The sequence below is a fragment of the Aricia agestis genome, chromosome 9 (assembly GCF_905147365.1).
Source record: "Aricia agestis chromosome 9, ilAriAges1.1, whole genome shotgun sequence".
Taxonomy (NCBI): domain Eukaryota; kingdom Metazoa; phylum Arthropoda; class Insecta; order Lepidoptera; family Lycaenidae; genus Aricia; species Aricia agestis.
In genome coordinates this window covers 11532967-11669980 of record NC_056414.1, presented here as the reverse complement: position 1 = coordinate 11669980, position 137014 = coordinate 11532967, and the positions used below count along the sequence as shown (strand labels likewise).

The 137014-nt window shown below is 37.1% G+C and overlaps 1 protein-coding gene across 3 annotated transcripts; it reads right to left on the bottom strand.

The window, feature by feature from the left end:
* Window positions 1-39216: 39216 nt before the first annotated feature.
* On the bottom strand, window positions 39217-102762 carry LOC121730410. 3 transcript variants are annotated; one of them, XM_042119433.1, is made up of 7 exons: window positions 102533-102762; window positions 73969-74038; window positions 45259-45379; window positions 43508-45089; window positions 42549-43300; window positions 41320-41446; window positions 39217-39908 (listed from the first exon to the last, which is right to left on the bottom strand). In XM_042119433.1, exons 3-7 carry the CDS (start codon window positions 45344-45346, stop codon window positions 39860-39862), a joined length of 2598 nt encoding a protein of 865 aa, XP_041975367.1. In that variant the 5' UTR covers window positions 45347-45379; window positions 73969-74038; window positions 102533-102762; the 3' UTR covers window positions 39217-39859. The 3 variants fall into 3 exon arrangements, with proteins under 3 accessions (XP_041975367.1, XP_041975370.1, XP_041975368.1); XM_042119436.1 differs by lacking the exon at window positions 73969-74038; XM_042119434.1 differs by lacking the exons at window positions 73969-74038; window positions 102533-102762 and adding an exon at window positions 71548-71745.
* Window positions 102763-137014: the final 34252 nt, after the last annotated feature.

The following is a 137014-nucleotide window of genomic DNA, read 5'->3' as shown; positions in this document are numbered from 1 at the left end:
TTATCCTCGCCTTAATATAAAAGAGCAACAATTTACAACAGCTTTCCCTGCACGCACAATTTGCTTAAACATTCACATAAAATTGCAAGTAATCAAGCTTATTGAAAAGGTGTATGTAATATGAATGAATTTGTATGAATGTTAATGACGTACGTGCTGTTACGCTATTTGTATTCGTGAGCTGTCTCGCATAACTCCGGAGGGTTAAAAGTTTACGAATTAGCATTTCATCCAGCCTCAGAGCCTTAGCCAACGCGTTTTCTTTATAGCTTCTTTGCACAAGGTGTAACAAAACTAAGTGATAATACCTACTTTAGAGTTTAGGATGTGTATGTACCTATAGAGTTCACTGTAAAAGTAGCAGCGCTGAAAGACCATTTTTTTCACTTTTGTATGGAAAACTTATGATGCTGGGACGCTTACCCATACAAAAAAAAAAAGTCTTTCAGCGCTGCCACTTTCACAGTAAACTCTCTACAATTGACACACGTACACACCCTAATTAAGTATTATCACTTAGTTTTGTTACACCTGTAGAATCGCCGATCAAAAATGTATGGAATTGATATAAGCGAAGATAATAATATAATGAAGTCGACATTCGACTCATGTCATGTCAATTCCATACATTTTGATCAGCGATTCTATAGAGAAGCGACAAAGAAAGCGTGTTGGCTAGGGGCTCAGGCGTATTTGAAATTGAAATGACTATTTTTGTTGGTTTCGTACAACTAATTACTGATTCTTTAAAAGCAGTAGGAGTTTATTTAGGCTAAACATAACATGAATAAGTTGCAATGTGCAGGCTTGGGAGACTAATTGAAAGAGAGTTGTCACTGCGAAATATGTTTAATTACTGACTTAATAACTAATAACATTAACTTATATAGGAGGGAGGCGATACACACACTACACCTCCCCCGGTTTTAAAAAAAAAAAATTAACATTAACATTTATAGGAGGGAGGCGATACACACACTACAAAATTATATCGAAATCGGGGTTGGTCAGTATATTTCAGTAAAATATAATTGTGCCTCAGACAAAATAACATTTGGTCTGAGTTAAGTACACTTTAAGCTTGCATAATATTATGTTTTCCGAAAATCTTAAGTAATTTTAGTAAAAGTGCTGAATGTTTTCCTAAGAATTAACCTACATTTCTACTTAAATTATTTTTTAAATTTTAACACCTTTTTGATCTGTCTACGACCTAAAGAATTTACGTGGTGAATGTTGCCAAAACCCATTAAAACCTATTCTGATGGTGTGCTTTTAGGTAGGTCTTGAGAATCGGCCCACATATGTTTTTATAACTGAATTTAACGTATTTGGAAATTAACTGTTATGTGTTTAGATGGCACTTATTTAATTGAATACGCCGCTAGGTACTATAATATTATTCACATGCTATTTTTATTATTGGACGACTACTGCTTAGGATCATTATTTTCAATTTTGTTTTAAAGTTCGGCCACTTTGTCAGTTTAAAACTATCTCCAAAAAAGAAATTAATATGTAATGATATTCGAATTATTGTGATAAGCTTATGACGGTCAACCATAGTCGTATTGTTGACCGTCGCTTCGTATTCGCTATCTGTAATTAATTTTTCCACATAATATTCGGTCAAAATGGCATCATGTTTCTTTTTCGCAAACGTACAAAGCTTTGCCGTTTGTGACCTCAAAGGCTTTGCAATGTTCAATTTCCTATTAGTCGGTGTATCCGCAATTTACGACTGCGGTTATTATTCACCCATACACTTTCGTACAAACGCGTTGTAAAGGTACGCGCACGTTATGACAAGGAGCAGCGGAAAGGGCTGCATGTTTAAAAAAAATTATAATTAATGTGGAAGATGAGATAATAAATGCATGAAAAGTATATTTAATGTAACAGTTTAGTATAAGTTTCATTTTCTACCGACATTGATCTAGCGACCTATCACCTACCCTTGCCGCCGCCATGCGCCTCTTGTAGAGAAAAATGAAACTTGAAGCCTAGGTCACAAAGTGGTCTTTTATTTTTAATTTTTGTCTGTGACATGACACGTCCCGGTGACGGTGGCAGTGGACAAACGGCCTTACGTCTTTTTTTTTTTAATCTCCCTCTCCGTCTTCTTAACAATAGCAGAAGCAGAATACGTATTGTGCCGTTAGTGCGTCCATATCTAGATAAGTAGTGAAGAATGTAGCAGTTTTACAAGGCATGGTGACGTACAATATTGCTACATCGTGACGTGCATTTTTACGCTACATTGACGTAAATTTTCACGTCACGACAACGTACGGTGGCACGTTACCGCACCGTTCCACGTTGATGACGTCGTAACGTGGACATGTGGACAGGGAACAGCAGCTTGCAACGCCCCGTCATAATATGCACGTATTTGGCCGTACGTAAAATATGAAATGAGTTATTAATTTGCCTAGCACAGCAATAGTTTACAATCGTTTAGATTTACGGACATTAAGAGTTACGCAAGTTTTGCTTAGCTTGTAGCTTTTGAGAGCGTTCATAAATTACTGTAGTAACAGTTTCGACGATTTTAATAAAAGTAGTAAAGTAAAGATATTGTATTTTAATTCATTAAGACATTTATTATTAGTATTACACACTATACTTTAGAGTTTAGACTATCTGTGGACTATACAGTATGTTTAAACAGACTAGTAGAAGAGCCTAGTTTAGCAAGTTTTGATGATAGCTTTTGGGAGAGTATATCTATATATTGTTACGGTACATGGTATACGGACACGTGGTGCCATCTAGCGACAAACTAGCGAAACTTACCGAGGGAGCACAGGCAACATAAATCCCCTACTCAATACTAGATGGCATGAGGTGCGCAAGTACATACTCGAACCTTCTAGAAAAGTCCAACATTTTGTTTACGTGTTTAGTTGTTTACTTTTATTGCGGTACATGCTCAAGCCTCCTAGAAAGTTCCCACGGTTGTTTACTTGTTTACGTGAATCGGGAAATTTCTGGAATTCGTCTCGCCATATAAAAAGAGCCGCAGGCAGGCCCGGCAATTCAGTTCGATCTGATCGATCTTCGAGGCGACAACAAGTGATCAATAGTGAGTGAACCAGTGAAACCTGCGACTTGGCTACGACCTAGGACAGTGATAGTGCTTAGTGATTGGACCTAGTGATGAGTGTTTGGACTTAGTGCTAAGTGTTGTGACCTAGTGTTTAGTGCAGTGTTAATAAAGTCTTCAAGAGAGTCACCAGGTCTTTCTCTCCAAATCCTCGAACCCTAGCACGTAACAATATTAATACGTGAGAGAAAAACTTTGTATCCCTTTTTACGAAAAATGGGGAAACGTAGGTGCATGAAATTTCGCACAGTTATAGTTTATATGGAGAAGGAGTGCATCGAGCCAATATTGTTTGAAAATTATGCTTTTATCATACATTTTTTTAACAAATAAAACGTTACATTACGTTTTGAGTGACAAGCCTATACATACGAATTATACTCTTTTATTTATGGTTGAAGTCTGTTGACAACAAGTTGACAAATTGAAAATGGATTATAGTTTTTTTTATTGAGATACTATTAGACAATGCTTAAACGGCCAGTCTGAGATCAGCTTAGTCCCAGAGACAAGAATTGAAAAAAAATTATATTAAAGTCAATATTTTTTCACAAAATATAAGTAGGTAGTAGTCCTTATTTCGTTGAAAGTAAGGTCGAATTTGGACCATTGGGCGATCTCTAGTAATAATAAGTTACGAGAGATTTTTTTATTTTAGAATTCTTACAATTTTCCTGATTCAGTAGGTACAAGAATTAAGTTTCCATAGATTACTCTCTAGTCTCTTCGCTTTTGCCTCACAACCAAAGTAGCGTTTATCACTAAAACTAAAACAAGATAGTCTGTTTATTATCACATCTTCCTGTGGGCAGAAGGGTCGTAAATTATAAATAGTAACGGGATATCCAAATTATACCATCTGTTTATGGTATCAAGCCCACGCCGAATCCACCGCAAATGTTGCTGTTAAAATGAAAAACATCGGACAGCTCGTTTACGCTTCAAATTGTTTTCAAATAAATTTATATTGGATTTAATTCCGATTTTCGGTCGGATAATATAATATGTACCTAATAGATAAGGAATGGTCAGGTCAGAAAATACGTAAATCTAAGGGTCAATTCAGACTTCAACGCGACGTGTAGATACATTTCTTAATTTGTACTGAATTCACAGATTTCAATTGCTTGAGACGTCTTGCAGCAAATCTGTCAAATCCATACAAATTTAGAAGTGCATAATATCTACGCGTCACATAACGCGTTGCTTTTGCATAAAACTCTTTTCTTAAAATATTATATTCATGAACCTGTTTGTGAAAAACTCACATACTCAAGTAAATAATATATGCAGGCTTTTCTGGTTTAAATTTAAAAAAGATAAGATAATCTAAAATATAATTCAATGAGCGTTTCTATTTATTTTAATTATAAAATTATTTTAATTGAAATTATGTTTTCCTCTATTGAACGACTCTACCTGCTGACCTAAATAATGGGGAACAGAGTAAAGACGTATTGCGGCACAAGCGACACGTAAACTAGATTAAAGAATATTTAGGTAAAAGCGCTGCTCTGATAGAGCGTATGAGTTTGTAGTCTCTTGGCCTAATTTTTCTTTTCGTGTCGAGCCTTTGTAATGGATCCGCTGGAGTAAAATATTTAGTTGCACTACCTGGACGGAGTAGAGAGTTTGGTACCCTGATGTTTTTTTTTACAGGTTGCTCTATTCAACCGCGGTGTTTATTTTGATGCGAACCAACCGTCTAGGTAGCGAATGAAATGCTATTACTAATACTAGCTCCGGCCGAAAACTCCAAAAACTGGCCAATTATAGTCAATTTTCATATTGTCATCGTTTTATAATAAAAATAATAAAAGGGCGAAACAACAAAAAAAATTTTTTTTTTTTACGTAAGTACGTATTATGTACATTGGTTTGACAGAATATTTTCATGAGAATGAATATCTACTATTTTGTAGATCTAAAGCTGGAAACGGACCGGATGGAACACGGTACGAAGCGGCATTTACATTGCAAAAAATAGCAGAATCGGGGTTTTTTAATCTGGAATGATTCATGAATGAGTACTGTTCGGCATAATGTACAAATAAAAAGCTTTTATTGTACCTTTTCCGTTGAAATGCTGAAAATTATACCGCAAAACCGTGATAGCCATATTTTTATGCCGCAAATGTGGATTCATTGTACAGACAGTTTCCTGAAAATAAGCGTTAACTGTTTTTCTCAAACCTTTTCGTAGCAAATGTAAAATTGATATTAAGTAAAGTTTATGAACAAACAGTAATTTCTGTCGAAAGATGGAAATAATGAACAAAGTAAGGAAACTCGCTTCACGAGTAATTCAATTGTTTTAGGATTGTCAAATATTGACCTACTTTCGAATAGAGCTTGATTACACCTACCGAGTAGAGTGGCCTCGGCCCAGTAAATCCATACAAAACATACCGAGTGCTTGGCCGAGAACATTGTCTCGCCCTCTGGCCGGTTGGTGTAATGATGGTATTACTGTAGGACTCTTAACTTTGTTTTGACCTTATTGAAGAATTAATTGGCATGTTTTTTTCACTAAGGGTCCTCCAATCAAATGGTATTTTTAATAAAGATTTTTGCGATATTAGAATTTTTATTGGAAATCTTGCTAGATCTTAAATAAATAGATTTTTTTATAGAAAACTTTTTTTTTATGAAATAAGGGGGAAAACGAGCAAACGGGTCACCTGATGGAAAGCAACTTCCGTCGCCCATGGACACTCGCAGCTTCAGAAGAGCTGCAGGTGCGTTGCCGGCCTTTTAAGAGGGAATAGGGTAATAGGGGAGGGTAGGGATGGGAAGGGAAGGGAATAGGGGAGGGTAGGGAAGGGAATAGGGTAGGGGATTGGGCCTCCGGTTTTAAAAGTTTTATCGAAATTAAATAGTTTCTCTAAGTCCCCTTTGTTATGCTGATAATATCAAGGCTTTTTTCCATAAACTTATGCGATTGCTCCAATTTAGTCTTGATGCGCGTTTAGACCTGGGGCCAGTGACAGATTTTCATGACCAAGTCCCTCCCAACCGAAACTTTGTAAAATGAATAAGGGACTTATACTATGAATACTAGCAACCGTCAGCTGCGACTCCGTTGGTGGGGTGGGCAGTGGCAGCCTCCCAAAGAAGAAAAAAATGTTTTTTTTTCAGTCATTTCCTCTCATTTGAAAATTTGTCAGAGTATATTGTTAAAATACTCTAGTAAACAATTAAAAAAATCAGCTAGCTGTAAGTCAGTGGAAAAGTCGTAAGCTGATAAGTTTTAGTACCGTAGGTATAGATGCTGTTGCCTTCCACCTTTCAAGGTACCAGCTGACAAACTTTCCACTGAGATACAGCAAGGTGACATTAATTTTCATTCATAATAGCATATAAACGATCACCAGGTAAATTTTTAGCTGAGAGGAAATCATTGAAAATATGTAGCATAAACCTAAACAATTACATCAGTGTACATATTCTATGTAGTCCATTTTGACTTTAAATAATTACCCCGCTATCTATTTATTTGTGAACTCTCCTGCCTTGCAGGGTTGCCTGGTAGATATCGCTTATAGCGATAAGGCCGCCCTTGCCCACATTAATGTCTAAGTTTTTAAGTATTTTAAGTCTGTTTGTATACCTATACCCATTTATATGTGAGCAATAAAGTGTTTATCTATCTATCTATCTATATATTTTTTTTCATGTTCAAGGAGCCAGCTGACGTATAATCCACCATGTTATGGTCAGCTGACTATGTTTTTCTTTCAAAATACTACTTACATAAACTATCCTACTAATATTATAAAGACGAAAGTTTGTTTGGATGTATATGTAGATGTATGGATGTATGGATGTATGGATGTATGGTTGTATGGATGTATGGATGTATGGATGTGTGGATGTATGGATGTATGGATGTGTGGATGTATGGATGTTTGTTACTCTTTCACGCAAAAACTACTGAACGGATTTTAATGAAACTTTACAATAATATAGCTTATAAGTACATCAGAATAACACATAGGCTACAATTTTAACCGACCTTCAAAATGGGGGAGGTGTTATGTTCGTTTTCTTATGTTCAACGATTACTCCGCTGTTTAAAAATTTTCAAAATTTTTCTTTTGGTATATAGGGTATCCTCCCAATTTGGCATTATACTCACAAAAATGGTGATCTGATGAAGGATCCATAAGTAATCGAGGGAACTCCTTAAAATTTATAGGGAAACATGTGGTGACGTCGGTTTCGTGAAAAGTATTCTAAGCATATGCTACCAACAAGTAAGATTTTGCACCGAGGTATACCTGGTATACCGTGGTTAGGAAGGTGCTGAGAGAACTCCTGATTCTTTATAGATACAAGTTTGGGAGTTTCGACGTTGTTTTAAGAACGGAAAGCATATGCTACTATGCAAATTACATTCATCATCATCACTACCATATTATACCATGTATCGTCCCATGGTTATGACTTATGAGCCTATAATGACCCTGTTATTAATACTTTTCATAGTCTTTTAGATCGAGACTCGAGTTTGTCAAGCGATAATTTAAAAAAATCTATACCTACCTAATATTATAAACCTGAAGAGTATGTTTGCTTGAACGCGTTAATCTCAGATCCGATTTAAAATCTTATTTCAGTGTTAAATAGGTCATTTATCGAGTAAGACTATAGGCTAAATATTATCACGCTAAGACTTAAAACGACCGAAGAAACTCAGGAAAATGTGGGAAAAACGGAGGAAATATAAGAAATTACCAACTACTGGAGCAATTTTTATGGCAATATCAAGCACAGATATAGAGTATACCAAGTGAAGGGAGTAGGGACATAAGCTATTTTTTATGGGAAAATGTACGGTTTCTGTAAAATTCCTAAGTTACGCGGGCGAAGCCGCGCGGGACATCTAGTACTCTGATAAATTTTCAAATGAGAGGAAATGACTGAATTTTTTTTTTCTTCATGGGTGTGAGAGGCTGCCACTGCCCCGTGCCCACCTCACCCACGGAGTCGCAGCTCACGGTCGCTAGTATTCATAGGATAAATCTCATGCATTGTACAAAGTTTCGCCCAGGAGGAAATCATTGACCAAAAGTTTACCTGGCTGCCGGGCGAGTTTATTCGAATGAACTTGAATCAAAGTCGATATCACTGTAATCTAACATAATATTTTTGATTGTAAGTAACAATTTGAGTTGTATGATAGTAAAGGCGTTGGGGGAGGATTCTGAATTGTGGCTTGAGGGGTTTACTTGTCACATCATAATATAATATGTGACATAATATCACAAGTAGTAAATAGGACTTTCAAACTTTTACTTTACTAATTACTAATTAGTAATTACTGCCTTAGGGCTTAGGGGTGAGTTTTTCTGTTCTTAGGGAATGCGAAATACCAAATTTTGCAGGTTTCATAGTTTTTGAGATTTCGACTTAATTAATCATTTTGCTCTTGTATGTTTTCGTAAGCTAGATGACGGCCGAAACTCCGTTGGGCCATACTTCGTTTATCGCTCGGGAACCGTCCATTTTCCCGGGATAAAAAATGTCCTATGTCCTTTTCCAGGACTCAAGGTATCTCCATACCAAATTTCACCAAAAACGGATCAGCGGTTTGGGTGTGAAGGTGTTACAGACAGACAGATAGACAACACTTTCGCATCTATAATATTAAGTTTGGATAATGGAACTTGGAAGTTTTTTTTTTATGAAATAAGGGGGCAAACGAGCAAACGGGTCACCTGATGGAAAGCAACTACCCTCGCCCATGGACACACGCAGCATCAGAAGAGCTGCAGGTGCGTTGCCGGCTTTTTAAGAGGTAATATGGTAATATAGGGGGGTAGGGATGGGAAGGGAAGGGAATAGGGGAGGGTAAGGAAGGGAATAGGGTAGGGGATTAGGCCTCCGGATGTATTTAGATTGTAAGAAGAATGCTCCTGCAGGCCTAGCATAACAACATTAGAAATGGGAAAGAATCGACATACTGACAGATTTTATCGACAAAATGGCGGATTTCCATTGTCTAACTGTCACTTTGTCTATTCATCCGTACAAAGAAACCATTTCTATGGTGACCATCAACCATGCTACGCCTGCTGGTAATCTTTCTCACTTTTCCAATCTTAAATGACGTTTATGTTTCATAACAAGATGCCCAACCCAGTTTAAAGGTTTTGATGACATTTAGCGGGGCTCGGGCATTCCTTCAAATATCGGCCGCTGGCCTTCTCGTACATTCTCCGATTGTTCCGCAATGGTTGCTTCTACGCTGCACCGTAAATACTACATCATTTGGTTATTCCACAGACTACGAATAATAAAAACTAAGGAAAAGTAACTCCGTCAAAAAACATGCTCCACAATTATACTTGTCAAAAAAGTGTACCTTAGGTATACTTTTCAATATATTTGCAATATTTAGGTGACCTTGAGCGGTACTAGGCTGACGTTACATGACAGATCAAAAGGAACCAAATTTTAAACGGTAATAGTATGGGAGTTACGATTCCTTAGTTTTTATTATTCGTAGTCCACAGAGCTTTAATACTCAGCTTAGTACTAACATTTTCTACAATTTTTTACTGAAAACACGCAGGCTATCGGGTGATGTTTTTTCGTTTTATTAAAATCAATCATTAGCGATTTCTAATACTAATCCCCCTATTAGTATTAGAAATAACATTATTTCGCCGTGCAGGAACTATTGTAGATGTCTGAACTTGCCTAGTAAATAATAATCAATTTTAAGTTTTGGGGTCAGTTTCGGGCGCAAGTATTCGTCTTTCATTGTATGAACATTGAACGTATAGGAACTACTGGCTAGACAATATTATGATGATGACAAGGCATGAGATCAAGTAAATATAATCAATTTAATTGCTGCATAGCAATAAAGCCGCCTTTTGTGTTTATTTAGTTATTAGTACTAAGTTTGAATTTCTATATTATGTACCTATGGGTAAATGCAATAAAGACGCTTTTTTGTTACCTTTAATTCACGCTCAAACCACTGTACCGATTCAGATAAAATCTGGCATGGAGATACTTTCAGTTCCAGGAAAGAACTAAGGACAATGTAATATTATAATATTATGTTTTATCGCAACCTAATATAATATCCAGGATATGCGAATTTGAATGCTAAGTCGCTGGCCACATCTTGTAAACAAACATAAACAATACCTTGTAAGTAAAGTCATTTACAATGCTTTGGGATTGTAGATTTAGTACTGAGATCCAGGCATTAGGTGTGTTCACTGTTCATGTTGTAAAGGGCATCGAAATTCGAATGCGAATAGGGCTTAAATCTCTCAGTCTGTCAGTACAGACATAGACACATAGATCGATAATTCTCGCAATGGTATAACAGTACAACGGTATACTGTAACAAATATCAACGCAAAGTTATTTTTAGCAAGATTTGTTAACTTAATCGGCCAAGCTCTATGCTTAATTTAGGAGCCCCCTAAAGTAGTGATTCTTAAGACTTAGAAATTTCATATACAAATGTAACAAAACTAAGTGATAATATTTTAGGGTGTGTACGAGTCCCCTGTATTGAATTTACTGTTAACGTAGCAGTGCTGAAAAAGTCACTTTTTTTACATTTGCATGGGAATGGGAACATTTCTGACACTCGGGCACTTGCCTATATAATTCATACAAATCACAAAAAATTGCTCTTTCAGCGCTGCTACTTTCACAGTGAACTTAGTATATAGAACACTTAGAACCCCTAAAGTATTATCACTTAGTTTTGTTACACCTCGTAAGTAATTAATTGTATGTGACTTTAGTTCTATCTTTACTAAATAGTACTTATGTGTTTTTTTTTTATTTTTTTATTATGAAATAAGGGGGCAAACGAGCAAACGGGTCACCTGATGGAAAGCAACTTCCGTCGCCCATGGACACTCGCAGCATCAGAAGAGCTGCAGGTGCGTTGCCGGCATTTTAAGAGGGAATAGGGTAATAGGGGAGGGTAGGGATGGGAAGGGAATTGGGGAGGGTAGGGAAGGGAATCGGGTAGGGGATTGGGCCTCCGGTAAACTCACTCACTCGGCGAAACACAGCGCTAGCGCTGTTTCACGCCGGTTTTCTGTGAGAACGTGGTATTTCTCCGGTCGAGCCGACCCATTCGTGCCGAAGCATGGCTCTCCCACGTATATATGTGTTTGTATGTATTTAAGTAAATATGATTAGAGATTAAGTAATCTCAATTTCAAAGTCAAACAAGTCTATGTTTTGGTTAGTTTGATATTGATTTGAATCTTGAAGTTATTTATCGAGTAATTACATCGTTATTGAACATTTCTATACTTAACCCAGAAAATACATCTCTTAATAGATCATCTCATGTGACATCGCGGCCGCCAGTCAACTTAGTAACACTTGATTAGATGCAGGAAGAGATTACCTAAAATTAGCTTAATTATTTATCTTGTACTAGATGTTCCGCGCGGCTTCGCCCGCGTAATTTAGGAATGTCACGGAACCGCACATTTTTCCGCAAAAAAAAGAAACCTATGTCCTTTCACGTGGTCTATTCTTCATGTGTGCCAAATAACATAAAAATTGCTCCAGTAGGTTCAGATAAGCCTTTTCAAATAATTTCCCCCTTTTTTCCACACTTTCCTCTATTTCTTCGCTCCTATTAGTATTACCGTGATAAAATATAGCCTATAGCCTTCCTCGATAAATAGGCTATATATATAGCGCATTCAAACAAACAAACTCTTCCCAATTATAATATTATATAGTATAGATAGTATAGATTCAGTAGAGTATCCATATTAATGTTATAAACTCTAAAGTATGTGTGGTTACCTTTTTACGCTTTCACCGCTAAACCGATTTTGATAAAATTTGGTACGGAGATACTTTGAGTCCTGGAAAAGGACATAGGATGCTTATCATCCCCAAAAAAAAACTACGCTTCTGACGTGATAAACGAATTTTGGCGAATCGGAGTTGCCTGCACTAACTACTTATACTGTACTCAGCGAAACATGGCGGTAGCATAATTTGTCAATGACTGCTACCGACATGTTTCCCTGTCAAATAGGAGCGAAGAAATAGAGGAAAATGTGAAAAAAAAACGGGGGAAATTATTTGAAAGGGCTCATCTCACGAACTACTGGAGAAATTTTTCTGTTATTTGTCACAGATAAGAAGTAGACCACGTGAAGGATCATAGGCTATTTTTTGTGGACTAATTTGTCTGTGAAATATCCAATTTACGCGGGCGAAGACGCACGGAACGTCTAGTTTTCTATATAAACCGCGATTGACAATGAAGTGTCAGATGTTGTCAATCGCGGCTTTGTATAGAAAATGACAAGTTTTTGACAGGGAGTCAATGACCGCTACCGCCATGTTTCGCCGAGTACAGTATATTATAAATGTGAAAGTGTGCCTGTCTGACTGTAACCTTTTAAATTACGCTTATACTTCCGAACTTCGGTATGGACTATGGAGACACTTTGAGTCCCTGTATAATGATAGTTTTTATCGCGCTAAAATGCAAAAAACAAAATTTGCGGATTTACCACGAAGAGTTTGTTTTTTTTAATGAAATAAGCGGGCACACGAGCAAACGGGTCACCTGATGGAAAGCAACTACCGTCGCCCATGGACACTCACAGCATCAGAAGAGCTGCAGGTGCGTTGCCGGCCTTTTAAGAGGAAATAGGATAATAGGGGAGGGTAGGGATGGGAAGGAAGGGGAATAGGGGAGGGTAAGGAAGGGAATAGGGTACGGGATTGGGCCTCCGGTAAACTCACTCACTCGGCAAAACACAGCGCAAGCGCTGTTTCACGCCGGTTTTCTGTGAGTACGTGGTATTTCTCCGGTCGAGCCGGCCCATTCGTGCCGAAGCATGGCTCTCCCACGTATTTAGCAGTACGTATTTAGTTATTGGCAGGCCACCTTACGCCATCTACAATTTTTTTTTTTTATGAAATAAGGGGGCAAACGAGCAAACGGGTCACCTGATGGAAAGCAACTTCCGTCGCCCATGGACACTCGCAGCATCAGAAGAGCTGGAAGTGCGTTGCCGACCTTTTAAGAGGGAATAGGGTAATAGGGGAGGGTAGGGAAGGGAAGGGAAGGGAAGGGAATAGTTGAGGGTAGGGAAGGGAATAGGGTAGGGGTTAGGGGATTGGGCCTCCGGTAAACTCACTCACTCGGCGAAACACAGCGCAAGCGCTGTTCACGCCGGTTTTCTGTGAGAACGTGGTATTTCTCCGGTCGAGCCGGCCCATTCGTGCCGAAGCATGGCTCTCCCACGTATTTAGCAGTACGTATTTAGTTATTGACAGGCCACCTTACGCCATCTACAATGTTAATATGGATGTACATGTCTTCTAATATCGATTGATCTTTTAGTGGAAGTGCGCAATGTGTACCATGCAACTTCCGTTTGTCGAAACTAAATAATAGCTGAGCCTGCCGCCTGGAATGCAGCATACTACCTGTTGTAATCGTTCATGAAATCAATGCTTGCGTATTTAGACTAACTTGTTATTAAATTTCTTGAATTGTTTAAGTAAAGACTATGTAGTTGTTTGAGGGTTTGAGCACCTATGAAAAGCAAATAGTAGGTGCTGCACTAGGTATAGAATGGATATTGGCAAACAGATAAGTAATTTGCTATTAAGGATGGACGTTTCATTTTATATTTCAAGTCGAATGATGTAAAGTATACCTTGTACTATTATCTATTCTGTGACTATACTTACTTAAATAAACTTAAATGTATGCAGTATGTAAGTGTCATATTTTATTTATTTGTTCGTCGATAGTCGATACATGTGCATTGATTCATGCACGGAAAATCTAAACTAAAACTTCAATAGTTTTAGTTTAGATTTTCCGGTCATCAAATATTAGTAATGAGCAGTGAGCACCTATAAGGTTTTCAAAAGTGAGTGTAAAATACCTCCTGCAAAATATTATAATATTATAAGATTTTATTCTTAAATCTGTTTTGGAATTACGTAGACATTTTGGGATAAATCGCGTTCCTTTCGCTAAGTGGTTTGAATAAATAATTACTCTTAATTGACTCCATATCTTACGTCAGTCATTATAACACTATTGTATGTCTTAGCTGTCAATTTTATCACTAGAATTTACATAGATTTAACCACTTTATAGTGAATAGCAAGTAGAATTCGCTGTGATACAAAATAGTATTTGAATTTCAACAATGATAAAGCGTCATGGCTATAAAGACCATGTAAATGCACTTTCAAACATAGAATATAATAAAAAAATAAATAGTAGTATAATATTTTGTCTGTCACGTTTCATCAAAATTTTTTGTTCTATAAAATCAATTAGAAAAAATTACTTTGCAGTGTCGCATGATGGAGATGCACGAAGAATTTGATCCACTTCGCGTGCTCCATTAAGTGTGTCGCTTCTCAATTTACCAGTTCCTAAATGCTCAGTAAATATTAGGAGCATGTGTCCACGCAAAGGCGATGACACAGAAACGACATGCAGTGTTTTGGAATGCATCGTTGGGTAATCGCACGATTTCTAAGCCGACATATCCATTCAGACGGACAAAAAACGGCCACGTGTGAGTCGGCCGTCGAGTGACCGTACACTAAACAATCTAAACATGTGGTACACAGTACGGAAGAGTGCGAATAAAGTATAAACAAGCGTTTTTAACCCCCGACCCTTCCGTAAAAAGTTTTAGAAATAGTAACGCCAGTCTGTCCAGTTACATAAAGGAGTATGTTTTATAATGTATGGAGTCAGGTCCAAAATGAAAAAGAACGTCTTGAGCGTTTGACGCATATGACATTTCTCTCTTTTATTTACTGACAGATAGATTTATTAGATACCTCATACAACACATTTTCATGTCGGGGCCGTGGTTAAAATGTTTCTGCTCCATCTTTAAAAGATTTGCAAATATGTAGGTATTTCTAAACTCAGGACACGACGCGACATCCATTTGAAAGAAAAATCTTCGCAAAAGAAAAATTACCCCGTTTTCAAGAATGTAATGCGTAAAACATTTCACGAAATGCTCACAAATTGGTAAAAAAAAGGTATTTTACCTACTTATTTGTATTTTTTTACCGCCACGTTTAACTTTCGTTTAATGTTTCTTTTACTTTTTTAGCGAGATACAGCAAAAAGTTATCTTCCATTATATCACTGCTGACACTTATGCTCCAGTTCTGGTATTGATTTTACATTGACCCAACTGGACTGTCCCCAGTCATGCAGCTTATGTAACTTGCTACTAGTGTCCGACCGAAGGTCTATTTTTGGCCGAAGCCGAAGCCGAAGCCGATTAATCGGCAATCGCTACAACCTTCGGCCGAAGCTTTTATAATTTTAATCGCTCGACTCTCAGTAAAAACTTTTTAATCGACTTAAAAAAAGGAGCTTATCAATTCGACACGTATGTATGTAATATTTCCAAAACTGCCCAATTTTCGTATATGTTAGTCTGTAAAACTGACAGCTCGAAGGTTCGCTTCGAGCAAAACCGTATGTGAGTACTTAGCGTTAGACTGACTTAAAGGAGGGTACTAAGTGCGTGAGTAGGCTAAGCAAATTCTTTAGAATCTTATATTGGGTGGGCACTTACGGATAAAATACTATTAAAAGTACTAGAAGGTCCAAAAGATCCTGACGATACTACGAACTTTATTCACTGGACTAATTTCTGAAATTTTCTGACCCATTTCTCTGACCTTCGTAAGCCTAAGGTAGCTGCGTCAGCGGAAATAGTCCCATTAACAACATTATATGACAGGGTCACTTCCCCCGTATTAGTGCAGATTAAACGCGAATGATACATCGTATTAAGATTAATACGCAACAGTAATGGATTGTCGGCTACCGAGTTTAGCAAAACTGGTTTAATGGCATTATTTATAACATCGAGAATTCAACTACCAGTACTACTAGACTAGCTTTTACAATAAGTTACAATCCATATCCATACTTTACTTAATTATACAAATGCGAAAGTGTGTCTGTCTGTCTGTCTGTCCGTCTGTCTGCTTGCTACCTCTTCACGCACCTTTCCAACGAATGATAAACCGTGGAAATCGGTTCGTGCGTTCTCTACCATGAGTTTAAAGCTATAGTATTTATCGATACTAGATACCGACTACGTAAATAATATTTAGTATGGCGATTTTAGTTCCGCAAGTAACCGCTAGAGGCGCTGTAAAATTTGCCATACTAAAAATTTACGTAGTCGGTATCGAGTATCGATAAATACTATAGCTTTAAACTCATGGTAGAGCTACAGGAGTTATAGCGTCAGGAAGGAAAACCGGACTTATTTTTATATATTAGATAAAATTTGGTTTCCAAAAAGGAACCCCTGAGCATATTCTAACAAAATCACATGTAATGAAAATGTATGACGTCCATATTCACGATGATAGTCATACCGGAGACCCAATTTGCAAGTTTTATTGAGGGGTCGGAATTCGGATGTCAATTTGGTATGGATACTCGACCTTTACAAGGGTAACCGTTTAAGCCCTTACAAAGGCATCTTAGGGTATATCCGGAATCCTGGAGGCTGGTAAAAGTAAAACTTAGACCCAGTTTATCGCATCAGGGCGATGCATTTTTTTTATAAAATTAGGGGGCAAACGAGCGAACGGATCACCTGATGGATGCATTTATTTATAAGATTTGTGTGAATGAGCAAACGTATCGCCTCTCACCTGATGGAAAGCAACTAGGTAGTAGGTACCGTCGCCCATGGACACTAGCAACATTAAAAGAGTTGGAGGTGCGTAGCCGCCTGAGAGGGGAGTACGCTGTCTTCTTGAAGGTTTTGAATGAGCCATTTAAAACTGAACTTCACTTACAAGAAACGTGCTCTTGTGTAGTGCGCACATACTGGGGCACTTTAAAACCACACCTGCGTAGCTGGTCTGATTTAAATAAAACCGGCCACCGACACCGAATCAGTGTGGGAGGCATTACCTGCAAGCTCTCATTTGCGAATTTTATTAATTATTCCAAAATAAATCGCCGTCATTAAGCTTAATTTAGAGTTTAATCAGGATTAAGTTCAATTAAGATTAAGATCGCTGTTCCTTTGATCCGACTTATTCTGATTAAGAAATATATTGTGATGCTCAAGATTTTAAATTGTAGGGATTAATAATCACGTCAAAATGAAAATGTTGGGGGGCCACAAATTACGTGAGGTAGGGGAGAGGGGGTCGACGGGGTCGAGTCAAATCTCATCTAATCTCATGTTGGGGAGAGGGGGGGTCTCGGCAAATCTCACGTAATTTTTTTCTCAACAAAATAATACTATTTTGGTCCATTTTATCCAGATTGTACATATGCTTAAGATTTAATCGTAAGCATAATCGTGAATAAGATCATTCACAAATTCGTTCGATAGAAAATCTTCTGACTGCCAAACCAAACGTTTAGTAAGAAACAGACATTTTGAAAAATCTCACGTGAGATTTGTGAGGGGCAGGGGTGGTTGAATAAAATCTCACGAAATCTCACCAGGGTGGTCAACAAATTCAAAAAAACACCTCATGTAATTTGTGGACGCCCACGTGTTTGATTAACATAATGTTCTATGCATTAATTGAATTTAAAATCTAAATCTATGGACTGAATATGATGATGCTACGGATTACGATACGACACACAAACCCAGACAAACAAACAGATATTTTTAAACTGGATGTAGACTTCTATTGAGCAAAAAAGATTATTATTGTCTTAATTTTCATGACATCATTGTATTGCGAACGTGAGGATAGCTTAAAAACATGGGAATTTTAGTTATTATTGAAGATTTGCACAAAAACTAGAGCCATTATTATAACTCAAGGCTACCAATCGAAATAATTATAGTCCTTTTTGATTTTTCGTTTTGTAAAATAAAATTTGTTTCTATTGTTAGCTAAAATATATGTACTTACGTAGTACGCACCTACAATAATTATTATCTTATTAGTCCCCATTTCACATTAGCATAATAATAATAATTTTAGGGTCAATTTGTTCTTTGATTTAATAACTATACTATCTTTTTTGGTAGCGAGTAGTGTCCGACCAAAGCTTTGGCTTCGGCTTCGGCCGCCTTCGGCCAAAAATACCACCTTCGGCGAAACCTTCGGCTTCGGCCTAAAGCCCGGCCGAAGCCGAAGCTTTGCCGAAGGTCCGAGCAACCGTCGAAATTAAACGAAAGACGACGACGTGAGCGACGGACCGGTCGTGTATGCAGAGGCCACTGGGAGTTACTTTCAAATACAATAAACAAACACTTACTTCTTAATAAATCATTTAATAATTTCGTCCGTAGATATATAATAGATATATAAATAATAAAGAAATTATTATTTTTTTTACAAATAGTTCAATCAATAAAGTAGTTGTAGAATGCGTGAGCGGGAACCTAAGAGATTTCTGCTGGAATTTATTCAGGGTGCTTAGGGACAAAATATACTAAAAGTCCTAAAGTCTAGGAGGTGAGCTGGAGTGAGTGGAGCGACAAAAGTCTCAATTTTTGGTTTTTAGCCAATAACTAAAAAACGATGCGTTGTAGCAAAAAACATTCTACGATGAAAACTTATTAAAGTCTCTATAATTTTGATTCTATACACTTTTTCTGAATTCTCATCCGTTTTCGAAGTACACATTTGTGTCATTCCTTAAACATAATTAATTATTTGTAGTCCACAAATTATTAAGTAATAAATAAATCACGAAATCACAAACTTTTATTACCATCTCTTAATCAACTTCTCTATGAGACAGTCAATATATTATAGGTAAACCTTCAATATTGAAGTTTTGAAATACTTAATTAATTGTAGCTTGTAGACATATTGAACATAACTGTATTTTAAAAAGATATAACCGAATTTAAAATTATACGTAATTGAGAAATAAAACTCCGTACCTCCAAAACTACTGAACCGATTTTGGTGAAACTTGCACTATTCCTGTTGAACAATACCTAGTACAACAAAAAAAGAATTACTGAAATCGGAATGGTAGTTCTAGAGATGTGCGAACACAAACATAAAAACATACATACATACACTTGTAATTTGGCACATTCGTTCAGACGCTGATACAGATTACAGACTAACATATACGAAAATTGGGCAGTTTTGGAAATATTACATACATACGTGTCGAATTGATAAGCTCCTTTTTTTAAGTCGATTAAAAAGTTTTTACTGAGAGTCGAGCGATTAAAATTATAAAAGCTTCGGCCGAAGCCGAAGCCGAAGCCGATTAATCGGCAATCGCTACAACCTTCGGCCGAAGCTTTTATAATTTTAATCGCTCGACTCTCAGTAAAAACTTTTTAATCGACTTAAAAAAAGGAGCTTATCAATTCGACACGTATGTATGTAATATTTCCAAAACTGCCCAATTTTCGTATATGTTAGTCTGTAATCTGTATCAGCGTCTGAACGAATGTGCCAAATTACAAGTGTATGTATGTATGTTTTTATGTTTGTGTTCGCACATCTCTAGAACTACCATTCCGATTTCAGTAATTCTTTTTTTGTTGTACTAGGTATTGTTCAACAGGAATAGTGCAAGTTTCACCAAAATCGGTTCAGTAGTTTTGGAGGTACGGAGTTTTATTTCTCAATTACGTATAATTTTAAATTCGGTTATATCTTTTTAAAATACAGTTATGTTCAATATGTCTACAAGCTACAATTAATTAAGTATTTCAAAACTTCAATATTGAAGGTTTACCTATAATATATTGACTGTCTCATAGAGAAGTTGATTAAGAGATGGTAATAAAAGTTTGTGATTTCGTGATTTATTTATTACTTAATAATTTGTGGACTACAAATAATTAATTATGTTTAAGGAATGACACAAATGTGTACTTCGAAAACGGATGAGAATTCAGAAAAAGTGTATAGAATCAAAATTATAGAGACTTTAATAAGTTTTCATCGTAGAATGTTTTTTGCTACAACGCATCGTTTTTTAGTTATTGGCTAAAAACCAAAAATTGAGACTTTTGTCGCTCCACTCACTCCAGCTCACCTCCTAGACTTTAGGACTTTTAGTATATTTTGTCCCTAAGCACCCTGAATAAATTCCAGCAGAAATCTCTTAGGTTCCCGCTCACGCATTCTACAACTACTTTATTGATTGAACTATTTGTAAAAAAAATAATAATTTCTTTATTATTTATATATCTATTATATATCTACGGACGAAATTATTAAATGATTTATTAAGAAGTAAGTGTTTGTTTATTGTATTTGAAAGTAACTCCCAGTGGCCTCTGCATACACGACCGGTCCGTCGCTCACGTCGTCGTCTTTCGTTTAATTTCGACGGTTGCTCGGACCTTCGGCAAAGCTTCGGCTTCGGCCGGGCTTTAGGCCGAAGCCGAAGGTTTCGCCGAAGGTGGTATTTTTGGCCGAAGGCGGCCGAAGCCGAAGCCAAAGCTTTGGTCGGACACTACTCGCTACCAAAAAAGATAGTATAGTTATTAAATCAAAGAACAAATTGACCCTAAAATTATTATTATTATGCTAATGTGAAATGGGGACTAATAAGATAATAATTATTGTAGGTGCGTACTACGTAAGTACATATATTTTAGCTAACAATAGAAACAAATTTTATTTTACAAAACGAAAAATCAAAAAGGACTATAATTATTTCGATTGGTAGCCTTGAGTTATAATAATGGCTCTAGTTTTTGTGCAAATCTTCAATAATAACTAAAATTCCCATGTTTTTAAGCTATCCTCACGTTCGCAATACAATGATGTCATGAAAATTAAGACAATAATAATCTTTTTTGCTCAATAGAAGTCTACATCCAGTTTAAAAATATCTGTTTGTTTGTCTGGGTTTGTGTGTCGTATCGTAATCCGTAGCATCATCATATTCAGTCCATAGATTTAGATTTTAAATTCAATTAATGCATAGAACATTATGTTAATCAAACACGTGGGCGTCCACAAATTACATGAGGTGTTTTTTTGAATTTGTTGACCACCCTGGTGAGATTTCGTGAGATTTTATTCAACCACCCCTGCCCCTCACAAATCTCACGTGAGATTTTTCAAAATGTCTGTTTCTTACTAAACGTTTGGTTTGGCAGTCAGAAGATTTTCTATCGAACGAATTTGTGAATGATCTTATTCACGATTATGCTTACGATTAAATCTTAAGCATATGTACAATCTGGATAAAATGGACCAAAATAGTATTATTTTGTTGAGAAAAAAATTACGTGAGATTTGCCGAGACCCCCCCTCTCCCCAACATGAGATTAGATGAGATTTGACTCGACCCCGTCGACCCCCTCTCCCCTACCTCACGTAATTTGTGGCCCCCCAACATTTTCATTTTGACGTGATTATTAATCCCTACAATTTAAAATCTTGAGCATCACAATATATTTCTTAATCAGAATAAGTCGGATCAAAGGAACAGCGATCTTAATCTTAATTGAACTTAATCCTGATTAAACTCTAAATTAAGCTTAATGACGGCGATTTATTTTGGAATAATTAATAAAATTCGCAAATGAGAGCTTGCAGGTAATGCCTCCCACACTGATTCGGTGTCGGTGGCCGGTTTTATTTAAATCAGACCAGCTACGCAGGTGTGGTTTTAAAGTGCCCCAGTATGTGCGCACTACACAAGAGCACGTTTCTTGTAAGTGAAGTTCAGTTTTAAATGGCTCATTCAAAACCTTCAAGAAGACAGCGTACTCCCCTCTCAGGCGGCTACGCACCTCCAACTCTTTTAATGTTGCTAGTGTCCATGGGCGACGGTACCTACTACCTAGTTGCTTTCCATCAGGTGAGAGGCGATACGTTTGCTCATTCACACAAATCTTATAAATAAATGCATCCATCAGGTGATCCGTTCGCTCGTTTGCCCCCTAATTTTATAAAAAAAATGCATCGCCCTGATGCGATAAACTGGGTCTAAGTTTTACTTTTACCAGCCTCCAGGATTCCGGATATACCCTAAGATGCCTTTGTAAGGGCTTAAACGGTTACCCTTGTAAAGGTCGAGTATCCATACCAAATTGACATCCGAATTCCGACCCCTCAATAAAACTTGCAAATTGGGTCTCCGGTATGACTATCATCGTGAATATGGACGTCATACATTTTCATTACATGTGATTTTGTTAGAATATGCTCAGGGGTTCCTTTTTGGAAACCAAATTTTATCTAATATATAAAAATAAGTCCGGTTTTCCTTCCTGACGCTATAACTCCTGTAGCTCTACCATGAGTTTAAAGCTATAGTATTTATCGATACTCGATACCGACTACGTAAATTTTTAGTATGGCAAATTTTACAGCGCCTCTAGCGGTTACTTGCGGAACTAAAATCGCCATACTAAATATTATTTACGTAGTCGGTATCTAGTATCGATAAATACTATAGCTTTAAACTCATGGTAGAGAACGCACGAACCGATTTCCACGGTTTATCATTCGTTGGAAAGGTGCGTGAAGAGGTAGCAAGCAGACAGACGGACAGACAGACAGACAGACACACTTTCGCATTTGTATAATTAAGTAAAGTATGGATATGGATTGTAACTTATTGTAAAAGCTAGTCTAGTAGTACTGGTAGTTGAATTCTCGATGTTATAAATAATGCCATTAAACCAGTTTTGCTAAACTCGGTAGCCGACAATCCATTACTGTTGCGTATTAATCTTAATACGATGTATCATTCGCGTTTAATCTGCACTAATACGGGGGAAGTGACCCTGTCATATAATGTTGTTAATGGGACTATTTCCGCTGACGCAGCTACCTTAGGCTTACGAAGGTCAGAGAAATGGGTCAGAAAATTTCAGAAATTAGTCCAGTGAATAAAGTTCGTAGTATCGTCAGGATCTTTTGGACCTTCTAGTACTTTTAATAGTATTTTATCCGTAAGTGCCCACCCAATATAAGATTCTAAAGAATTTGCTTAGCCTACTCACGCACTTAGTACCCTCCTTTAAGTCAGTCTAACGCTAAGTACTCACATACGGTTTTGCTCGAAGCGAACCTTCGAGCTGTCAGTTTTACAGACTAACATATACGAAAATTGGGCAGTTTTGGAAATATTACATACATACGTGTCGAATTGATAAGCTCCTTTTTTTAAGTCGATTAAAAAGTTTTTACTGAGAGTCGAGCGATTAAAATTATAAAAGCTTCGGCCGAAGCCGAAGCCGAAGCCGATTAATCGGCAATCGCTACAACCTTCGGCCGAAGCTTTTATAATTTTAATCGCTCGACTCTCAGTAAAAACTTTTTAATCGACTTAAAAAAAGGAGCTTATCAATTCGACACGTATGTATGTAATATTTCCAAAACTGCCCAATTTTCGTATATGTTAGTCTGTAATCTGTATCAGCGTCTGAACGAATGTGCCAAATTACAAGTGTATGTATGTATGTTTTTATGTTTGTGTTCGCACATCTCTAGAACTACCATTCCGATTTCAGTAATTCTTTTTTTGTTGTACTAGGTATTGTTCAACAGGAATAGTGCAAGTTTCACCAAAATCGGTTCAGTAGTTTTGGAGGTACGGAGTTTTATTTCTCAATTACGTATAATTTTAAATTCGGTTATATCTTTTTAAAATACAGTTATGTTCAATATGTCTACAAGCTACAATTAATTAAGTATTTCAAAACTTCAATATTGAAGGTTTACCTATAATATATTGACTGTCTCATAGAGAAGTTGATTAAGAGATGGTAATAAAAGTTTGTGATTTCGTGATTTATTTATTACTTAATAATTTGTGGACTACAAATAATTAATTATGTTTAAGGAATGACACAAATGTGTACTTCGAAAACGGATGAGAATTCAGAAAAAGTGTATAGAATCAAAATTATAGAGACTTTAATAAGTTTTCATCGTAGAATGTTTTTTGCTACAACGCATCGTTTTTTAGTTATTGGCTAAAAACCAAAAATTGAGACTTTTGTCGCTCCACTCACTCCAGCTCACCTCCTAGACTTTAGGACTTTTAGTATATTTTGTCCCTAAGCACCCTGAATAAATTCCAGCAGAAATCTCTTAGGTTCCCGCTCACGCATTCTACAACTACTTTATTGATTGAACTATTTGTAAAAAAAATAATAATTTCTTTATTATTTATATATCTATTATATATCTACGGACGAAATTATTAAATGATTTATTAAGAAGTAAGTGTTTGTTTATTGTATTTGAAAGTAACTCCCAGTGGCCTCTGCATACACGACCGGTCCGTCGCTCACGTCGTCGTCTTTCGTTTAATTTCGACGGTTGCTCGGACCTTCGGCAAAGCTTCGGCTTCGGCCGGGCTTTAGGCCGAAGCCGAAGGTTTCGCCGAAGGTGGTATTTTTGGCCGAAGGCGGCCGAAGCCGAAGCCAAAGCTTTGGTCGGACACTACTCGCTACCAAAAAAGATAGTATAGTTATTAAATCAAAGAACAAATTGACCCTAAAATTATTATTATTATGCTAATGTGAAATGGGGACTAATAAGATAATAATTATTGTAGGTGCGTACTACGTAAGTACATATATTTTAGCTAACAATAGAAACAAATTTTATTTTACAAAACGAAAAATCAAAAAGGACTATAATTATTTCGATTGGTAGCCTTGAGTTATAATAATGGCTCTAGTTTTTGTGCAAATCTTCAATAATAACTAAAATTCCCATGTTTTTAAGCTATCCTCACGTTCGCAATACAATGATGTCATGAAAATTAAGACAATAATAATCTTTTTTGCTCAATAGAAGTCTACATCCAGTTTAAAAATATCTGTTTGTTTGTCTGGGTTTGTGTGTCGTATCGTAATCCGTAGCATCATCATATTCAGTCCATAGATTTAGATTTTAAATTCAATTAATGCATAGAACATTATGTTAATCAAACACGTGGGCGTCCACAAATTACATGAGGTGTTTTTTTGAATTTTTTGACCACCCTGGTGAGATTTCGTGAGATTTTATTCAACCTGCCCCTCACAAATCTCACGTGAGATTTTTCAAAATGTCTGTTTCTTACTAAACGTTTGGTTTGGCAGTCAGAAGATTTTCTATCGAACGAATTTGTGAATGATCTTATTCACGATTATGCTTACGATTAAATCTTAAGCGTACGTACAATCTGGATGAAATGGACCAAAATAGTATTATTTTGTTGAGAAAAAAATTACGTGAGATTTGCCGAGACTCCCCCTCTCCCCAACATGAGATTAGATGAGATTTGACTCGACCCACTCGACCCCCTCCCCCCCTACCTCACGTAATTTGTGGCCCCTCAACATTTTCATTTTGGCGTGATTATTAATCCCTACAATTTAAAATCTTGAGCATCACAATATATTTCTTAATCAGTATAAGTCGGATCAAAGGAACAGCGATCTTAATCTTAATTGAACTTAATCCTGATTAAACTCTAAATTAAGCTTAATGACGGCGATTTATTTTGGAATAATTAATAAAATTCGCAAATGAGAGCTTGCAGGTAATGCCTCCCGCCTCCCACACTGATTCGGTGTCGGTGGCCGATTTTATTTAAATCAGATCAGCTACGCAGGTGTGGTTTTAAAGTGCCCAAGTATGTGCGCACTACGTAAGGCCGGTTACGCACCACCAACTCTTCTAATGTTGCGAGTGTCCATGGGCGACGGTAGTTTCTTTCCATCAGGTGAGAGGTGATACGTTTGCTCATGTTCCCACAAATCTTATAAAAATAAAAATTTTATAAAAAAAATGCATCACCTTGACGCGTTGTAATGTAAACTGACCCTTAGTATTACCAGCCTCCCGGATTCCGGATATACCCTAAGATGCCTTTGTAAGGGCTTAAACGGTTACCCTTGTAAAGGTCGAGTATCCATACCAAATTGACATCCGACCCCTCAATAAAACTTGCAAATTGGGTCTCCGGTATGACTATCATCGCGAATATGGGCGTCATACATTTTCATTACATGCGATTTTATGAGAATATGCTCAGGGGTTCCTTTTTGGAAACCAAATTTTTATTTTTATCAGTTATCTTTGAACTTTGGAGTATTTTACAGTTTAAAACGTATTATAAATTTTTAATGCACTCAATATAAACACTATAATTAATGCTTAAATAATAAATATGTGACAAATGTTTAAAATGTTTAAATGTAGTTTTGCAGCCAGATCGTGAAATCCGCCGTAGTAGTTACATTGCAGCTAGCTGTTTCAAAAAACACAGCCGTTCAACGACTATAGTTGTTATTAGTTACTAGAGGACGCCCGCAGCTCCGTTGCGCCAAAATTAGTTTATTGCGCCAGAACCGTACACTTTTCCGGGATAAAAAGTATCCTATGTCCTTTCCCGGGACTCAAAGTATCTCCATGCCGAATTTCAGCTAAATCAGTTTAAGTGTCTAAACACACTATGCCGAATTTCCGCAACGGAAATTCCGCATGATTACGTCAGCAATGTCAAATGCATACAATATAACGCGACGGAATTTCCGCATGGTGTGTCATCGGTTATTTGAAATACATTACAGGCGGAATCAAGCCGAACTTCCGCCGCGGAAATTCGGCATCATTCGGCATAGTGTGTTTGGACACTAACGGTTTGAGCGTGAAGAGGTAACAAACAGACAGACGGATAGACAGACTGACAGACAGACACACTTTCGCATTTGTAAAATTGAGTAAAGTATGGATATGGCTTGTAAGTTATTGTAAAAAAAATCGCGGAATATTGCTAAAAATAATTATTAACAAACTAAATTTAAAGCTATGGATTTCCGCAAAGTAACGCCTGATTCCATTAACTACTTATTGTAAAAGCTAGTCTTGAATTATCGATGTTATAAATAATGCCATTAAACCAGTTTTGCTAAACTCGGTAGCCGACAATCCATTACTGTAGCGTATTAATCTTAATACGATGTATCATTCGCGTTTAATCTGCACTAATACGGGGGAAGTGACCCTGTCATATAATGTTGTTAATGGGACTATTTCCGCTGACGCAGCTACGCCTTTGGCTTACGAAGGTCAGAGAAATGGGTCAGAAATTAGTCCAGTGAAAAAAGTTCGTATGATGGTCAGGATTTTTTGGACCTTCAAGTACTTTTAATAGTATTTTCTCCGTAAGTGCCAAAATAAGTTTCTGAAAAATATGCTTAGCCTACTCACGCACTTGGTACCCTCCTTTAAGTCAGTCTTAGACTGAACGGAACTACACATACGTACGTATTTTGTGACCAGTCGTAGCTCTAAATGAAGTCAAAAAGCTAGACCCCGCTTGATATTATTAAGTACTTATTCCAATTATGTATTTATCGCATCACCCCGGCCCGTTTTGCCACAAACCTAAACCTTCTAATCATTTTAAAACTCTACCATATCAGTGAATTAGGCTAGAAATGGAAAAGTAGACAATTGTAATTAAAAATTTTAATCCATCTCATTTAAATCGTGGTCCAGAAATGCGAAACGCTATTGTAAAGACGCGTCATACACTTGTTAAGTTGTTGCTTGTTAGCCAATTTATCGCAATCAAATCGAATGTGTGATGTAACTTGATTATTGATCGTGTCGCGAGTCACTATGCCTTAACACTCAAAACACTCATTGGATTTTCAGATAAAACCTAGTAAGTAAGCAATTTTACGAATGTCAACTTTTCACGTACCTACGTCGGTCGTCGAAATATTCAAACATAATAAATATTATAATGATCTAATGATTACAAAGTTTTGGTGGAAAATCATTTCTTTGAATAAGTACTCTTACGTCATACTCTCGACATGGAGTGTAGAGTAACCTATGCTATGTCTCATATTTTTTTGTTAGTATTGTTACTACCACAATTTTATGTGTTAGTATTGAATAACTATTTTTGTCCCTAATCTTACTTATCTTACTTATCTTACTTATAATATTATAAAGCGGAAGAGTTTGTTTATTTGTTTGTTTGAACGCGCTAATCTCAGGAACCATTGGTCCGATTTGAAAAATTCTTTCAGTGTTAGATAGCCCATTTATCGAGGAAGGCTATAGGCTATATCTTATCACGCTAAGACTAATAGGAGCGAAGAAATAGAGGAAAATGTGGGAAAAACGGTCGAAATTATTTGAAATTGCTTATTATCTTAAGAGGGCGACTTACCCCAAAAATCAAACATCGTCCTTCTCTCCTCACACTCACGCCCGTCTTTCATATGCCAGGTGAAAAAGAACGACGCGGATTCATCGCCAAATTAGTTTTTTCTCAATAACTCGATAAATATACAACATTTAAAAAAACCGCTAGGTCGATCTCTCAATGATAGAATTTTATACAATGTATTAAAATATTAACTTAGTTCAATGCACGGTTATGGCAATAAATGAAAAATTCGTGAAAATCAGATGTATCTTTGTTATTTTTTTCTATCGAGAAAATTTTAAGATATCGTGTTTTTGCTCAAATCGAATTCTCGGAAATATAATGTAGTATCTAATTTTAGAAAATGAAACAATTCGGGGCTTATTTTCAAGTATAAAAATGAATTATAAAATCGACACTTTAGGGTCGGTCGCCCCCTTAAGAAGTACTGGAGCAATTTTTATGTTATTTGGCACACATAAAGAATAGACCACGTGAAGGGACATAGGCTATTTTTTGCGGAAAATGTTCGGTTTCCGTGAAATTCCTTAATTACGCGGGCGAAGCCGCGCGGAACATCTAGTTATTATAATAAAACTTATAACTTATCTACTTCATAACCTAGCAAATATATCTGGCTACACATAATATAATCCATACTTTTTCTATTTCAAATATTTTTTCCGTCCCTAAAACCTCAATTTAACCAAAAAACTGGAAGTTTTTTCATATTACCTTATTCTTCCACTAACGCCTCCGTGGTCTAGTGGTATAGAGCGCGGCTCTTGACTCGGAGGTCGTGGGTTCGATTCCCGCGTTGGAAACATGTTATTTCCAAGTTTGGTTAGGACAATGCAGGCTGATCACCTGATTGTCTGACAAGCAAGATGATCCATGCGTCGGATGGGCATGTAAAAAGTCGGTCCTGCGCCTGATCTCTCGCCGGTCGTGTCGGTCTTCCGTCCCACTGGGTTATGAGAGTAAAGGAATAGACTATAGAGAGTGCTCTTGTGTACTGCGCACACACTTGGGCACTATAAAATTACTCCTGCGTAACTGGCCTGGTTTCAATGAATGCGGCCACCGTCACCGAAACCGGTGTGGGAGCTATTCTTCCACTCACGTCTTGATTTATTCTACAATCAGGACGAGGATAATCGAACTTGAAGCTTCTTCAGACAAACGGCGACCTACTTGCAATTGTATCAACAATGACAAATCGACCCTTTGTTGTCATTACGACACCTTCCATGACAATCGTTATTGAGGTCGACAGGTTCACGAAAGAAAAGAAGCGCAGGGTATTTCGTCATATAACATTCGATAACTTCAACGGCAAAAGTAGGCTGTCAATTGAATGGGAATTAAAATAACGCATCGAAAGTACTGATTATATTCTGTATACTCAGTAGGATAACAAATTTTTAATAGCTGCCACATCGGTTTCGGTGACGGTGGCCGGTTTCATTGAAACCAGGCCAGCTACGCAGGAGTAATTTTATAGTGCCCAAGTGTGTGTGCAGTACACAAGAGCACTCTATATTCCTTTACTCTCATAACCCAGTGGGACGGAAGACTGACACGACCGGCGAGAGATCAGGCGCAGGACCGACTTTTTACATGCCCATCCGACGCATGGATCATCTTACTTGTCAGACAATCAGGTAATCGGCCTGCATTGTCCTAACCAAACTTGGAAATAACAATATGTTTCCAACGCGGGAATCGACCTCCGAGTCAAGAGCCGCGCTCTAAGTATACCAATAGACCACGAGGCGTTACAGTACTTTTTTTTAGTAGGATAACATAGGAATTAAGAGCTCATGTATAGACCGACTCGGTCGATGACGAGAGATCCTAAAGTTATGCTCGGTCTGACCGAGCAAAACTTTAGGATCTCTCGTCACTAATGGCAGGTGAAGGCGCAAACTTCGATTTTGCATATCGACATTTTATTCGGATTTTCAGATTAAAAATACTTACAGTTTGCGCCTTGGCTCTCCATTTTCGTAGAGCGATCTCAAAGTTTTACACGGGCTATACATGAGCTCCTATCTTATTTTATCCTATCACTCCTTATTTTTTCCTCTACACATATTTTACATTAGGAATTCATACGACTAGACATACATCGGGATAAGGTAACTTTTATGCATTCTTGGCACACGTATGGGGTGAATATTTACCATAAATAACCGGCTGAAGTCATAAGATAAAAATGCACTATTACCCTGGGAACAATAGTGTAAGAGCATTTCCCTGTAAAAATACCGAGCACAAATGTTGAAGCAAATTTGATTTGTTTCCTTGTCGTGATTTTATTACGGTTTGATAAAGTTACGGGGAGAGCACGTGATTTGATTTTTGCGTGGAGTGGATTTGAATTTTAGGAAAATTCTTTATTGAAGATGGCATTGTAAGCTTATTAAATTTGGCTTATATAACATTGATATTATTATTCATACTTATGATACTTATTATAAATGTGAAAGTGTGTCTGTCTGTCACCTCCGATGAACCGATTTTGATGAAATTTGGTATGAAGATACTTTGAGTCCCGGGGAACGACAATATATATTATCAAATATGATATTTTTGTCCGGGAAGCGCGATGAACGAAGCGCAACGGAGTTGCGGACATCAACATGGGCATAGTTTTCATTTATTGGTTCAATATTACCAAAAGGTTACACTGCACAATAACGTCACAACGCGCCGCAATCACTTTTATTGTTTGCATAAGGACGCTATCACAAAAATTATTACTAAAAATAGCAGGTCAGTACGAATATCGACGTTAAGTATATTAAAATAACATTCAATATCAGGGCGCCTTGTACAGTGGCGGTTACGACGCTCGCCGCGTTCTTGAAAGGGCGAAAATGTATGAAGAAATTTGAGAGCTTTAATTCTTATTTTTCTTATAAATGGAAATTTTATTTATTTTTATATAAAATATTTAGCTATTCGTACAGGGGACTAAATAAGCAACATTTTTTTTGTATTTTTATTGTCCTTAGTTCAGTCCATACACCAGGGGCTAGAGAAATGAGAAAAAGTATGTGTAATATCTACAGCTGTCTGTCTCCCTTGCCTCAAGCCTATACCGCAGAACGCGATAGAGACATATGCAGAAAATCAACGATTCGTTGTCCCCTGATTCCTTCTCCAAAACTTAACCGATTTAAGTACATTTCTCATTAAAGATTAAAGAAGGGCTTGAGCTGTGTTCCTGTTTTTTTTTGTATAATCTAGCCAAATCTGTTTTCTGGATGTTTGAACACAGCGGAAAATCTGGCCCTTTTTTTTTTTGGGTTTTTGAACGTTCATAATATCTTATTTAATAATTATATTATAAAAAAAAAGAAAACATAGGGACATTGTATTTAGCTATAATGGTACCTATTCAAACCCATTTTTTTTTAATCTTTTGCGATATTTAAAACGTATTTATTTTGAAAATTTTGGATGCGGCTATAAAATTTTTGTGGTGTAGACGTGGAGATGAATATGTTATCTTTCATTTGAAACCAAAATATCTTCGCAGTGTGACTCAGCTATTCGTGTGGACCGCAAAACTGACAGCGCGAAGGTTCGCTTCGAGCCGGCTCCGATGGAATTAAATATCTCAAATATGTCATTTCCTTCGATTCGGAGTAAAACTATCGAGCAAAACCGTATGTGAGTACTTAGCATAAGAGTGGTTGTAAACTCCTTATCGAAATAAACGAATAGAGACTACAGTCCCATCTATTGAAAAACGTAGATACTACTTAGAGCGGTTACTTGTTGCTTAGCTGCAAAGTTCATGCGACACGAGTCTCCCCTTGAAAAAGTATAAGTCATGGTCTTTTTAAACAGATGGCGCTGACAGGAGGTTTCCAAGATTAGAATAAAAAAAAAATATTTTTTCTACTTACATAATTTATTACAATAACTATTATTATATATTTTTTTCAATGGGTTAACAATATGCTGAAATAACCCAGTTGATCTAATAAATAATATATTGCTAAAAATCACAAATTTATTGCCGGATTATATTTTTTAATATGACTTACTTTTTCTTAGGTCAGTCGGTATAGGGAAAGTTTCCGCTACTTTACCTAATGACCTAGACCTGGACTCACTCAATAACTGTTTTTCTAAGCCACCTGTTTCTCTTTGTCCGGCTGTCAAAGATATATCGAAACTACCAAAAGCAGCCCCGTCCTTCTCTTTTTCCAGTGCTTCGGAATCTGACGTAAAAGCTGCAGTCATGGCAATTTCATCTCAAGCCGTTGGTTGTGATAAGTTGTGCTCTAAAATGATGATACTTCCCTCTATATTACCAATCCTTACACACATTTTAAACTTCTCCTTATCCTCAAATTCTTTTCTCTCTGCATGGAAACAGGCCAACATTATACCCTTACCTAAGATCTCAAATCCTACATCCTTATCCTCTTTTCACCCAATTTCTATTTTACCCTTCCTTTCTAAAGTCTTGGAGCACATTGTTCATAAGCAATTATCCGCATTTCTGAATAAAAATAAATTAATAAGTCCCTTACAATCAGGTTTTCGTCCAGGACACTGCACATGTTCAGCACTATTAAGGGTTACTGACGACATACGTTTCGCCATGGAGAACAAATTCCTGACTGTCCTCATCCTGCTTGATTTCAGCAATGCTTTTAATTCTATTAATTTTGATATCCTTGCTATCCTAGAATCTCTTAATTTATCTGCTGCGGCATTAGCCTGGATTGACTCCTACCTTCGTGGCCGATCGCAGCGTGTACAAACAAATGTTACATTTTCAAATTGGTGCAATCTTCTAGCTGGCGTGCCACAAGGAGGAGTGCTGTCCCCTCTTCTTTTCTCCATTTTTATTAATGAAATAACTAAAGTAATTACATCTAAATACCATCTTAATGCAGACGATCTGCAAATTTATGAACATTTTTCTATGGCTGACGCTATGTCTGCAGTAACTTTTATTAATAATAACTTACGTCAAATAAGCGAGTGGGCGAAATCATTTGGTGTTCTGGTTTGACAAAAGTTAGGCATCGTATCTTCACTGCGGCACGAAAACATTACGGCATTAAAAACTGCTGGTCAGCTGATGGTAAAATTGTCTTAATTCTTCCTGACAAGTCCCGACGTAAAATAGAAACCATGGCAGCTTTCGAGGAAATTCTACGTCAATTCCCAGAGAATACTACTGAATCCGAAGCTCAGGTATCTGATCCAAAATCAAGCAGGACTGCGAGACCAACTAGAAGGCGAAGGCGGAAGACGAAGCGTAACTTTTATTAATAATAACTTACGTCAAATAAGCGAGTGGGCGAAATCATTTGGTATTCTGGTTAATCTCGAGAAATCTAAGGCGCTCATCATAGGTAGTAGACGAATGCATGCGATTCTTGACATACAATCACTACCACCAATCACACTAAATGGTGTACGCATTCCTTTCTCCGAGTCCGCTAAATACTTGGGTGTTACAGTGGATTCTACACTATCCTGGAATGTCAACATTAATGACATCAGTCGAAAGGTCAACTATGTTATTCATTCTCTTAAAGCTATGCAAAACTTTTTACCCATCTCCACCAAAATCACACTCATGCAGAGCATTGTAATGCCTATTATTGACTATGCAGACGTCTGTTATCCTGATGCTACTGAAGAAAATTTAAATAAATTAGAACGCTTACAAAACCTCTGCATTCGGTTTATATTTGGGCTAAAGAAATTTGACCACATCTCGGACTATCGCAATAAATTACAGTGGCTTCCTATTCGCCAGCGTCGAAACTATAGGACTCTTAGTCTGCTGTTCAAAGTACTTTTCTGTCCTTCTTCCCCCTCCTATTTGCACGACCTTTTTTCTTTTCCTCATCTCCAGGACGAGTCTTGTAGAACTTTCAGACGAACTCTTCTCCAAATTCCTTCTCATCATACTGACTTCCTTTCCTATTCTTTCACAGTTCATTCCGCCAGGCTTTGGAACTCCCTAACACCAGAGATTCGTGAAAGTAAAACTTTGGCACTATTTAAAAAGAGAGTCAGGTTACATTATCTGCGACAAAACACGAAAAATATATTATAATACTACTGTTATACCATGTTAAGTTCATCTATTTATGTTATTTTATTGTAAGTATATAAATATTTATTATATTCAATATATGTTATATATAATTATATATATTTATATATGTATGTATATAATAATATATACATCAATATATTTTATATATATTATAATATTATTATATGTTGTATATGTATATACTTAACTTACTATAATATTACTAAATAAAAATAATGTACTAAGTTTATCTTTACTATTAATAATGATTTACGCGTGCACACTAATTTTTGCATATTATTATATTTTTACAATCACACATTCCTGAAAATAGGAATGTGTGATTGTAAAAATCACACATTCAGGTCACTCAGGTCTTCTGGAAGACATTCCATTTTGGAATAAGATGTACCTTTGTACAAAACATATTTTTAGTTTTAAGCTGATTTGTTAACTTCTATTTGTGTGTACATAAATTGTAAAATAAATAAATAATAAAATAATACAAAATTTTAGAGAAGAGTAGAGCTATAGGTAATAAAACTATTAATGTATAATAATTCAAACTTTATTGGAATAAATCAATGCTATTTACAATTTATTTTCAATTACATCAAAATCTTTATTCGCAAAAGACTACAATCACATACATAAAAGGGCAAAGTACTTTTTTATAATTTTCAGATTATTTCCATCAAACTTAAGTGTCATGCTTGCTAAAGAAATAGATAAAAGACAGCTAGAAAATAATACTAAGTACCTACATTTTATTCAGATTTTTAGAAATTCAGAAAAGTATGAGTACTTATCTATTTAATAAATAATATAATGAAAAATAATTGTGTAAGTAAATATTTATTTTGTTGCAACTTGCATCATTTTAGATATTCATAAACCACTTTAGTTAGTACAATTAACAATATAATATGAATATAGTAAAACAATTAATTTAGAAACTCAGATATCATTTAAAAATAATTTAAAGACACTTTCATTAAAATGTTCAGTGCTTTCCAAAGTGTAGTCATTTCATATTTGCCTTCTGACAAAACTTAAAAAGTTCAAGTTCCTATGATAATAATAGGCTACTTGACCTATATTAAATTTCATTGAACAAATGCATATTTCTAGTAGAACTCGGTCTAGGAAACCGTATTTCACCCTTATCATCAAATAAAAGCTTATGATTGATAAATAAAGTCGATTTGAAAATATGATTTTATGAAAATAGGATTTGTACTGACGAAAACGCTTTTGCGGTACTTCCGATTTGGATGTGACGTCATCAGAATCGTAATTTAATATCTTTTATTTATCGCGCTCGTTATATGTAAGTTTATTTGTGCATAAATAATAAAAATAAGCCTAGAAAGATTTGTAAAATATATTTTCTTGAATAATTCAAACTAAACATCAGTTTTATATATTATCTCCATTTATTGTAGACGGGAAATGAAATGGCCAAAACTTTGCTCCAAAAGTTTTCAACATTACAAATTATTTCTAATTTCTTATTCAACTATTTTATAATTTTTGGGCACTTTTAGACTCGTATATTTAGCACATAAAAAATGTTCAATAAAGAGAGTCAAAAATACAAAAAGTATGACGTAACACTATGGCGGACAGTGTTTTCGGCGCCATTTATAAGGCATATTTTTCAATCAACATTTTTATGGGTTTCTACTGTGTAAAATATTAAAATATTAGTTTTTTTTTGTGAAAATGAATGATTACGAAGCGATTAGCATGAAGAAAAAAATTAGGTCAAGTAGCCTATTGTCTTACTGAATCACATTTTTTGTAGAAGTGGTTGTTTACCCTCTTATTTATACAGGTACGGCGCGGCATGGAATGGAAGCGACTTTTTGCAACAAAAATGTACATGTCACAATGAACTTTATGTCAACAGTAGGTATGACACACAAATTAAATTTGATGCGATACGCGCGTCGAGAAATCTGCGGAAGACGCGCGTCCAATTTTTTGGCTCGTATTTATTTGGTGTATTATACTGTTGACATAAAGTTTTGTGCTATGTATAACAGTTTCGTTGCAAAAAGTCGCTTCCATTCCATTCCGCGGCCGGTGTAAATTGTGCCTTACTAGAAATTTATGACTTTTGAATGTAACAGCATGTAACAGACATTGATAGCAGATCTTGAATAGCTGTGCAACTATTTAGTAAGGGAAATAGGATTTGTTGAAACACGAATGCAGCTTTGTTTCTTACTTACAAAACGGTATTCTCATAAAAATGTAAATTTTCATCATCATCTTTTATTCAACTTTCGTTTGGCATATTCAATAATTGAATGCGTCAAAATCCACCCGCGTTGGAAAGAAAAGTGTCATAGTGTCGCGGGCATGCCACACGTGCGATGTTGACTGCGCTATAACGCATGCCCTTGATGAACAAAAATGGCACAGTGTGGACAAAGCTAATGACTTTGCAGGTGCCATTTCATACCATTTTGTAGTTTAAAACGGACTGGATTGAAACAAGGAATGTAGCTGCATTAATGCTGCATTATATCATTATAATCAGGGTACAAGAACAGTTTCGCCGTGCGTCTATTTATTTATCTACATTGTGTATTTACAAGAAGCTATTATATAAAAAGTGTAGCGAAAATATAATATTTGTGTACATTGGTAAAAAAGACTGAATGCTCTATATGGATCATGCAAAGACAGTGTAAAACACTTCACATAGTGTACTAAAATACAATTCATCCAAATTCATACAATTCTTAATTAGTAACTACAATTTATACAAAATTAAAAAGCTAAATAAAACATTACGTCTCAAGAAGATCTTTTCATAATAATTAATGTTCAGTATTTTAACTTGTGACTATCGAAATAAAATCTATCACAGCATCAGATCTTTCAAATCATTCATTCTTATTCACAATTTTATCATTTTCAATTTCAACATTCATTTTATTGCACTTTTCTACAATCTAAATTTTTTTATACATTTTTAATCTAAAAAACGTCGCATCATTCTGTTTTGTTCGAAACAATTTATTTTAATGACATGATTTATCTCATGTGTACCGTCGATGAAATTGATTCCTAGGCAGTCGATTGACCTACGTCATGTGGTCGGATTATGTCAATTCAATACTAATTACTAGTCATAAATTACTGTCGACTGAGCTCGACATAAGGCGACCAAATTAGGGAGGTCCGCAACCGTTTTATGAATAAACTTCCCTGATAGCACCAGCTACTGTCAAAGAAATATATTTATAGACAGATTTCTAGGCGTATCTTTGTTTGAGGTATGTTGTTTGGTCGGGCCAAGTAATGGGAATGGTGTCGTTTTCTATCTTGGCATTACCCGACCAAATAACATAGATTCGCCATATTATGTGGTAATTTTTTGATGCAGTGCTAATACAAGACTTATCTAAATTATAGCTGAAATTAACATACATGACAGTCTTAATTGATAATAATTATTTAATATAAATTAATGATTGGCTTCGTTGCCTGCAGCTAGTTCAACAAAAAGTTATATTGATGATTACTTAGTCATTTTGTTTCTGTAGCAAATGAAAACCATTCATTAATGTATGCGTAGTATATTATGTAACATGTAACAATAATATATTCCCAAAATATATTGTCTAGAAACTAAGGCCATTATAAAGAAGATTATTAATAATTTCACAGTTCTTGATGTAGAATCTTTTCGTGCTCTAAAATTTTATAAAGCAATCACAAGCAATTTTACGGAAGGTGTCTAAGGGCCTGTATGATTCACATTGATTAGTGCGAGTGCAGGTGATTATTGATTACGAGAAAATAACGAACTTGAACTAATCAGTCGCTGTCAGCGTTGCCAGACGTCCCGATTTTGGCGGGACGTCCCGATTTTTTCATCAAAATTGAATGTCCCGCGCGGGACAGGCTCAGTCCCACTTTTCGGGGAAAGCTCGAATGTACGTGCAGCGTGCTGAGAAAAGAGTGTGGGAGGTAGAGGGGTGGATTTTCTTTGGCTACTTTAGTTACCTATTGTGACGTAAACGTTATTTTAACGCAAATAAAAAGATAAAAATTCAAAAAAAAACTTTTGATTTTATACCTTTTTTTACTTTGTCACGCTTTTGATCGAAAAATCCCACTTTTTCACTCAAAAAGTTCCAAAGTCCCGACTTGGCACAAAAAAAAAACTGGCAACGCTGGTCGCTGTCCACATTTGCTTTCTCCTGATTACTAACTAATCAAAGTGAAAACAGGCCTTTAGGGTTATTCCAAAGTTTGTTGTTAAGGTATTTTGACATTTAGAGCCTGTTTCACCACTTCCTAATAAGTGCCGAAAAGGCTATCCACCACTTAACTTGACAGATGAAGTATGGAGGATCGGTCAAAAAAGCTGTGAATAGCCTATTCGGCACTTTATCAGAAAGTGCCGAATAGGCTATTAATCTATTCATTAGCTAGCGCTTTGATTGGTTATACGTCAAGGATGTTGAATAGATAAACTCCTGACAAAAACCCTAGGAAGTGGGCATTAGAGATTCTGGTTACGTATAATAGCTTGTGATTCAAGTACAAGAAATTCCATAATCTAACTGGCTACGGGTGAAGTTTTTACTAAATTTCTTACAAAATTATCTTTGGGATTAATAAACTATGTTTGAGCGTCTTGCTTTGAGACGGAGAGTCAGGTACGATGGGCAGGACTGTGTGCTAACATTACAATGGCACATTAATAACATTTTAATTTTCTTGCAACGTCTAAGCCCGGCCGCACATTGTCCGAATTCGGATCAGAAACAGTTGAATTTCGCCGGACCGCCACCCCGCACACTATCCGAAATATCCTTCCGGCGAGTTCGAGCTCACTCAGCTCAGTACAAAATGTAAGAGACAGCGCGGACGTTCAACTGTTTCTGATCCGAAATTTCGGACAATGTGCGGCCGGGCTTAAGCACAGAAACTGTGGGTACTTAGACAAGTTAAAGAAGTCAAAAGTATGGGTTTGAAAATAAAACGTCGCTCGGTGGTAGAACGCATGCGATGCCGTATGTCGAATCCCATGTTTGATTACCAACTTTATTGTAGAAAGTACCGAATGTAAGATGTCTAAGTACCCAGGTCCAGTGTACAAGATGTTTGGAATATGCCGATTCATTCTTCATTTGTGCGAAAAAGAAAATTACACAAAATAGTAGAGTAATGTGTAGAAAAGTCAAATATTTAGTGTGTTTTAAGTTTTTTTAAGTAAGTGTGTTATATGCCCCTTACTAATAAAAAAATACGCAGCTTTATAGGTATATTAAGCAAGATCAGTTTGTCCTTTTCTCGCACATTGGAAAAGTCATATGGCAGACAACGACAACTGATCTTGAATGATTACACGCTTAATATCTTTAATAGTAAGACGGTAAATTGTGTTTATTATCTACGGAATCGGCATATTTAACGTAGCACTTGTTAAATATTTTCATATTAGTTATTGTTTTACAATATTTTAAAGATTATTACGTAGGGATGTTTTCTGGAATTTCCCATTGAGTATATCTTAATCGTCGTCGTTCAGAAGGTCCGTGCAGGATTTTGCTTTGGCAGATCTGAAAAAAAATTTAAACCATATGAAATACAATAATTTTAGTTTAATCACAGTGTATTAATTCCGGTATTTCCAACATTAGTAGTTATATTCGGATGCAATCAAGTAGCAAAATAGTATTCTTTATTATACTTCAAACTGAAAACGTTACAAAAAAATATTTTCATGTTTTCTACAAACGCAATACATATTACGTTTCTTTGATATTTTATGAAAATACCACTTTGTGATTATATTACATTCAGACTGTACCATATCAAAGCACAATCAGGCTATTATACGAAAATCATGACAATGGTAGCCTACTTTACAAGGACGCAAATTTCGCCCCTTTCGAAAGCGGAGAGTGCGGCTTATTGCTGAGAAAGGGACGAAGTACTCTACACTCTACAGACGCATAAGGGTGATTCCCGATGACTCTTAAGGGTAGAGTGGGTCGCACAAAGGGCATTACCCATAAAGAATTCAAACGAAGTAACTGAAGTCTTCGATCTTTTCCTTGCTGACTACTAATTCTCTAAGAAGTATCGGGGAAATTGACTCATAGACCGATTGCGGACACACGTTATTTGGTCGGATTATCTCATGTCATAATTAAACGTGGTTTGTCGGCTGGGCTTAACGTAACACGATCAAATTATGTAGGTGCGCCTATGAATCAATTTCTTTGATACCTAGTGCTGTAAGAAGTTGCATAACGGCTATTAAGAATTCAAAATAAAAAAGGATATTCCAAAATATCAGAAGGGATTTGCATAGGGGATAATTTTAAGTTACAACATTGTAAGCCTTATTTTAAAAGATTAATTTTTTTCTCACTTTTTTTGGTAAAAAAGTGAGCCCCGTGCGAGTTTCTTACGCCGGTTCTTCTCGCCGGGTTAGTTCCCGAACCGGTGGTAGGCGTCATGTAGACTTTCAGAGAACATTTGCAAAAATTTATTCTGAATAAAAAAGTTTGAGTTTGAGTTTGATAAAAAAATTTAGGCCACGAATTGTACTAATTCGTGGCACATCATAACACCGCACACGGACAAATCCGCTGTCAAGAGCTAATTTTAATAATATCTGTCTACACTCACATGAGCTTTTTTCCCTTTAGCTTTCCCATAAAATAAAAAGTTACTGTGACATAGAGACTGACGAATATATAAAGGTTCCGTTTTTGCCATTTGGCTACGGAACCCTAAAAAGTAAAAAATACTTGAGAGGTGTCAAGGGACACCCGGATGGAACAAAGTTCCAGTTTATTATTTCTTATGTACAAAAAACCTGTAGAGAGAGACACAGAGAAAGAAACACGAGCTACCGCACGGCTTACAACTATAATATTTTTGCTATAGTTGTAAGCTTTTCGTCTAACCCCCTTTCGCAACGCGTGATAAGGAACTTCGTTTCGAAACTCTAACACTTACTGATTTTTCACTCTCCGACAAACCCTGAGCTCGATGGGTCCGTTGCGGACGGACTTGAACAGCGCGAGAGCCTCTACGTGCGCCAGCTCGTGACACGCCTGACCGTTCACCGCCAGCACCTCATCACCTGGAACCAGATATGTACACATTTACTTGTTGACCTGGCAAACGTTGCTTTGCCATACACGGTGGTGGAATATTTGAGAACCAACCGAGCATTGAAGAAGCCTTTTCTCGTTTGTAATTTGTAAGGGAACTGATTCTGTTCTTTGTCAAGATAAAAATATGTGCATCCAACATTTGGAAGTGCCATAGTCCATAATATTATGATTTGTTATTTGCAGTGACCCTTGCCTTGTAGCTAGTTGAATCAGTTGTTATAATATAGAATAGATGACCTATTCTATTGTTTTCAAGTATTCTATATGTAATGTAATCTAGTACATTTATACAGATCACAACCTAAATTTTAAATTGGAAAAAGTTACGTAGAAATGAAAAGAAATCTATATCTATTATCTAAACTTCATTTGTCAAGAGACTTTCATGGTAATATACCACTAACTAACCATTCAAACTACTGAACGTCAACAAGTTATTACTGTAAACACGGGAACCGATTTCTGTGCAGGTTATGTTAATATTGAGTTCTAGTTAACTACTAGTTTATAATTAAACCCAGGTTTCTTGTAGGGCTACTTTGTTAATGCCATATTTAAGAAGCAAAAAACATCAGTTTATTTCTTGTCTCGTTCACCTACTACAAATTTTATAGCCTATTTTATTACCTAATACGAAAGAAAACCTAATATGCGAGAAGGGTTGTAAATATAGGTGGCTAAAATATAAATAATATGCATTTACTTATGTATGTTTAAGAAACATTTCATTCAAAATTCAATAATACTCATTAATTTGTATTAATCGTTCAATAAGTACTATTGACCGAACTATAATTATTTATGAACCATGATTGTGGACCTTGCGGACGCGGAACTGAGATAAGATTAATTATTTGACAAACACAACACGCATCCATAAATTCCAGCGCATCATTAAATAAACATTAATTAATGGAGATTATTATGTTTATCATACACTGGCAGTGTTTGTTCGAGTCCATTAGACGACAAACAATGCAGGCGAGCCATATATTGTGTGCACACAAAGTTATCAAGAACAATACGCCTTCCTGTCCATAATGCGAAGTTTGGAATTCAATCACATACCTGCTTTGAGTCGGCCGTCGTCGACCGCCTGTCCTTGCGGTAGTATACTCTTGATGAATATCCCCAATGGTCCGCGAGGCGAGTCCCGACCTCCCACTATGGTGAATCCCAACGGTTTCTTCCCGTGGCCCTTCTCAAAAGTGATCGTGTGATACGTGTGAGTCGGCGCGCGGGGTTTTCGCGGTAGCGTGCAGAAATTCGCCGCGTTCGGTGTCTGAATGTCGGTTTCACTTTCATTCTTATCTGCGGCGCGGTTCGCAGATGAGTCAGGAACGTCGACGTCGACCACATCACTCGCGCAACTGAACGCCAGGCCGTCCTTCGCGCCGCCGTAGCTGACGACTTGCCGCCGCAGGAGCTTGTTGTTCATACTGCTATAGCTCGCGTTATGCCCTTTCTGGAATCGTGAGTGCGTGTCCGCACTTTCCGCTTCGTCGGGCGCTGATAGTGGGCCGCGATTACACGCGGGCTCGTCCTGTTGACGCGGGTCATACTTATCGATGCGCCTTTCTTTGCCCAAAATCAGTGCATTCTCGTAGTCGACGGAGCTCTCGCGCATTAGCAGCGGTGTGGTCTTAGGCGGTTCCCTCTGTCGCGCTTCGGGAGATGTTTTCTCCCGTTGTCTGCAAATGACGATATCGATATCCGATGAGCCCGATCTCAGAGCTTCTTTCGCTTCGGCCATAGTCAAGTCACGTAGCCTCCGTCCGTTGACATTAAGCAATTCGTCGCCGATACGTAATGTCCCTTCTCTGTAATAGAGAAACGTAATGGTAAATAACAGCTTGCTAAACTGATATTAGTGGGAAATTATTGCTTTAGGATATTGCAGTAGTAAATAAATAAAAATTAATAAGCTAGATACAGTAATAATTACTAAATACACCTATGAATTTGTAATAAGTAAGTATACACTATGAACTTTAAAGAATTAAATGATGAATGTTCATTGAACTTACTTGTCGGCTAATCCACCAGGAACGACGTGCGCCACCAAATATCCAACGTGACCTTCGTCCGTGAGCTTAGTTTTAGCGATAAAGATACCTAACTCCTCACATGGGCTATTTTTAATTATTCTAACGACCTTAAAATCTGTTTGTACTCTATGCATATGGCCTTTGGTTGATTTCCGGCACGGCGGGATAGGTGGTATCCCGCAATCTCCTTTGCTAGCGTCTCTTTGCCGCAACTTCTGTTTTTCTGTTAGCTGGAGATACTGCGCTTCACCGTAATCACAATTTTTAGGCATTCTTCTGAGGATTTCTTTGCGGTCTAACGATAACGCTCTTTGGTAATTTCGAGGTTTAGCTCTAGAGTTGTCGCCCTTGTCTCGACTTCTTCTGCTTGGCAACCGACTCCTTATGTAAGTGTGGTCGCCCGATACGCTTCTACCGTGACATGGAACTTGAGCATTGGAATGTGATGCGGAGCTTTCGCATCGAGAGGAAATCCTATCGCTATCGAATATAGAAGAACTCGCCGATTCATTGACTAGAATACCCGAATCTGCATCTTCGCAGTCTTGTAAAAGCACGTTCTCATCATCACATGACCCCTGGTACACGTCATCGTGGAAAACAGCATTTTGGCCCCTTTGAAATTCATCCAATCCAGGTAAAGCACCATATGAAAAACTTCTTAGTTTGGCTTTGACACCGTGTCTTTTCTTTTTACTCTTGCTTACTTGAGGTTTTAAAACTCCATCTTCTCCGATATGTTCGTCTCCAGTCGGTTTATACAATTTGGAAAATAATTTGTTGGTAGAAGATTTTAAGTATTTATCTGACATTGCTCTAAGTTTAGCGGAAAGACAGGAGCTAGGTCCGATTGTATCTTTTTCATCTTTTTGCTTACACTTATCAGTCTTTTTATCAATGCGAATTGGCTGAATTTCGTAGGGGTCGTAGTCGTCGTTGAAAATTTGATCACTCGACTTGGACAGCTTAGTTCCTACTTTGGGTATCCCATAATATTTGTCACATTCTGACCCAGAACTGTAACATCGGGTCCCACGATTTGTAAACGACCTCTCTTGCCAATTACATTCAGGCCTTTTAGCGAAGAAAACTTCATCATCGTAATTTTGCATTTTTAACCAGGAATGTTGGTTTTCGAATTCTAGTGGAGCTTCTGGGTAATGTTCTACGTATTGACCGAGGGTTAAGTCTTCCGCGTGACCGAATCCACTACAATCGCTTCCCGATGTTGAAGCAGCATCGTCGCCATGTCGTAAGGGATGGTTTGATTTGAAGCAAGACAATTTTGTATTTTTTACCTTATCGAGTAGTGGATTTCGTTTCTCCCTTCCCACTATGTAATCTTTTTCTATGGAACTTCCACGAACGTGGCGGATATCAGTGCAGTTTTCATGTGGTACTGAATGATGCTGCAGTGATATTCGTCTAGTCGCTGGCGTGAGATCTCTGCGAGGACATGGATGAGGGGATCTTTCTACGATTACTATTTGATCGCTAAGATTATAGAAGTTTGTCTCCATTGAACTGCTGCTGCTTTTTCGGTTGTGATCAGGAGGTACATCTGAAAATGTAATGTTATTGTCTTTAAGAAGATAATTTTAAACAAAATCAATTATGAATCATCTCAATATAATTGTTGAGATGTTTTAATGAACAATTATAAAATTTTGGGTTTTATATTATGAGCACGCTGGTCTCAATTATTAATTTTTATCGTTATAAAACTTTACCTATTCTAGATCTTCTTGACGATCGTGTTTCCTCATCTGGAGTTACAGTCAGAAGCCGCGGCGGCTCGCCTTTCTTGAACCACCGCATATCTCTCGATTTTCTACACCATTTTTATTTTGTCTGTAAAAAAAAAGAAAACAATAAGATCTTTATCATTATAAAGTTTTAATGAAAATTATCATGGGACTTAGTAGTAAGGTAAACATAATATTTTCTATGCCATTATTTTTTTCTTTGCAAATAGCAGAATGGCCTTTTAACTTTATCCTTGTCATTGGACTAAGGACGTATTTTCTGCAAAATTGTTATTTTCTATGTAAAGAAAAACGTAATCTTTATGGAATTTCATCTTTAGGACTTAGGAGTTAAGACATATTTTCTACACCATTTTTATTTTATCTGTAAAGAAAAAAGGTTTTATCCAATAAGAGTTAAGAACCTTATCATTGTCTTGGGACCTAGGACACGGCAGCGATATTTATGCAAGTATTGAACAGAGTAGAATCACGTAACGACGGTTAACCTTGCTCGTGACTAAACTATTGTGTAACCGACTTGACATATTTTCAGCCAATCGGTTTTATGATTGCAATTTTTTTTCGCAGCGTTGCTATTTTATTAATGCCCAGCGCTTTTATTTCTTTTGTTGTTCCTTTGCAATAAAGTTATGGCAATAAAATATCTATGCGGGTCGACTGTTTGTTAAGTTTTTGAAATATTCTGCTGGTTCTTTTATAGTATTAACAAAAGAGTTTATTGTAACGGAAATACTTAATTTTAAATCAGTTCCTTATTTTATATTAATATTAGCAATTTTACTAACTGCTAGACATTTTCTAATTTACATCCTAAATGTAGCGTTATTTGATTGATTTATTTATTTGATTCAAAAGTTTTTTCAGAGTAACCAATAAGATTTCACCGTACATTTCTATCGAAAAGTCAAATCGACGGGTCCCAAGAACAAAATCTTATGGAAAAATAAGACGAAATGTATTTTATTGCGTTTTTGGATTCTACATACTAAAAACTATATGGCACCATATTTTTTTTTATTTTATATCCTTTTATTTATTGGAATAATCAATCGAACAATATCTTATTAGAAATATATACCCACGAACAAACATGTAATGACATGTAGGCGCTTGTTCTTTGCAACTCGCACCGAGCGCGCAGCGTCGCAACGTCATATACGATATTGTTCTTTAAAAATATAAATAAGTCCATCAGTAACTTATAAATAAATTAATGTAAAACCTATTTTACTTTTATATTCATAGACTATACAATGAGACTGTTATTAGACATATTTATTTTCTAGCTTATTATTTTAACATAAGTCGCTGTTCGGTAAAAAACAATTTCAAGTCATTTATCGCTTGAGCAGATACGATTTTGTTCTACAAATTATTAATAAAAAAATTAGTCGTATATAAATAAACAATTTTGTTCTCTGTAAACTTTTTTAACATGCGTGTTTGTTTCACACAAAAGTATTTTATGCAATATTTTTTTGAATAAAATAGTACCATTTTTTGTAAGTAATAATATTTTAGTTATATATACTACCATAACATATACCTTCTTATTTGCTTTCTGTTAGAAACTGGATGCCAACGCTACACCAACATCAGCTCGCTGGAGCCGAGAATATTGGCCGATATTACAGAAGTTTGGCATGATATTTTTGATGAAAATAATGAAAATGATAGATTGAGGGAGAAATCAGATTCCCATAATATCCATAACCCAGATACCTATTATGATACCTGCGATCAAATTACTTCACCACCTATGTATTAGCCACCAGCACCGCTTAGCGCCTACAGATGAAGTATTTACTCCATTGAACATTGAGGTAACTCACCAGCAATATAATATATTATTATATTATTGAAGAGTTTGAAGAACCTGCAATTTCTACCACACCATCATCATCACATAATGGTATTAGGTCTACCACATATTCCCACCACTGCAACTCCTGTGTCGCCAGGATCAACAGTAGTAACCACGAAAACTCTTTGATATGATCTCAGGGGTGCCCGAGGGACAAGCTAAATCTGTCTTGGGACCCGCAACGAAATTAATCAGAAGAAAGGTAGGAGGAGTAGGAGATAAGGCCCATCACACATTCACATAACATGGTATTATAGCTACACTTATGCCTTCCCCAGTTAATGTACACAAAAAATGGAAAGATATTTTTTGTGCCGATCATAGTGGTTGGATTGATTCAGTCGAATCCCTAAATAATAGCACATCAAACTTAACGCCTGAAACTGCCCCGAAGCGAAAGTCAAAGAAACGTTTGGTACGTCAACAAGACTGGTTGAACGCGAAACGAAAAACCCGGAAAATCTTGGAAAGAGCTACGTTTCAAGAAGAGGTATATTTGTTAGTGACAAAATGATGGGAAAACCGTGTAGTTGTAAGTATAAGACGTGTGGAGTTAAAATTCAGATAGAAGAACAAAGACTTGAATATTTTAATCGATTTTGGAAGCTAGGAAATAGATACTGCAGTACCTGTATCAGAAAATGCTTATTCGTCACTATTAAAGCTAACAAAAATAAATATTTAATAAGTATGTGCGATTCTGGCGTCATAAATTCAAACAATGCAATGCCAAATATCAGCTGGCCGATTTTGTATCGTACATTTTGTGAGTTAATCACTGAGTAAGTAACGAAACGGCGGAGTCAGTAACGGAAAGTCTCACTAGCATACAAAAGTGAGACTTTCCGTTACTCACTCCGCCGTTTCGTTACAATGAACGATACAGAATCGGCCAGCTGGTAGATAATTCGAATAAAAACTGATTTGATTTAAATTTAGGCATATCATGGTCACCATAGAAACGGTTTCTTTACGGAAGAATAGACAAAGTGACAGTTAGACAGTGGAAAGTTGGAAATCCGCCATTTTTCGATAAAATCTATCAGTATGTCGATTCTTTTCCATGTCTACTGTTGTTATGCTAGGTGAGAAAAAGAGTAAAATTTATTTTTGTTAAATATTTAGCTCACTATTTTTTTTTATTACTTTTTCTATAGGTGCACTTACCAAAATAAATACAGCTTATTATTACTTACACGTTTTTATAATAATTACGACTGAAATAGAACCTTTGTAACATACACGTTTGACATTGGTGTTAATTCAAAAAGAAGGTTAAAAACTACTTTTTAATATTATTTTTGAGATCAAAATGTTCTGAATTTATTTATTTAATTAAAGTTTTGATAATTACATTGTTATTTTGAATATCAATTCGAACATTAGGGCTTAATTTTCTTTTAAGACATGAAACCGAAACATCAATTCCCTAAAACAAAGACTTAAATAAAGATATATACTAGGTTGTTCCAAAGAACAACGTCGTATATTTACATATGCCCTAGATCGTTCCGGAAAACAAAACCTTATTGTATTATAAGAATTCATTTTATTCGAAAATAACAATTTAAATCTATAAAAAAATATGACAATAAAGGAATTAAGCTCTTCAATAGCTTTTGCAATTTTTTTTCTCAAAAAATGTGTATTTGCTTCAACAATTTATAATTATATTTACACAGAACTTGAAAACCTCATACCGTAAACCAATATTTTCATACATACGATTTTGTTCTTGGGACCCGTCGAAATTAAGTACCAAATCGAAAATCAATACAGGAGTCATTAATATCTGTCAATCAGCAAGTGTAAACTTCAAAGTCAACATTCTCGTCGCGTTTCTGCCGCAATTACAAAAGATTAGCAATTCATGAACTTACGGCAACCTGGTTCGACGAACCTGGGTCCTTAGCCAAGACGATTTCTTTATTGCTTATTTATAGAATTTTGACATGAGCGTTAGATAATATTAAGTTGACGTTCGACTCGTAATGGCAATTCCATACATTATGATTATTGATTGGCGATTTTATAAAGAAGCGATAAAGAAAACGTCTTGGCTAAATGGCCATGCCCCTTAGTCAAAACGGATTGGCTAGTTTCTATAGCTAAGTTAGATGTCAAAAAATAATATGATTTTACTTAACATCGCATTGTTAGCGCTATGTATTTTGACTAACTACTCTCGTGACTGAATAGGTATTTTCCACTTTATAATTATTTATGCACTTATTGCAGAAACTACGATAACCGCCCGGGTTATCTCGCGCCCACATTCACAAACAAACATCTTTTGCGGTCAATCATTACATTGACATATGACAGTTCGATACCCACATTAAAATGTAGAGCATCTAGATATTACGAGCTTTTGCCCGCGGCTTCGCTCGCGTTAAGAAGTATTATTAAATACAAACTTTCATCCCCTATTTGGGGATGAAATATAAATATCTTGGAGGTAGAATTGATCAAAATCCTTTCTTAGCGGATGCCTACGTCATATCATCTACCTACATGCCAAATTTCACCCCCGTCGGTTCAGTGGTTTGGGCTGTGCGTTGATAGATCACCATGTCAGTCAGTCACCTTTGAGTTTTATATATATATAGATTTTGTTTAGGTTTATTGAACTACTCTGGCACTCAAGCATTTTTTAATCTATTTAGGGCCTTCCTGATAAAGTGCCGGATAGGCTATCCACAACTTACTTGACAGATTTTCCATACTCTGGGCCTGTTTTACCACTTCCTGATAAAGTGCCGGATAGGCTATCCACAACTTTTTTGACAGATTCTCCATATTCTATGTGTCAAGTTAAAGACAAAAATGCATTTTGATGCAATGCAAGATGTGTAAAAAATAAAAATGCATTTTCAACCGACTTCAAAAAAGAGGAGGATATAATATGTTCGGCTCTGGATATTTTTTTCTTTCATACATAACTATAGGTACGTCATACGAATAACGAAACACATAACATATTAAACCTTAAACCTTAAGGATTAACTTTAGCTCTAGCTTGCGCATGTTATATAAAATTATAGAGGTAAATATCGAAGGTTCTAATAAAAATGTTGTTGAGTGGATATTAAAGAGTCCATAAGAATTAAATCTATACATCTATATCTATACATATAAATAAAATTGGAGTGTCTGTTTGTAATATTGAAAGAACCATTTTTTACCACATGCATATGAATCTATATACGCTACATACACCAGAACAACATTTTTTACAATTTTTGTCTGTATGTCTGTCTGTCTGTCTGACTGTTTGTTCCGGCTAATCTCTGAAACAGCTGGAGCTATTTTGCCGGGACTTTTTCTGGTAGATAGCTGATGTAGTAAGGTGTAACTTAGCTACTTTTTAACCGACTTCCAAAAAGGAGGAGGTTAATATTTTACTTTTTTCATATTTGTTAGCAGACTATCCATCTTTGTTATTATAGTATGTTACGCGGACGAAGTCGCGGGCAACAGCTAGTAGTTTGATAATATTTTGCAGTTTAAGCACGTAGAGCAGAACATACACAGTATAAATATTACTAGCTATTTGACCGAACTTTGCTCGGCATTCGATAAAACACGAATTATATAATATAATATATAATTCGTGTTTTATTGCTCGTTTGAAGATATAAGATAGAGTCAATCAAAATCTCCTAGTATGTGTGTGTACTGTGTTGTAGTGTGTAATGTTTTATTTGTTAGAAAAAATGTATGATAAAAGCATATTTTTAAAACAATAAGCTCGATGTACTTCTTCACCATATAAACTATAACTGTGCAAAATTTCAATCACCTACGTTTCCGCATTTTTTGTCAAAAGGGATCCAAAGTTTTTCGCTCGCGTATTAATAAATAATTATATAGATATAGATAAAATTGTATGCTGTCAGGTAAATATACAAGGCAAAACGTGTCAAACAGGACAAGAATATGCAGCAGCATACACTCTCACTAATGACATTCCGTATGCATGTAATGGTGTCCTTATGTGGTTTCCGTGTAAACGGTGCCTTACGAGGCCTGTCTTATCCTTCACAAGCAAACTTAAATCATCTACCCTTACCTTAGAGTTTGAATTTCCGAACGTTTAGGCTGAGAAACAAAACAACAAAAACGAAGTTTCTTTGCAAAAGAAAAGTGACCTATGCCCGGTTTCTGAGGCAGGCAGACAAAAAGCTTTAGGGGTATTTATATTATTATATTTAAAATGTTTTTGCTCCAGCCGATCCAAAGTGGTAGTGAATAGATAAACTCCAGTCAAGAAACTTCAGAAAACGGGCGATCAACCTTTCGCTAGTCGCTACATTAACACATTGAATGCCAACTACGCAATATTGCGTAGGCACTAGTAATGCTAGGGGCCAAATACGTAATACAACGTTGCACTTTCTTACAATTTAAATGGGTATTTGCATTATTACGCCTCCTGGAAAGGACGTTTTTAGGTTCGTTAACATCTCAAATAGGACATGACAAGGAAAAAAAGTAACTTTATTATTTTAAAACTAATCTAATCACACAATTTATAAGGCACTTTGAAGGCTCAAAATACAGTTTTATAATGGGATCAAAAATTTGTTTTATAACTATGTAAAGAGATCGATAACTATAATTATATAAAAAAGAAACATCAATAGAATTTTATATACAATTATGCGAAATTATGCAAAACGAGGATCAGTGTGGTAGGTGTAGAAATAGTTTACAACACACAAGGCAGGATTTTCCGGATAAGTGGCACTGTATACGAAAGATGACTTCTTTCGTTTTTTATTTTTGGTGCAGACACGACAAGGCTTCGCTGGAACAGCCTTCTTAGTAGGTGGGAGTTTTTCTAAGTAATGAAAATCTCACAACGGAACACGACTTTTATGAACGGCCGGCGATGCAGGTGGTACAGAGGCCCAGGCAGCAACGACGATGGGTCTGCAGCAGATCCATCGCCGTTGCTGTTTGCTTGAACTTGTTCAGGCTGTACTGGCGGTATTTGTGTTCCAGGTGCTTCTGCAGTTGTGGTAGTAGTATCGCCGCAGTTCAGTCCCAGTAGATATTTCACAAAATCTTCCCAAAACTTCAAACACCGTATTTCGGATGTCCGGTCTTTCAAACTAGGCAACCTATGCGCGTTTTGTACGTAAAATGATGCGAATACGGTACGCAATATTACGTAGATTGTGGCACCACACATGCCATTTTTAAACACGGTGCCGAGTACGTAGTATTACGTAGATGACCATTTGTATGGTGGGAACCAATAATGACCTGAAAATATATTTGGCACTCAATGTGTTAATAAGTAAGTAGTTAAATTGCGTTCTGAATGTCGCTCTAATGTGATCGAGCCATTAGTAGTCGGTAGGAAGTTGGAAGAAGCCATGTGAATTGACAATGTATTGCGCAAGATGGAAAGCTATTATTTTGTAAGAGAAAATATTTCACAACTTGGGGGACGTCCATAAATTACGTGGTACGATTTTTTTACCCCCTCTCTATGGTAAGATTTTGCGAGACTTAGCAAAACATCTAGTACCTAGATAATTATGCAAAATAATAAAAAAGTTATTTTAAGATAAAAATACCAATGTTATGAAGGTGCTCGAATTGTTATCTAAAATATTTAAAATTTATTAAATAATACTTAACATGGAGACTTGAGAGAGAACTTATCAGTGAAAATGTCAGATGTATAAACAGAATCCTAAAATACTAACCCACTAGGTACGCAAAACAAGGCTCAACAATTATTATGTTTAAAATTTTCGTACGACCACTCTACATGATATTTGGTGAGATTTTACTGGTCTCCTTCCCCCTACATAGCTTGCGTAATTTGTGAACGCCCCTTGTGTGTACTGTATACAAAACATTTTTACGGTTTCCGAATCGGGAATTGGTTATTACGAATCGGAGATCGGTGTACCCATAAAAGGATAATATTGACTTGTTTTGCCATGGATGCATACGTGAGCCATTTAGGAGTTTATTGACGGAGTTGAAGTACCTACTGCAAAGGATAATAAATTAGATTCCTAAAAATAAATTTATATATTCTATAGTAGATTCTATAGGTATTTTCTGATATCTACTGTTAATTTAAGTGATTCATTATTAAAAATGGCACATTTTGACCGATCCAGGTTAAGGGTTTTTATTTAAATTATATTAATTAGCACAAATTAGAGTAGTTTATTTAACCCTTTCCCCATATTAACTCTTGCCTCTTTACAAAATTACGAACCCTAATGAATTTTGCAATTTATTATTTTTCCTAGGTTAAAGTTGAAAATGCACTCATATTGGCTCTCTCGGTATTTATACTTATCAATGAAAGAGACAGTATATTATATTATATTTTTTTAATTATTATAGCTTTAATTCTGGCGCATTTAGATGGCCTAACAGACAATATATTATGGACTTGGTGATGTCACCTGAGGTGCTGACAGTTTTATTTTTGTTGAAGCGTTTCCGCGTTCGTTACCCTGTTGATGACAGTGCTACCTCAATAATTAATATAAATAACTAGCTGACCCGGGTAGATATGTGTTATTTGGGGTATCAAGAGTAGATGTGGGCAAATTTCGGACTCAGCCGATAAGCGAAACGAAATATCATCAAAATCGGTTTGGGCGTTCCGAAAGAATTTGACAAAAAAATTAATGTTGATAATGCTACTTGAACAATACATAGAAATCAAATATTTTATTTTAAGGTGTGACAAGAAAATGTTACTTTTATTAGTCCGTTCATTCTTTATTAACAAATAAACACCTATAATTAGTATTAATTTTTGTATATTTTGATTACATAAATTGCTCATTAAGCACGTATGTATGTATACATAGAACAAAACATATAAATGTTTTATAAGAAAAATAACCATACTTTAGTAAATTAGTAAAATGTACTTTTATTTGAACATACCTACTGTTGTTATTTTTATGTACTACCAGCCGACAGATCACAATGATTATTATTATTAATATTGAATTGACATGATCCGACCAATTTACGTGGGAGAGCCATGCTTCGGCACGAATGGGCCGGCTCGACCGGATAAATACCACGTTCTCACAGAAAACCGGCGTGAAACAGCGCTTGCGCTGTGTTTCGCCGAGTGAGTGAGTTTACTGGAGGCCCAATCCCCTAACCCCTACCCTATTCCCTTCCCTACCTTCAACTATTCCCTTCCTTTCCCTTCCCTACCCTCCCCTATTACCCTATTCCCTCTTAAAAGGCCGGCAACGCACTTGCAGCTCTTCTGATGCTGCGAGTGTCCATGGGCGACGGAAGTTGCTTTCCATCAGGTGACCCGTTTGCTCGTTTGCCCCCTTATTTCATAAAAAAAAAAAACAAATCACGTTGGTCTGTCAACTGCCTAGGAATCAATTTCCTCAATGGTACTTGTGTTTTTCACACTAGATACCTATCGTTTTTGTTACACTAGATTCTAGAATCTTGATCTCTCAAGGTAAAGAGGCAATAGTTACCTCTCTTATATATCTCTCTAAATATTTTCCGAGAAAAACTAGTTACACAGTTTTATTAGTCATCCAACTTTGTGTGAAATAAATTTGTGTGAATTGATGTTTAATGCTGCTATGAATTTTTATGGACGTCGTTAAAGTTCAACTTTTTAAGAGTTGTAAGTGTACAATTTTAAACCACACCTTAAGATAAAAACATATTATAAATTTGCAGCAATTAACAATTTGGAGGCACATTAATATTATAATATGTAAGTAGTAACTAGTACCTAATAGATGACCTGGTGAACTTCATATTATCACTTCCCTCTTAATGTTTATAAACCTGCCCTGGACTTTAACGAATTTTTCAAGACTAAAATTAACCAAATGGGTTTAGCCGTTTTCGAGTTTGAGGGAGACTAACAAAATTGAAAATTCATATTTATTTAATACACTAGCTGTCCCGGTGAACTTCGTGTCACTTTAAAACCTTCCCTGGACTTCTACGAATATGTTAAGACTAAAATCAGCCCAATCCGTTCAGCCGTTTTCGAATTTTAGCGCGAATAACACATTTGGAAATCCATTTTTATATATAAGATTTATAGATAATGTAGATTGATTTTGTCAGGCCAAATGAAAAGTAAATATCTATAGCGTTCTACGTACCACAAGGGGCCGATGGATGAATCGAAAAATATGGAATCTATCGAGCATGGTACGATGCCAATTAAATGCTGTGTTAATGTTGAAATAGAAGAATCGAGGTACTAAAGTATTTTCTGAGTTCTGACACGTCTCGACTCTTGACGATATCACACTGCAGCTAACTTGGCTAGGATTGAGAAATAAGTCGACCACAAATATTTTACCATTTATGATGAGACCATAACACATTCCGACACAGATTCCATCCATCATCATCATCAGCCTACGCTACATTACGAAACTGTCACCAGGGTGCACATTACATGATCTTAAGTCTTGACGTTACCTATTGTGTAAACTGTAAACTATTACACGGTATGGCTTACTATACTCCACTCGGGCTAACTTGTCGCTAGCGGTCATTGACTCCCTGTCAAAAACTTGTCATTTTTCATATAAAACCACGATTGATAACATCTGACACTTCATTGTCAATCGCGGTTTATATGGAAAATGACAAGTTTTTGACAGGGAGTCAATGACCGCTAGCGACAAGTTAGCCCGAGTGACCACACAGTCCCACTACTGCAACTCCTGTGTCGCCAGGGGTAGCAGTGGTAACCAACGTAAAAACCTTTCAATAATAATTTATGATATCTGGTGTGCTCAAGGGAAAAGCTAAATCTGTCGTAAGACCTGCTACTAAATTAGAACAAGATTGGAGTAGGAATTAGGAGAATTAGGAGAAAACTATTACGCATAATAAACACGTGACTTATTTTAATCCATCATTAGGCATTTAGTAACAAAATCCTAGTTTTCTGTAAGGTCACAGCAATCGAGGAGGCCGTGTATTCCCACGGTAACATCGTCCAAATAAGAGACGAAATTCTTTGAATTCTCGCTACTATAGGAAGGTTTTTGTTAGTGTAACGGAGTCGTTTTCGCATCCCTTATTTGGCAGGAGCCCAACTCGCAAAGTGAAGGACACATTACGCTTGTCCTGCGATAAACAGAACTGCTTGCGTGGTTACTATGTAATGTATGTGATGGGTAGGGACTAAAACAATGTAGCGTAATATTGGCAGAATATTTAAGCAGTAAAATATATTATAACTTTGGAGGCCCGGATTCTAAGGCTATTATATTCAGGGAACTATATTTTCTATCACCAAAATTTATATTTGTCATCAAGTTGTATCACCTAATAAATAGATCTATCGCCACGAAATATTTTCGTTCTCAGATAAACAAAAATTGTTCCCAGGTATGAATTATCAAATTAATGTTAATATATGTGTAAAATAAGAGATCGATAACCAATAAAATTATATTGCATTACATAAATATAAACTTCGTTCATATAATAACAGTTTTGTTACTTAAATAATAGCTCTGTGCTCAGAATGGTAGATATGTCACCAAATAAATCGATTATCGATCCCTGACTGCGACTCCTTTTTATTTGATATTTTGTCACCAATACAGTAGTAACATTTTATTTCGTTCAGATATTAAATTAATAGTATTCGTTACCAATTTAATACATCAATTTATAATTTTAATGAAAAAATGATCAAAGGGGCGGAGACAAATTGGCGCGCTTTAAAAATTGACCAATCTGGCCTCAACGATGGGTAGTAGGTAACTAGGTTCGATTTTTTTTTTATTATTTTAACTTTAATTGTTTTATCTACTATTCTGCTAGCCATAAGCCAGCTATTTTAAACCAGCGCTCATTGTTCAGTGGTAATTATTTTAAACAATAAATATTGATTATTTTGACTTTAATTGTTTTATTTACTACTCTGCTAAAAATTTTATTTAAATATAATTTATACTACCAGTGGAAATTTAGAACCTTGGGAGTCTAGTAATTAAGTAGCAGAATCTTTTGGTTGAAACGATGATGAAAACCCTAATTTTTTATTTGAACTTAATGCAATTTTCTAGTAACATAATATGATTTATTGGTGATCTCTTTAAATTGGTTTGCTTAAATACTTATTAGGACACACCTATTATAATACATACAAAAACATTTATTTGGTACCTACTAGACCTTATATCTCAGGATTTTAGGTGATTTATTGTGGAACTGATTTTGCATTGTTTGGTGACTACATTTTGGTGACAGATCTACTATTTTGAGGACAAACCCTATTATTTAAGAAACACAAAACTAATTAAATTGGTGATAGCTTAAATGATACCCTTATATTCACTAGGCACTCTAACGCCAAAAATTTGCCAATAAAAATACTGTTATTAAAAATGAGTGTGGGCATTAATATAACAGCGCAGTTAAGTAATTATTATAATCGTATGTCTGATGAGTATTGTGCTGCAAAGACTTTGTTACTGTTATTCATAACTGTTACTTATTCTGAATTGACATAATTTTATTCAAACCAATAGACTGAAGAATAAGCTTAGATTTTGCAATGAACAAATTAAATGCTTGCTAATAATGAAGATATTAAGATACCATTTCCGTTGAATGCATAGTGTTGCATGTAGACCACCTATAAAGAGAAAATTAGAATTTCGAAGCATCCGTATTTTTTAGTATTCGTATCGTTTACCGATCGTAAAATAAATACTGAACGAGTAACGTGACTACGCCTAATAAGACAATTTCACTCGTACGAAACTGTTACGTTAGTTTATATCCGAAGAACTGATTTGGGATCCTACCGACTGCACTATTTAAGATCGCAATAAGATTTTTTTTTTCAAAATCTTTACTATGCCCATAACTCCATTGCGCGGAAATTCGTCAATCACGCAGTAACTTTTGTCAATCGTTGTACTACATCACTTCGTAGCAAAACTTACTATCCATTTATGTAAATAAATATTATAAATGCAAAAGTGTGTATATCTGTCTGTTACCTGTTCACGCCCAAACCGTTGGAATTTGATATGGAGTTGAGCAAACCCACGTGGTAAACGAATTCATCTAGTTAGGAAATAATACTGCGTGACTGGTAAGACATGTTCAATACTCGAGGACGTGATGTTTGGCTATTATATTAGATGAAAAAAATAATATAAAAAATAATATCAATTGATCGGAAATGTAGCTTAAAGTTAAATAATTATTTACCCAACGCATAGACACCGCGCGCGGGAAGGGTAGCGGCGCGCGGCGCGGCCCGGTGTTTCTTTTGATGGCGCACACCGCCGCCGCGCCGGCCGCATAGTATGCCTACTGCCAGACTACTGCCTAGCCGCGTAATTTACTTAGTGTCCATGATTCATTTATTTAAAGGGAAATTTGGAAAACATTAAGTACCTAATTTTATTACATAATTATAATGAGAATCGTGTACAGAGTACTCTCCTTAAGTATTGAACATGTCTCACCAGTCATATTGTATACTTAAAAGTTCAAACATGTTGTAGTTCATGTTCAGTGTCCAAACGTGAGAGATCCAGGTCGTGAGATCCGTTAGACTTCAGCAACTGTTTAAGTATGTACGTTGTATCACCGTACACAACATGAATGTACATGAGGTTGCGACATCCAGTGATGGACATCGATCTCTTTTCCGTGTTGTCATCAGTATTCTCATCTTCGCTAACATTTTATTTACTTTTTCTATCGAATTTTTGTTACGGACAATTGGCCCAGTAAGCTGATCGCACATTTGTCAGCACCGTACGTGTTGAACGCACCGCATACGCGCATAGTACACGAAACGCAGCGCGTACGGTGCGGACTGCGGACGAATGGGCGAGGTCTCACGTCATTTCATACAACGAATTCTAAAATGCGGCGTGTTTTGTGCGTGCGAGCTGGCAAATGTGTGAATTGTGATCACCTTAAGGGTGAAACCAAACGAGCGTAATTTGTGAGTTGTGAGTCGCAGAATTTCGGCTGGCAGAAATTCTGCTGCATTCAGTTACATACAAAAGTCCTGTTTGATTCACACGAGCGTAATTTTGTGAGTCATGATTTGTATGAAAAGATATTTACGCGGCAGAAATTCTGCGACTCACATCTCACAAAATTACGCTCGTTTGGATTCACCCTTAAGGTGACATACATGATGTACATCCTCGTAGTTGTCAGGATCAACAGTGGTTGCCAACCATGAAAGCCCTTAGATCAGGGGTTTCCAAAGGGACAAGCTGGGCTGATAATTACATTGCGGGTGCCAAAACCCACAAAGAAAACTGACGACCAACATTGCCCGCAACTCTGTTACACCAAAATTCGTTTATCACGATTCACGAGGAACCGTACATTTTTTCGGGTTAAGAAGTGTCATATGTCCTTTCCCGGGACTCAAAGTATCTACACACCAAATTTTAGCAAAATCTGGACAAACGGACACACTTTCGCATTTATAATAAGTAATTATTAAGTATGAATTAATACCAAATATTAATAAATGATATTACCCATTTAATTGTAAGTAATACCACAGAACGGATAATAGTACTAGTAATAATACCTAGTGAGACTATGAGTGCAGCCAAGCACTTGAAATGAAATAATTAAACTTATAGAACAAAAAACTCTCGTAACAATATTACTCACGGATTCTAGAGTAGAATTTATCATAAAAAACATCATAATCGGATGATCACGAATCACTCGGACAAAACAATGGTTTAGTTTTAATGAGAGTCTTATCATTGTTTGTTAAATTTACTTTTATCCAAAAGGTAATTATGTGTTTGAAATACCACTTTCATAGATAAGATGTTCGGAATTGAAATTAAAATGGATCGACTAAGAGATTGTCTTCTGTAGGTCAATTTCTGCTATGTTATCTTACAACAATACAGTGTCGATAGAGTCTCAATAATTACTTAAAAATGATAGTCTCGTAACGTCAAACGTGTTTTAATTGGTCAAAATTAGAAAAAACTGTCATTTTTTTATGTGTAAGACAAGAGCTGATATATTCAAGATCCAGAAGAGATCTAAGTTGTAAATGTACGATTAAAAGCAGAACCGTGCTTTGAATTTCTTAAGACACTTACTACTCAAGTTAGTCTTTGGAAGGTCGTGGAGGGAGATGCGTCACCACTCACCACGAGTAGTGCACATCTAAGATTAGCTATGACGCACTTTATAGTGTCTTTAACCTACAATAAAACTGAGTTTTTGTCTTACTACCTCGCATAATGGCTATATGAAATTAGTTGTACACCTTTTTAGGATGCTTTAATTTACCTTAAAGAGTGTAGTCGCTCAAAAAGTCATTTGGAATATTATGAATCTATGCCACAATGATTGCCAAGTCTATGTATGCTTAATCAATCATGGACAATCATACAAGAATATGCCCCTCTGGCCTCTACATCTATACTATAATATATAATATTATATATGCGAAAGTATCTCTGTCTGTCTGTCTGTCTGTCTGTCTCGCTTTCACGCCGAAACTACCGAACCGATTGTAATGAAATTTTGTATACAGATAGTCTAAAGCCTGAGAAAGGACATAGGCTACTTTTTACTGGAAAAAAGGTTTGTAAGAGGGTGAAAATACGAAAATTTGTTCAAATTAAGTTAGTTCCAAAAATTCATACTAGATGGCGCCGTGCGTCTTTTACATCGCGCTAACGCTTGCCCAACATCTTTCTATAAGAGGTGGTATCATCATACATTTGAGTTTCGATTTTTTCGATTGTTATTTCTTTTCAACGTTATTTAATAAGTCAGTACTTTATATACAGTGACGTAACCTTAAGCCTATCAATGATAAATAGTTTATGGGTAAGGTTGTGTAATTGGGGGGCTAAATAAGCTTTAAAATTTGGCATAAAATATAAACTTTAAATAAAAAAGAAATATTATGTGCACACTGCACAGCTGTTTTAATTTAAGGGGTACCAGGGTTTTTTTATAAAATGAAGTCCACGCGCTATAAACTGAAGTCCACGCAGACGAAGTCACGGGCAACAGCTAGTATTTTATAATCGTCTGTATTATTTGTCCCTCATGGGCCCAAATGCATCGCACTCTATTATTTTAGAACGGACACATTAATTACGGTACTAAATAAATAATACATTTGTACAATAATACATTTTTTAAAGGCATTCATTGCGACGAAAGAAATCTGGTTGGAAACATGATGCTTTTCTGTAGGACTAGCCTGTATAGTGTATACAGTACACACATAGTGTATAATGCAGTCCCAACACCATAATACCAATGGGCATTTAGATGAAAGTCTTAGGAAACGAGGGGAAATTCTTTGAGCTACCAGTCGCGGTCATAATTGGCGGTTACAAGAACACATCAAAGAACTCTTAAAAGAGCTCTTTGCGACCCAAAGGCCTATTGTAGCATTCAACAGCAAAGCTATAATTAGGTAATAATATAATAGCGGTCATTAATATCTACAAGCGTTTCCAAATCCGATGTGGGTAAGCAAGACGGAAACAAGAATAAAATTAGTCGCATGCTTTGATAAAATTTTATGAATATACGTGGGAGAGCCATGCTTCGGCACAAATGGGCCGGCTCGACCGGAGAAATACCACGTTCTCACAGAAAACCGGCGTGAAACAGCGCTTGCGCTGTGTTTCGCCGAGTGAGTGAGTTTACCGGAGGCCCAATCCCCTACCCTATTCCCTTCCCTACCCTCCCATATTCCCTTCCCATCCCTACGCTCCCCTATTACCCTATTCCCTCTTAAAAGGCCGGCAACGCACCTGCAGCTCTTCCGATGCTGCGAGTGTCCATGGGCGACGGAAGTTGCTTTCCATCAGGTGACCCGTTTGCTCGTTTGCCCCCTTATTTCATTTAAAAAAAAAAGAACTTTATTGGCATTTGATAGGTCATAAGTCATAACTCATAGGTACTAAATTACTAATATACGTACTTACTAATACCTATTATAAGGAGGTAAAGTTTGTGAGTTTGTGTCATCCGATTTTTAACCCCCGGTGTTATTTAAAATTCTTTCAGCAATGGATGTATTTCAGGATTTTCACTTTTTATGTGACGTGCGAGTGCATGCTATAACAAATCAAAACTTTGAAAAAGAACTTTTCAAAATTCCACCCGGAGTTCAATAATTGAGGATCCGACTTCCGAGTTTGTGTGCTAGGAAGAATACACCCATATTAAAAACCCATACTTACTAATATTATAAAATATGCGAAAGTGTGTCTGTCTGTCTGTTTACTGTTACCTCTTCATGCCCAAACTACTTAACCGATTTTGCTGCATTTTGACATAGAGATACTTTGAGTCCCAGGATAGGTCTTAGGATACTTTTTATTCCAGAAAAATGTACGGTTCCCGCGCGATAAACGAATTATGGCGCAACGGAGTTGCGGGCGTCATCTAGTCCTTTATACAAAAGTTAGTTTCTAACAAATTTCAGAATTTCAAAACGCTTCTTCAATTAAGTAAAGTATTGGTTTTCTAGTCTCGTTTGCACTATTTCTTTTTATAAAGGTATTCGACAAGCAGCCACAAAAGGGAGAGGAAATACGTTAATTGAATTTCGTTTAAAAATACACGGAGAAAATCTTTGTTGGCGATTCTAGGTAGGGCTGCCACCCGTCCATGCCTAAGGGCTTGATACACCTACCGAGTAAATTGACGAGACAGTGCACTCGGCCAAGCACTCGGTATGTTTTGTATGGATGTGCTCGGCCGAGGACGCCGTCCCGTCACTCTACTCGGTAGGTGTAGTCAGGTCTTAACTCTCAAGGATCAGTTAACGTTGCGACATCGCGAGGCGTAGGGATACATTTTTAAATGAGCCGTTCACAACTGAACTTTATTTACTACACAACAAGATGCACATTGAATTAACAGATATATAATCCCACTCGCGTTGTCGGATGCCTTTTTCGTATGGGTCAAATTCAAAAGCATCGCGACGACGCAATGTGAAGATTGAAGAAGACCTGAGTGGAAGAATCGAACAAGTAACATTTCGTAACATACGGACAATAATTCATTTTTTCCCTAATTATTTTAATAAAACTTATAACTTATCTACTTCATAACCTAAGTAATTTATCTGACTACACATAAAATCCACAGTTTTTTATTTTAAATAATTTTTCTAGCCCGAAAAGGCTTTCAAAAAAATTCTCGTTTTTTTGCAAAAAACGAGTTTTTTTTCATGTTACTTACATGATTCCACTCACGTCTTGTTCACCCGAATGTATTTTCTGTGCACTTGAAATTAATTTGCAAAAAGATAATGCAACGCTAATGGTGACTTATTAGAAAATAATTAGCGCTACAAAGCAAAATGTAACAAAAGAGGCTTACGTAACGAAAGGCTCTAAGAAGAAACGCTTAGGCACAATATAAATAAAATAAAGTACACCATCTTCAGGACTAAGCCCCAAATCAGACTAACATTAGCGTGATTTCAGATAGCTTAACGTAGCACTAGAAAATAAGGCGTTGGACGAGTAGAACTTATACTTCTTGAGCGACGTCAATTTTAAGGGATTTAATCTACTGTATGACATTTATACTGTGGTTAAGGTGTGTACTGTGTTGCTTGTGTATGTTGCAATGAATATTGAATATTTAAAAATATAAGTTTTTAAATTATCTCTGTTCGTAAAACAGAACACTGTGTTGAAACAATTTCCAAATGAAAACCGTCTAAGAAAAGCGTTCCACAATGTTTAACATGATAAAAGACTTGGACATTATGGTAAAAGCAAGTTTATGCCACGTTTGAAACAATAATATTGAAAGGCTCTATTGTGAGAAGCAATAGTATTGAGAAAAGAAAAAAAAATGCGACGAAACTAAATGGCATAAATCTTTATACTAATTTTAAAGTGCGAAGTCTATCTTTTGGCTTACCTCATCACGATTATACCCCTAAACTCTAAATAAAATACATATACACGTATGTAAAGATTGCATTAAGTAACCAACATTGGTTTCCTTAAAGGACATAATATTAAGTTTTTATAGCACCTACGGATCGAAACACGCAATCAACAATAATTTAAAGGCACAATTTGGTAGCAAAATTTATTCCGCGAATTGAAATTCGATTGAAAATTACTCACATAAGGATATAAAAGTATTCTAGTTCGAGCCGTACATGGCAAATAGGAACCAGCGACGTGGGAAAGTATGAAACCTTCCATGCTTTGAGTTAATAAGTCTCGCATGGGGTTTTTTACTCGTTAGTAGATAATAAGAACAATTTTCCTGTTGGAGTCGGCGAAGACTTTTACTGAGTTCCTGCCGCGTTCTCTTTGCTTTTGTATAAAGCGTATTGAAGTTTTTTTCAGTTAGACAATAAAGTTGAATACTGTTTGCTTTTGTACTATATTATATTTGGGTCCGTATTTAAAACTATTTCTAAAATCTCTTTCAACGCTTCGGGACCAGGCATGAATTCAATAATTGTTTTAATTCGATAACACGATTAAATAATATTTATGATGATCGTTGACGAAATTCACTGCACATTATTGATTAATTTACATTGATTAATATTATTACCTCATATGAGTTTATAATAGAGATTACTATATTTACAATTCATAGCACCTTTAATCTTTATATTCACGGATAAAAAGTACTAGGAGTAAAGAGTTAAACATCCTCATCTAATAATATTATAAATCCGAAAGAGTATCTGGCTGTTAACTCCTCACGCCCAAACCGCTGAACCGATTATGCTAAAATTTGGTATAGAGATACTTTGAGTCCCGGGAAAGGACATAGGATAGTTTTTATCCCAGAAAAATGTACGGTTCCCGCGTGATAAACGAATTTAGCGCAACGGAGTTGCGGACGTCTTCTAGTAATGCATAGATCTTTCGCCTTTGAGTAACGTGCTCTTTAAAACTTACATAATTCTTAATCAATCGTCGCTTAATATTCTGACCTTAGCCGCATTACACGAGCTACTTCTTTGGGTTCGCGAGTGCTGCTTGAATGACAAGCTATTGAAATTGGATAGGAACCGGTGGTATGGCATTCCGTGGTGTTCGCAACTCGTTCGGAGTATTTCGACACCTGACACACCTGGGGAGACCACGGAGGCAGACAAGCTTTTGAAGAACTATATTATATCGTTTATTCATCATTAACGACTATTTCTGTTGAGACTGGGGCTAATTTTAATGACGAAGATAGACGTGCTTCTTTTTAAAGTGCCAACTTCTTAGCACTGCTGCTGGTGTTCTGCACTTTTTTGGGGTAAGGATAAAATTGTACACAAGCGTTATAATTATTATAAAATACCCCCTGATCGAAAATTAGATAAGGTCAGGACATAGAGGGAGAGCAGGTTGCTGACAACTACTCCGTGGCGAAAATATCTGCCTGCTACCGCTGTTTCATTTTCACTTCAGCGGGGCTAAAATGGTCACATAGCAATTCCTCTCAATCAATTAAGCAAATGAATTGTCAAAACTGTCAAACTGACAAAATATGTCAAATTAGTACGAATTACTAAAGTGCGACAAGGCTTTAAATAAGCGTGGGCGAGGGCGCTGCTGGTTGAGGAGAACTGTCAAAAATGACGTTTTTATATTATGGCAGCGTTAGTTCCTTTTTTCGCCACGTTCATTTAAAGCCTTGTCGAGCTGTAGACATGAATTGCAAGCAGACTTGCATTTTGCGATTTACAAAAGTGAATCATAATATTAAGATTTATAATATCACATTCTCCAAAGCGACCATTTTAGCCCCGCTGGACTCTGCCAGCACTTCTGATTTCTGAAGTACAACCCGTTGTTTTTTGGATACAAAAAAGTGATAACTGTTTTATTTTACAGCTAACATCCTTATACATTTATTATCATTAACTATTGTACCTACCTAGGAGTGGTCACGATTTTCTGATAAATGTAGAAGGATCATCTCTGCGGTGATGTCATCATATACCTAACATATTCTGCGTCTTTATATTTGTTTTTGTAATTCGTATCTTGCTGCAAGGTTACGACGAGTCCAGTAAACTTTGTAGCAGTTTTTTCTGACATTTTTTTCCTCGTGCTGCCGTGCACAATATTGTTCTTTTTCAATGATTTTATATTTACGGATTAACACGTTAACGTTCAAAGTTACAGAAAAACTTTGTAGCAATATAAAAATTTTATCTGAATATAAAATATTGTACGGTAGTTTATAATGTTGCCTTGTAATAGAAAAATTGTAAGTTTTTTGACAAAACAATATTTTGCAGAATCTATATATATATAAAACTCAAAGATGAATGACTGATTGACATAGTGATCTATCAACGCACAGCCCAAACCACTGGACGGATCCGGCTGAAATTTGGCATGCAGGTAGATGTTGTGACGTAGGCATCCGCTAAGAAAGGATTTTGATAAATTCCAACCCCAAGAGGTTCAAATAGGGGATGAAAGTTTGTATATAATAATACCTCTTAAACGCGAGCAAAGCCGCGGGCAAAAGCTCGTATACTATAATTCGTAAGATATATTAAATTGTTTTCAACAGAAGAACAAAACTGGTAATAGCTAATAGGTATGTTTTCGACGTAGATTTTTGTATGGACCTTCCTATAAATAAATAATCAATCATTATAAATATTAATACTATCATAGTATATCATCGTCTATTATAAGGATAAATATCATAATTCATAACACTGAATGCCAAAGGTTACATGACGTAACCAAAGACCTTGAACTTCCTAAATCCAAACAATGTCTAGAAAGTGAAGGAAAATACTAGTGATAGATCAAAGTGATACCTTTACGTAACATACTTTCTTGTATTGATCTTTACCGATTAGATATGGATTATACTCCTGTGTTCTTGAGATGTAATGTGGTGAAAGTTAAATGTTTCAGTGTATTACGAGACCAATTACTATGCTGTTTTTCCATTACGTCTTTTACTATTTATTTTATGAAATAAGGGGGCAAACGAGCAAACGGGTCACCTGATGGAAAGCAACTTCCGTCGCCCATGGACACTCGCAGCATCAGAAGAGCTGCAGGTGCGTTGCCGGCCTTTTAAGAGGGAATAGGGTAATAGGGGAGGTTAGGGATGGGAAGGGAAGGGAAGGGAATAGGGGAGGGTAGGGAAGGTAATAGGGTAGGGGATTGGGCCTCCGGTAAACTCACTCACTCGGCGAAACACAGCGCAAGCACTGTTTCACGCCGGTTTTCTGTGAGAACGTGGTATTTCTCCAGTCGAGCCGGCCCATTCGTGCCGAAGCATGGCTCTCCCACGTATAAAACCCACTGTGTGGGTTTTCTAGTCAAATTTATTTTCTTCGTGGGTTTTCCACATTTTGTCGCGCTTTTCAGAGACTCGCAAAACTTATACCCAGTTTCTAAAGTTTAATGACAAAAGTTTATCTATACAACAGCGTTGTTGATTGGTTAATTAATATAGCCTTCGATCGCGGATTCTTGGAAAATTGTTTACGCGGTCGAATTCGACCTCTTGGGAGTTGATACGTTAAAGTTAGGCGTCTGTGGCCAGATAAACTCCTGACAAATAACTTTAGAATCTGGGTAATTATTGCAAGCATTTCGTGAGGATAACAATTTGTTATAATTTAGGTCATAAATAATATACTTTAGTAGATACAATATATGAGACGAATTAAATATATTTTTTTCCCGTGGTGCTTCCCCCTCTTGTTCGAACATTAATTGTCATTACAATTTGGCTGTCTCCCGCTTTACTTGGGGAGGGAAATTGGATATCTCCTACTCCTCCTACCTTTCTTCTGATTAATTTCGTTGCGGGTCCCAAGACAGATTTAGCTTGTCCCTCGGGCATCCCTGAGATCATATCAAAGGGTTTTCGTGGTTGGTTGCCACTGTTGATCCTGGCGACACAGGAGTTGCAGTGGTGGGAATGTGAGGTGGGCCTTTTGCCCGTTTAAAAAAAAATGAGACGAAAGGCGTGTCACCTAAAAGCATAAACTTATAATATACTGTCGTACCTAAAAGACCGCATTGGAATTTATTTGGGGTCATTTTTTCATTTCAGTAGGTGACCGAACTTTTTTTAGTACTTATTAAAAAGATTTTTCAGTCAACAATACCTCGTAAGTCGTAACATTTTCTAAATATTTTTTTTAAATCTTTGCATTAACTTTTGAGAATTGATGGAAACTGGAGTCAAAATTATTCAAAACTACAAAAACTGTTAATCAAAATGAAATAAAAAATAACGACTCAATAATCATATCGCATCATGAATATTAATAGCAAACATCAATCATCTTACAACGAGCTTGACTTGAGATGTTAGCAAAAATAGTATTTTTTACGCACAACTTGTTCAAGGTAGAACTTGAGATAACTTGACTAATTAAAAACATATTAACCAGCCGTAACTAATCGCTTTAAATACATAAATAATTAATAATAAATATTTTTTTTTTATTTCTGAGAAGATTTTAAGAAAATACTTTCAGAAAGTTAATATTAGCTACGGCGCCTACCACCGGTTCAGGAACTATCCCGGCGAGAAGAACCGGCGTAAGAAACTCGCACGGGGCCCACTTTTTTACCAAAAAAATTGAGATAATAAATTAATCTTTTAAAATAAAATTTACAATGCTGTAACTTAAAATTATACAATGTCAACTTACATACATATAATAAACGAAAATAATGCATTTTGTTTCCAAGCACTGATCTAAAATGTGCATATTTTTGTGCACTTATAAAATCTTAACTATCTGTTATTTACTTATTATTCTTATTATCCATTAAGTTGATTTATGGACCACAGATTTACGTAATTTAGTGGGGTTATAATAAGCTCAGCCGTGAGATCACATAATATCAATTAATGATGTAGGTCCGCCATCTAGAATCTATTATCCATTTCTGGATATGGATAAATATGGATATGGATCCATTTCTCTAAAAGTACACTTACAAAGTATATTTTCTAAGAAATTCAATACCCTTTTGAGACCCTACTTGATATGCAAATTGAAATGAAAATGAACTTACTTTAACCCTGGGATAAGAAGCTAACATAAATAGTACTAATTGCTCTGTTTCTCAGGTTTTTTGACAGAAGTTTATCTATTCAACGGGGAATCGAGACAGAGCGGTCATTGACTCCCTGTCAAAAAACTTGTCATTTTCTATCTATATATATAAAAATGGATTTTCAATTGTGTTAGTAATGCCAAAACTCGAAAACGGCTGAACGGATTGGGCTAATTTTAGTCTTAAAATATTTGTAGAAGTATAATTATAAACCGCGATTGACAATGAAGTGTCAGATGTTCCTAGTCTAAGGGCGATATCGTACTTTGCATACTCGATATCAGATGTGAACTGAATATGAAGCATATCACTTCGAGGCTCGAGCTCATAAAAAGTTGGAGATTGTCATTCTAAAAGTTACGAAGAGGTTTTCCGATGAATCAGTAATAATCTGTGTCTTTATAAGAGGTCAATTTTATTCTTTAATATTCTAAAATATACAGTGCGAGCCTTTTTCATTTAGCGCCTAGATTAAAAAGGTTAATGACCGCTACCGCCATGTTTCGCCGAGTACAGTATAGTGCATTTGATTGGCTAACGATATTTGACCAATCGACAATATAATTGAAAAGATAAACTCCAGTCCTGCCATAGAAACAGGGCATAAATCGACGCAGACTTTTGGTGCTTGTCAATTTCAAAACCACATTCTTCAATGCGGTCAAGCGTTCCGGATGTCTGTGGGTTCGGTTTTCGATGCCAGTAAACCATGATATTCGATTCCGATTTTCAAATGATAATGATTGCGATGAGATTTTGGTTAAATAATCATAGTCATATTTTAATAATTGCGAATTTAGTACACACACAGATGTTATTAGCTTTGACCACACTGTGCCTTTTTCTGTTCGTCAAGGGCATGCGTTATAGCGCAGTCAACAGCGAACGTGAGGCATGCCCGCGACGCATGCCCTCTGACTGTGTAAAACTTAAAAAATTACAATATAGGCGTTGCGTTTCTTGACGCATTCAATTATTGAATGCGCCAATATGAAAGTTGATGACGAAAATTGAAGATGAATGTGCACAGTGTGGACATAGCTATTTATTAATTACATTTCTCTAAATGCCCCTAGAGCATCAAATTTTCAATATTCCAGTATTTTTACATAATATTATTAACCTACTATAATAGTAACTTTGACGACCTCTGTGGCTCAGTGGTGAGCGCGTTGGTAGCTCAAGCCGGGGGTCGCGGTTTCGAATCCCGCCGACGGAACAAAAAGTTTTCAATGTTCCCGGGTTTCGGTTTCAATATTAAATATGTGTATGATATAATAAAAATCTTAAATATATGTATAATATAAAAGTATTAAATATATTTCCGTTGTCTGGTACCTGTAACACAAGTCTATTAGGTACTTATCACGGGGCCAGACTGACGTGGTGTAAAGCGTCCGTAGATATTTATAAACTAGTCTAGTTACTATAGCTATGCACCTTGAATTCAGAAGATATTATGTCTATATCTTCTGAGTTCAAGGTACATAATTATTTGTACCCGTAGGCCTTACTAGGCGATGAACCATAAGATACATATTTTGATATTATTGTGTAGCCTTGATTTGGATTTGAACATTTAGGAAGAAAGTTATCTTTACCCTTTGTTTTAGCTCTGTGCCTTTACCTCGCAGTTGGGACTCAACTCAAAGTATCCATACTAAATCTCATCAAAATAGGTACAGTGACTTTTGCCGGAGCCCGGGGGAGGTCAGACAGACATATTATTTTATTGGTAATATAGATTTTAGCGAATTGTTGTAAAAAATATCCGCCGATATCCGTTTCCGTCCGCATTGTTTGGTCATGAATCATGATTGATAACATCGAAGTAATATTATGAATCTTACAAGCATATTGATCTATGATCCCTATCTATCATCCATACTAATATTGAAAGTAAATAATAAATAAAACAAAAATATAAGAATTTATGAAAGAAAAAGTGAAAACCTTCGTACATAGTTTATATTATTTCCGAGAAAAATTATTACAAAATTTCGTTTCCCCGGCTTTTCATCAAAACAGACAGACCGATAAATACTTTCATATTAATATTAATTCAATTTGAATAAGTAGGTAAGTAATTCATTTATTAATAGGAATTCAATTGGAGGATTGCAGTGAAAGCTTTTCTAAAAGCTTATATGAAATGGACAACTTTTAATTTGCGTATTCTATTCCTTAAAAATTATTACGAATAGGTAAACGATGGCACGATCACTAACTATATTTAGGTACATTAACTTACGGTATATCTAATTTTGGCTAAATACAAAAACTTACCAAAGGTAGAAATAATTTACATAGAAAAGGTCCTTAAAATTTATATTCACACAATTCTACCATGAATAATAGTGCTAGGTCCAACTTGAATTATTAAACCACAACACTCTGTGTCTTCACTTCCACGATATATTAAACTGATAATGTACACTTCGAAACAAAGAAATGATAAGTCACCAACGCACGTCCGCGCTGACAAGAAGGCCAGACTTAACTGAATACTGATGTTTTTGCTGTTGACAAACCTTGGTGTGGATATTCGTGTGATCCTCATACATTGCTTAGTTGGACTCATTTTAATATTTTCGCCGATGCTAAAATAGCAATGTACTAAGCTTCGCTGATTTGTACACAGGTTTTCAGGAGTGGAACTTATCACTGCTTTCCTAGAGCCACTTGAATATATTTTCGTCCATACTAAAGCGGCAATGTATTACGTATCAGAAATTACCGTTTTGTACTCTTTCAGGAGTAGATAGCTTATGCAGGAACGAAAACCAATTCAATTTGTGAAAGATTTTCATATCCAGATAAATTTAAATACAACCCCCTAAGGCTTCTAAACGGTTTATGATATTGCTTTAGGTAATTTGTTTTGCATTAAAATATACTAAGGTGTTATAGTTCGTACTAAATACTTGTAGTTAGATTAATAACTTTAAAAGCCTGTTTCACCACTTTCTGATCCACCAATTAACTTGACAGATCAAGTATGGAGAATCTGTCAAAAAAGTTGTGAATAGCCTACAGGCCCTTACTAGTGGTGATACAGGCCCTTAGAATCGTGGAGAGTTTTTGTCACAGGTTAGCAGTGTCTGACTGAAGCTAACATAAAGGTACTCATCAGCAATTTCAAGCCCTTGCCAATTTTGCCAAATTCAATGTTACAAGCTCAGTTTCTTAGGTTTTTGGTAGGAGATTATCAATTAAAAAAGCCTTATTGATTGGTTAATATTTTGACGATAGCCAATCAAAACGCTAGTAAATAAACAAACTTCAGTCAAAAAACCCAAAAAAACTGGGCATTAGGTAATTGAAACCTTAGTTTCGATTTTGGCTTACGATTGTAATTAGGCGGCTTTGGCTTTTTTGCTATCGTTTGGCTATGTAGTCAGCTTTGTTATGTAAATTGCTTCGTTCAAATATTGCAAAAAATATCCAAATAATATATTTTGTAGATATATCTGTATGAAAGGTTTATGATGCTAAACAGTAAATGAATTATGCATGAGGCTTTTAGGCTATTGTTTATTTTCGTCGTGGTATCTGTTTCATATTGAAATATGGTAGCAACCACCCACTATCTCCCACTGAATTTGGCAGTTCACTAGGTCAAATTGTAATATTTGTGACTGTTATAGACCTTTGTCTTTGTTGGAGACGATTCAAGAGATTCTTCAAACTTGTGTGTCGGATTTTTTTTAAATATTGTCGAAGCGAGAAAATCCTCCTTTTCCTCACTCTTACGTTGGTCTTCTATAATATGTTAGGTGAAAAAGAACGACATTATTTTAACGCATGTTGTCAACATGGAATTGACATAACTATGCGTCAAATGTCGACTTTATTGAACGCTTAATAAATTTCATAAAGAAGCGATAAAGAAAACATCTTGCCTAAAGGGCCTGGTATAAAAGCCCTAACGTTTATTAAGTAACTTTAACCATAACAGAAGCGACAAACTTACAATTAATGTGTTTATTAAGTTAGCACCAGTAACACCTAAAGCACTTCAGTTATGAGTACTCCGAAATTACTTGGAGTTCTGTTGGCAAAGTTACATAAGTTAAGTTTTACTTTGTTTGGGCTCAGCGCACGTGACTGTCAAGCGATTTGATTGAAGGCCTTAGCTGTTCATAGTTGTTTTGCCTCTGAATGAATGTGATAAATGAACCTTATGCAGACGACATAAGTCGTCAGACGCAGTCCAATAAGCCTATGATTTGGAAAATTTAGTTACGACCGGTAGATAATGCAGTAGGTATTTTTTCTTGTTGTGAGGTCAAAATGTTTTTAGTTACTATTCGGAAAACAGTATTTTTGATCAAATGACAAAATTGTATGTCGATTTGTATTAAACAATTAAGATGAATAATGATCATGATTCATTGACGATTGACGACCTCTGTGGCTCAGTGGTGAGCGCGTCGGTAGCTCAAGCCGGAGGTCGCGGGTTCGAATCCCGCCGACGGAACAAAAAGTTTTCAATGTTCCCGGGTCTAGATGTGTATTAAATATGTGTATGATATAATAAAAATCCTTAAACATATGTATAGTATAACAGTATTAAATATATTTCCGTTGTCTGGTACCTGTAACACAAGTCTTTTAGGTACTTAGCACGGGGCCAGACTGACGTGGTGTGAAGCGTCCATGGATATTATTATTATATTATTATTATTATATATTCATGATGCTCACCTTTTACTTGAACAGCCAATGTAATGAGTTACCAGCAGAACAATATTGTTGGTAGACGGCAAAAGATTTCCTGAAAAAAAAAAAGAAAATTGTGATTTTACGCTCATTTTCCTTCTCCAGAATTACAGATAATATAAAGGTGTCTTTAGAGAAATTGATTTATAAATCATAGCCTGATGAGAAAATTGAATTCACCTTAATTATTTGGTTAGGTTATGTCAAGTCAAATGTCAATATCGGTCATGATTTGGCGGCCGCGTTTGACAAAACATGACGAAATTACGAAGGCCATCTGGCTTTGAATGAAAATGGAAATGGAAAGGGCCCACGGGCAAAAGAAAAGTAAGCAGACCAAAACAAAATTGGTCGCACGATATTGTCCAAATAGCTGGGAAAGATTGGATCGACAAAGCCATGGATAGAGAAGGCTGGAGAAGGCTGGGGGAGGCCTATACCCGAGAAGGGGCAACTTCACCACATTCAACCACGGACGTAAAAAAAGTACGGACGTAACCTTCTCTAATCACGAGTGAAGCCTAGTTATGGCCGCCCGTGTAGGACGTGTGCGTGATATGAGGGTTGCCATATAAATCATAAATTTGTAAAATTTCCCTACTTTTTTTGTAAACTCAGACAAGTTAAATGTTATTTTTTATACTTAAACATATTTTTATGTTTTTTCGCTTCAGAAATGTAAGCGGTTGTTAAAGATGTTATAATGAAAATATTATTGTTATGACACTATAGATAGAAAAAAAACACATATTACGTACATAGAAGTATATTATTTTCATAACATTATTAGTAATAATGATAATGTACAAACATTTACAATAATAAAATTATTACTAGCTATTTGACCGAGCTTTGCTCGGTATTCGATAAAACACGAATAAAATTACAATTTCTAAAAATAATTCCTAGCTAGACAGATTTATCGCCCCCGAAACCTATATAAGAAACATGTATACGAAAAGATATAAGATACTTAAGTCCCGTAACCCGTTTCATCAAACAATCAAGTAATGTTAAATAAATAATGGCTTGTTAAATCAGTTAACGGCCTGTTAGAGCTATCGAGAGTTCTACCATGCGCTAACGTCAAATCAAATCACCTAACATGGTGTTAAATTTATTCCTGGTCTAGAGGTCCATTCAATATTTTCATTCCTACTAGGTCTCAATGACGCTCGGGTGACTACACCAATAGCACCTTCCCTCCCCTACTACTGAAGGAAATCTAAGACAACAATTTTATCTATGGACGCTTCACACCACGTCAGTCTGACCCCGTGCTAAGTACCTGAAGGACTTGTGTTACGGGTACCAGACAACGGAAATATATTTAATACTGTTTTACTATATGTACATATATTTAAGATTTTTATTATATGATACACATATTTAATACACACCCATGACCCTGGAACTTTGAAAACTTTTTGTTCCGTCGGCAGGATTCGAACCCGCGACCCCCGGCTTGAGCCACCGACAGCCCACCCACTGAGCCACAGAGGTCGTCAAACTACAATTATATCCACTTTTGTAAATTAAGAAATTAATAGGGGTGTAGACTATTTTTAGGAAATATATTTATTTTACAGATGTACCATCAAGGAAGTTGATTCCTATGCAATTGACAGACGAATTTATATATTATTTGGTCGAATACTTATGTCAATTCAATGTTAATTGTGATCTGTCGGCTGGGTTTGACGTAACGCAACCAAACTACTTATGTCCCCGATTTGCATAGGAATCAACTTCTCTGATAGTACATAAGTATTTTGTTACGTGGTCTAAAAATATGTATAAAAAATAAATACACTCTTATTTCAATTTAAAAAATCACTTATTAAATATAAAAAATATTATAAAGTTATTAATTAAAATATGTCCATTTTCGGTAATTCTATAATACAAACTCTCAAAAAAACAATAATTTGTATTAGATTTCGTTTACTGTCTACACCCCTATTATTGTATTCCTGCCTAATTACTGGTCAATAGTATGCTAAATACTTACATGACACTAATAAAAGACAATAAAATTAATTATTTGATTATTTAAAAATAATTTAAAATTTTCCCCGGTTTGGGGAAAATTTCCCAACTTTGTTATGGACATTACTGACCTGTTGAAGTTGAATTAATATTTACATTATTTTATCAAAATACTTTAAAAATATGTTATCTTACCTATGAAATATTATTCCTTGATGTTTTTTGTGTAAGGTTGTATTGTTCTTGCACCATTTTACAACACAAGATGGCATATTTATTTTTATTTATGAATGACAAAGATGTGTCACCACGATGCAGTCTAATTGCGTAATGGCGGTACGATCGGCTTATTACAGTGCGAGTGTTTGTGCAAGATGTGTACATATGATCGCCTGGGCTTATTAAGGGTGCTTCACTCATTTCTTAATGGCGATCCGTCCGTACTTTTTTTACGTCCGTGCATTCAACTAGTACTGCCAATTAATCAACTCTTATTGTAATATTTACTAGGTGGTGAACTGAACAAAAGGCTATAATAATAATAATCTGGCTTTGAATTAATTCCCTGATAGTACAATCTGTTGGAATGTATAAAAGTAATTTGAGAATTATAATGTGGAGCAACTCTTAAACCTAATTTAATATTCCGGTTTAAATTTCGTCAGTTACGTGACAGCATCGTGTGAACGTTTGTGGACGTAGCGAATTACTAATGTGGATGCACTTCTCGGTACTGGGGCCTGATTCTCGTTCTTCGAATTTAATATTACCGCACTCGAGTGAGAGCTAGCAATTCACGTAGCAACGTGACTAGTCGATAAATTAAAAGGGCCATTTAAAATTAGTACAGGCAGTTCAACACCGAGGGTGGCATGTCTGTCGATCCAATTTGTATCTTCATAAGTTGTTAATAAAGCTCATTTGGTTTAAAAAACGCATCGCATTGTATAGCTATTAAGATAGTCTGCGATCGAAACGACAGTCTTATCATGAGAATCGGTCCCTACTTGTAAGTTCCTGGTATGCGAGGTGGTCACAAACAATGCGCACTAAAAGTCGATCAAGTGTCACTGATATTTTGCACGTGTTGCTTTTAGTCAGTACTGTCAGTTAACAGTACAGAAACGAGACAGCGAGACGACTGACCTACTTATAGAAGTATACGGAATCCCTCAAGTCAGAAGTTATTGACACGATCAATTATTGAAGAAAGAAATGCGAGTGAGCTGATGTCTATAGCTAAGAAGCTTTTTAACAAAATAAACCAAATCAAAATCGGTCTACCCGTTTGGAGGTTTCGATCCTACGGACAGACACAATATAGACAAACAGACAAGTCAAAATAAAAAAATAAAACAGTTTTTGGTCGGGACTCGGGAGTTAAAAATGTTTAAGTGAGAGCGGATAAAAATGCATACCTAAATTCATGTCAAGATTGTCCTCCTCCTTTTATTTTAGTATCAAATTGGGAAAACAAAACACTATAGCTCACGATAATATTATATTTCCCTTTATAAAACTCCTAATTGGTTATGCTTTTGTTCGTTTGCATTGCCATGGAAATATCGGTCCACTCCAATAAGCTAGGTCATGTAGTTCAGATTACCTCTCGTGCCTACTCTTCCGTTCAAACAACGACCTATAAATAAAGTTCTATAAATGCATTATTACAAGCATTTCCTGAAGCTAGATTTAAACTAGGCAATCGATTTTGCTAATCTATATTCTATAGATGATCTGAACAAACATAGTAAAGGCATAGAAATAAGAAAGAGGCTTTGGGAAGGGGATTGGGTTTTATGCCAAAATCTTCATTAAATTTCATTTATGTAAGTAACTAGCTGTCCTGGCAAACGTTGTTTTGATTTTCCCTATTTTCCTGCTTTTCTCTTGAAGTTTTTTCTGTTTTTTTTCTATGGAGCTCATGGAGCCCGAGACCTTTCCAACGAATGCAAAACCATAGAAATCGGTTCGTGTGTTCTGAAGTTATAGCGTCAGGAAGAAAAACCCGACTTATTTTTATATATTAGATTATTTAATATTCGCCTCTAAGTGCGGCAGAAATATTAAAAAAGTATTTTTTTTTTATTAAATTAATGGGATCAAAGTTTATGTGCCAGAAGGCCGAAATTTGATGAGAACGAATCCGCTGGAAAACGCTAGTATTTAAAAAATCTATATAATATCTATATAAAATTCAAAGGTGACTGACTGACATGATGATCTATCAACGCACAGCCGTTTGGGCTGAAAACAGAAAAAACAAAAAAAACTTCAAGAGAAAAGCAGGAAAATAGGGAAAATCAAAACAACGTTTGCCAGGACAGCTAGTTACTTACATAAATGAAATTTAATGAAGATTTTGGCATAAAACCCAATCCCCTTCCCAAAGCCTCTTTCTTATTTCTATGCCTTTACTATGTTTGTTCAGATCATCTATAGAATATAGATTAGCAAAATCGATTGCCTAGTTTAAATCTAGCTTCAGGAAATGCTTGTAATAATGCATTTATAGAACTTTATTTATAGGTCGTTGTTTGAACGGAAGAGTAGGCACGAGAGGTAATCTGAACTACATGACCTAGCTTATTGGAGTGGACCGATATTTCCATGGCAATGCAAACGAACAAAAGCATAACCAATTAGGAGTTTTATAAAGGGAAATATAATATTATCGTGAGCTATAGTGTTTTGTTTTCCCAATTTGATACTAAAATAAAAGGAGGAGGACAATCTTGACATGAATTTAGGTATGCATTTTTATCCGCTCTCACTTAAACATTTTTAACTCCCGAGTCCCGACCAAAAACTGTTTTATTTTTTTATTTTGACTTGTCTGTTTGTCTATATTGTGTCTGTCCGTAGGATCGAAACCTCCAAACGGGTAGACCGATTTTGATTTGGTTTATTTTGTTAAAAAGCTTCTTAGCTATAGACATCAGCTCACTCGCATTTCTTTCTTCAATTGATCGTGTCAATAACTTCTGACTTGAGGGATTCCGTATACTTCTATAAGTAGGTCAGTCGTCTCGCTGTCTCGTTTCTGTACTGTTAACTGACAGTACTGACTAAAAGCAACACTGGACGGATCGGGCTGAAATTTTGCATGCTGGTAGATGTTATGACGAAGGCATCCGCTAAGAAAGGATTTTGATAAATTCCAACCCCAAAAGGTTAAAATAGGGGATGAAAGTAATAATACTTCTTAACGCGAGCGAAGCCGCGGGCAAAAGCTCGTTATTATATAAAACTCAAAGGTGACTGACTGACATGGTGATCTATCAACGCACAGCCCAATCCACACCACTGGACCGATCGGGCTGAAATTTGGCATGCAGGTAGATATTATGACTTAGGCATCCGCTAAGAAAGGATTTTGATCAATTCTACCTCCAAGGGGTTAAAGTAGGGGATGAAAGTTTGTATATAATAATACTTCTTAACGCGAGCGAAGCCGCGGGCAACAGCTCGTATATATTATTATAGTGCGAAAAATTGTATATATCTAACTCTAAAGATAGACCACATGATAATATGCGTGCGACCAAGTTATAATTACTCTAATAATGTCGTCAAAACAGCGACATTAATTTTGTAATTATTGCTTGCGAAGAATGATACATTAACCCACATTAATGTCTTGATAAGCAACATTAATCTACTTTAAATAAAATAATGATTATGCGAAATGTTATGTGTATATTATGAAATGTTAATATAGGTAGTAAATAATAAGTAGCAATCGGAAATTGCTTGTCAAATATTTTGCAAGTTTTCGTGGTTTTCATAAAGAACTATTGACTAATAAATCATGCACCGTTTCTCTCGATATCAAAATCACGAAAAATCCATACTAATATTACAAATGCAAAAATATCAAATGGCTTTGGAAATACTTTGAACCCGGGAATAAAAAGTAAATATAACAGGTAAATACTAATGAATAATGATTAATTAGGTAAGGTGTCAGAGAAAATTTCTGGGAAAAGCATTATTGATAGTAATGTTAATGAATTCCTTTAAAACATTAAATACACAATTGTAAACATTGAGAAAATATTATGGTACGAGTAAGTCCCCGTGGACAAAAGTGACAAAACATTAATTTTCCTTTTGCCTTTGCAACTAAACTCACACGAAGCGACTTGGTGATGCTATTAAGGAGTGAGCACACTGAGACGGGCCGTGCCGGGGCTCATCGCAAAAATCCGCCTCCATACAATTTGTATGGAAATTGGAAGCGGATACGCGTATCGCACACTGTGTCGGGGCGCAGCGGATTTCCGCTTCCATAAAAATTGTATGGAGGCGGATTTTTGCGATGAGCCCCGGCACGCTGAGCCCCGGCACGGCCCGTCTTAGTGTGCTCACTCCTTTATAGAGGTAGAACTACAAATGCCTTTATCAATTTTTATTACCTTTTGCATCGCTTTGCGCATCGTCGCGTCTCATTTCTAAAACCTAACCCTAATTCCAATATTTTAGTGGCATTTTTACTTGACAAAAAGGTGTAGGTGTGGTATTATGTCATTAGTGAATAGTGTCGCTTAGTAAATGAGAAACTTAATGAAAGTTGTGTAATAACTTGGGTTGTGTGAAAACGAGAAAATGTTAGTAATATTTGTATCTAACGGCGATTTCTGATGTAATTCTATGTTTCGTAATTATACTGTCAATACTCAATGCTGCCTGCCATTGGTCTACAGTGCCGTAAATAGCCTTTTTTGCGCCCTGTGCGAGCTTAATAACTGCACCCTTGTTTTTTAACTGGCTTCCAAAAATGAGAAGGGTATATTATGTTCTGCTGTAGATTTTTTTTACTACATTGGAAAACATCTCTGGGGCGCAGCGGGAAATACTTATCGGGAGCAATTCGAAAGAATAAGTCTGCCTGGTCTGGCCATTCTTGCGCCCCCCCAGAGTCTACGCCCTGCGCCTGGGCACCGGTGGCACCGCCCTATTTACGGCACTGTTGGTCTATCCACCTTATACACCAATATTATTACAAACGTGTAGGAGGCATATTCGCCCATGATTGACGTTGAATGTGGTGTGCCAATCGTGGTAGCAATCATGGTTATCCATTGTGCATCTATGGCTGGGATGATAGGAGCGGTCAAGGAAAGTTCAGCGGATTAGTATAGAGTACCTGGAAAGCCCAGCTTTGTTTCTTATTAAAAGGACATACAATTATGTAAAAATGCACAGTTTCTATGGAATAAATCTTTTGAATATATTTTCTCCCGTAGAATCTCCTACATACTCTAAACGAGGAAATATCTACAAGTTGCAACGGTCGCAACATAATATAAATCCACAAGATTATCTCATGTAAAGTGTAAGATAAAGATGACGTCACAAATATGTGGCGGGCTTGAGGAGAGCACGTCGACATGAATGGACAGCGGTCCTCGACCTCTCAAGGTTGCTAATATCAATATCTAAACATACCTAATATTAAATACATATGGTTGAATTCTTACTTCTTAAACGCCGCTTTTAAAAAACGAAAAATTCTATCTTTGAGTTAAAAATAAATTCAAAAATGTAGATAGGTACTTGTCGATGTTCGAACCAAAATATAGATCAAAAAGGTTCTTTTGGAACTAATTCGGTTGTCTTGTAAAAGTTGTATATAGTATCATTTGATAGACTGCCAGTGTCATGACTCATGTCACGTCTACATGAAGCGACAGCAGACGACGCGTCGTCGTGACACTACTGATTTCTATGTATTTCTATAAAAAGTGTCGCTAGCTTCGTGTCGCTAGCTTCGTGTCGCTAGCTGCGGAGGGTGTTTCCATAAAGTTAATATACCTAGCGGAATAGAGAAACAAAGGCCTGAGCAAGAGAGATGTCACTATCAGTAACACTGCTTGGTAAAAAGAGACATGTGATTAGGGAATGTTATTATTCGACAAATTTACTATTCGAATAATTCGAATATTTTACAAAAGTTTTCGAATAATTCGAATATTATTCGGATAAATCAACATTTTTGAAAAATGCTGAAACTCTGAACAAAAGTAACAAAAAACTTCGTACAACCATGTACAACCTATTTTGTTAATACTACGAAGTAAGCAATTCTAATTTTTACTTTTATCAACATAAATCTTTGTAAATGATATAGTTAATTTTTATCGTTAAACACTTTAAAAATGTATATTTTAAGGTTAGAGTTGGGCAATGAAAGAAAGGCTGTAAAGTGTAAACCGTTGTGGCGGTACCCACAATTCCCCTAACATTCCTGCATCGCGCTATCGAAATTTTCTGAGCGCGTCATCACGTGGGCTCCGGCCTGACTGAGCATAACACCTCGCTTGGTCGGAAGATCTTCCTTTGGCCACCACTCATATTCCCACATTGGTGTCTCTCGACAGAACACGCCTCCTTCATTATCATCACTCCCCGCCCCTCAGCCAGCCAGCATCGCCTCATCGGGTACATCGTCCACTAGCCGCAATGTACATCATACACGTACATCGGCATCATCGGGCTTTCTCACTACACCAACCGGTCAGCAAGCAGAGCACGGCGCTATCCGACTCACTGGATCCCGTGCAGCAGCTTACAGTTCCGACTCACTGGGACTTACTGCAACAGTTCCGACTCACAGGAACTCTGTGGCACTGGCGACTCAAGCGACAGGACTTCAAGATTCGACCTCCGGTCTTCGGGGGGGAGTGATGTGGCGGTACCCACAATTCGCCTAACATTCCTGCATCGCGCTATCGAAGTTTTCTGAGCGCGTCGGTATATATACGACAGCTGAAATGCATCACGTGGGCTCCGGCCTGACCGAGGATAACACTTCGCTCGGTCGGAAGATCTTCCTTTGTGGCGGCCACGCATATCCCACATACCACACCGTTTTCGATCGTAGCACCTTTTACTTTTCTCATGCTTGAAAGAAGTCAATGGATATAGATCGTGAACGACCATTACTGACGATACTGAAATCCATGACTGAAAGTGAGTTTATAATATCTTCATTTTCATGTCTTTAGGCAAAATCGTTATTTTGCATAAAAACATGCAAATGAATTTATTAGACGTTTCTAAAACATGGTCTACGGAGACGATGAGTGGTCGTATACTCATTAGTTAGACTAAAAACAGATTTATATATTATAATATTATCATTAAAGATGTAGAATATTCATAAATAATATTATTTTTCTCAAAATAAACTTAATTGTGTTCTTATTCCATGTTAATTTTAATTTTTATGTTTGATAGCATTTTAAATAAAAATAAAAAATTTTTTACTATTCGAATTATTCGAAAAATAATTTGGTGAATATTCGAATAATAAAATCGTGGAATATTCGAATAAAACGAATATTCGAATAACATACCCTACGTGTGATACATGACAGCAGCACTCTTTTTTTGACGTCCAGTCGGCACGTGCCGCACGTTGACAATTTAATCTCATAGAATTTATGTTCAATCATGTAAGTGTATACGTACACATATTTTTCACACAGATGAAACCCAATTTTGGTGTCGTTTGACAGCTCGAGATTGTTGCTCTATTCCGCTAGATATATTAACTTTATGGGTGTTTCATAGAAATACATAGAGTGATAGAAACCAGTAGTGTTGCGACGACACGTCGTCTGTTGCAACTTCATGTAGCCGGCCTCGAACTTGTACCTTTAATGTAGTTTTTTTTTATGTAATAAGGGGGCAAACGAGCAAACGGGTCACCTGATGGAAAGCAATTTTCTTCGCCCATGGATACTCGCAACATCAAAAGAGCTTTGCATTGCAGGCCTTTTAAGAGGGAATAGAGAAGGGTAAGGAAGGAAATAGAGAAGGGTAGAGAAGGGAATAGGGTAGAGGATTGGGCCTCCGGTAAACTCACTCACTCGGCGAAACACAGCGCAAGCGCTGTTTCACGCCGGTTTTCTGTGAGCCCGTGGTATTTCTCCGGTCGAGCCGGCCCATTCGTGCCGAAGCATGGCTGTACCACGTTAATCTAAATAATACCTATAACAATTTAATTGCCTGATTTTCTTTTGTAAAGGTCGATGACTCAGTCTCAATCACTTATGAAGCTTTAATGAGTTTCCACTTATTATGGCGCCATAAACCTCACACATAGTTGTAACTTGCGAGAATACCGTGTGCGTTGGCATACATTTAAGGGCGGCCATTTGTGATCGATCGTTTCCATCCATCGCAAATGTGTGGTCGTCCTTACCGCCCACTCCATCAGGTTGGGTGTTAGTTTGGGATGCCGTCACAAATGAAAATGAAACATTATGATTTACGAATTATGAGTATTCGCCTAGGAGAAAATGTATGCGTACTGTGTCTACAAAGGGGGAAGTTCTTCCTCTATGACGATCTTCTATGGACGTTTACTGTCCTTCCGTGTCACGAATTTTGTATCAGGTCCGACCCGAGTTTACCCATCAACACAATACCCGAGTTTACCCATTGGATCCCAAAAAAGTGCACACGCCGCATTCTGTGACGCCGCTAAGAAAGTTTTTACTTTATGATAACAAAAGCATAATTTAGCCCGTTACTATTACGATAATTCTTGGTATCCAAATACAGTATTAACGGTTCATATTGTGTATAACTGCTTCATTATAATTGAGAAATATTTTAATAGTTAAAAGGAATTTATAATAATAAATAACTGTATAATAACAGTAAATTACCATAACGCCACCAAGTCTGAGTTAAATAAAGCCGCGTTGTATGTCACAACTCACATCACAGGTAAACAGCGGACACAAACACAAACGGTATTTTACATCGGTTTTCCTTGAGACCGTTGTATTTAATACTAGATATATAGAGATTATTAGACGTTATATATTAATACTACCGTACTAGATAGAGATTATTAGACATTATATATTAGACGTAGGAGAGCCATGCTTCGGCACGAATGGACCGGCTCGACCGGAGAAATGCCACGTTCTCACAGAAAACCGGCGTGAAACAGCGCACATAAAAAGTATCCTATTTCCTTTCCTGCAACTCAAAGTATCTCGGATCTCCATATCAGCAAAATCGGTTCATCGGTTTGGGCGTGAAGAGGTAAAAAACAGACAGACACATTTTCGTTTTTATTTTATTAGTATGGATTTATCGGAGATGATTCTTGCCGTTTTCAGATGTGAGGATAAGACCTGGCGTGTAGGGGCAACAGAGTGGTCAAATGAATGGGATAAATCTTCGGATAGTTTGAGGCCACTTTGATATTTGAGATAGTGACGTAACATTATCTTGTATGAAAAATGTTAGTTGAATAAACGTCCTCTCTGAGTTTACAACACCCCTCTTTTTTCGTCGGTAGTTAAAAAGGACATAATTCATAAAATGTAACAAATAGTCATAAAATGTGTCACAGGAGTGACAGTACGGCGTGGCTGAAAGCAGTAATTAGTGTGAAAATCTCTTAACAAGAGTCTCTGTGGTTCAAGAGCTCTCCTGAGGTTACTACCAGATACTACGTACCGCTTGGTAACAATAGGTTATATTAAACAAATTCCTAAATGAATAGAAACAATAAATTTTCTTGTTAATAAGTAAGTTATTGCAATTCTACCAATTTTTTGGTGAATATTTAAGTATTATTAATAACTGTATACGAGTATTATGTTGTTTTGTTAAGTTTGATAAAAAAATGTTAATTTCTTTTAATGAGTATTAAATAATTTATTAATTTTTATTATTACTTATTGTAAAACACTTTGCTCAAACTTTCGTGGTTTATGGAGAGTATATTTTATAACGTCATAATCATACAGATTTATGAAAATAAATGAATAAATAAAAAAATAAGGCACCTACGAATTCTCACACGAATTAATTTATTTACTTACCCTCGTCCCCCGACGAAAACAAAGGGATGATTTTGACATGCTTGTTTGTCTGTGTGTCTATTCCGTGGCGTCTAGCCTCCAAAGGGTAGGCCGAAGCTGACATGATCGAGTAAGTATATAGCAATTTCATCATTTTCGTTTTTTTTCATAATAATTTATATTTATCGGAAGTCTGTTGCTCCTCAAGTTAATCTAATATATGTATTTTTTTATATTTAAGAAGTATTTTTTTTTCTGATAACTAAGCCCCAAGATAAGACAAGTTCTGAAAACTGCAAGCGCCGCTTAAAAATGTTTAGCTCATAGTTCAGAACCCAAATGAACCAGAGCATACGTGGCACTTGTTGCAGACTCGAAACGCGATAGTCCTCAGGCAGTCACTGTAATGATGGCTATTTGTTCTACAAAGGACAGCCATCATGGCTTTTGAGTACTTTTGACTGAATGGAAGAAAGGATACCATTTTAAACATGAACATAGAACATGTCGAGTTTCGGTCATATTACGAGTACGGTGAAGCTTCGATATCTATGTACTTTTGTTAATAACGCCTCCGTGGTCTACTGGTATAGAGCGCGGCTCTTGACTCGGAGGTCGTGGGTTCGATTCCCGCGTTGGAAACATGTTATTTCCAAGTTTGGTTAGGACAATGCAGGCTGATCACCTGATTGTCTGACAAGTAAGATGATCCATGCGTCGGATGGGCATGTAAAAAGTCGGTCCTGCGCCTGATCTCTCGCCAGTCGTGTCGGTCGTCCGTCCCACTGGGTTATGAGAGTAAAGGAATAGAGAGTGCTCTTGTGTACTGCGCACACACTTGGTCACTATAAAAATTACTCCTGCGTAACTGGCCTGGTTTCAATGAAAACCGGCCACCGTCACCGAAACGGTGTGGGAGCTATTATTATTATTATTATTACTTTTGTTAATGATGAATGTTAATGATAATAATATGTTTAATTGCACTAATTAAATACTTTAAAGTTTTATGAAAAAAAATCTAAATTAAGTAGGTAAGTATAAAAAAAATAGGTCCAATGAACACTCTTAAATTCTGTCACTTCAATAATTTGATCTATATCACCGGTCCAGTAGCCCTAGCACGGCCACCAGTAGAAATCTTGCTATTAAAATCGGCTAAGTATAAAGATAATAAAAAAATGAAAATAATATTAAACTAAATTAAACTAACTATATTAAATTAAATCACAGTTTATCTATACTTTCGCATTTAAATTTGATTTGATTTAATTTAATAATTATATTATATACAATTATTAAATTAAATAAAGATAAACTTAAGGTGGCGTTTTGATCTTTTTTCGTTCCGAAAAATTCAATTAAAATACCCCTTTATGACAGACTCTAGTCTTAAAAATTCAAATCATATCCTACTCTATGACATATACTAAGTCTGTCATAAAGTGGCATTTTAATTGGATTTTTGTCGGTCGCGATTGGCCGCGGTAAAGATCGGCACGGCACCTTTAGTTTATGTCCACAGTTTATCTATACTTTCGCATTTAAATTTGATTTGATTTAATTTAATATAATTATTAAATTAAATCAAATCAAATTTAAATGCGAAAGTATAGATAAACTGTGATTTAATTTAATATAGTTAGTTTAATTTAGTTTAATATTATTTTCATTTTTTTATTATCTTTATACTTAGCCGATTTTAATAGCAAGATGTAATAGCCTCTAATTAAAAGTGCAATAACCGTGATTCAATATTTAATCCATATTTATATTATGTATGTATGATTGTAACTTTTGTATAAATAAATAAATAAATTTCTTCTAGTGGCCGTGCTAGGGCTACAGGAAGAAACTGTAAAAAGAACCAACGTAAGTATCTTAATTTGGCCGATAGCTCTATGTAATTTACAGACAATTTCCTGTTGAAATTTCAAAATACTGGATGTCATTAGGTGCCTGGTGCACGTTGCGTGAATGACAAAGCTCATTATAGTTTTGTTCCCTTGGGAACGAAGACGGGCAAACCAATATTTAAATTAAGTATGTAATAGCTTAAAATTGAGGCATTTTACCGATTAAGTAATACTAGAGTTATCTACAGAACATCGTTGAGTCTAAAATCGTTTATCTGCCGTGTATTTTTCCGGGGTGAAATCTATCTGACGTCCTTTCCTGAGGCACAGAATACATATTATTAGTACACCTGAGGTACAAAATATCCCCAGAGCAAAAAAATCAAAATAGATTCACCCATATAAGATAACAAACAGATAGATAGATAGACACGATATAGATGTACCGACTTACTGATTCTTTGAGGATTACGGATCTAAAGAAAAAATATTTAATTTAGATGACGGAGTCTATTAAATAACATTTTATGAGTAAAAACTGGAGTGACAAGTAAGAGTTTCACTTTTACAACACCGTGGGATATATACAAAAGAATACATAATATGACGTAATAGGAAGAAGTCGTCAAGCGTATACACTATACAGAATCGGCAGAAAAGCTAAAATCTCACGCTACTAATTTAACAGTGGAACTAATCTAATAATTGAGGGGAATCTTCGAAAGGGTTTTTTAATTCGAAACATGGTAAGTATACATTTATTTTTTCTACATTACCAATAATAATTTAAACATATTTAAACTTGGATTTCAAAAAATTGATAAAATAATAATTTAATTTAATAATATTAACAAAACGGGAGACTGTTTACCCGTAGGTAATTGGCCATTGTTGGCACCTTAGATTCTTGTTTCGTTTCAAAATACTATGATTTTCTGTACTTAGTAGAGATTTAAGAGTTTAGTCTTATACTTTTAGTTCACGCATGATAACATCATAATTAGCGTTTCTGCTATTTCTAGAAAAATATTAGAATCAGTAAGCACTTTTGAAAAAAACTCTTCAATTGAACAGTGGAACAAATCTGATAATTGTAGAATACTGAATACGTCGTTCCATTTCCAAGATGGCCGCGGTTGGAAATAATCTTCCCGAAATACAATTCCCCTAAATAAGGCTAAAACAGGTGCCGACTCAATAACAGAAAGCGTTCCGGAACATTGCGTAAAGAATTGGTCCCATGCTTTGGATAAAAACGTTTTAAGCGGTACGAAAAAGGTTTTATGGATGTATTTATTGTAATGCCGCAAAAGGTTTTAAAACTCTGGATATGGCTGTATTTATGTAGATTAAAAATAAAATATGTATTTTTTTTTTCTCAAAAGTTTGTTATTAACGCAAAATAATATTTAAATTTTAAAATGCCCCAGCCCCCAAGCAACTCGAGTCCTAATTTTTTTGGTCGTGAATTCGTGATAAGTACCTAATATTCTAGTTCTATTAAAATATAAGTACCTATTATTCTATTTCTATTAAAATATGATGTAAGTAATAAAATAATCGCCAAAATATACGTCAAGAAATAGGTACGACAGTTTCTGAATGCGCTGCCACTAACCACTAAATTTTTAGCCGCGTGGTATTAAAATGGTATTCTTAAACTTGTGAGTTTAGTAAACCGTAATGTAAAGTAAATCAATCTTTAATTAGATTATAGTATATTGAACGTAGGCATGCAATTATGAATTTACATTCAATTTTACAGCGGAAGCGTGATTTTTATATTTCCGTGTTTCTTATACTTACCTATTATTATGTCTTGAAATATTAACAGAGAAAAGTGATTGTATTTATTATCTACTTGTCTAGCGAAAAGCCAGTATGCCACGGTAACCGTGTATTTCTCACGATTTTTATCGTGATTCGTGAATAATACCAAAATCGGTACAGTTGATTTGATATTTTGGAATTTGGATATTCCATCCAAAGAAGAACCTGACCTTTTGTATTAAAACATTATGAGGTGACGTACATAAGCTTTGCCCACATTGTGCCTTTTTCTGTTCGTCAAGGGCATGCGTTATAGCGCAGTCAACAGCGAATGTGAGGCATGTCCTCTAACCGTATCCAAAACTTTCGCTTTGTTAATAAAAATGACAGTTGGCGTTGCGTTCGTTGACGCATTCAATTATTGAATGCGCCAAAACGAAAGTTGAATGAAAGAAGATGATGAATATTATGTGGACATAGCTATACGTACTTACTAAAGTATCATTTTAAATCAATTCAATATGATCGTAAGTAGTAACTAGGATTTTTTGTAATCAAGAAGAGTAAATTGTAGAATTTATTTTAGTATCCACTCTTGTGACCAACAAGAACATTTTAGTCACTTTAAGCAACATTTGTCTAGTAAATGCCGGAACTAAATACTGAGTGAGTAACCTCAGGTGTGGGGAAGAACAGAGTTCACTGCTCCCTCGCGCTGACAAGGCGTAATCTACTTTATCTCAATGTCGCAGCGTTTACTTTTAAATGCAAATTGTCTCTCAAAATTCAAGCATTTCATAGTAATGAAACCTCCGCGGGTTGGCCGTTATGGGGCTAATTAAAAACCCGAAATTATTAAAGAACCTTCCCACAATATTTACATGTAAAACTCCCAATTTTTATTGACACCATAATTAACATTTATAGTAAGTAGGTATTTTTAAACGAAAATCTAAGGTTCCAATCAAGGGCGGATCCAGCTTTGGCGCCAGGGGGGTCACATAGTCGTGGTCAAGACACAAGAAGTTATAATTTAATTTTGATTATAATAGATACAAGTATATTTAAATAACAAAATCATTTTTTTTACGTCTTAAATAAAATCTACTTATAATTTTTTTTATAAAATCAGTATTTTTCACAATTTTACTTAGTGGTTCACCTAGGACCTGGACCCAGCCCAGGGGGGGACCTAGGACCTGGATCCGCCCTTGGTTCCAATAAAAAGATAACTGCCGAAGTAGTTTGCCATATACAAGCTTGGGCCACAATAGACATAACGACCAGTAGTTCGACTGCAAAGAAACGGACAGGTTTCAATATCTGTCAAATTCGTCGGGTTTCACTAGGATTATGAACGGAATGTGCCTCGCCCTGGCTGATATAATTTATTTTTAAATATTTAAAATAAAGATTTCAAAATTGGATTCTGATAATTTTAATCGCTTATGCCAAAACACAAACAACAATACGACCAAAGAGGAACACGTCCAGCGAATATGTCATAGTTTTAAATTCGTAGGTAACAAGTTAACAACCCTAGCGACGATTTTCGTCATAATACGTCAAATTTAAAAAATTCAACATCATCTCTAACGGCCATTCCCAATATTTGATCTATCTCTGGTTTTGCCCTACTAGAGATAGGAATAGCTCACAATTGACATAAAATATGTCTCTAATGTCTAATGTGAGCTATTCCTATCTCTAGTATGGCAAAACCAGAGATAGATCAAATATTGGGAACGGCCGTAAGTCGGCATACTCTATCATTCTGTCTACTCTGCTTGGGCCTCGGCTTAAGTCACCCTTATCCAAAGTATTCAAGTATTTTTAGATAACAATCTGAGTAATTATTTATAATGACTTATTTTTTGTTTTTTAAATATCTTTTCTTGCCAAATCTCACGTGAGATTTAGAAATGATGGGGGCAGCCGTAGCAAATCTCACGAAACCATGTTTAAATAGGTAGAGGGAGAATCAATAAAATCTATAAAAACGTCTTACGCACTTTATGGACGCCCCCTATGTGTAAACAGTGAATAATATTCGCATAAACATAAGATTGGTGATTAATATTCAACATTAGTCTTACATAGTTTGAAAAGGATCAATAGATTTTAATCACAGTCATTAGTAAATTGACAAGTTAAGATTTATTATCGATATTTTGCGCAAATTACTCAAAAATTTATTAAATTCCTAATTTGTACTCGACTGCGCTATTTTTTTCGCGATTCGTCTTTACTGGAAGAGTGGTAGTATTTTTTTTTATGAAATAAAGGGGGCAAACGAGCAAACGGGTCACCTGATGGAAAGCAACTTCCGTCGCCCATGGACACTCGCAAAATCAGAAGAGCTGCAGGTGTGTTGCCGGCCTTTTAAGAGAGAATAGGGTAATAAGGGAGGGTAGGGAAGGAAATAGGGGAGGGTAGGGAAGGAAATATGGGAGGGTAGGGAAGGGAAAAGGGTAGGGGATTGGGCCTTCGGTAAACTCACTCACTCGGCGAAACACAGCGCAAGCGCTGTTTCACGCCAGTTTTCTGTGAGACCGTGGTATTTCTCCGGTCGAGCCGGCCCATTCGTGCCGAAGCATGTCTCTCCTTCGTCAAAATGTACTCTGTTCTTTTACAATTTCCTAAATTACCGTTTTTATATTTTAGTTTTCCTCGCAAAAATCTTTTAGATAAATTGTGTTTTGCACGATAAATTATTATTATCTGCCATAATGCCTAACGTGTAACGGTGCTACGTCATCTACAAAGAAAAACATTTCCTACTGCGCTAGCCTTGTGGGTAATTTTATGTGCATACTGGAAAATTTAATGCCTACAGCCTTTAGCATTTTAAGGTCATTATTGTTTTTGACAAAGTTATGTTGACTTGGAATTTTGAAAAGCAACTTATTTTGCATAAACACTAGATAAAAAAGAAACGGGCACTAGCTATTAAACAAAATTATTTAAACACTCGGCTTAACAATCATGCAAAAACCACTTTAAATATTTTCTTAATCACCGCTGGTGAACTTCGTACCATATTCCTGCTAAGTCCTAGTTAAACCTTCTCTGTACTTCCACAAAATATGTTTCAATACCAAAATTAGGCAAATCGGTTCAGCCTTTCTCGGGTTTTAGCGAGACGAAAAATTTCAAATTAATTTTTATTTTAATAAATATGTTAGGAAAAACTTTACTATGAAAATTTGGAAATTAAGGGGAGGTTATTCTAAATTAGCAGGTCGATGTCTGTCAGTGCGAATATCGACGTAAATGACATTAAAATAACATTCATATCAGCGCGCCTTGTACAGTGGCGGTTACGACGCTCGCCGCGTCCATGATAGGGCGAAATAGGAAAAAAAAACCTTTTTACTTAGATAAAAAATAGTATAACTAAACATGTATCCGTACATTTCCCTGTAAAATTTTAATAGTAATCGAACTATCCAAATTGAGTCCCTGTAAGTCCTATAAAACTCAAAATGTTTTTAAAATCGAGGTTGTTTCGGATTTTTTTTTATCGAGTAAAATTATCTGTATTGTGCTTCTAACCATAAAAGTCACTAGTTAAAAGATGTATCTATACATGTATATATTTTTCAGTTTTTTTTAATGACGCTTTCTTTAAAAATTACTCATTCTAGAAACGTGAATTTGGAATAACCTAGCCTTAATAATATAAGTAACAATAATAATTAACATGACATTGTGACAGAAAGAAATAGGCGCAAATCGCAAAAATTCAAATTAGGCTGTCGGAAAGTTTCAATTGGATTTACCTAAAGACTTTTCCGAGGCGAAAAAAGGTTTCCACAAAAAATACTTTGACCTTTAACGACTCCTTTAGGACCTTTGGTATCTTATTCAGGATTGAAAAAATAATTTTCTTAATAATATTCACAGTTCTAAAAATCGTGAGTCAACTTTAGAAAAAGTCGAATCTTGACAAAGACAGGAATAATTAACTAATTAAATAATTAAGGTCAATTTTAATGAACGATTGAGTACACGCTAAGTTTTATTTGTGGTCGGAATTCAGAACGCAGAATACAATATTATTAACACATACATAGATTCTAATATGTCTGTGATTATTATCTATCTTATTATATCACTTAGGGTAAAATAAAATCAGAGTGCGTTTTTAAATCTGTCTCTGTAGACTGTGTGTAGGAAATTTATGAAAGCTTACTACATAATTGATAATATTAAACATTACTAGCTGACCCGGCAAACGTTGTTTTGCCATATAAATAATTTTTGGTATGAAAAATTGATGTTGGCCGATTCTCAGACCTACTCAATATGCTCACAAAATTTCATGACAATCGGTCAAGCCGTTTCGGAGTATGGCAACGAAAACTGTGACACGAGAATTTTATATATTAGATGTGAGAAACCGAAGGTTCATTCTATAATTTTGTATCCGAAGCACACCGCGCCGCCTACTTGAAATTACCAAACATTTCTTCACAAACCTGACTTACAAACTAACCTATTTCACTACAAGGCAACGTTCTCGAAGTCGGTCGGCGAAATCCCAGTTAAATTAGCACAATATTTATAGCTGGTGTCAGACACCCCCGCGCTTGTTGTCAGGTAGACACTAGTCTAGTGACTAGACACTAGACCTGTCAATATAATTTTAATTGCTGGACCAGTGTTGAATAGTAACTAGTTCGTGCTGTCGACACACTCTTGTAATATTATTATGCTAAAATAATATTACAAGAGTATGGGAGAACCATGCTTCGGCACGAATGGGCCGGCTCGACCGGAGAAATACCACGTTCTCACAGAAAACCGGCGTGAAACAGTGCCTGCGCTGTGTTTTGCCGAGTGAGTGAGTTTACCGGAGGCCCAATCCCCTACGCTATTTCCTTCCCTTATACCCTCCCCTATTCCCTTCCCTTCCCATCCCTACCCTCCCCTATTACCCTATCCCTCTTAAAAAGCCGGCAACGCACCTGCAGCTCTTTTGATGCTACGAGGGTCCATGGGCGACGGAAGTCGCTTTCCATCAGGTGACCCGTTTGCTCGTTTGCCCCCTTATTTCATAAAAAAAATCTAAGTACACTGTTTTCTACCAAATCAAATAAATGATGCCCAAATTAGGAACTACAGTACCTGCCTGGACATCTTTGAGGACATAGCAGGGGGCCTGCTATGTCCTGAAAGATGTCCAGGCATACCTGACTCAAGCCGGCCCCTAGACGAGCAATTCTATTGTCACTACTCACTATCATGTTTTGCGTAATATTATTGACCGTCTAGGGTTGATATTGAACATCGCGCGCTTTCAATCTAAGTGTCAAATAAACTGTTCAATAAAATTGAAGCGTAATATTATTGACAATAAAATTGCTCGTCTAGGGGCCGGCTTGAGTCAGGTATGCCCGATTTCTGATGTTTTTTGACAGGAGTTCATCTATTTACTAGCGTTTTTGCGATTTTTGAAGGGTCATATTTTTATATTTATTAGTAAATTTAGAAAAAATCGAACGTAGAGATCCCAATATTGTATTAAAAAATCATTTCAAGTCTAGAGTTCTAGACGCATTGTCCAGGCAGTAAATTGGGGAATACGTTTGTATGAAAAAACAGTGTTAGCGTTCCCTCGCCCAGAAATCCTCAGCACTCATGTAATGTCAATCTAGCGATAATTGTTCACTTTTAATTAATTTTAACATACAAAGAAATTAATAAACTTTTAGGATATTATGTAGTCCCTTATTATGGAAACAAATTCCGATGTTACTAATTTAATTACAAACTTATGCAAGTCCGATTTAACGTTTACGTACCTGCTTATTATTTGTACTTGATTTTATTAATATTTTGGGGTTTAGAATTATATAGTACTTGATTTATCTTCACAAAGTCTACTAGGCTTGCTAGGCTAAGTTTTTATAAAAATGTAAGGTCGAGGAAAATATTATTAATAGAACTTGTATTAAAAAATATAGGTAAGGCTTTCCTGATCAACATTTGAAATCTAAAATATGCGTAGAATAATAGAATCTAAACTATTTAAGTATATATAAAACAATATCTAGAAGATCATAATATTATTGTTTTATATAATTATAAATTTGTAATAGGTATTTAGAATAATTAATGTCACCATGCATTGTCCAAAAATGTCTACTTATGTCAAAGAGTCATTAAAATTTAAATTAACTAAGTAGCTGCATATGCCTATGAGTCATTGACTGCAATGACCTAGGAAGGTAGCAGGCGGATTATGTAACGAACACTGCAGAACACCTGCATGGCAATTAGAAAGGGGCAGCTATCAACGAAATTCGCTTAGTTTCCGGCCCCTTGATAACTTTGACGCTGCTAGGGCTGGCACTAATAGCGGGCTTACATTATCCAAACCGGTTTTTTTTAATGAAATAAGGGGCAAAGGAGCAAACGGGTCACCTGATGGAAAGCAACTTCCGTCGCCCATGGACACTCGCAGTATCAGAAGAGCTGCAGGTGCGTTGCCGGCCTTTTAAGAGGGAAAAGGGTAATAGGGGAGGGTAGAAAAGGGAATAGGGGAAAGTAGGGAAGGCAATAGGAGAGGGTAGGGAAGGGAAAAGGGTAGGGGATTGGGCCCCCGGTATACCTGAGTGGGTTTACCGGAGGCCCAATCCCCTACCCTTTTCGTTTGGCGAAACACAGCGCAAGCGCTAATTCACGCCGGTTTTCTGTGAGCCCGTGGTATTTCTCCGGTCGAGCCGGCTCATTCGTGCCGAAGCATGGCTCTCCCATGTCAAAAACGGTCACGGTGATCGAATTTAACGCTGGATTACAGGAATAATTTAAACGGGCACTGGAATGTAATTCAGTGAATTCCAGTACGTTCCAGGCTCCAGCACCCGTTTATAATATTATTATTCCTGTAGCAATTCAACGCTGGATTGGATCACTGGATTGGAAAAATGTAATCCAACCATAAGTTATTCAGTCCAGCTTTACTTCGTTTTAACTTTGTTGCGCGGTAAGTAAAATTTGAATTGGTAGCATCGAAGGCCATAGCCGTCCATGGCTTTGTTTGCATTGCGATTGAAATAAATTGAAATTGGAGTAACGTCAAGTGACAGCACATGGTGTAGCAGTAGCAAAAATAACAATATTGTCGAATTTTCAGGTTGCAGACCAATGGCAAGCAGTAGCCAAAATAACAGTATTTTTGAATTTTTATTGCATTTGACATAATAGGTAGTAGAAACCAAAGGCCGTTGTGTATTTTTTTTCGTGACACTAACAAGTGACAACCCAAGGGGGGGTTGTTTGCAGACAGGACGGAAGTTAATGAAACGTAGAGTTTTAGGGTCATTTTAGTATTCGGACCCATCGTTCTGTTTAACCGTTAGGTAACGTTACCTTTTCTAACACCTGTGCATTCGGGTAAGTTTAACGTAAAATTTTCCAAATTGACCAAAATCCACAATCAGCGCATATTTTGATTATTACTTATTAGTTATTACATTACCTTTAATTTAATTAAAATTTTGATATAAGCTCCATACTTCTTCTTCAAGCTCTTCCTTAAATTAAAGTTAAGTTAATAATTAAATGTCTTTTAGTTCAGCCAATGTCAGTAAAATATTAATATTTTTTTTATTCTGTCGCCTAAATATACGTATTATCATATTAAGTCATAATTTCCCTCTCAATATTTCTATAACTAAGAACCCCAAACTCCGCAACCGACGAAATGTAACGAAAATCACGTCTAGCCCAGGCTGCCCAGCTTTGTTAAAGTAACAAAATGTAGGTACAGTAATAATTACAAAACTAATAAGCGAGAACCTCAAAGTAACTTTACAGAGTGATAACTAATGCAAGTTTATCTATGCACCTGACGCTAATGATAATCCAAGGAATTCCGTCATGGGAATATAATCCCTGCGGCACGAATTAGGAATTCAAAATTAAACTTTGCCTCTAGTACATTAAGATTCAAATTGCAAAGACAAAATGAAATTCCACTTAAAATTCTCCCTGTCAAGGCACTTAGATTAGACCCCAAGAATAATGCTGAGGTTGTTGTCCCTTCTTATCAAAATGAATTAGACGTCAATATTTTCCTCCCAACTGTCAATACAAAATAAATAAATAGAACAGAAAATGATAGTGTGTTTCTGATAAATTAATTTATGAATGCAGATAAAATTGTACCCGACTATCGTATTGCCTGAGTTCCGAAATAAAACCCAGTGTTGCCCAGTGCTCACGACGACGTCATAATAATAATGCAACAGATGCGTCACCAACTCACCATATCGTACTGTTGTGCCACTGCAGCACTGGTGAGTGAGACAAGTGTGGCGTAGTATAATTGACATCCCAACAAAGTCAACATATTATGAACGTCAACGCCCAGTGCGTTGACGTTCATAATATGTTAAATATTTCGAAAATAATGATCATCAGTATGGCGTTGATTCTAGACGTCCGCGACATGAGCTCTGACCACTATACTGGGTTAAATTTTGGAACTTTCCCATTCATTCACTATGGCCGTCTGGCAGTCATTTTGAATAGTCAGATGGCGTCTGGCGCACTGGCCAAATTATAGGCCATTATAGTTCGGGTCGTCGCGAGTTCAAAGCAAGTTCAAAGTCGTAACCCTGCCAAAGACTTTGTTCCGTTTTATTGTAGCAATTCCACTTTGTCGTAGCAATTAAATTTTATTGAATTAACTACTTTGTGACATATAGTAAATTACATTACGTAAGAGCCCTTTTCTAATTCTTTTGTTACAGTACGAGTAGTATTCTCAGAGATAACATGTAACATTATGTTTAAATTGTTATTAATAATACAGATGTAACTGGCCTTTGTAAAAAAACTTTGGCAACAAGTAATAAACATGTATCACCCAGTTTTTCGTAAATAGATGCATTTATTTTTAAACTCGTAACTGGATAACAACCATTATTTTATTTTAAACAAGTTTTCATGCGCATTGCGACAGGTGTGCATGTAAGCGGTAAAACCATAAGGCTCAAAAAAACTGGGAATTTCCTATTGCAACGCGGCTCTTGTTTGTATGCGAAATATTTTTTTGATCCTGTTTATAACAAGAGGTCGTCTTGTTAGTGTGATCTTGACGTTATTATATTATAAATACTCAAAATAATATTATTATTTATTGCAATATTGCAAATGTTATTTTTTTCGTCAGTACTCAGTAACATAATAATGTTACTGAGTACTGACGAAAAAAATAACATCGGTTTGCACTCCGGGAGTGCCGGCAGAAAATTAACGTATTTTTCACAAAAGAAATATTTGTGGCCTCCAAAATTTTCGATCAGTAGCCCTAGCATAGCCACTAGTAGAAATGCGAAAGTATAGGCTAAACTGTGGAGATAAACTTAAGGTGCCGTTCCGATCTTTTTTCGTTCCAAAAAATTCAATTAAAATGCCACTTTATGACAGACTATAGTCCTAAAAATTCAAATAATACCTTACTTTATGACATATTATACTATAGTGTGTATAAAGTGGCATTGGTAATTGAATTTTTGTCGGTCGCGATTAGCCGCAGTAAAGATCGGAACGGCACCTTAAGTTTATGTCGGCAGTTTGTCTATAATTTCGCATTTCTACTGCTGGCTATGCTAGGGTTACAGGTCACGTGTTTTAAGCAAGTTTAACATTAATTTAAGTTTTTACCCCTTCGTTCGCAAAAAAGGTTATAACGCCGCTTAAAAATTTATACCCCAAACATTTATTGAGCATGTGAAAAGTCGAACTGAATAATGATTATGTTGCTGCCAGACATAATATTATCTCAGATCAGTTATCTGATCCGAGAAATCAGCAAGGAATGAAAGTAACCATAATATTATTAAGTATTAGCTGATCACATGAGTAGAGCTGATAGTTGCTGCAACGTAATAAGCATACAGCTCGACAAGAATTTAAATGGACGTGGGTAACATTGTCACAGGTGGGAGCGCTGCTGGTAAAGGAGAACTGTCAAACACATGCCAAAAATGACGTTTTTGTATGATAGAAGCGTAAGCGTAGTTCCTTTTCTCGCCATGTTCAAATAAAGCCTTGTCGAACTGTATATAAGGACGTGGGCGGGGGCACTGCTGGTAAAGGAGAACTGTCAAAAATGGCGTTTTTGTAATATGATGACAGTGTTAGTTCCTTTTTTGGCCACGTGCATTTAAAGCCTTGTCGAGCTCTATGGTTATGGTTAAATATGGCGTCTTGATGGCGTCCATTTTTAACTTTAACCAAAGATTTGACATTTTGTATAGTAGTTAAAGTTACAGTTATAGTTATGGTTCAAGTAAGTTGGTGCAACCCACCCTTAATGTTTTAAGCTTGCGTACAAAGCACCTAGGTAAAGTGGTGTTACTTAATGTTTTGATTCAAGTGTAGCAATTTATCATTCCGGATTATAGAATTAGTCCTATCGCGTGCGAAGGCAGAATTCTAATTAATTTACAAACCAATTTGCTGTTTGGCAATTACTTCTGGAAAATTTGTAGTCAATATTTTATGGAGTGTAAAATTTATGTGAGTACAGATTTCTGTTAGGGTTAGGGGATTGGGCCTCCGGTAAACTCACTCACTCGGCGAAACACAGCGCAAGCGCTGTTTCACGCCGGTTTTCTGTGAGAACGTGGTATTTATCCGGTCGAGCCGATTCGTGCCGAAGCATGGCTCTCCCACGTATAGACGTCTATGTCAAACCATCAGGTGACCACCCTTAGGAGTTAAAACAATGCCTCCAATATTGGAAACAACATATTTTCAACGCACGAAGAAAACCTCTAAATCAAAAGCCACGCAACAACACAAAACTCTAAAGTCTTATACGTGGGAGAGCCATGCTTCGGCACGAATGGGCCGGCTCGACCGGATAAATACCACGTTCTCACAGAAAACCGGCGTGAAACCGCGCTTGCGCTGTGTTTCGCCGAGTGAGCGAGTTTACCGGAGGCCCAATCCCCTAACCCCTACCCTATTCCCTTCCCTACCCTCAACTATTCCCTTCCCTTCCCTTCCCTTCCCTACCCTCCCCTATTACCCTATTCCCTCTTAAAAGGCCGGCAACGCACTTGCAGCTCTTCTGATGCTGCGAGTGTCCATGGGCGACGGAAGTTGCTTTCCATCAGGTGACCCGTTTGCTCGTTTGCCCCCTTATTTCATTAAAAATAAAAATAAAAAAAAGTCTAAACTCTATACTAAACCACCATTACAGACTATTATTTTAATTATGAAGAGCAAAAATTTCGTTAAAGTCGATATAAAAATAACGTTCCCTGATATTTAACCCAGATACACAAAACTGTTTGAACTTTTAACCCGGTAAAATTCTACCGAAATGAGCTTTATTTCAGTAAAAACTCGCATCAAAATGGGTCACCACCATTATGTTTAAAGCATCCTAGACATCCGGCTGGTTTTTATGCAGAATAAAGGCGGGTATTTTGCATATCCTGCCCGCAAGTTTTGAATGGCGGTGGGATGCCAAGTTGTATTTCAATCATGTCGAATGAATATTGTTTTCAATATTTAGATGCTCCCCTCGGCTTGGCAATGGTTTTTTGTGCCTACCGCAAATGCAAATTTTTAATTAACACATTGGTTATCAACAATCTCGATAACGATATTTTTATTTATTTATTACGCTTTATTACATATTCTTTAGCTAGCCGGTTTTTGAGCTTTGAGGAAAATTCAGTCTCTGTTCGACATAGTTTTTTAATTGTTGATACTTGTCGTAAGCCAATAAAAAGCACTAATGAATAAATAAACTTCTGTCAAATAATTCAGAAATATTACTTTATTAACCGACTTCCAAAAAGGAGGAGGTTATAATTATGTTCGGCTGTGGAGTTTTTTTTTTTGTATGTTCATGGCAAACTGAAGATTCAGCTATCTGGTACCGACTTCAAAATGATGAAGATTGAGTACAGAAATAGTTGAGTTTTAGCCGAATACGGAAAAGGCACTATTAGATAGGAAAAATTATTTAATACTTTTTAGTTCACATTATAAGGATGTTATTATTGTTTTTACCTTAGAAGTCGGTTTTATACAATACTATTTATACTATACTATACTATTTTTCAAGTACTTACATATTAATTTACTTTTGTTCAATTACATTATTGAAAAAAAGTTACGTCCTCAAAATGTAGCTTTAACGATCCTATTTCTTGCGTTTTCACATCCTTGTTATATGCATGACTTATGATCTTTTTCAAAAAAGCTAATGTTAAACAGATGTTAGTTCCTTGTGTAACTACGTCAATAAATACTTAGCAACAATCGTTTTAAGTTAACTATGACGTGACGTTTACACTGCCAGCGCTAGGGGTAAAATAAAACGGGGTAATAATAACAGAGGGTGTCGACCTACAATTTATATTGGTTAGGTACACCTGTTTGAGTATTTTTGAACGGAAGTTATTAATAGGGAACTTGCATATGGGGTCATATTGTTTCTCTTTCTTTACATATTTTGTTCTTTCTTTCAGTTGTCTAAAATGTATAAATGCTGCAAAATTAATAAGGCTTAAATAATAATTAATTCAACTTAATATACTGGTGTCTGGTACTGCCTACTTGTATAAAAAATTTATAATTAAGACCATATTTTACGACATATTTATGATCAGTAAATAGCTTAAAAATTACTGTTAGCCAGGTAAGTTAGCGCGTTCTTCAAGAATGTACATTATGTCTTTGTAACTGTTTATTCTTCCAATTCTTTAGCTAATTACTGCAACATTGTAAAAAGTTTAACATTTAGCCAGAGCCCAGAGAGCATCTCAATCTTATTATTTCTTAGTAAGTATTTATAAATCACTTTTAATTCACAGTAGGCACCTAACAGGAATGCTCGTTGGTATTTCCAGTTGAGATCGGGCATTAGCTACAAAAAATAATAACAAACCATCATCTGACAGAACCGGTTTTAAGTCAGCGGATGAGAACATCCATAGATATTATCATTTATCTAACTTTTTATCGCGTGCTGAGAAAGAATTATGATTAAAAGAATCGATATTTTATATTGGTACGTCTAGCATCTAGTGTCTTATTTAAATATTAGCCAGAAATTTCACTTACCTCAACAAACATCAATTAATTCGCCGGCATGAACAGTACACACGAAAACGGCTAACGTGCGTCGGAAACCGTACTTATTATTATTATTCTATGTTAATATATAATTAAACTGTCCACAAATATGTCACTGCAAGTTATTTTTACGAGTTTCACTGAACTTCTGTTACACTATGTGAGTAAGTACACTTTTAACTTTGTATTGAACCGCGCTACGAACACGTACGGATCGCTTGCTTGTTGATATTTGACTGAGGAGCGGTGGCAGGTTTGACAGACTCGGCGAAATAATTTCTACTAAAACAGCTTGGTATAAATAAAATTGTCATACAATTCTACCATAACATTATTTATTTGTGGGGTTATATTTTTTCTGTGTTTGTTAACAATATGTCTATTTATATTAGTTAATTAACTACTTTTATTGTTAGCTAATTGTTTTAATTACGTATTAAAAATTACAAAAATGGAAGAAGAAGTTTGTAAATGTTACAACAAATTAATAAGATGAGTAAACGTTAAAAAAATATTTACTTCACTCAATAAAAATAATATTTCAATATGTATAAGTAATATAATATAACATCATGTTATGTAAGTACATAACATGATATTATTACTTTTATGTATCATGTTATATTATATTGATTGAGTTACCAGGCATGAGGCATATATTATATGTATATATACACATAGAACTTACACCTAAAATTTCCAAAATATACCAAATTGGTAGAATTTTCGTCACACGGACGGTTGACGCAAATCGTGTCGTGCATCACTGCTGTTTCTGTTGTTGAAGCCCCTCAATGGGGTCCGAAGCTTTCGTCGGAGCTTTTGAGCTTTTTACATCGCTAATTCGCTCCACTCACCCTTGTATTCGTTGCAATATCCGTTTGCACGCATTCGTTAAATTCGTAGGTGTGTAAGCTCTACTTGACGAAATGAAAAAGCTCTTAATGGTTTCAGGAGTAATTGCAAAAGCATTCGTAACATTATGAGTATTCATTACTCTGGAGATTAACTTTTGAGGTTTTGTAGGCACTTGTTGTTGTGTGTGTTTTTTATCAGGACGTTTTCGATTGAGAAATATGAGTTTTATTAGTAAAGTATAATATTGGTAGGTACATAATAAAACGAGGTTTCACTAAAATTATTTTAAGAGGTCACACAGGTACAGCTCATCTTCTGAAACCATTTGCTTTTTTATCCAGAAAAAAAACATTGTTTATTATTTTAATGTTGTCGACAGCATTGCATTACATTTATTTTGAGTCACAGCATGTGGTGTCGTCATGAGTTATTGCAATTCGTCCGACGCACCGCACACGTGTTGAGAATCATTGTTTTGACGTCACATGCGTAGTATATTTTGTTCAGCTTTCTTTGTTGTCTGTGGGTCCAACTTATTTTGTTAAAAAAACATTATTAATACGGTGTGCATGGACTGAAAATATAATTTACTAGGTCCCGACTTCTGCATTAAGTATCTATGAGACTATGACTGTATGTCTATTTTGTCTGTCTGTTACCTTCACGCTTGAACCTTTTTTTTTCGAACTCTAAGGGCGGATTCGACTAAACTCTGGAGTAAAATTTTACTCGAGTATAAATGTTTTCTAATCTAATGCGCAGCCCAGACGACAGATTATCCGTGACGCACTTTTTAGTCTGTGGAAATAGAACCTATGCAATTATATTATGCAGTAACGCACACGTCTTCTCTGCGCGTCGTGTGCGTTACTGCATATACACTCGTGTAACTTTATGTTTGGTCGAATCGGGACTACAATATTATGGCCATCAGGAATCCATACTAATATTATAAATGCGAAAGTATCTCTGTCTGTCTGTCTGTCTGTCTGTCTGTCTGTCTTGCTTTCACGCCAAAACTACTGAACCGATTGCAATGAAATTTTGTATACAGTTATTCTAGAGTCTGAGAAAGGACATAGGCTACATTTTGATGTGGGAAAATATCTTATTTCCATGAAAATATCGATGAAAATGAATTCGCATTGCGCGTGGCCAGCGCTCATCCCGGGGGTCCTGGATTCGAGTCCCGCATGCGGAACAAAAAAATTTCAATGTTCCTGGGTCTTGGATGTGTATTAAAATAAAATTTCAAAAATCTTAAACATATTTTATGTACTAGCTGTTGCCCGCGACTTCGTCCGCGAGGGCTTCAGTTTATAAAGCGCGATGTCAACAAAATTGGTGTCAAAAGCTTTTATAAAAAAACCCTGGTACCCCTTAAATCAATACAGCTGTGCAGTGTGCACAAAATAAGTATTTCATTTTTTTATATTAAACTTTATATTTTATGCAAAATTTTAAAGCTTATTTAGCCCCCTAATTACACAACTTTACCCATAAACTATTTATCATTGATAGGTTTAAGTATATAATAATCGAAAAAAATCGAAACTTAAATGGTGTAGTAAATGATCAAAGCTTAAATGTAAGATCAAAGATGATACCACCTCTTATAGAAAGACTTTTGAGCAAGCGTCAGCACACGGCGCCATCTATTATGAATTTTTGGAACTAACTTGATTTGAACAAATCTACGCATTTTCACCCCCTGACAACCCTTTTTTCCAGTAAAAAAGTAGCCTATTTCCTTTCTCAGGCTTTAGAGTATCTGTATACAAAATTTCATTACAATCGGTTCGGTAGTTTTGGCGTTTGGCATGAAAGCGAGACTGACAAACAGATAGACAGACCGAGATACTTTCGCATTTATAACATTAGTATAGATTATGTGCACACTGCACAGCTGTTTTTGGGTATTTTGATTAATTAAGGGCCGCGCTACACCGGAATGGCAGCGGCGAGGCGAGCGCTTTCAGCGCTGCCATTCCGGTGTAGCGCGGCCCTAAGAGGGGTACCACTTACCAGGGTTTTAAAAAGTTTTTAAATTTGACACAAATTTTGTTGACACCGCGCGCTATAAACTAAAGTCCACTTGGACGAAGTCGCGGGCAACAGCTAGTAAATAATAATTATGCCTTATGGCCTTTCACAATATGGCAGGCGGGCGAAGCGGTTGCGCGAGGGCATGTAATGGTCGCTGCGAGTTCATCGCGTGTTCGCCGCGACCAATCGGCCTATAACGATTTAGTGACCATCGCGAAATAGCATCGGCCGCGAATCACCAGTGTGATAAGGCTCAAGCAGCAAGTTACAAGGCTACAAGCTATTTAATTGTATCCACGACCATAAAGATGTATGTAGTCAATAAATCGTCAATATCGCGATAGCTTATCGTTATCGCTACCTGCTCAAATGGGTCAATCCGCTGATGTAGGTTACGAATTTTTACGATAAGTCACAGACCTACGAGGATGTTTTGGCTCGTGGACGATCTGTCAAGTGTCATATTGTGTAGGAACTAGGAGTGTAAAAATGGGCTATTATTCGAAGAGCGGCCCGAAATTTTGGGGGTAGGTCACGAAATTTTTTGCTGAAAGAGAAACTTACCAAAAGTTCAAAACGTAATGTTGGTCGAGTTTATTGCTAATTTAAAGTTATGCCTTCCAGTGATGACGTCATTGAAGGTCAAACTAAGGTTAAACATATTTGTTTAAAATTTAAAATTCCCATTAGGGTATTTTTTTAGTTTAAGTATATACAGAATAACGATCGTTTTTGTAATGGGCACAATTAAAAAAAATCGGCCAAGTGCGAGTCGGACTCGCACATGAAGGGTTCCGTGCCGGTTTAATTATAATAATAATAATAATATTTATTTATTTCTCCCAAAATTACAATGTAGTAATTTGTGGAAGACTTGGAGCCCAAACTAAGCCTAAGCCTGTATATTGGTGCCCCAGGCCCCCCCTCACAGACTATTTTAATTTATATTTTTTAACCTATTTAAACAATATATTTTTATTTAACCTAAAAATCGGTTTTACTTTTTAACTTAAAATTAAATGCTGTATTTTATCCGTAACTAGTTATATTCGTCGCGGAAAAAGATTTTGAACTATATTACTTTTCGGTTATACTTGACTAACTTTTATATTAACCGAAACAAAATGGCCAGGCCACCGATTTTGACTAATGTGTAGAGTTTTTAGATTCTTCTCGTGCGGCTGACACATTATATCAAGTATTTTGCCGCGACTTAAGTATAAAAAAGTCTTTAGATTTAGGGCTGAGTAGTTTTGTAAGGTTAGAAACTTGGCTCTACATGAGATCTCATTACTTTTTGACACCACGAACTATATTCTGTTCTCGTCTTGGCAACATTTTTAAGTGAAAATGTTTTTGGTGGGATACAATATAATATACAGTCATGTTGGCAATCATTTTAATTTTTTAAGGCCAGCTGTCCGTGTGTGAAAATGCCTACATTAAAATAATACTATTACTTAATACCAAATCTTTGCATGATACCGAAAGTTCAATGTCGTTTGTATGTGGGTCGATACTCGATATAAAGTTTATGAGTTACGTTACTACGTTACACAATCACACCCACAGGTAGCGTCCAAATATTTGCGATAAACCTATTTAACCATATAAAATTTCTTCTTATTAGGAATCTGGGCGACGTCCATTTGCGGAGTTTTATAACCGACTTCCAAAAAGGAGGATCTTGTTTGTCAAAGTCTACCTACGAATATATCGTTGAATTCGAAACTAAGAATCATTATTTTGGTTCTATTTAATTTACTTTTTTAAGAAATAAGGGACAAACGGGTCACCTGATGGCAAGCAACTTCCGTCGCCCATGGGCACTCGCAGAATCAGAAGAGCTGCAGGTGCGTTGCCAGCCTTTTAAGAGGGAATAAGGTAATAGAGGAGGGTAGGGATGGGAAGAGAAGGGAATAGGGAAGGATAGGGAAGGGAATTGGGCCTCCGGTAAACTCACTCACTCGGCGAAACACAGCGCAAGCGCTGTTTCACGCCGGTTTTATGTGAGAACGTGGTATTTCTCCGGTCGAACCGGCCCATTCGTGCCGAAGCATGGCTCTCCCAGGTATAGAGTTCACTGAGAAAGTAGCAGCGCTGAAAGAGTAATTTCTATATTTATAGGGGCAAAATGGATTTTATTAGGCTGTGTTTATTAATTAATTGATTTCCACTGGGGAAGTGACAGTACATTCAATATCATAATTATGTGTTTATTAAAAACAATCCCGAACTGTTACTTTCTATTTTAAAAACTTATCAATACTGATTTCGACAGCCCTAACATGACATTGATCGGTTCTTTCTTTGGCCTCAACTCCGAACCTTTCAGGTTGTGATTCAACGTTATAGTTTGTGTCATAACCTATTATTATATCATGGTTGTGTACAATGCATAAACAATACGCGAATCAGACGACCTGAATACAGGCTAGTCAATATCTAGAGAAAGTGACGTATGGTTTAACCGTCTTATGTAATGTTGAAGGATGTTGTTGAATCTGATGGTTTTCATACTGCAATTTGCCGCTGCGATAAAATCGCCAGAAACTATTATTATTTCTTATATAAGTATTGAAGCTTGTTTACTGACTTGAGCTAAGAGCAAACCTGTGCTTTTGTCGTAAACCAAACAATTAGAATTAAAACGCAGCTTACCTTACTATTATGTATTACGTATTATTAATTATTGTATAACTAGATGATGCTGCAACTCTGTTGCGCCAAAATTTGGTTATCGCGTGGTGAACCATACATTTTTCCGGGAAAAAAAGTATTCTATGTCCTTTCCCGGGACTCAAAGTATTTTCATGCCAAATTTCATCAAAATCGGTTCAGCGGTTTGAGCGTGAAGAGGTAACAGACAGGCAGATGTACAGACAGACCGACAGACAGACAGACCGATAGACAGACAGACACACTTTCGCATTTATAATATTAGAATGGATTACCTGCTTAAAATGTTTCTTGACAACCAGAGCCCTTCACTACATTTTTTCGTATAGTAAAATATGTGAGGACATGACATCAAAATGTATATCAAATTGTATATGGGACGTAAAGGATATATAGCAAATAACCTGTCGAAACTTACTAGAAATACTTAACATACATTTTTTTATACCATACATTGGTTACTATTAAACGGAATCCAAAAGTATTTATAGTCAAGATTCTAGTCAATAGGAACCTAATAAACTTTTTTAGACACAGATAGGTTTTAAACGTCGGAGAGCCATGCTTCGGCACTAATGGGCCGGCTCGACCGGAGAAATACCACGTTCTCACAGAAAACCGGTGTGGAACAGCGCTTGCGCTGTGTTTCGCCGAGTGAGTGAGTTTACCGGAGGCCCAATCCCCTACCCTATTCCTTTCCCTACCCTCCCCTATTTCCCTATTCCCTCTTAAAAGGCAGGCAACGCACCTGCAGCTCTTCTGAGCAGCGAGCGTCCATGGGCGACGGAAGTTGCTTTCCATCAGGTGACCCGTTTGCTCGTTTGCCCCCTTATTTCATAAAAAAAGAATACCAAGGTCTATCGCTACGGCCGCGGCACCGCAAAATCGCAGAACGCAGTTACGTAACGAAGTTTATTAAATTAGAACACTCCACTGTTTAGCATTACAAGAAGTAGGCGCGTTCGCGTTATCGCGGATACGTTAAAGTCAATAAAGTTACCGGTGATGTAAAAGGCAGTTTAACTTTCACAGTTAAAGTTAACTCATTTAGTTCAAATACTAGCTTTGCCACGTAACTTCCTTTATGCATGTTGAAGGTTATAATTATATCTAACTCTTGTACGTCTATGTATGTTTGTATCGAATGCACTCCGATACTACTAAGCCGATTTTGATAAAATTTGGTATATAATATGTACAGTAGGTATATATTATATAGACGAAGTAGACCACGGGGAAAAATAAAGGATTCTTTTTGGCAAAATGTATTGTAATTTTAAGAAGTGAAATCTGAAAGTTATCTATACATTAACAAAATCTGTAATATTAACTATCATAATATTTAACTTATTTTCGAAAATAAGACATTTTAGTTTTTGCGTTATACATTTGCTGTAGAGTTAGGCAATAAAAAGCTCTTAAGGGTTGTTACAACAAGTCTATAGGCTGTATAGCTAATGGCGTATTCCAAGTGCCTAATAGATGACCTAGGTTCGTCCTCTTTTCGCCCCATTCCCCCTTGAGTCCACGCGATGCTTGAGGGTTTGACACCTTTACAAATGGGTCGTCTATGTATTAAGAAAATTCAAAGTGATTATTATCTGTACGTAAAACTCATGCAATGTGTTCTTTTCATCGAAATGGATTATCTAATATATAAAATAAGTCGGGTTTTCCTTCCTGACGCTATAACTCCAGAACGCGCAAACCGATTTCCACGGTTTTGCATTCATTGGAAAGGCTTCGGGCTCCGTGAGATCTATAGAAAAAAAACCAGAAAAAACTATAAGAGAAAAGCAGGAAAACAGGGAAAATTATTTTGTGGCAAAACAACGTTTGCCGGGACAGCTAGTTGTATGTAAAATTAAGACGTATTATGAGTCTACACTCTACATGCACTGGCCGTGGTGGCGTGGGAGAGCCATGCTTCGGCACGAATGGGCCGGCTCGACCGGATAAATACCACGTTCTCACAGAAAACCGGCGTGAAACAGCGCTTGCGCTGTGTTTCGCCGAGTGAGTGAGTTTACCGGAGGCCCAATCCCCTAACCCCTACCCTATTCCCTTCCCTACCCTCAACTATTCCCTTCCCTTCCCTACCCTCCTCTATTACCCTATTCCCTCTTAAAAGGCCGGCAACGCACTTGCAGCTCTTCTGATGCTGCGAGTGTCCATGGGCGACGGAAGTCGCTTTCCATCAGGTTACCCGTTTGCTCGTTTGCCCCCTTATTTCATTAAAAATATATATTATAGAGATGTCAATAATAATATTTATTATTATTAAGTTGTTTGGAAAGCTAGAAAGAATTGAATTGTGGCTAATGTGATAATTTTACAGTCACAACTCACAAAGTTATAATTATCATATCGTTGTGTATTGTGATTGATTGCAGTATCGTGGTCCATAACTGCATGTGGCATTTAAATTTTTTCGAAACAAAATATCTATATTTTGGCGCGGTTTCCATGGATCAGACTAGGTAGATTTTCCAAAAAATAGGTTTGATAATATTATGAAAAAATCGCAGTCGTAACTTGTAGCGTAAACCGATCAAAATAAATACGCATACTCGACACACCCTATGCTTAGTCACTTTATTACAGCGAATCCTTACATCCGTTTATATTAACTGGTAGTTATAGGTAACTTTATCGCGTCAGCTACTAACATGAGCTAATCACCCTTTCATCCAGGGCTTCTACTTAGTTTCAATTTACGGATAAAGCTATTGTTGACAATTTTTAATTAAACATGATACATACTAAGTTACTAACTACTTAATGGTAATGGTATTTGATGGAACAAAGGACTCCAACTCTTGATTTATAAAAAAAACCAAAAAGGTAGCATTTTAATCTATAGTTATAAGTTGTCATTTGTGATGATTCGTAATTACATTTTTTTTCTGTTAAATCATAAGGTACTAATTATGTATTCTGTGGTTAAATATAAATATTTATTGATTATCTATTTTACTGTAATTTGACATACGGTAGATTTTAAAATAAGCTTCATTAATTATTATTTTCTGTCAAACTCTGTAGTAAATTTAAGTTGAACAGTTGACTTTTACTTAAGGTAGTTATTTAATCTATCTACAGTGTGTAACAAAAATAAGTGATAATACTTTAGGGTGTGTACGTGTTCCTTGTAGAGAGTTCACTGTGAAAGTAGCAGCTCAGAAAGACGAAAAAAAATTTTCACTTTTGTATGGGCAAGGGCCCGAGCGTCACGAGTTTCCCCATACAAAAGTGAAAAAAATTGTTGATCTTTCAGCGCTGCTACTTCACAGTTAACTCTCTACAAGGAACAGATACACACCCTAAAGTATTATCACTTATTTTTGTTACACCCTGTATATATTAACTAGCTGTTGCCCGCGACTTCGTCCGCGATAGTGTAGTAGATCACGTCCCAAGTATTATTTATTGTACAAATTTTTTTGACTTTCCTACGATTTTTAACCCCCGACAAAAAAGAGGGGTGTTAAAAGTTTGACGTGTCTGTCTGTCTGTCTGTTTGTCTGTGTGTGTATCTGTCCGTGGCATCGTAGCATCCAAACGGGTGGACCGATTTTGATCTAATTTTTTTTGTTTGAAAGCTGACATGATCGAGAGTGTTCTTAGCTATAATTCATCATCATCAGCCTGCTCAGTCCTTTTTTTTTTTTTTTTTTTTTTTTTTTTTTTGTTGGGGAAATGCGTTTACGCATCCCCGGCAGTCTGGGGAGGGCTACCGGGGTATGTGGGACTCCCTGGGGGCGGAGGGCCGCGCCCGGGCATACCCACTAAAACCCCAACGGTGTTCCTACTCTTCCGCTTAAGGCAGAGCCACGGGATACGCGGAATACACAACCGCGACCCTGCCAGCGGATGCCTCTAAAGGCTTCAGTGCATGGCTGTTAGGCCTACACTGTCACTACAACGCGATGCGCGGAACACTTAGCGCATCGCGGACAACTCGGGGTCTCGGTGATGTTGGGCGACGGCGTCCCCACGCCGTCACCTCGAGCTCCCCAGCTAAGTTGGGACGTCAGGGCCATGTCTGACCCTTTGTCTACGCCTTGGCCTCCTCCGAGGGTCGAGTGACTCCGCCTCGCGCCTACGCTCTGACTCCTCTTTCGCTGACATCACCTCCTCGGCAAATGTCGCGACGGCTCTCCAGGAATTTTCACTGCTCAGCATCGCACGTACGATCACTGGCAGCGAGATATCATCTCCAACGGCGGCTTGCAGAGCCGCTCTTTGTTCGGTCCATGCGGGACAAGCCAGCAAGGTGTGCTGTGCCGTGTCCCGTTCGTCGTCACAATGGTGGCAGGCTGTTGTCTGCTCACGTCTGGCAATGTCGCACAGGTACCGACCGAAACACCCGTGTCCAGTCAGTACCTGTGTGAGGCGGTAAGTGAGAGCACCGCCTTCTCTGTCAGCCCACTCCCTCAGTACGGGACGCATAGCAGTTAATAGGTCGACACTAACTGTGGACTCGTTCAGACGCGCAAGCCACTGCTCAAACGCGTGGTCTTTCGCTTGATTTCTCCACCGTCGTATGTGATCTGGCGGCGGAATATAGCCTGCCTCACGCTCAGCCTGGCAACGCCAGTAGATATCGGCCAACGATTTGGCTTCGATGTCCCAAGGGACGCTACCTGCGAGGACGCATGCTGCGTCTTTCGAGATCGTGCGGTATCCTCGTACCGCTCTGATGGCCAGTGTGCGTTGCAGTCTGACCAAGATCTGTCTGCATTTTGACGCTAGGTGTTCGGCCCATATTGGTGCTCCGTACATGCACATTGAACGCACTATGCCCATGTACAAGTTTCGACATTTTAGGCTGGGTCCTCCCAAGTTAGGGAGCAGCCTCGCAAGTCCTCCGGCAGTCTTCGAGACTTTCTCCGACAAACACCGAAAGTGCTCTTTAAAAGACCACCGGCTGTCCAACACAAGACCTAAATAAGTCATGGACTGACGTACTTCAATTCGTGTACCTCCCACGATCACAGCAGCACCCACTGGCGGCGCATTCCGTGGTCCATGGAAGCAGATTGCCTCGGATTTTTCAAGGGCGACCTCGAGTCCCAGGGCGCGTATGCGGCGCACCACTTCCGCGACCGCAGCGGTCGCCAGTATTATGGCATCTCGCTGTGTCTGCCCGCGACAGACTACTGCTGTGTCGTCCGCGTAACATACCAGCTCTACTCCTCTTAGGTTGACTCCTCGCAACATCCAGTCGTATCCGATGTTCCATAATTCTGGGCCAAGAGATGACCCTTGTGGAACACCGCATACCACTGCCATTTTAACCCAGCCGTTCTTAGTCGGGAACTCTATGTACCTTACTGAGAGGTAACTTCCGACTGTCCTTCTTAAATACTTGGGCACTTTATGGTACCGAAGTGCCTCTTTGATAGTTGCCCAGGGCAAGGAGTTAAAGGCATTCGATATGTCAAGTGACACTACCAAGACTACTCCGCCCTGAGCAACTTCTTCTTCCACTATCGTCCGCAACTGAGCAATCGCTCCGATGGTCGATCGTCCTGCTCGGAATCCGAACTGGTTAGAGTTCACGGGCCAACTCGGTTAAGGTGTTCGGTGAGACGTGCGACGATAACCCTTTCTAGCATTTTACATACTTCATCGAGCAGGACAATAGGGCGGTATGCTGAGGGTCGATTTTCCGGTTTTCCATGTTTTCGGATCAGGACCAGTTTTCCACTTTTCCAGCGGTGAGGGAAACGACATTGCGAGAGGCAGATGTTAAGAACCATGAGCACTCGCTCTTCCATTTCTTCCATTGCGAGTGCCCATACGCGACCTGGAATGCCGTCTAGGCCAGGTGCCGTATTTCTCTGCCGCATCTTCTTTACTACCATGGCAAGTTCCGCCGACGTTATAGGTGGAACCTCCTCATCGTCATCGGTATCGTCCGGGGGTGCCATCGCTGGCGGAGACCACTCGGCTCTTGACGGGAATAAAGTTGACAGGACCGTCTCTCGTAGTTCTGGATCCAGACTCTGGGTGAGAGGTGGGGCAGATGGGCGGAGTTTCTGCCTTACAAATTTGTAAGGCCGCCCCCAAGGATCGCGATCTAGAGTCTCTAACCATTCGGTCCACGCTTCGGTCTTGGCTCGCCGAATGTCTGCCTTTAAGGCACTACGGGCGTCCCTATAGGCTTCATAAGCGGCCTCTTCAGCATCTGCATTTCTATTTCGTCTTCTTCGAAGACGCGTATATCGCCTGTGAGCTGCTATGCATTCCGTTCGTAGCCGATGGATCTCCGAATTCCACCAGTACACTTTGCGTGCACGCTTAGCTGATCTGTTTCTGGGCATAGACGCATCGCAGATCTGCGTCATTGCCTCATTCAACCATTCTGCCGCTGTATCTGCATCTTCTACCGGTGGCATTGGTACCAATGACTGCACTATGGCGGCCTCTATTAAGAGGTCCTTGTTTAATTGGCGTAGAGACCATCTGGGCCCGCCGTAAGGTGATGGTTGGCGACCCGGTCTCTCGTGAAAGTCGGTAATGCTAAACCGGATGTACCGGTGGTCCGATAAAGTCTCCACATTTTGGAGAACACGCCATTCTCTAGACCGCTGTGCGACGCTAGGGCTAGCCAGTGTGATGTCGATTACCGATTCCCCTCGTTGGCGTACGCAGGTACTGGCATTGCCGTGATTGAGCACTACTAGGCCAGTTTCAAGTATCCATTCCTCGATTGTTCGGCCTCTAGCATTCGTCGTCGGGGAGCCCCAAAGCGCTGACTTTGCGTTAAAGTCTCCGGCGACGATTACCGGATTAGGCGTTCCGCTTATGAGAGCCGATAGTCGTGATAAGAGCTCCTTAAAATCAGCTATCGGTCGATTGGGCGAGAAATACACGCTTACCGCAGTAAACGAATCGAAATGGACTGCTACAAAGCCGTGTCCCTTCACTGCGCTACTAGATGCTATGGTTCTTGGGCCGGTAACGACAGCAACTAATGAGTCTGCATCACTAAACCAGTTCGCGCCAGGCAGAACACGATATGGCTCGGATATTATTGCTATGTCAATGGACCACTGCGCCATGGACTGGACCAGTAGGTCCTGTGCGGCGGCGCAGTGGTTCAAGTTACACTGCAGGAAACATATATGGGCCATTGTTATTGGGTCTCCGTTAAGCTGGCCTTCTCTGCTGCAGAAGCCGGAGGAGATGTTGTCACGACTATCTGAGGATTCATGCTCCTTTCAGAGCTGGTCTTCTTTTTGTTTTTAGGGGCTGATTTACCGCAGGTTGCACTTCCAACGCGGTGATCGGCCGGTCTTCCTTTCGATACGCAGAGCGCACAATGCGGAGCGTTCTGGCATTGCTGCGATGTGTGACCTGGTTGACCACAGCGGAAGCAGAGACCGCTGCGGTCAACGTCGCAAGTGCACTTGCTCTTCGCGTGACCCGACTCCTGGCACTTATAGCACCGCATGAGCCGAGCTGGCAGCAGTGTCACGCGGGCAACAACCCACCCCACGTACAGTTTGGTACTGGGGTTAGAGATGGTCTTCGCGGCTTCTACCGGGCAACTCACCCACGCAGTGCCTAGACCATTCCTACCGACGCGTATTTGGCCCACCCTAATTGTCTCAACTGGACATTTGGCGGCTCTTGCGATGGACTCGGCAACTTCTGTGGACGTAACCGAGTCGTCCAACCCTGATACCCGAAGCTCGGCACACCTTTGGTCTAGATATACACACATTGTGCTCCCCCAGAATTTCCCTAAGTTTACCAGCTAGAGTGTCAGCCTTTTCATTATGCGCGTCGCCCGAGACCTCGAATATTCGGGCTCCAGTCATCGCGACCTTGACTTTGACCGCAGGGAATTCAAACGCCTGCTGGACTAATTGTTTCTTCGCTTCTTTAAGCACTTCTCCGTATGAAGCGCCGCGCTCCTCTGCCTCCGGCTGTAAAGTGAGGACAACAGCTGCAGTCTTAGGGACGCGTAACTTTCTACTTTTCTTTTTCTTTTTCTTCGGCACCTTGCCATTCTTTTTTCCCACTTCTTGTTCTTTTCTGTTCCCACCTCTTTTCACTACTTCAGTCCATTCTGTGGATTGAAGTGCTCTTGGGACTGTTGTTGCTACAGGGGCGTCTTGTCTTGCATTTGCCGCCTCTATAGCCGCAGCAGTTTGCCGCGTCTTCTTTACTTTTTTAGGCGCTGGGCCGGGATTTGTCGGTGGCATCCGTGTTGTGATCGATGCCGTCGTCGTTCCTTTGAACTCTGTCTGCGACTGATCTGCAGACATTAGTGCATTCCTTTTATCCGCAGCGAGTAGAGGTCTCAGACGTGGCTCCGGTAAGAGTCGAGCCTCGAGGCCTTCCAGTCGTGCATCCAGTCTAGCGCTCGATAGCGAGACTGCCTCTTGTACAGCCCGCTCAATCAACTCTTCCGTAGTCAACGCCTGCTTTGCAGGAGAACCACGCGGCCGACCGATGGCTAGCTCCCGTTTGACGGTCTCAAATTCTTTTTTTAGATTTGCGAGTTCACGGGAAAGGCGTGCATTTGCCTTTTCCAGCGATCTGATCTCTACTGCTGACGAGCGGGTCAGCAAAACCGAGCAAGCCTCTTGCAAGTTGCGGGTCGCATTCTTGATGGCCTTAATGCAAGGGTCATTCAGGTTGCTGGTTTCCCTGACTGACTCGGAAATGGCAGCTAGGCTATTTGATATAGTGGCGCCCAGTGCACTTCTTGTCTCCTCATCTGAACCCAACACTGCATCCGAATATTCGGAGGTTCCTGATACTCGCGATGATCGGGGCGGTTCAACTCCCTGCGTTAGTTCAAAAGCCTCTCTGTCCATTTGGACTTCCAGAAGCTGTCGCTCCATACCTTTTTTATTTTTCAGGCCTGCATGCTCGCCTGTGGTAGGCGGTCGTCCTCTCCCGCGTTTAGCGCGCGAGACTTTTGTCTTCTGCAGACTTGATTGGTTCGACGGCTCAGCATCCGACTCCCCATCCGCATCCTGTCCAGGTTTTCGCTTTTGAGCGGTGGTCCTTTCTTTTAAATATACCGCCTGCCTCGTAAGAACAGCGGTCTCATTACCACTTTCTTCAGAAGCAGACGTACACTTACTGGGTCTTCTATAGAACACCGACGTTTCAATGTCCTTATCTATCTCCATAGTTGTGACTGTTGGCATTGTCGCCCGCAAGCCACTTCGTGTCATAATCCGGGTTGTCTTATCCGGTACAGTCAAGTTCGAGGTGTCACATCCTTTAAAAGCGTCTTCCGTTCTCACCAAAGCAACTTTAGCCCCCCCCCGTATACTTGGGGCGACCCCCCGCCGAAGCAGGAGTGTGGGATTCCCCGGCGTCCACCGGACTGCCGAGACCCACCCGGGGAGAATTTTTTCCATTGCTTACTTCCATGTTTGATCAATTTCTCAGGGTGATTCTGCCCTGTTGTGGTACCCTTGCGGCGCAGACCTCCCGCTCGCCATGCATCCCAAGGCCGGGTACCTGTGCCGGGGATTGGGGACCCACGGGTCCATCCATCAAATCATACACTCACTGATATATACACGGAAACACACACTATTGTAAAGAAGATATAACTTAAAAGGAAAGATAGAATAGAGAAGATGGTGAAATGATAGAGAAAATAAAATAAAACAAGCAAAAGAAGAATATACTAACATAAGAAAGAAAGATAGCAAAGACCGATGTTCAGCCATCCTGAGCACCTCACCCCGTGTAAAGGGCGGGATGGCGCACCCAGAAGCCCAGGGACACCAACGAGGAGGAACCGGTATCGCCCCCAGCCTGCTCAGTCCTGGACAATCAGGGTTTATCTGGTTCATGAAAGGCCGTTAGCAACTTGTAGTCGTTTGATGGGTTTTATATTTCATTCTAGTTCGTGATATTTGTGAATATACAATATACGTATACACATAATGATGGAAAGTTGACCTGGTGCTGCAGCATCACCTGGTAATCAATAGGATATCCAACTCCTCGCCAACTAAGAGCAGAGGTTTCGTGTTTGGGTTCATTTTAATTGTGACAACCAGTAAGAAGTAGATAAAGTATAAACAGTAAATAGTTACATGCTGCTGCTGCAGCATCACCTGGATTCTATAGGAACCGAGCTTCGTATGAACCCAAAGTGGAGGTTTCATGTTTGCGCTCATTTTAACGGCCTCATCGAAAAGGACATTGATAGATGGTAATCATGAGAATATGATGCTGTTGATAGAAATTATTCTGCACTATAACCAACACAAGTTTAAAAAGTATGAAATAAAATAAAATTAAGAAATTTAAAAAAAACCCCGCCAAAACAACTTTAAAAAGTAATGAAATAATATTTACTGCCTTTAAGTTCAAATAATTCCTAACTTGTGTAAAGTAATATTTTAGTCCATAATTGTTGTCAAGGTGTGTCGGGGGACCGCTAATGTAGATGTTTAATTTCACTTAACAAGTTTAAGGATCAATTCACAGCGATCTGAATCGAGATAGGTAACCAGCGACTTGGCGGTTGTAGGTTGTAGTTTACTTGGCGGTCCCCCGACACACCGTGACAACAATTATGGACTAAAATATTACTTTAGACAAGTTAGGAATTATTTGAACTTAAAGGCAGTAAATATTATTTCATTACTTTTTAAAGTTGTTTTGGCGGGGGTTTTTTTAAATTATATAATATAAAATTTAATTTTATATTATATATAGATGTTTCGCGCGGTTTCACTTGCGTAATTTAGGAAATTTACGCGACCGTACATTTTTCCGAAAAAAAAATAGTCTATGTCCCTTAACTTGGTCTATTCTTTATGTTTGCCAAATAACATAAAAATTGCTCCAGTAGTTTTTAAGAATCATAAGAAAATAAGCAATTTCATATAATTTCCTCCCTTTTTTCCACATTTTCCTATATTTCTTCGCTCCTATTAGTTGTAGAATAATAAAATATAGCCTATGGCCTTCCTCGATAAATAGGCTATGTAACACTGAAAAAATTTTTCAAATCGGACCAGTAGTTCCTGAGATTAGCGCGTTCAAATAAGCCCTTTCAAATAATTTCCCCCCGTTTTTTCCACACTTTCCTCTATTTCTTCGCTTTTATTAGTCTTAGCGTGATAAAATATAGCCAATAACCTTTCTCAACAAATGAACTATCTAAAACTGAAAGATTTTTTTAAATCAGACCAGTAGTTCCTGAGATTAGCGCGTTCAAATAACCCCTTTCATATAATTTCCCCCGGTTTTTCCACATTTTCCACAATTTCTTCGCTCCTATTAGTCTTAGCGTAATAAAAAATAGCCTATAGCCTTCCTCGATCAATGTGCTATCTAACACTGAAAGAATTTTTCAAATCGGACCAGTAGTTCCTGAGATTAGCGCGTTCAAACAAACAAACAAACAAACTAACTAACTAACAAACTCTGCAGAATTATAATATTAGTATAGATACGCAAGCGAAAAACTTTGTATCCCTTTTGATGAAATATGCGGAAACGTAGGTGAATGAAATTTTGCACAGTTATAGTTTATATGGTGAATATTATTTTGAAATTATGCTTTGATCATACATTTTTTTAACAAATAAAACATAACTCACACTACAACACGCACACTCAAGAAGATGACAGATTTTTGAGTGACAAACCTATACATACGAATTATACTCTTTTATTTATGGTTGAAGTCTGTTGACAACAAGTTGAGAAATAATTGAAAATGAATTATAGTTTTTTTTTATTGGATCTTAGATATAACTATAGACAATACTTACACGGCCAGTCTGAGATCAGCTGAGTCCCGGAGACGAGAGTTGAAAAAAAAAATGATAAAGTCAATATTTTTTTACAAATTAAACTTAGTAGTCCTAACTTCGTTGGAACTAAGGTCGAATTTCGACCATTGGGTGATCTCTAGTATACTTAGTTATTATTATCTCGCTATCTTTACGCTATCTCTACGAACTACGAACGCTCGATCGGAAATTCTTCCTTTACGTCCTCCATACAAATTCCCGCAAATAATAATATAATAATGTTATACAAATTAAATTTAATCCTTCCTATTTCTCAGTCTCGCTCTTCTATCTTTATGAATTTAGTGCTTGCGATATTATGTACTATACAGGCCTTACGTACGTACTTACGTATTAACACTATAAAGGCCTGTTTCACCACTTCCTGATAAGGCTATCCACCACTTAACTTGGCAAATAGAGTATGGAGAATCTGTCAAATAAGCCTATCCGGTACCTTATCAGAAAGTGGTGAAATAAGCCCTAAGAGTCATAAATTGTAAAGGAGACAAAGATTCCATATTCATACAAAATCGAGGACAAGCGACGCCTTTTGTTGTAGTCGAGACTAGACTCAAGACATTATCCTGAAGTCTGTAACTCGATGCATCGGCTTATGAGGACGTGACTGCATCCGACCCTCATTGTATCGAGAAAGACTAGGGTGACCAATCTGTGTGCAATTTCCTTAGATTCGTTTATCAAAAATAAGCTCGTAAGACGTGTCTTAAAGACTTTGATATTTATTTTAAAATAAAATTAACACTAACTAGCTAAAAGCCGAGCTTTGTGAGGCTCGCATCGTTTTTCTGCGTGACTCGTAAGGCAGTTTTTTTTTAATATTTTAATATTAACCAAATCTTGACTGAGCGATGATAAGTTGATAACACATATCTACATATATATAGTATTACGATGTTAAAGCATAAATCAATAGGCGTGATAGTTTTTCCGTAAAGTGTACCACAAATGTGGTCAGGTTTTGGAAAATACCTATAATCGATATAATAGCAAACTAATTACGTGAGCCACCTCTAGACGTAACATTTTCTAATTTAATTTGAAAAAAATGATCAGGTTTTCATACAAAATCAGGCCTTTGGATAGATGAGCCTTGTCAAGTAGCCGCTTATTATGCAATTAACAGACTCTCAAAATCTATACCTTTTTTTTACGCTTAATTTTATTGTGGTAGGGTAAAATGAGGGGAATGGTCCGGTTCTTTGGCAGTAGTATTATCTATTCTTATAAAACCATGTTTACATGTGTGATGTGGGCCAAACAAAAGCTAGCGCTTTTGTTATTTTATTAGCTAGTTAACATTCACTAGATAGATAGGTACTCTAATCTAATTAGCCGTTTGTGTCCCACTGCTGGGCAAAGGCAGCTCCCCTCTTTCCTTCCATACGTCTCTATCCTTTTCTGTGTTTGGCCACTCTCTATCCACAACGTCTAGTTATTCGCGCCACCTTTTAGATAGGTAGGTAGGTCTTGTCAAAAAACCTCCCACTATTTTTAAAGAATTTGTCGTCCTAGAACCGCCGGCAGTATAGTCACCGCTAGGACTTACGGCAGCGTGAATATTTAGGTTGTATTTGACACGTGCTGCGGTCGAGGTGTCGGGTGCCGTGAATGCTCTATTTACTCCACATCCTGCCTCTATATCTCTCTTTCTCTCTTCTCTTTGTGGCTCGAGAGAGGTCAGTAATTGTCTTTTTAAAAAAAACATCTTAATGCACCCATGCTGTCAGAAGGTGGTTGAAAGATATTTGTTTTTTAGTTTTACATAAATTTCATACATTTTCGCTGCGTCGTAGAAGTGGGTGGAATTATTTCCTCTCTTAGGACGCGCCGGTTTCTGCTGCTGTTTGCAATCCTGCTAGCACTCGGAGCGGAACTCGTATGTTTTTTATGATATTACTTTTTTACAAGCCTCTGATAAAAACATAAAAGGAAGCTCAAAGCAATTATAAACTCAATTACACAAAGTGTCACATCCTCACTTGAGAGCTGAGATGTATTTTGAAGGGTTTCTTTATAAGGAAATTCTTTTTGAGTATCAATTAAGACTTTTTGATGAGCAGTTCACATGAGCGCTATCTCTTTCTTTACTCGCAAAGACATCAGCCTGCCTAGCATACGCCAACGAGCTAATATTATCTCACTCTACATGTTTTCTCGATGTTTAATGGTTTGTCTCTTCATCTCTATTGATCCTAGCATGACAAATATTTTTTCTCGCATAGATCTATCATCGAAATAACACGTTTTTATAGAGTTTTGTCGAGATAATGTCAAAATTTTGACATTATGAGACGAGTAGTTTTTTATTATCTTGAGAGTAAGATATCTCGTTGGCGTATGCTAGGCAGGCTGGACTGACTTTACCTGCCCTGTCTCGAATCAAATCCACGACCTCGGAATCACTAGTCACAATCTAAGCCAACGGACACAGAGGCGTGTTATCACATACCAATAAGCATGAAGCTAATACAAAGAGAAGCTGACCTAAGCAATAAGTTCCAAAATCGGCAAATGTTTGAGACTGTACCTCGAATCAAAGGGATTGCAATGTGACAGTTGATTGGATCTGGGTCAGTCAATGAAGAGGAATTAATAACAATGCTCAACCAGCAGATAGACTATTATAAAAAAGTAATTAATGAAAGTCTATTTCTGTCGTGTTTTACAACGCTCGTGTTAAGATAAGTTAGTAATAGTTTTCGACGTTCAGAAAAAAATGTAGTTACTAGTTAAGTATTAAATGAACTATTAAGTATATAGTTACCTATTACCTATTACCTATTACAAGTACACAGAACATAATTTAATATTATGTAATTATTAATATTGGGATCGTAAATGGGCCATTCCGCTACAGACGGCTCCTAACGAGATTTTTTTAAATGTGGCATTAGTTAATTTTTTCTATTGGAATATACGTAAGAAGATGAATTGTGTATTTACTAACAAAACAACTTTTATCAGTAAAAAATGGAATTCGAATAATTTAGATCGTTTTTAAGCATTATCATCTAAGGGACGCGATGTTTTGTTTTTTCCCATATTTTTTTAATTAAAATAGCATATATTTCAAATTAATGTTTAGTTGTAGTATAGTTATACAGCCATACGTCTAAATCTTTTGTATAAATTACACTTTTCAATCGTTATTAGTGATTTAGACGATTAATTTTGGCAGGCCAATAAACGACTGAAAATAAAAATAAAACTACAATTTGGTGCAGTTTTATTACAAACTTACTAGTATAATTATATATTCCATATCGAGAATTTCAAAATTTGTTAGATAATTACGATTTAATTCACCTTTAAGAGATTTGAGAATTTTGATGTTGCACCCGCGATCATAAAATGGTTAATAATTTCTACTACTTATTACTATAATTACTTTTATACAGTTACATAGTTTCTTTGTTTTATGCTATTTTTAAATATAGGCAAGTTATTTTGTAAAAGTTTCGCAATGACCAGTATTCACATACCGTATGAACTCATCACAGTTCTTAATGGAGGGTCAAATTGGTTGCACCCGCGATGGCACTTTGGCCTGTTTTGTGGCCCTTCTTACATTTGATGAAGGTTTTCATTTATAAATCATTGTTAAACTAGTTAAAATGTATCCCTATAAGGGATATTTTATTAATAAATATGCTTCATTTTGCCTGTAGGAAGCTTTAAGTGTGTCAAACTGTTGCACCCGCGATAATGGAATCGCCCAAATAGGGTAACAAATTTTGACGGTTTTCCCCCGAAATCTACCTTGGCCTTGGACTATCCTGTCTCCAACTCTCCACCCACATATTTTAAATATTATGTTGTAACCTTTCATAAAATATAGCAAACAAAATAATAATCTTAAATCCTAATTAATCATTATTAGGATTTTTAATAGGGAACAGCTTTTTTATTTCTCTACTTCCATTGATAGGCCCTCTGTGTATTTTATAAGTAACTAAAATAAAATGTAAAACAACTTCAATCATCTTAGTTTACTCTCGACCTAATAGATGGCGCTTTCCTACTCAGTAGTCAGTATACTAAGTAACGTAGGCAGCTATTATTATAGTACGGCAGAATATGTAAAGATGGCGCGCATTTAAAGGTGCATGCTAAAATAGGCCCGAATTTTATATTTAAAATAATCTTTATTATATTTGTAATAAAAAAGGCCTTTTTGAATTGTTTGACATAGTATGATAAAAGCCTGTTTATGCCATAGGTATTAATTAGGCAAATCGGATCGGTAATACCAATTTTGTTTGCTAAGTACTCAGTACTCACATACCGTTTTGCTCGATAGTTTTACTCGAAATAGAGCAAAAACCACCGTGTGGACCGCAAAACTCACAGCTCGATGGCTCGCATCGAGCCAGTTTGAAGTTTTTGACACAGTAACTCTTCCTTAGTTTTTATTATATATATAGTCGTAGCTAATTTCCTTCGAAATGGAGTAAAACTATCGAGCAATACTGAATGTGTGGACAAAAGCCCGAGTCGTGGTTTTTACTCTACGTGAGTACTTACCGTATGTGAGTACTTACACTAACGGCAACAAAATTGCATTACCGATCCGAGTAGACAACGGGTGGGTTGCACCAGAGGCGTGGTTATAGTTACAGTTATGGTCAAAGTGGTTATAGTTACCGAAGGCCCAATCCCCTACCCTATTCCCTTCCCTACCCTCCCCTATTCCCTTCCCTTCCCATTCCTACCCTCCCCTATTACCCTATTCCCTCTTAAAAGGCCGGCAACGCACTTGCAGCTCTTCTGATGCTGCGAGTGTCCATGGGCGACGGCAGTTGCTTTCCATCAGGTGACCCGTTTGCTCGTTTGCCCCCCTATTTCATAAAAAAAAGTTAAGGCTAACTTGAACTTTAACCTTGACTTTGACCACAGAATTCGACAGATGACAGCTGGTCCGACATGGCTTTAAATGAACGTGGGCGGGGGCGCTGATGGTAAAGGAGAACTGTCAAAAATGGCGTTTTTGTATGATGACAGCGTTAGTTCCTTTTTTCGCCACGTTCATTTAAAGCCTTGTCGAGCTCAAGGTTATAGTTAAATATGGCGTCCATTATTGACTTTTTGAGATTTGACATTTTGCATTGTAGTTAAGTTAAAGCTATAGTTAAAGTTACAGTTATAGTTAAAGTAAGTTGGTCCAACCCACCCTAAAAGTACACCTTGCTCGTTGGTACGATGCGTAAACATTTTTTTGACTGAATAATTCCACAGATATTTCGATAATATCGACCCATCCACTCCCCGGGCCGCCATAAAAAACGGATAAAATTAGAGCAGTAAATTGCGAATAAGAAATCACGGAATCATAGCATAGATAAGAGAAATAATAGCAATTTCCCGCGCCATTGGGCGAGGCTTCGTCTAGGTGGAAGCTCCTCGAACATTTATCACGCCATGAAATGCGAAATAAGTCTCAAGTCTAGTGACCCGTTACTTTTCCATTTACAGTGTTTCCTTATCGTAAGCTCTTCAGCCGCGTTAAAGGCGGTGACGCTTAGGAATTAAATGTTAATAATTAATATTTGATAAAATAAATATAGTAATAACTAAGACTAAGAATAGTTATAATAATTGCAGCAAAATCTTATATCTTTAAACGAGCAATTCTCGTATATAATAATATATATTATATATTTAATTGGAATCTCGGAATCGGCTCCAACGATTTTCATGAAATTTAGTATATAAGGGGTTTCGGGGGCAATAAATCGATCTAGCTAGGAACCATTTTTAGAAAATGTCATTTTATTCGTGTTTTATCGAATACCGAGCAAAGCTCGGTCAAATAGCTAGTAATATGTATATGAGCTATACGAATTTCGGTACAACGTAATAGCGAACAAAATAATATAATAAGGGTGAACCTGGGTATAAAAGCTTATAACTAATTATAAAATGTCTGTATTTTTATAACATTTTTTGTACAAATATTTTTTCACTTATCATCGTACGCGTATTCAATGTAGAGACTAGCCATAGGTGAAAATCTCGAATGCTGACAGATAATAATATTTTTTAACTATCTTCTACTCCAAACCTTAAAAAAGGTAGTAAAAAAGTCAACAAAACAAAAACTATTTTTTCGAATTTACTAAAAGGGGTTTGACTTATTATTTTTATGCAGCATTATATTTGGAATACAAATGGCTTCCTAAAAATCACATTAAATATTATCACAAGAAAAAACCAGTCGCTCATAATTTTATTTGACCTAATGGTCCGACAGGCAGTACCAATATTGACGTTGAAGAAAAGTTAAATATTTTCACAGCATCGAGCCTTTTAGTAGCAATGCTAGTCGGAATATCTTTTTGTATTACTTAATTGATTTATGTGGATCCTTCTACAGTGTGTTTGGTCACGAACTAGCGATATTTTAAGTACTCATATTGTATATTATGTACTTGTCATGCAAGAAAACACTAATTACTAAGGTCTAGCCTCTTTCGCCTCTGTGTGGCAGGCACTTTATTATTCACTCTACCCGGTTAGCTAAAAACATTATTTCTTTGCGAAGTGCGTGGTTTCGTCCTATTGTCATATTAAATAGCCTTAAATGATAGGTAATTAGATAATCTACCATAGAAAAACAAAGTTGAAACGATGAAAGTGCATAGTGTGGACATAGCTCTATAGCTATGTCCACACTATGCACTTTCATCGACCGTCTATCGGTCAATAATAATATTACCCCATACATAATATTGCGCAATACAATTGCTCGTCTAGGGGCAGCTGCTAACTAATAAAAAAATTTTTAAGTGTGGAATGCTGATAATTGGTACATGTTGAGCTGTGTAATAAACTTTTCCAACATATTGTTTTATTACAGAGGCTGAAGGTAGAACCCTTGTTTAAGCTTTTTTAAGCATTGCATTTATTATTATTATTTTATGAAGCCCTAACATGTAAGTTGGAACATGTACGACGGTGCGAAATTAATGCAATTTTTTTTTGTCGTAGTATCTTGAAAGCCATTTCTTTAATGACTGCTAAATATTCTGAATCAGCTGTTAGCTCATGTTTAGGTAAGCTTTAGCTGACTAATGCTAAGTACTCACATGTGGTTTTGCTCGATAGTTTTACTCCAAATCGAGTAATAATTACTGTGTGAACCGCAAAACTGACAGCTCGAAGGCTCGCATCGAGCTGGCTTGATGGAATTAAATATATCGATTTAGAATAAAACTATCGAGCAATGCTGAATGTGTGGACGAAAACCCGAGCCGCGGGTTTTGCTCGACGTTATTGCTCGATCGATCAAAACCGTATGTGAGTACTTAGTATAATGCCGCATTTTCACTGGTCGATAGGGCCCGCATGCGGGGTGCGGGAGATCATGCCATGACCAATAGACATGCGCCATGTTGTCATAGACTCCCCGTATGCTGTATACCGTACGAGTTAACGACTAATGAAAATGCGCCCTTAGGAGTTCAGTCTATAGAAAGAAGAATAGTACGGCTAAAACAATATAGAAAGACGTAATTTTCTACTGATTTACATCACTAAAAGTGCCGTTAGAAAGCAGTAAAATATTATCATACGCACATGTTGCCGAATGTATATTAATGCAGAAAAGGGTGCCGATAAAAAGTTGCTTAAGTACAAAAAGTCTACATAAAATATGAAACTAACACAAACCAAGTCTTCGCATGTGGCGTTCTGAATGTTAAAACTAGGGTGCCAAGCGCGAGAAGGCAGGATAAAAGGAAGTTCCGTGCGTCAATGAGACGTGAATAATAACAATAAAAATAACTAGAGATCGCCCAATGGTCGAAATTCGACCTTAGTTTCAACAACATTAGGACTACTACCTATATTTTGTAAAAAATATTGACTTTATCATATTTTTTACAACTCTTGTTTCTGGGACTCAGATTTTTCAGACTGGCCGTGTAAGCATTGTCTAATAGTATCTAAGATTCAATAAAAAAAACTATTATCCATTTTTAATTTGTCACCTTGTTGTCAGCAGACTTCAACCATAAATAAAAGAGTATAATTCGTATGTATAGGCTTGTCACTCAAAAGTCTGTCATTTTTCCTAGTGTTTGTGTTGTAGTGTGTGTAATGTTTTATTTCTTAAAAAAATGTATGATAAAAGCATAATTTCAAAATTAATATTAGCTCGATGCACTCCTTCACCATATAAGCTATAACTGTGCAAAATTTCATTCACCTACGTTTCCCCACTTTTCATCAAAAGGGATACAAAGTTTTTGGCTCACGTATTAATATATAGATAATTATCACCTTTTTTTACATGGGGAAATGCTTTACGCATCCCCGGCAAAACGGGCTGGGGTGTGTGGGACTCCTGTAGTCTACCCACTAAAACCCCATGGTGCTCCACTCATCGCTTATGCTTTACGCATCCCCGGCAAAACGGGCCGGGGTGTGTGGGACTCCTGTAGTCTACCCACTAAAACCCCATGGTGCTCCACTCATCGCTTATGCTTTACGCATCCCCGGCAAAACGGGCCGGGGTGTGTGGGACTCCTGTAGTCTACCCACTAAAACCCCATGGTGCTCCACTCATCGCTTATGCTTTACGCATCCCCGGCAAAATGGGCCGGGGTATGTGGGACTCCTGGTAGTCTACCCACTAAAACCCCATGGTGCTCCACTCATCGCTTATGCTTTACGCATCCCCGGCAAAATGGGCCGGGGTATGTGGGACTCCTGGTAGTCTACCCACTAAAACCCCTTGGTGCTCCACTCATCGCTTATGCTTTACGCATCCCCGGCAAAACGGGCCGGGGTGTGTGGGACTCCTGGTAGTCTACCCACTAAAACCCCATGGTGCTCCTAGATAGAACCTACCGCAACTCTGACTCTCTGACTCTCAAATTATGATGTTGTGGCCAACTACTTCGCTCACACTTATAAAACATAAAAATACATAACCTTGGAGGAGGCTTTTACAGGGGATATAACCCCTCCTAAATCTGGGTACACTAGCTAAAAGCCGAATTTGTAAAGGCTCGCGTCGTCACAGCTTGACTGACTGATGATAACACATCTACATATAAATTAAAATTATAATATTATATTTTAAAAAATAAATCAATAGGCGTGATAGTTTTTTCCGTAAACTGTGCCACAAAATGTAAAGGTTCCAGGGCCCACTTCGCTCGCTGTGATAATAATTATTACAATGTGATTCTTTTGGGCCTGGCTACGCACTACAATGTCTCCTTGGCCGAGTACAGCCATATTAAACATGCTGAGTGCTCGGCCGAGAGCACCGTCTCGCCATTCTACTCGGTAGGTGAGATCATGGCATCGCCATAGGTATTCTACCTATTACTATCTGCGATAACAGAAATTTTTCAAAATTTTAGGATGTAATCACGACTGTGTCCATCTATTCTCGAAAATGAATAAGAGCCCAGACATCGGGAGTAAGCATAGTTGAGATTATAGTCATATAGCATAGTTGATATTTGATTAGGCATAGTTAATTAACACAGTTGAGTTGAGTTGACATCAATGCTACGTCTATGACATGAAACACCTCCCGTTCACGGAACCCTAAAAGGCAGATTACAAGCTTATGCGATCTGGCGTGTGTAGGCTTTCATGGCTCCGCGGAGAAATTTCAGGCGTTGAGGAAATATTTAATGTGCCCCGCGAGCCACGCTAGTTGTGATCCTTTTTATGTGTCACGTTATGGGAGTAATGGGCAGTGAGTACGACATTACCTTTCCCACCACGTGACAATTATAAGGATAACCCGGCAGACTAAGGGCCTGTTTCACCACTTCCTGATAAGGCTATCCACCAATTAACTTGACAGGTCAAGTATGGAGAATCTGTCAAAAAAGTTGTGAATAGCCTATTAGGCACTTTATCAGAAAGTGGTGAAACAGGCCCTAAACAGGATGTAACAAAGCTAGTGATAATACGAGAACCTAATTTAGGGTGTGCATGGGTCCCATATTTGTATATAGTCCGCTGTGAAAGTACGAGCGCTGTAATAGTATATTTTTTATCTTTTGTATGGAAAAATTCATGCCGCTGAGACTTCTATGTATAATCACAAAAAATGCTCATTCAATGATACTGCTTTCAGAGTGAATTCTATGTAAGGGACACATACACTCCCTTAAGTATTATCGACAGGACAGGATATTATGCATGTATGAAATGAGTTTTGAAGAAAATAATTATTAACTGTATGTTTGTGATATTATGTCTTGTTTACGTTTGTGTACGTTTTTAGTTTTGTATCCGTCGAAATTTTAGAGGTTTTCTTGAACATCTTAAATGTAAAGCAATAATTTTCATAAAATGACATACGTTTACAATTTAAGTTGGAAAGAAATCTGTTATCACAAATCTGCTATCACAAACAGTTTAAAAACTACCTATATATATTATGTATGAATAACGACATACACACTACATCAGATTTATAAAATATACGGATAAGAGGCAATTTCATGCAAATCCTTATAAGCTATAGCTTTATAAACATCTTGGGCTCAACTAACCATAACCTGTTGTTTCAGACGCAGTTCGTTGAGCATTCTAGCCTCTATAAATCTTGTTTAACAAAATATGAGAACATTTTATTATGAAACTTGGGCTTGAACGAAGAATATAATATAGTTGCATAATCTTTTGTTATGTGGACGTTTCTGAAAAAGACTCAGTTTTTATATGTATAAAAACTGATTAAAAGATTTTCTAAAGGACTCAAATATTGTCTCTTCGTTTTCCTTCTTAATCTTCATCACTTCTTTTAATACGTGGTGGCCTTTGGAGTCTTTGCATTTTTTAACGACTGTCTGTGAGTAAAACTTATTACGCGTGAGAAGTTACGCGAAGTGTTATCGGGTGACGCGAACGATGTTGTGAGGGAGTGAGTGGTTAAGAGGATACACCAAGGGCTAGAGAAATGAGAAATAAGTATTTGTAAAATCTATTGCTATCTCCCGAACCTCAAGCCTCCCCCCGCATAGCGCGATAGGGACAACACGACAAAAGTTCTAATAAAAAAACAGAAAATCAACGATTCGTTGTCCCCTGATTTCATCTCCAAAACGTCAGAAATTGTATGAAGATTATGTCAACATTTGCCATCAATCATCATTCAATGTCTCTGAGTTAACCTCTAGTAAGTATTATATTTTAAGCTTATTGTGTATTTTTTAAATGAAATAAGGGGGCAAAGGAGCAAACGGGTCACTTGATGGAAAGAAACTTCTGTCGCCCATGGACACTCGCAGCATCAGAAGAGCTGCAGGTGCGTTGCCGACCTTTTAAGAGGGAATTGGGTAATAGGGGAGGGTAGGGAAGAGAATAGGGGAGGGTAGGGAAGGAAATAGGAGAGGATAGGGAATGGAAAAGGGTAGGGGATTGGGCCTCCGGTAAACTCACTGACTCGGTGAAACGCAGCGCAAGCGCTGTTTCACGCCGGTTTTCTGTGTGCCCGTGGTATTTCTCCGGTCTGTGGTGGTGGCTCTCCCACGTCAACGCTTATTATGTAAAAGTCAGGAGATTCGGCAAACATCTTTGACACAGATAGAAGTGCCTTTTGATAAGTTTTACCGTCTTCGTAATATCGGTGATCGTCAGCTGTTGATAGCGTTAATATGAGTCGTTCACGTTTTACGGCACGTAAACGTGAAGTGAACGTAAACGTACCAATTCGTCGTACGTAATTAATTTCACACATTGTTTGAGTTCAATGTTTACGGCTTAATTTACGTTAGTCTCGGGGGTGTTCTCCTACATACCCGGACACGACCGAATTATTCCCTGGAGTCGTTTTCTTTAATAGTTTATACGTTTCAGACATGATAATATAATATTGTTATCTTATAATATAATAATAATGTATATGGACGCTTCACACCACGTCAGTCTGGCCCCGTGCTAAGTACCTGAAGGACTTGTGTTACGGGTACTAGACAACGGAAATATATTTAATACTTTTATACTATACATAATATATTTAAGATTTTTATTATATCATACACAATATATTTAATACACACCCAGACCCGGGAACATTGAAAAATCTTATATCCTTCAACGAGCAATTCTTGTATATTATAATATATATTATAATATAATTGGAATTTCGAAATCGGCTCCAACGATTTTCATGAATCATTTTAGTACATAGGGGGTTTCGGGGACGATAAATCGATCTAGGTAGGAATAATTTTTAGAAAATGTAATTTAATCCGTGTTTTAATTATTATTCGATAAAATAAAAAGGTACGGCTTTTTTCGCGAAAAGAAACCTGTGCAGCACACCAGACTAGACCAAACCACAAATCTACGCCTAAATCTGTGACCAAATCTCATGCTTCGATTGTAGATTCGAACTCAGACAATATTCTCATTTGCGCGTGATTATCGTGTGTTATTTTATGAAAGAAGGGGGGCAAACGAGCACACGGGTTACCTGATGGAAAGCAACTTCCGTCGCCCATGGACACTCGCAGCATCAGAAGAGCTGTAGGTGCGTTGCCGGCCTTTAAGAGGGAATAGGGTAATAGGGGAGGTTAGGGAAGGGAATTGGGCCTCCGGTAAACTCACTCACCCGGCGAAACACAGCGCAAGCGCTGTTTTCTGTGAGAACCTGGTATTTCTCCGGTCGAGCCGGCCCATTCGTGCCGAAGCATGGCTCTCTCACGCTCACAAGGTGTCAAATACATCTTGTAAGTATTATCCATACTAATATTATAAATGCGAATGTGTGTCTGTCTATCTCTTACCTCTTCACGCCTAAACAACTGAACAGGAGCGGAAATTTGGAGGACGCATAAATTATAATACTTTTTATCGTGGAAAAATGTACAGTTCCCGCGCGACAAACTAATTTTGCTGTTTAGGAGTTACGGGAGTCATCTAGTACACAATAAACATAATGGACCCAACATTACAGTTTAAGCCTTGTTAATAAAACAAGCTTTCCCTCAACAAATACCAAAATAATGGTCTGCTTCGTTTTCTGAAGTCAATTTAGTACAAGTTGTACCCAATCTACGGGGTTTGTTCTTTAAGTGGGCCGGGCAAATTAGGCAGGTTATCTGTCTTCAGATCACGAACCAACTGAATTTAGATTGGGCATCAAGGTAAATAAATGGCCGAGTGATAGACCCAGGAGAGTGTATCTTAATGTTACCTTTTATTACTTACTGATACTTATAAAACACTGTAGATCTAGCTTAGAGACTGACAACGCACCTGCAACTCTTCTAATGGTCAACATTAAAAGAGTTGCAGGTGCGTTTGCTCGATTGCTCCTTAATTTTATAAAAAAACAGCGTGTGCACATTTTTCTACACCTACGTTTAAAAAAAATGTGATTTTTCCCACTATCTTTTACTCTCACATTAAAAAGGACTATAATTGAGTTCTGCTAGGAAATTATATTGTGTAGCCTTATTCAACCTAATTATTTATTTTGTTGGCTATGTTAACCGAAATCTGTTGGCTAAGCTTTTCATAACCCGAACAAATTAAAAAGGTCATCTGCGTATACATTTCTCTGATACTTCATTAAGCACTTCTGCTAACTGTGTTGTCTGCATGTTTGTAATATTTACATAAATCCATTTTTTTTATTTAAAATCATTTTCTCGGACCTAAAGCCTCCATTAATGTTTAAAAATGGCAATTTATTTTACTGTAACTTACCTGCTTCTCCAACTCATGTCTTCAATTATAGTAGTAATGATCATCATCATCATCATCATATTATCAGTCTATATTCGTCCACTGCTTGACATAGGCCACTCTCAATAAACGCCAAGCTGATGACCCATTAAGTTAATATACCTAGTGGAATAGAGCAACAATCTCGAGCTGTCAAACGAAACCGAAATTGGTTTACATCTGTATGTAAAAAATATGTGTACGTATACAGTATACACCTACATAAGCGTGATTGAAATTTGAACATGAATTCTATGAGATTAAATTGCAACAACGTGCCGATGTGCCAACTGGACGTCAAAAAAAGAGTTCTGCTGTCATGTATCACACGTCTCTTTTTACCACGCAGGGTTACTGATAGTGACATCTCGCTTGCTCAGGCCTTTGTTTCTTTATTCCGCTAGGTATATTATTAACTTTATGAGATGACCGATATAAAAGTAATGTATCATAAATATGGTAATTGGAAGGTCTGATAGAAATACCGTAAATAAGAGATTAGTATCGATATTTATTGCTCGTTAAACCTTAACGACTCTTTCCTTTATATTGTGTCGATTTTCCGCCAAAGCAGCGAAATTAAATAGATCAGTTAAAAATAATATTTTATAAATATTAATAAGCTGATAATATTTGTAAGTATACTAATGCCGCGGCCGCACATTCGTCTATGGTACGAAGCTTAGTGCTATGAGACGATACACGCAGATCGTCCAATGGTATCGTTTTAAGCACGAAGCACTATAACGCAGGTGCGGCCTGGTCATAAGAGAAAACTTTGAGGTCTTTCTCTATAGGTAGTAATTTGCAAAATACACTATGCTCTGACCACTCTCGTAGCATACTCGTAGCATACATTTAGTATGCTACGAAGGTCGCGCTTAAACGGGTCGCACTATAAATGCAATACTTTCTAACTTCGTTGAAACGCACTTTATACTAAGGCTAAGACCCGGCTCGGTCACCAATTAGTTTTGCTCGGGGTCCATTTTAAGAAATGAAATGACCTTCGCGGTCCACACATATTTTTATAAAAAAAAATTATCAAACAAAGTTAATTACGGAAATTACAAAGGTAATATTTACTTATCAATGAGGAAAGTGTTAATTTTTGTTGCTAATTATCTGTCAGAAGTTTGGAGTGAGATTGGTGCTAGCTGACATTCAATCCTAGAAAATGTTAATCAGTAAGTCGAGATCGAAATTTATTTTTAACGAAGTTCATTTTCGAAAATGCTTGGCCCGCACACAATGGGTTGGTGGTACGAATGCGGACCGCGGTCTGCCATTTGGTTACCCCTGCTACACGGGGACCCTGCCTTAATATCCTTTCCCAGGACTTTCAGGACCTTTTCCATACCCACCTGAATCAGTTCAGTGGCTTAAGCATAGAACATACTAACAGACAAAGCACACTACGGCGTTCAAAATATCAGTATGAAGGTAAAAACAATTCCACGTTATAATTGGGCATAATATTTTATAGAGGAAACTAACGGCGATAGTGGAGAGGAAGCATATTTTATCAGTTCGGGGATAAGCTATCGTCCCCACCTGAGACGCGTCCCGAATATCCCCGATATCCCCAATACGGGGTAATACATGGTCGGGGTAATTCTGTTGATAAATCATATCCCCAAAAAGGGGCAATGAAAATAATTTGTTACATTTGATTCGGACTTTTTTCGGTGATTTTTTATGAAATCGAAAATCGAGTGTTTGAACGAAAATCGAATTTCAATGTATTGTTTACCTGTTGCCTCGACGTCGTAGTACTGTCGCTTCTTTATTAAATAGTAGACTTAATATAAATGAAGTCATAAGTGGATGAAGTAGATATCAATTTGAAAACTGCCGTTTTTGCATAAACGGAGGCTTGATGATGACACGGCAGTCGTGTCATATATTTTTTTAATGTGTGGCGTATGACACGGGAGCCGTGTCATTTAGAAAACGTTTGTATCTTCCTCAAATTACACTTTAAAAGGTCTCTCTGAACAAAACCATCTTAATTTTCGACGTAAAACAAGCCTATTGGCTTCGCCTCTAAATATTCTGTGAATTGAAAAAAAGTAGGGACTGTCAACCGTTTTTAAGGTGCATTCATTGCGGATGACGGCAGCCGTGTCATATTATATTTATTATCGTGCCATCCATACTAATATTATAAATGCGAAAGTCTGTCTATCTGTCTGTCTGTACGTCCGTCCGTCTGTCTGTCTGTCTGTCTTTCTGTCTATCTGTCTGTCTGTCTGTCTGTCTGTCTGTCTGTCTGTTACCTCCTGACGCCAAAACCACTGAACCGATTTTGCGGAAATTTGCCATGGAGATACTTTGAGTCCTATACCGGGATATAAAGTATATAAAAGACAAAAAGTATTTTGTCCCGGAAAAATATACGGTTCCCGTGCGATAAACTAGTTTTGACGAAGTTCTCTCCCTCAAATTACATGTTAGAAGGTTCTACTCTGAACAAAACCCTCTTAATTTTCCACAAAAAACAAGTGTATAGCCTTCGTTTCTGAATTTTCTGTGAATTTAAAAAAATGTAGGGACTCTAATTTTTCTAACGTTGAAACCTAGAAAAGGCTTGCAATATCTTTGGCGAGACATATTATACAACTTCTATGGCGTATGACACGGCTAACGTGTCACGAGAAAATTGTATGTTGCCACTACTAAAAGTCAGGGAGCCCTAGAACAATTTTTTTGATTACTTTCAAGCAAATTTTTTGTGAGTAGCTTCATTTTGATAAGACAAACAACATTTTTATCTGCCAAAAAATCTTGAAAGTGGTAGCTAACAGAGATAAAAAGGATTTCATACTTTGATTTGATGGCCCTAGAAATATATGGATTGTTCTATTTGTAGGACAATGCCACTCTTAAATTATATAACTATTAACATACCAATATACAAAAAATCAGCTGGTTACGGTTTCCGTTTTAGGGTTCTGTAATCAACAAAACTTGTGTATCTAATTTTTATGATTATTATATATTATTTAGTATGAATTCATTAATGTTTCGTGACTCGTGAATCGTGATTGAATTTGGCTAGATTTATGGTTCAGATAATGTCAGACTAATTGTAATTTTCAAAGCATAAGCCGTACGATAATAATTAATAATATTATTGATATAACTGTTGGCACGTTAAAACTGTAAAGTTTGCTTAGTTACAAGTACAATCATTTCATCTCGATCTTGTCAGTTTTCAAACAAAAAAACTAGATCAAAATCGGTCCACCCGTTCGAATGCTACTGATAAACACACACAGAGACTAGGTATATAATATGTAGATAATAGGTACTCAACTTCTTGGTGGAATATAATAGAATAATAAATATGTGGGGGTTAAAA

Coding starts and splice junctions, on each gene's coding strand:
- LOC121730410 (XM_042119433.1), bottom strand. CDS start 45,346: ATGCGGTGGTTCAAGAAAGGCGAGCCGCCGCGGCTTCTGACTGTAACT. Junction 45,090..45,258: donor GTCAAGAAGATCTAGAATAG/GTAAAGTTTTAT, acceptor TTACATTTTCAG/ATGTACCTCCTGATCACAAC. Junction 43,301..43,507: donor CCTGGTGGATTAGCCGACAA/GTAAGTTCAATG, acceptor TCTCTATTACAG/AGAAGGGACATTACGTATCG.